Raw genomic sequence first — 144,179 nt, 5'->3', positions numbered from 1 at the left:
TGGTCCACTACCCTCTGACTCAGTGTTAGTTACCCTCCTGTGTCGGCTTCTCGCCCCAGGCAACTCCTAGTCATAGAGAGCTATAGGTGAGGAAATTCATGCCCTCTGTTTCCTTTCAAGAAAGATTTCAAAAGCTGCCAAGACTGAGAATGACTGGAAGGATAACCACCTGGCTTTGCCACAGCCTGTCAGAATGGCCAGGCCTCGCAGAACTACCTCCTACTAAGAGAGCTGGGTCAGGGACCACCCAGAGGTGCTTATGAGCCTCAAACCCCATGTTTCAGGGGAGAAAGGTCTCCAGAACATGAGTTCTCTCCCTTCCCCAGGGTTGACCCTACAGATGAAGTCTTAGGTTGGATGACTGGAGCTGAAGGTAGGGAAGTCATAGGCCTCTGCCCTCCCAGAGAATTCATACTCTGAAGTTCCTTGTCTGCAGCTATTTTTGATTCTTACTTCCTTAAGACTTGCCTCAAAAATATCTTTACATATTGCGTTTTCAAGAATTTTTTTGTATTACACATTGGTTCCTTTTTTTCCAACTGAGAAATGAGTTGACAGTCAAAATTAATCAGGTGACACATGAAAACCAGCCCAAGGAGTTGCAGGGGAGGAGGTGTACTTGCACACTGCTGGAACTCAGCCTGAACATCCCTGAGGTTGGGGATGTGATGAGCTGGCTCCTTCACTGCTGATGTGCCTCAGTCCCTCAGTTGTGAACTCTGGGGTTGATGTGCACCAGTGAGGCTGGGACAAATAGAGGGTTTTGTGCTACCAAAGCAAACTAATCCCACACCTACTCTCTGTAAATCATAAAATGCCAGTTCAGGAGCTGACACTGCCAATGCAATTTGGTGCATTCACAATAAGCTGGGAGGTTAATGCCAAACAACCTGAAGTACAAAATGGGAAAATCAAGAAATATTTATTAATACTACAACAAAAATCACAATTTTGCCAAGAAGCTCTGGGTAAACCCATAAGTTTGGAGATTATTTCCAGCACAACATTTATTGAACATCTACTATGACCAAAGAAATGTGTTAGTTTCTCAGGATACACAGATATAATATGACATAATCACCTTCAATAAGACACTTGTAACATAGTATTGGTGGTAGCAACAAATATCCATGACATTTGAATAAAATTGGAGCAAAGTTTGTCCAGATATTCTCTGAGGGAGATTTATTTTGATATCAATTTAGCTTGCTGATAGTTTACTCTCTTAATCTTAGATTTTGAAAAAAGATTTAAGGATAATACTGTTCTCAATTACTAACTAAAGATGAAAAAAACAAAGAAACAGAATCTCCATGATACAAGTTAAAGATGTTTGCAGGTATATAAGGAAATAAATCATTTTGCAGGTAACATGACTCTGGAAGCTCCCTCCTGGGCCAATGTCTGATTGTTTAATTCACAGATAGTTTGAACAGTCAATCAGGACAGAAATCAGTGGTGTAAAATAGATTAAGCCTTGTCAAACTAGTAGCCCATCTCTCTCTCCCTTCTAAGATCCTAAATCAACTACGTGCTCCCCAGTGACAATGTGAATTCTGTCCCCTGGGAACGAATGATGACTGATCTGAGTTTGTCATGATAATCCTATTCTATTTTGCCAGTGATTGGTTTAGGAGTTAGCCCCAAATTTTCTTCTGCTCCATTAGATGGCATGGCTATGTATTAGGGAGGCTCCTGGGAAAGACTTTCTTCCCTGATAGAGGCATGTGATAGTCTCGCCTTCTACTAAGGATGTGTATTATGAAGGTATAGTACTTGGAGTTTCCATTTTGTAACCATGATGAATGATATTGTGAATGTGATAGTATCAAAAGAGTTTTGATGACATGATCAAGTTGCTGGGATACTCTTAAAAAAACAATCATCCCATGACTTCCTGTTATACAAGATCATAATAAGTAATTACTTCTACAAAGAAGCAAAGTACCTTGTCCCAGTCTCCAAAAGGACAAAGAGGAAGGGCTGAGATTTCAAACTCAGATACATCTCTTGAAAGCCATTGGCTTGGTCCTTTATGTCAGACTAAAAAAAAAAATTAAAATCTTAGAAAGTAAAAAGTGAATATTGAGTATCCTGGCTATCTCCTTTGAAGGATGTCTTGCCACAGCACTATGGTGAATATCCCCATAGCACATACTGACAAGTTCCAGATTTATCCAGAAATTTCTGCTACTATTCCCTAAGTCAAGGTCAGCTGTTGAGCAGTTAGTAACATTTTGACTAGTGGAGCTTAGCATAAGACTGACCAGACAGTTTGGTTTCAAGATGTTAGGGATTCAAATCCAAATGGTAGAAACATCCACAAGCGTTGATGGTTTTCAATATGAAGACACACTACCCGAAAAGTATTCTTGATTTTTGCTTGTGCAAAATTAATATCTTTAAAGCTTTTTCCTTCCACAGCAGAAAAATTTCTGAAGGAGTTTTGTGAAATACTTTAACAGCTTCTTTTTTTTCTGGTGAAATTATGATCATTTGATAATGAGAGCAGAGATATACATTTCTTATAAGTCAAAATTACTTTAAGAAGTTTACAGCAGGGCAGGGGATATAGTTCAGTGGTAGAGCTCTTGCTTGGCATGGGTGAGGACTTGAGTTCCATCTCTGACACTGCAATAACAATAACCAAAAGGCATAGAACAATTTGAAACTCCTTTCTCCAGCAGTGACATTTTACTCTCATAAATAAAGATGTCTGTGACTTTTATGGGAGGAAAAGTAATTCTTGGGAAAAACAAAATATCCTTTCATGAAAGGATTTTCCCAAGAACTGAGCAGTGGTAGAGACAGAATGAGGGAACTTACACCTTAGATCAGTGATGGTGCCTTTTAGAATCTGGCTACTCAAAGGGTGGTCCAGCATCCAGCAGCATGGACATTGCCTAATGCTGAACATGCAGACCTTAGGCCCATTCCAGAACAACAGAATCAGAACAACAAATTAGCAAGCCCCAGCTGATTCTAATACATTTCAATTTGAGAAGCAATGGTTTAGAATGATGATTCTCCATCTCCGCTGCACTTGGGTTTTCTGCAGTTTTAAAAACACTGATACCTGGTTCAAGCCCAGAACTTCTCATTTAATTGTTTTAGGGAACAGTTGGTACTCAGGTTTTACAAGTGACTTTAGTATGCAGCCAAGGCTGAGAACTACAGATGGGTTGTCAGGAATAGCTCTCAGTGGCACTAGGAAGTATGTAAATTTCTGTTTTAGACTTGAATCCATGAAACCCTGTAACAGGAGAATTCTTTATGATTGGATGTAGGACATTCAACAGTCATGGAATTCTGAGAACTACTATAGATACTTCCTTACAAATGTACCTATACAACAAGTTTTATAAATAATAGATATTTTGTGCTTTTATAACTATAATACACTGTTAGATGATTGTGTCCATTATTACTCATCATTTCCCATATTCTACAAAGAAGGTATCATGGTCCCTCTTCATAGATTTGGAAAATGAAGCTAAGAAATGTTAATGCATGCTTGTTCTAAGGTAGCACATTCGATAAATGAGCTGCCAGGATTTAAGGACAGATATTTTCATCTCCAAAATGAAAGTGTTTTCTACTATTCTAACTACTTCCATATAAAGACATCATATTTCAAATTCACCAAGTTTATCACTTAATAAATACATATGAACAATTACCTCACAAAGCATATTTGATGCAATCACCCCTGATTTAATTACTATCAGAGTGGAGCCTTAGACTAGGGAAACAGATTTAGAATCCCAGAAGGTGGAAGAAGATAGAAAACACAGTTTGGAATAATAGACATTCTTTATTCATAGGTGGCAGAGACTTTAATCTCCAATTCTAGCCCAATTTAGCCCCAGCCAGTTTCATTTAGCACCCTGGGACATTTCCATAGGACTTTTTATTAAATGTGTATATGCAGGCAAGACAAAGAAGGCACATTATCAACAGTTTACATAAGTGGATGCCTGCTCACAGCAAATATTTATAACCCTAAGTACATGTTGAATCAGGGTGTTCATGACCTTGGCAACATACTAGAAAGAGAGTCCTCTGGAAGCTTTGTTAAGGGAGCCTAACTATAGCTATCTTGAGCCCTCTTGACACCTACATAATACATTGCAAAGTTCATTCAGATTTTTCCAAAGGACTGTAATACAACCTCTGACTTTAGTCCCCACGTGGATGAGTTTTAAAACACACAGCTCGAGTTATATCACCTTCTTTCTCCCTGTTGTTCCCCTGCCCTCACCTTACCCCCAAGTCTTTTACATAGTGAAATTCAACTAAAATGAAATAAAAGGGTTACAAGCCAAATTAAAACCACTTGATTATTGCCAGATGAGTAGATTCACCTTTTCAATTTCCTGAGCTAAAGGTAGTAATCAAGGAATAAATAAAACATTACTGCTCTGTGTGAGTTTCAGAGGTGGCAGGAGCCTTTAGCCTCCAATTCCAGCCCTGTTTAGCCCTAGCCAATTGCATTTAGCTCCCTGGGCCATTTCCATAGGACTTTTTAAAATATATATGCAGGCCAGACAAAGAAGGCACATTGTGAACAGTTTGCATAAGTGGGTGCATGCTCACAGCAAATGATTGGGCCTCATATGGTAAATCTCCCCAAACAAATATATAGATACCCAGTAAGATGCTGCTTCACCCTGTTCTCGAACAATTTAAGAACGATATTCACCCTTCAAAGGAAACTCCCCAATGGGAACCCCCAATGAAGCTTCTTTTTGAGCATGTATACCACACCTTGCCACAACACAGCACTCGACAATTATCTGTCCACACAGCACTCTCTGGGTCAAAGAACTGAGTCTGCCTGAAATGAATTTTGTACCTGACAAAAATGACGAGGATGAGAAGAGAAGCCTCAAAACATACTGCGGAGCACACAGATACCCAAGCTAAAAAAGGTGATACTTAGAGAACCCATCAGATCGCCCTTTCACATACAAATATTATGTTCCAAGAATAGGCAGTGATGAGCTCTGTGCTGAGTGCTTTGTATGCACCACTCCATTGAATCCTCTTAGCAATTCTACAAGGATTTTTCTCCTAATTTTATTTTACAAATGGAGATGCTGAGGCTGCAGAGGTTAGGTGACTTGCATAAAATCACACTGCCAGTAAATGACGGGACTAAGAATTGAACAGAGGTAGCCCAAGTCCAGAGCCTGTATTTTAGCCTAATACTGCCACCTCTAGGTAGAATGGAATAATACTTCTTATAGGGATATCATTAAAATGGAAAGACCTGGACAGACCTGATGAACATCTATGGATTCCCTCTATTCCCCTCCACAACTGAACTTTGATTTTCCATTAAGAAAATGTCTATAGTTAGTATTCATTCAGTAACCATGACATTTGAGTGTTCTAACCCACTTCAAGCATATCCTCATACCCTTTGCAAAATGGCTCAATCTAATAAAGATCTGGAAATATAATTGGTGATCTTGTGAAAATGGACAAGGAAACATGTAGCCCCAGCTGCTGGCTGCCATCTTTGTGACCATGAAGTAACAACCAGGCTGAGGATAAAACCAGGATGAAGAGAAAGGCTACAGTCTTGACCAAAACATGTTTGTTGCTGGATCTTCGTTTGATTTTCAATTTTAATTGCCAAAAAAGTCCACCTTATGTTTAATTCCCATTGAATTTTGTTATATACAACTGAAAGCTCTTAACTGATATATAGATACCAATACTGATGTTTCATTGTGCTTGGAATTGTTTTAAATGAGCAATTTAATTTATATGTGCCATAGTTCTATTGAGGACTTCATTGTGGGCATCTTTGTAAGGATAAAGATACAGAATTTCTTCTAAACCAATACAGTGCTTTTCTGCAACTCATCTAGATTGCGTGATATAAAATTCATCAGAAAAGGTTAAAATACAATGAATCTGAATTAATCACATTATTGTTCATCCACTTGTGTAACTGTATGAAATATAACTTGTGTCAAACTCGAGGAAAACTAGCTTCATTTCCTGAGAATTTGGTGGAAATATTAAGAGTCATGAGTACATTTAGACTCCAGGCAGGAAATTCTGTTGAAAAATAAAATGTGACCAAATTGATTCTCATTTTACTTTAAACCATCTCCTCACAATTTTCCCCTCAAGAATTCGGAGAATTATTATTTGCAAAATGACTCAGTCTTCCCACTGGTCTCCATTATCAAGGATGGCAGAATTTCACTGTCCCACACTGGACTTTACCACAGCTCTTGTTATCAAAAAGACCCCTCTCCATCCCAAGTTCCATTTGTGTCTTGGCATATTTCCTGTCAGTGTCCATTGGTCTTTCTGCTAACTCCCAGATAGTTGGATCAGCTCTATTTAGGTTCAGAGAAAACCTCAAATTCTCAACAGGCTTGTTCAAGGAAGTGGCAAGAAGCATACCAGCCAGACACAGACTAGACAATGAGCTTTCCATAAGCAGTTCTACGGTCCATTTATTTATGAAAAATAGACAGATTTATTTGTGAATTTACATATATACACATACATATACATTAAAATTTATTCAGGAAGAAGAAAGATTGTCATGTATTTAACAAAATTCTTGTTTCCCTGTTACTTGTTTGAGGAAGAGTGTACTGGAAATTGGGAAAGATAAGTAGAGGTTATATTAGGCAAGTTAGGAAAGTTAACCCTGAAGGATAATATGCTAAAACCACCTAGAATTGTGCCTTGGAATTCATTTGAGAAAGAGCTGTATTGCCCCGCAATGAATCCAGCTAAGTTGAAATCACTCATAGGTAATTTAAGGAAACGGTCAAAGCTCTCCACCTGTGATGGAGCAAACAGTGTGCATGGCTCACTACCAAAGAAAGAACAAGGATACCATGGAGAAGGGTTCTCAGCAGGAGGGCACTGAGGAGAATTTGCAGAATCTGGGTTTGTCTTGGGGAGCGCTTGGGAGAGGTTAGAAAACAGAATTTGCTATGGATTGGATATTTTCGATAAATAGTGTGATTATATGGTTGGGTCTCAGATCTTATCTGGAAGTTAGGAAGAGAAGAGTAAGGCTAAAACTCCTTGGTAAAGAAACAGTAGATGCTGGTTTAGCCAGAATAGGGCATAGGTGGGGGGTGAGGGTCATTTTTTTTGTGGCTCAACCCATGTTCAAGCTTTTTGCAGTATTCAGACATGGTTCTGGAGTGCTTTTGTTTCATCTTGATCCATTGTGGTCTCAAAAGTGACTTGCCTGTTCTATGAATTATTTATTTTAAGAGGAGAACATCAAGACCTAGTAGGAGTGCCAGATCAGCTCCTGGATGTCAGGGGTGTTAGGAAGAAGCCACAGGCAACACTACTTTAGAACCAGAGTCACCTTAAGGTCACTCTGTCTCAGCCTGACCTAAACCCCAAATAATAATCCATCATCATGCAAAGAAACCCCAAACACTCCATCATCATAAAAGGAAATTGATATTTGGGACTGAAATCCTGAAAACACCTAGCTGCTTATGAAGGTGACACTACAAGGACCTTTCCCTGAAACCTCTTTAGCAACAGCCAACTCATTCCCCTATATTTAATCCAGGCTGTAAGTGGAAGGCGGGTCTCAGTCTCCACCTGTCCCCCCTCCACAGGTTTGTTCCAAATAAACCTGTGTTACTGTTGAGTCTCCTCTCCCCTCTCTTGACTACACGCATTCACTTCTTTCCTTACAAGGGGCAGCTTTCCTTTTCTCAAAACCGTACAAGTTTCTCAGGATCTCATCCAATAAAGACAATCTTCCCACTAAACAAAGAAAACGGCCCAAAAGGAAGAGAGGGAAGGGGAAGATAGTGGGGAAATGAAATTGACCAAATTAAGTTATGTGCATGCACTAACACGGCATAATGAATCCCACTATTATGTATACTTGGAATATTAAAACAATAAAAATAAAATAAGAAATTTAAAATAATAAATGATAATTTTCAATAATTATTTAAATAATTAAATATTAACTTAAAAAACTATTTACATAAATAATAAAAAGTTAAAAAGAAGAAAGCCTGAAAGAAGTGCTTGCAAATATATGAGTGAATTAAGAATTGTTTTATCAAGTTAACAGTAAGTTTCATTAGAGAAAGTTGATAAAATTTTTCATCTTCATTCAAATTTTAACAAAATTTTTAGACTCTGTCAACATTTTCAAAATTGTTGAACAAACTTGTATGCAAAAAAAAAGGAAAAGGAAAAAGAAATGGCAGGATTTTTAAGAATCCACAAATATCTGAACTAGAAACGTTTACAAAGTGTGAAATACATGAAAACATATATGATCTTTTTGAAAAACCGAGAGGCCACTAGACCTCAGGAGATATAAAAAGGTAGGTGTGCTTTGAGTTAGCAACACTGCCTTGGGACTTTATCTTATATAAATATGTAAATAGTCTTTAAAAAGAGAAAATTTGGCTGGGTATGCTGGTGCAAGCCTGTAATCCCAGCAGCTCAGGAGGCTGAGGCAGAAGGATTGTAAATTTAAAGCCCGCCTCCCACAATTTATGTGAGGCCCTAAGTAACTCAGTGAGAAATTTAATGGTTGCCAGGGACCATGGCACACACCTGTAATCCCAGTAGATCGGGAGGCTGAGGCAGGAGGATGGTAAGTTCAAAGCCAGCAATTTAGCGAGGCACTTAGCAACTCAAGTGAGACCCTGTCTCTAAACAAAATATAAAAAAGGGCTGGGGATGTAGTACCCCTGGGTTCAATCCTCAGAAACAACAACAACAACAAAAGAAGGTGGCAAGCACGTGGAGCATGTGGGTAGCCAGACAAGTTATAAAACAGTTCCTGTCCCTCAGAAAGTGCATAAATCTCCATCTTGCCTAAAGCGACTGCATAATCCATAATCCATAATCTAGCCTTTGTCTACCATGGACAAGTGAAATATCAAAATCAATCAAGAGGAGCTTATCAACTTCTCCTTACATGCCTTTGAAAGGAGGAGCGCTGTAAGCCTTAAAGGTCATCTTGCCCCTCTCAGTTCTGAATCTTTCTCTCACTTTCCTTTTTTAATAAAATTCCTGCTCTCTTGCTTACCTCAGCGGCTTTCGCAATTTTCATTCTCCACTCCATGGTTGTCCAATCTATGTGAATGAGAAGTATTTTTTATGGGAATAAAAAAGAACACACTCATCCAACAATCAGTGGCTTCACACAATGCACATGGAGCCAGGGTCATCTGCGGTATCTGGCACAGTGATTGCAATGGGCTGGGAGAGGAGGAATTCCTTGGTTGAGTTTGTGGAGACAACTATCCTGTATGTTTTTTAGTCCTTTAAAAGTGGAACTAATTTTTTCATCCCTCCTTCTAGGATTCTGTACTGGTTTTTATATATTGTTTCTGCCAAGGGTAGGTGGGCTGGAGGAAGAGTTTTAGAATTTTATTTTATCTTCCCCACTGGGATAACTTACTGTAGGTACCAATGACATTTGAGTCAACTATCAAGTATACATAACCCAATTATATATTTTGGAGACTAAGGAATGACAATTGAGTGGATTCATGGGCTCTTGTATTGATGATAGTTTCTGGTCTGAAACTGGGAAAAAAGTCAAAATTTTATAGATGCAACTACACTTAGCCTCCTTATTATCCAGCCTAGGTTTCTTCTGATGGCACAAGCCTACTCTTGCTGGTGGCCCAGCTTTGCCCCAGAACATTTTATGTTCTATTAATCATCATCACAATTCCCTGTAGGTCAGGATATTCAGCTGCCTCTCTGCTCATTAAATTAGCCACATCCACTCATTCCAGATGGCTAAGTGAAGCCAGATGACCTCATGCATCAGCCCCACATAGCAGGCGAGAAACACCACCAATCTCATTTACGCTGATTCCAGTCTCACCCCCACGATCCTGCTGGCCTTGGAATGACTTCCTGAGAAACATAATCATCTGGTGTGGCTTTCAGTCTTACACTGTATCCACTCCAGCAAGTCACTCTCCTGGATGCTTTTTTAAAGATCAGTTTTGTTGGAGTTTAACATATAGTACAGTTTAGCAATTTGACCAATGTTTACAGTTGTATAACCGCTACAGATACAGAACCTCTCATTCCCCTGTGTCCCTATCAGCCAATCCCCTCAACCACCCCATCTCTGACAACCATTTTTCTGCTTTCTATTACTACAGTTTTACTTTCCTAGAATTTCTTATAGTTATACAGTATATTGTCCTCTGTGTCAGGCTTCTTTCGCTCAATAGTAGTTTAGTTTGATTCATGCTATTATGAGAATCAGAAGCCAACTTTCATATTGCTGAGAAGAGTTCCACTGCATGGATATGCCACAATTCATTTATTTATTCAGTACTTTTTTTTGTACATTTAAACAGTTTCCATTTGAGGGATGTGAGCAAGGAAAACTTCTACGAGCATTTTCATCTAAATGTTTGAGTAAATATATGTTTTCATTTCTGTTTTTACAAGAAGAAAAGTCGGCAAAATGGAATCTGAAATCCTCATTGTTCAAAGCCACTTGGGCCCTTAAGACAGGGGTTCTACTGTTTCTGAGCCAAGAAGGCTACGGGTAGAAGGACCCGATGTGCTGGCCTGTTCAGGGTAGTCCCTCTTTATACCTTGTTCTGGCACAATTGTTGATAGCATCCCCCTTCACTCCCACAGGATCTCTCTTTGGATGATCAACCATGTTTTCCCTGGCTCTTGGTGTCTTTGCCAAGCCTGGATGCTCCCCTGCCTGCAGCCTCCAGCGCTCACACCTCCAGGGAGCTGCCACAGGATAAGGCACAGCTACCGCCAGGATCCACTGACACCTGTCCCCATTCACTCTCTGGGGCAGTGTCTTCTCTCTTCTCACATGTCCCCACAGCTCTGCTCTCTTTTTTCTCTAAGTCTTTTCAATCCTTTAGATTTTAAGAAAGCAAAAACCTGAATGAATACTCCCTCTAGTAACTTCTGTGTTCTACCTGTCCCAAGACCAAAAGGCTCAAGAACCAGGACTCTAAGAAGGAAAAAAATATATACAAGTAAATATAAATAACTATCTCAATAAAATATCCTTCCAGGTTTGTATCCTAGAGTCTATTGTTAGTGACCGGCTCAGAATAGATGATCAACGAACACTGCAAGAAGAGAGAAAAGAGGATGCCAGGAGGGCGCTCACATTAGGAAAGAGGAATAATGAATCATCTCATGAGTTCCACAGACAAAGCCACAATGAAACAGCTTTCTCCAAAATTGTATACTTCTTCCTCCTCAGTTTTTCTGCTTAAAGTATTCAAACCATGCCTGCCACCTACCTGCATTGTGACTTTTGGAACTTGTATTGAGTGTTACTAATCCTGAGTATCCTAAATTGTGATAATTATACCTCTATCACTGATTGACTAGGATTAAATTAAAACAATGAAACTAAGTCTTTGATATAATGCCCAACACCAAGAAAGTGCTTATCATCCTCAGCAAATGTGTGAAGGAGGAAAAAGGGGCCTATTATACAGAAAACAATGGCTTACTGTGTGTGCACATATGTTTGCATATATAAAATTTGAGCTTGAAGCATAGTCATGTTCCATAAATATGATTGAATGAATGACAATTACACATGTACATTTTTCCAAAGGAGGAATTTTAATCATTAGCATTCTCCTTGCTATCTCTGAACAGCATAAGAGCAGCTGCTCCCAACCACAGAGGGGAAATTACTTTATATTTCAGGGTATGGAGTTTTCTATTTATATTATAATCTATTGCATATTCTGGTTTTCTCTTTATTTTATTTTAATCTTTCATATGGTTTCTAACACTTCAGTATTTGCCACCTCAGGCTCCTATCTGCAGGCTGATAAAGTCAAGCTGACCACTATCTGTATTGGTCACAAATAAAAGAATATGGTAATGCTGGGTGTGGCACATGCCTGTAATCCCAGCGGCTCAGGAGGTTGAGAAAGGAGGATCCTGAGTTCAAAGCCAGCCTCAGCAAAAGCGAGGAGTTAAGCAACTCAGTGAGACCCTGTCTTTAAAATACCAAATAGGGCTGAGGGTGTGGCTCCATGGTCCTGTGCCCCTGAGTTCAATCTCCTGCACCGGCCCCCCACCAATTAAAAGAAAAAAAAAATATGGTGAAACAATATGGTAAAAACAATCAGTAGTATAGATAACACCGTTAGTTGCTTTATCGCTAGTTCAAGTGGAAGCAACTCTCTTAATCCAGGAGCTCAGTTTATTAAATGGCAGCCAGCTGGACCTCATCTCCATTCCCTTCTAATAGGCTGTTGACAGTTCTCTTGCTAGGGGAGTGCAGCTGTCTGCAGCCATCAAAAAAAGATTCCAGTTTCTGCCAGTAGAGGGTGCTACAGTCCAACACCTGAGCTGACACTAACAAAAGAGGCAGTGAGATTTTAGCAATGCGTTGCAACATTTTTTGCTGCATTGTACTGTGATGTATTAAAATGTATTACACTAATTTGTGTCATTGCTATGGATTAATGTGGTATTTAATTGGATTTCCTCAGAGAAAGTGCTTTTATTTACTCTTATATTTTTAAATTAATGCCAATAATCTTTTCCTTAACAGTGGCTGAAACTGAACCACAGCAAAGACTAATTCACCTCAAGAATTAATCAGATTTATTTTCACAGAGAGCGGGTTTAGTTGAAAGAGCACAATGATTTGGTGTATCTTGCCTCTTCAAAGCCTAGAATATTGCTTGCACACAGTGGTCACTCAAGAACATATTTGAAAGAATTAGACATGATTCTATTTCATGAATACTATCATCTGAATGAACAAAGCAAATTATGTAATCAAATATTTATTAAAGTGGGTCCTCTGTTTGCCTTAGTTAAATTATCTGTGTGTTTATTTAAAATGCTGTCTCTTAAAGTACCCTAGACCTAATAAACCAGGACCCTAGTAAGGAAATGGTGGAGGCAATGGGGAATCTGCATTTTTAGTAATCACCTGAATGTGTACATTCAGGTCACAGGACCACTGGCTTAACCCACTCCCCACCATTTCTTCGTTTGAGGAATTACTGAATTAGCTCAATCAATTCTTTGATACAGGTGCTTCTGTGGCATCATCACCACTTATAGGGGATAGAAAATGTCTGTCCTCCTCATAGCAGAAGAAAAGTTCAGCTGGAATGAGTGAGACTCTTACTTTCTCATATTCATCACTGTCTAGAACTTTCGTGCTCAGCCACCAGCAGCAGCCCTGGATGTAAAGGTTAGAGGACTGGGCACTGGATCCAGCTGTGAGGCTGGAGGAGAGATTTGTACCCAGTCAGAAAAGACAGAAGCAGCAAACAGCACTCAGTACCTTGTCTCAAAGTCTGGTCTTGGAATCAACAGCATCAGCACCACCTGGGAACCTGTTAGAAATGCAAGTTTTCAGGTTTTAATGTGAATGTACTGAAGGAAACCCTGTGCATGGGACCCAGTTTTCTGTTTTTAGCAAGTCCTTGGATGACATTGAATGAAGATGCTGAAGTTTGAGAACCAGTACCCTGTTCTGTGTGCAGCCCCCCAAGACCAGCTGAATCTCGAGAAATTGGCATCCTGGTTCTTGATTTATGTAAGACTTGTGGGCTTCTGGGTATTTAGTCACCATATAGTTGAGCCTCTTTCCTGAATTGTCCAGGATCTTTAGCAAGAAGCTCTTCTTGAAAAGTCTCAGAGACTATTAACTGATAAAAATACATTAGTCACAAATGCTTATTTGCCTTGACAATACCACATTTCTTTGAAGCAAAAAAGATACTATTATCTTTTTTGTTATAGCTTCCATACAACTGAACAAAGTGAAAATGATTCAGTTCTGTTAAGATTTGGGAAATATAGTCCTTTTAGAATTCTCTATCAGAACGTGTTTTTTGTTAGGTTCAGAGTTACTCCCTAAATATGATACTATCCTAAAATGGTTCATATGCATGAATAGAAACCTTTAAAAAGGGCTTTACTGTATGTCTGGTAAACTACAAAATAAATTAATTATCAGCAAAAACACTTCCTTCTCTAACAAACATCCAATAACTTGAGAACAAATTAAAATAAAATTTATTATCATATCTTTCACCTAGTAGTATATTCCAAAACAGATATAATTGTTGGCATTTATTCATTCAATCAATCCACAATTATTTGTGAATGTTCACTGTACTCCAGATACAATGGTAACCACTAAGATTGCAGCAGTGAAAAAGACAAAAATCCCTGTGTTTATGAAGTTTATATTCTATTGAAAGGAGCTAGACAATATACAAATAGAAAAATTAAAGAGCAATGATTTCTATAGAGAAAATACATCAGGGAAACGTTGTAGGCAGTGCAGGGCTGGGGCTGCAACTTTAAGCAGCGTGGTCAGGGAAAGTCTCTCTGAAGATGACAATTCAGCAGGAATTGGAGATAAACCATGTGTATGTCTCATCTGGAGGAAATATGTGTAAGGCAGATGGAACAGCACTGTAAGCTCCTGAGGAAGGGCAAGAGGCCAATGTGGCTAGAACCAACTGAGAAATAGGGAAAGTACTAGAAAACATGCTCAGCTATTCAGTGAGGACCAAGTTAGAGCCTTGGCCATTGTCAGGACCTTGACTTCCACTGTGAGTGAAATGGGAAGCCATTTGAGCTTTTAAAAACAGTGTGACTGAAATGACGAAACTTTTATCTCAAAATGACTACTTTGGCTACAGTGCTGAGAATAGACTTTGGGAGTGGAACAGAATAGAAGGGGTAGACCCATTATTAAACTCTTCAAAATCCAAGGACAAGACAATATTGCCTCAACTAGAAGCCTTCATATATTAATTATAGAAAAATTCTCGGTCTGATAATGCCCACGTTCCTACCCTATCTGACTCTGGTCTTGGTTTCTTCAAACTGCACTTTAGTATGCCTTGTGAATTTTTCTGGATAGCTGCATGATATACTGCCTAAACTGAGCTTCACTTCATAGGCCTTCAGCTATGCAGTGTGAAGTATAGGGAGGGAAGAGTCTTCCCCCGGAAGGACTGAGGCCTCACACAGGAGCAAGACATGTGGGCCTTTGCAGCTTGACTGAGGGGAAGAGGATTCCTCTTCTCATGGATGTGTGTGACCCTTTGGCCCCTTCAGGGTTGACAGTTTGGGAGGCCTCAGGATAAAGCACCCCAGGCTCAGGCCTGGACATCAGTCACCCTCTCCCTAAAGAACCCAGCAACAGTGGAAGTGGTGAATATGAAGGTTGGGGAGAATATAGAAGGACTGGGTCAAGATTCCCCTCAAAATCTAGAAGACCTACGAAGGGATTTTGCATGGGGGATGAGCTCTGTTCTTACGTAGTTAGGAACAAATGCCAAGGAATTGTGGAGGTCACCATTAAACCCAGGTACAGCCACGTTTTACTCACGTGCAAGTGTCCGCACCTCCTTTTACAGTAGTCTCTGGGTTGGTTAGACCTAATAAAGTTAAGAACATGGCAACTTTCAGAGGTGTAAAAAGGCTGGGTTGAAGTTTTCAGTGTGAAAAGCCATGAATAGGTCTGAAGTAAGGACAGGTAGAAAGGAGAGATGTGTATCCTGAAACTGCAGGTTCAACAGTGCAGACTACAGGTTCCTACAGCTTCCGGTTCTCCAAATTTATAAAAGACTGGCAAAGAACCAAGGCCCTCACTGGGAGAGATCAACAGGAAGCAAGAACCTTTCTGGCTACAAGATGGCAATGGAAATGTGACCCTTACAACTTCAGGTTCCATAAACTTCTACCAGTAGGAACCTGCAATTCAAAAGCTGATAACTGCTAACATGGAATTTGGAGGAGAGGTGTTGATGTGTCAGTAAATTCCTTCTTGTTCACCCAAAGGCAAAATTACTCAGAAACCTGAAGCCTGGAAACAAATCTTGAGTACCTGCCTACCTCAGCCTTCTGCAAGCAAAGCGGTCTCAGGACCTGAATCTGGATAAAAAAAATCTAAACTTCCCAGCACAATGAATATACTTGTTTCCAAACTCCTATTCCTGCTATCTTCCTTCCCTTCTCCTCAGGCCTTAATTCTTCTATGGTGAATACTAGGGCCTTGTAGCTGCTGGTAAGGTGGTTGTGGATTGAGATTCATGTATGAAATTAGACAGGAGAAGAGCTGCCCCCCCACCCCCGTGTAATCCTCCCCCATTCTTTCTCCCTCATGTGCTGTTATGAAACAACACTGGTCCTAGAAGGATGCTGTAAAAATTAAAACACTGTTCTTCCCTTTGCCCTTAATAAATATAGTATTTGGAAAGTTATTAGATTCAAAGTCTTTTTAATTGCATGCCACATCCTGACATCAAGATCATAAATTCATTTCTATGTGTGCACATGGGTGTGCATGTGTATATGTTGGAAGGAGGGCAGGGCAAAATTGGCAACCACCCCAGGCATTATAATGCCAGCTAACACACATGCTTGCTCTATGATAGAGTCAAGGCTTCACAAACCACGTATACTAAGCTTAACCTTTTAATCCTCATATGAAGAGTGGATAATATTTTCATCATTATTCTTGTTTCCCACATTGGAAAGCTAAGACACATGTATATAAGGCGATGATATGGGATTTTTATCAAGGTTGTGAGTACTACAATCCCTGGGCTGCAGGGTCCTGCTCCCTAGAGTCCTTTTAAAAGGCACCAGACAGGTGAGAACACCTGATCCTGAAATTCAATTCTACTAATACTTCTGGAAAATATTTTTTTTACAGAAGCTTCTTTGTTCAGAGTTTTGCTTGCAGGAACATGTTGGGAGGTTGGACCTTATGCCTGCAAGATAGAAAATGACAGACTAGGGGAATGGAATGTCACATTTCAAAACGTCTGGGGAATATAAACTTAGAATATTGAGTTTCTTCAACTTCTTCCTTCCTTCTTTTCAACTACAACTTTTTTTTTAATGTCATGCTTCTACATAATCCAAGACCAAAAGAAAACAATCCCTCCCTTGCCACTAAACCATAGATTTGCTGGGCACTGCAGGGACGGAGATCCATTTGTCTGCCGGTGGTCAGTCTTGAAGGGCCAATGCACTTAAAACATTGAAGAGAGGGCCAATCTGACATTATGAAGTTCAAGGAAGTATCTTTACATCTGCAGTAATTACATAATGACAATTAGAGTCACCATTAATGAGTAGTCACTATTGGTTGGACAGTGTCATGTGTTCTCACTGATCCACAAAATGACCCTGTGGAGTGTTATCCCCAATCCACACACCAGGAAATTGAGGCGTCTGCATTCTCCCCTTGCTGCCTTCATTCTAGCTATACTTGCTTTATCCGAGTCTTTTCATTTTCTCTGGTCTTTCCTGCCTCAGGTCTTTGTACATGCTGCTTTTTCTGACTATAATGCTCCCTGCATACACACACGCACTCCTAATTCACAGAACTGATGTAAATGTGTAATTTATACATTCGTCAGTGTCATTTGAAAAGGATTATTGATTCCCCAGTTGATATTCTGAGGTCAATAGAGTATCTTGCTGACTATCATATTGTTAGAAATTAGAGCAATACCAGAGACATGGCTTGGACTCAATAACACAGATTGTGTTCATTATGTTACCCAAACTGGCAAAACCGCAGTTCACACTCAGTTCAATCTAGGCCCAAAGACTAATCTCTTAATATTATGTTATGTTGCATCCCACATACCCACATGAGTTTAGGAAAAGAAATCAATTTTAAATTAAAAACCTATAAAGCAATGCCAAGAAGATGGAGCCTGACACTTGACAACCCCAACATGATTGCAAAGCACAGGGCTGGGGGTGAATGATATTGCAAGATCTTTGAACTTTTGAACTTGTGGAGATGTTCTGTCTCAGTCTCTGTCATAACTCTCTCTCTCTCTATCTAGAAATCTGTGGTGTTGGCCTGGCCCCATTCTTCCTATTCTCCCCCCACATACACATTCAATTTCAGTTGCCCTCAGTCCATCTTTATCAGTCCCACAGGTAGAGATAATAGAACTAGATCAGATTACAATGGTATTTAAGTCACAATGAAAGGACAAAACTTCAAACCAACCTTTCTTCTAAAATAGTTTTCATCCTTCCAAAGTCTACGTTTTTCTCCTTTAGCTCCATCCCTCAGTTATGACTCTTACATTCAGTCCTGGAAGCACATATTTCTTGCTTTCAAGATCTTTATCCTCTGCTTCTCACACTTCAGTAAAGAGCAGTCACAGTGGCCATTCATTGTATACCTGTATATGCCAGGCATGTAGTGTGTGTGTGTTTCACTCTCATCTCCTGTGTAATACTATCAAACTGTCATTTTACAGATGAGGAAACTAGGGCTTCAAACAGTTAAGTAACCAAGGTAGCAAATCCAGTAAGAGTAGGACCTGAATTTAAATCACATCACATCTCCTGTCTGTAGTGTTCTTTCTGCCACACTACAAACTAGCTAGAACATTTGGACTTAGCTTTTAAAAGTTCAAAATGAGTAATTTAAATGAGTAAGAAATTCAATTAAAAAGTAAGAAAACTAGTTATATCTAATGGAAGGGACTATTGACTCATATGAATACAAGAAGGACTATGTCAAGCCACATACCTCTTTCTTCATTGTTTCTCTCAATCAAAATTTCTCCCCTCTTTGTATTCCCCCTCCCACTTATTCCTGCATAAAGAAAATTAATAGTATTTCACTAAATAATTACCTGGAAGTAATATAAGAAACTGATTTTATATTATCCCTTAAAATAAAGGTTTTTTAAAAAAACATTATTGAATGCCTACATTGTGCCAAGTAATTTTCAAATGCTAACTCACAACAAAGCATAAATTATTATTTGCATTTTGAAGGTAATGATTATTCCCAATTCTATTTTTTTTTTCTTTTTCTTTCTTTTCTTCTTTGTTTTTTTTTTTTTTTTTTTTTTTTGGTACCAGGAATTGAACACAGAGGTGCTTACCCACTAAACCACATTCCCAGCCCTCTTTATTTTTTTTTTTTTATTTTGAGATAGGGTCTTGCTAAATTATTTAGGCCCTCACTAGTTTGCTGAGACTGCCTTTGAACTTGCAATCCTCCTGCCTCAGCCTCCCAAGTTGCTGATTACATGCATGAGTTACTCCCAATTCTTATCCTGTAAGTCCTACCCATCTCTTTGTTCCCAGCCAGCAATTCTCAATTGTTTCAGTTTATAGACTTATACTCTTCAAAATTGTTGAGGACCCCAAATAATTTTTTGTTTTGTGTATTATATTTATCAATACTTACCATGTTAGAGATTAAAACTGAGAATAGTTTTTAATATTTACACTTTAATTTTTTAAAATAAAATCATTGCATATCAATTTTATAACATTTTAAGAAAAAACTATATTTTCATGACAGGTATTGAAAAGAGCCCTTTTTATAGTTTACAATATCTTTAATATCTAGCATGTCTAGTTTAATAAAAACCATCTGAATTTTTATGCTTCTGTATTTAACCATGTATAATATTGAAAAAAATTATCATATACATATATAGTTGAAAGAGGAATATTTTAATAACATTTTCTTTTTTAAAAACTTTAGATAATTGTGGATATTCTTCTTTGATCTTATACCAAAACTCAATAAGTGGTAGTTTCTTAAAGCCTAGTTGCAATGTAGAATCTGAAAACAATGTCAATGAACTCTTTACTTATCCAAGGATCCTCTTATAGAAATATAAAGAGAAGTCACAAACTGGAAAATTTGTAAATCACATTTGGTAAAAGGCTTATATCCAGGATCTATAGAGTTCTTAAGTTTCAATAATATGAAAACAAACAGCACAATTTTTAAATTGTGTAAACTACTTCAATAGATACATCACAAAATAAGATATGTGATTTCAAAAAATTACATAAAACATACACAACATAATTAGTCATTAGAATAATGAAAATTAAAACCACAATGAGATGCCACTACATACTTAATGGAATGAATAAATTTAAAAAGGCTACTCATACCAAAGTGTACAATAATTAGGATTCTCATATACTGCTGGGCAAAGTCGCATTCTTGGTACAGTGAGCAGTGTGTCAATTTCATAATCATATACTGCTGGATAAATGGAGGAGTTCAGGATTACAAAAGGAAGTGAGGATACTTCTAGGAGTAATGGACATGTTCATTACCTTGATTGTGATATTGATTTCAGGATTGTGATATGTGTGGGTGTATACACACACACACAAAAAAAACAAATTGTATGCTTTACATATGTGCAGTTTATTGTATGTAAACTAAACTTAATAAACTTAGAACAAAATAAAAAATATAATTGTTCAAGGAGAAGATTAAAGAAAAATACTCAGCATATTTCTCTTCCTAACTTCTTCATTTCATATTGACAAGCAGTATAAGTTTATCCATACAATCTGGCTATGAAATTCTTTCCATTTTTACTATCATTGCCTGCAGCTAGACATAAGGGAGATTACAAGAGAATACATAGAAAAATGTTGAGGTGACAGAAATGATCTTTATCTTGATGACAGTGGTTATAATGTCTATATATATTCATCAAAAGTCAAAACTGCACACTTAAAATGTGTGTGTGTGTGTGTGAGAGAGAGAGAGAGACAGACAGAGAGAGAGAGAGAGAGAGAGTAGAGTATCAACTCAATAAAGTCTATATAATATGTGGGAGCTGTTATTATTTAGATCTCTTACAATTAGGGCAAGAATGAAGGAATGAATACAGAACACCATATGCAGTCTGCATTAATGAGACTGTTGTTTGTTTAACATTCACATATCCATGACTTCCTAGGGAAAATTCTAACTTTATGTCTTTCTATCCAGAAGTCAGACCAAGTATTCCAGTTTTTAAATTGGAAATATACTCACTATAACAATTCATCCCTAAAGAAATGTTCAGGTTACTGCTTGACTTTCAATGTCATTCAACTGATGATGTTCAGGTATATGTGCATTGATCTTAATTGCTTATAAGCCATTGGCATTGGAATTAAAAGTTTTATATAATATGGTATTATTATTATCTATTTGTTTAATTCTTTTCCCGAACTTTAAGAGATATCTTCTATGATACTAAGGTGTATGTGTCTCTGTGTGTGCGTGTGAGGGTATGTGTGTATTGAAGGAGAAGGAATGGAAGAACAGAATCAAATACAAATCAAAATGGGCAAGAGCAAGATGGCTGACCAGAAGTCTCTTGTGCTTGTCCCTCTCACAAAGACAGCCAAAGAAACAAATCACAATCCCCAACACTGGAGTCTCCTCATAGGACCCAACCCCAGCAGAGGAAGCTGCCTGATATCCACACAGCTATTCCCATACAGAAGGAGCCAAGACTGTATTCCTACCCCTACAGCCCACTCTGCAATTGCACTGCACCATCTTGGGAACCAGATCACTGCTAGAATGTGTCCTCTGGGAAGGATTCACCATTGCACTCATCCATGCCTGAGGTTTTGCCCTACCTTGTGGCCTAACATCCATCCATAACACCATATGCAGTGCTGCCACACTCTGTTCCTTGAGGCAAGCTTCTGTGCCCTACTCCTCTCAGACACTGTGTACTGGCCTGCACCTTTGGACCTGAATTGGTGCTCTGCCTCCCAGGACAATGGTGCCTTGGCCACCCAAAGCTAATACTGGAGTTAAAACAGTGCCCACCTTGACTGAACCAATAGCCATGCCTCCCAGGGCTTAGCCAATGTTGTACCCCTCATGTCAAGGAAAACAGCATTGGCTGAACTTGGACCCCCTGCCCTCTAGGCTAAACCACTGTAGCACACTGCTTTCCTGGAATTGTACTAACCCCACCACCACCCCAAATCGGAATTACTGAGGCACCCTGCCTCCTGGAGAGTGGAGACACTATTGCATTGCTTATTTCCCCCCAGGGCTCAAGTCACAGCTGTGTTCCAGCACTCTGAGACCCTTGCTATCACTGTACCTGTTCTCTAAGAGCCTGAAAAACTAATGTGTCCTACTGTCTCAGGGTCCAGAGTCAGCACTACATCACTTCATCCCCTGAAACCTAAATTGCTATTGTGCCCCAGATGCTGTGTTTCTTGAATTGCAATCATGCCCTGCTCCCAGAGCCCAAAGGTCCACAGAACTCCTTCTCCAGAGCTAGAACAGTGCCACACCAGGCCTCCAAGGATCAGGCTCCTATCTACAACCCAGCCTCTTAGGCCCAAGTGGTTGGATGGAGTGTGCCTTGGAATTATAGACCCCAGCTTTGTGGACAATCTGCCCCTACCCATTCCTTGGAAAATAAACATTCACCTTGAGTCCCAGCTGCCATCATAGTTGTGTGAGACCCTGAGCCCAGGACCCCAGCTCCATGGGTACTCTGAGCGTTTGTGCACTGGACTCCAGCACCATTGCTGCTGCTCAGGAGCCAAGTCAGACCTGACACCAAGAAGGATCCCCTCAACTAAGACTCCCCATTGTTGGGAAGATGGAAACAGGAAGACTCCACAAGGTCTTTCCATTGAGGGCTCTAATAGCAAATGTTGCTGCCACCACTGTCACAAACTCCTGGAGCCTAGGCCACAACTATTGCTGACATTTATCACAGCTGAAGAAGCTATACAGAGTCCCCACCATAGCATTCACTTGCAACCAGAGCCATAAGATCTTTCCCCTCTGACATCCTGGGACTGATCTGTGGGTGAAAGTCTCTCCCTATGAAAGCCACTCTATAAAGTTTGGAAGAAATTACTGTTCCCCAGATGTGCAAATGTCAACACAGAAACAAAAGAAATCTGAAAAAAAATTTTAAAAATGAAAACATGGCATTACCAAAGGAACACCACACAGTAATTCTCTAGTAATAGCCAAGAAATGAATATTTATGAACAGCTTAAAAGAAATTCAAAAATAATGATCTTAAGAAAACTCTGAGATACAAGAAAATACAGATAGACAATTCAATAAAATCAAGAAAACAATTTATGATCCAAATAAGAAACTCAACAAAATAATGGATATAAAAAAAGAAATAGAAATATTGGAGCTGAGGAAATCAATGAGTGAAAGTTAAAAAAATATACACAATTGAGAGCTTCAATAACAGACTAGATCAAGCAAAAGAAAGAATCTTTGAACTTGAAAACAGATCTTCACGAAATATTTCAGAAGTGAAAAAGAAAAAAAAGACTAAAAAAATACTGAAGAAAAGTTTATGGATTTCTTACTAAGGTACATTAATATTAAAACACCAAGAAACAAAGAGAAGTTTTAAAGTAGAAGCCAAAAGAAAAGAAAGAAAGAAAGAAATCATGTGACAATGTGATGCTTTTTTCACTTGAGATAATCATCAGTGGATTTTTCTGAAGAACCTTCCAGAACAGGAGAAAAATGGGATGATGTATGTAAAATGCTAAAAGGAAAAAATAAAGCAATAAACTACCAGCCAAGAATACTTTACTCGGCATAGTTGGCCTTCAGAAATAAAGAAGAAATAGTGTTTCTAAGACAAACGAAAGCTGAGAGGATTCATCACCACCAGATTTACCTGGCAAGAAATGCTTAAGGGAGCTCTTCAACTGGAAAACAAGAATGCGGATTATAATCATAAAAAACATATGAAAGTACAAAGCTCAAATGTAGAGGTAAAATGTCAAATTCAGAATACTCCATTATTATACTGGTGCTGTATAAATCTCTTTCTTTATTTTTATTTTTTATAAGCACATCTCAATTATACAGAATAATAGGTTTTACTGTGGCCTACTTGCACATAGAAAAAACACAATTTGATCAATTTTACTCCCCAATACCCCAATATCTTCCCCTTTTTCTTCTTTCCAGCCCCCTTCCTCTTCCTTAATGGCCATGAAGTTCCTTTACTTCCTCTCTTGCCTCAATATGTGGAGGGAACATACTTTTCGGAGTTTGATTTATCTCATTCAAAATAATGGTCTTCTGTTCTATCCACTTTCCTGCAAATGATATTATTTAATTCTTCTTTATGGCTGAATAATACTTCATTGTGTGTACATATATAATAGGCATATGTACCATATTTTCTAGATCCATTCATCTGTTGATGGGCATCTAGGCTGATACCATATCTTGGCAACTGTGACTATTGCTGCAATAGTCATGGGTATGCAGCTATCTCTTCTACATGTTGACTTCATTTTCTTAGGGTATATACCCAGGAGTAGAACTGGATCATATGGTAGTTGGTTTTGTTTGTTTTGGCACCAGGGATTAAACCCAGGGGCACTTAACCACTGAGCCACATGCCCAGCCCTTTATATTTTTTATTTTGAGACAGGGTCTTGATAAGTTGCTTAGGGTCTCACTAAGTTCTGAGACTGAGTTTGAACCTGTGATCCTCCTGCTTCAGCCTCTGAAATTGCTGGGATTACAGGTGTCAGCCACTGTACACCTGGCATGGACCCTTAATACCACACACACACACACACACACACACACACACACACACACATCCCTCAAAATGTATAAAATTCCTAAATGTAGGGCCTGACCATAAAATTCCTAGAAATCAACAGGCAAAGCTCCTTGACATTAGCCTTGGCAATGATATATATGATGTGTGTGCATATATACATATATGCACACACACAGCAAGAGCCTATGCTACAAAAGCAAAAATAAATAAATGAAACTACAACAACCTTGAAAGCTTATGCCCAGCAAAGGAAACAATCAACAAAATTACAAAGCAATCTATGGACTGGACCTGGTGGCTCACACCTCTAATTTCAGAGACTCAGGAGGCTGAGAAAAGAGGATCATAAGTTCAAGGCCAGCAATTTAGCAAGGCCCTAAGCAATTTAGTGAGACCAGATATGTGGATCAGGTTAAGTGCCCCTGGGTTCAATCTCGGATACAAAAAAAAAAAAAAAAAAAAAGAAGTAATATATAGACTGAGGAGAAGTATTATTTCTAAACCACATATGTGATAAGATGTTAATATCCAAAATTTATAAACAGCTATTACCTATTACAACTCAATAGTATAGAAACAAATAGATCAATTTAAAAATGGATAAAGAACATAAATAGACATTTCTTAAAAGATGACATAAACATGACCAAGAGGTATGTCAGAAAATGCTTAGCATCATTAATCATCAGGAAAATGTGAATTAAAATTATCATGAGGTATCATCTCACACCTGCTAGCATGGCTATTAACAAAAAGACAAGGGATAATAAATGTTGGCAAGAATAAAGCAAAGGAAGCACTCCGATGTTGTTGGTTAGACTGTAGATTGGTCACAGTAATTATGGAAAACATCACAGAGGTTCCTGAAGAAATTAAAAATAGTACTGCCATTATGACTTAGCAATCCTTCTCCTCAGTATAAAACTAAATGAGATGAAATCACTACCTTGTCAATATATCTATATTTCCATGTTAATTAAGGCATTATTGACAATATCCAAGGTATTGTAAAATCTAAATGTCCATAGGATGAATGGATAAAGGAAATGACACAACAGAATATTATTCAGTCTTGAAAAAATAGCACAAAATGGATGGACCTGGAGGACATTTTTATAAGTGAAATAAATCAGATACAGAAAGCAAAATCTTGTGTGATGTCACTCACATGTGGAATCAAAGAAAAAGCAACCAGGTGAGGTGGTGCATGCTTGTAATCCCAGCGGTTTTCGAGGCTGAGGCAGGAAGATTGCAGGTTTGAAGTCAGCCTTATCAACTTAGCGAGGCTCTAAGCAACCCAGTGAGATCCTGTCTAAATAAAATATAAAAGGGGGTGGGGATATGGCTTAGTGGTTAAGCTCCCTTGGGTTCAATCCTTGGTACCAAAAAAAGAAAGAAAGAAAAGAAAAAGAAAAAATCAAAGGAGACCAAAATGCAGAGAGAGAGGGGAAAAAAAAAACAGCATTTACTAAGAGGGAAAGAGATTAAGAGATGATGTAGACTAAGCTACCCAGTTACAGATAATGAACAAGACTCACTATCTAATGTACAATGTGAGGATGACAGTTAATAAGCTTATTTATTGTATTTAGAGTTTTTGTTAAATAAGTTCTTTAGTGGCTCTTGCCACACACACAAAAAGTGACTGAATGATGATATTTTCATTTACTTCACTATATGAGCATTTTACTATCTATATGTATTGTATAATATCATGTTGTAAGAGTCAAATATACACAGTTTATTTTTAAAAAGAAATCAATGATTCAATAGAAAATGAATAAAATGAAAATTGCTAAATGCTATATTTAGAAAAAGAGGAATCCCATTTCACTGGACTTCTTTATGTTTGTACACACAGTTAACTTTAAAAGGCAGTCACTTTGAGGGTGGGAGAAAGATTACTGTTCATTTCATCTATATGAAAATGATTCTCTATGGTTAAAAAGAACACTTTTGGTTAAAAAGCAAACAAACAATTTCTCCTTCTATCTCTTAAAATCTCTCCGAGCACAATTGGGCCCCATGCTTCTTGCTGTCACTGAATTTTGAATGTGTGCATGCTTTTAAATCTCTTCTCTTCTCTGATAGAGAAGACTGACGAGTTTGTCTTGTGAGCTCCTCAGGGGTTGAGATTTCATCTTGGTTTGTATACCATCTTTGCCTCTGCCTGGCACAGAATAATTTTTCAATGAATGACTAATCTGTACTTTTATCCCCTGATCAGTACATTATTGAGAACAAGACTATGCTAAATATAAGAAACTATTTGATACAAGAGAAAGAAAAATGCTTTCAAAATGGAAGTTATTTTATCACTTCTCAATTAATACAATTATTTTTCCTTGTTCAAACTATAAAAACAGATGTGTAGCATTTATCTTCATCAGACAAATAATGGCCTCACTTAGAAGCCACTGTTCAGTCCTATAATATAACTACAAAAGGATGAAGCTTTTAAGAAATCCATCAACTATCAAAAAGTTTTAAATAACCTATACATAAATAATAGCATTGCTTTAATGGAGTTGTGGGAAAATTTTTAAAGAAAATTTCTCCGTCTTTATTTTATCAACAAAGACATTTCTTTTAAAAAAATCAAACTCTACATTTGTTTTCATAGGAAAAACAAATGTTCCTTAATGGAAACAAGAAGTGATATTTATTTTTCAAGTTCTGCAAAAATGCTGGGATTTTTTTCCCCAAGAGAATTAATCCGTTGTAGTTGTTACAACTTACTAAAAATTTTATGGCAAAAATTCCCAATTGTAAAATATATTTACTTTAAGCTTTACATATTGGAAAAATAAAGCATTATGTTGTCTTGTGATAAAAAAGGGCTTCCGCATGTAGATAATTTCCAGTTAGGTTTTTATGGAAGTTCCCTCATTGTCCAGAGCAACTCTGCTTCCTTTTACACTTCTCTTGATATCTAGGCTTTTATTACAGCCTCAGCTTTGAAATGAAATATAAGGTCACAAATTACACGGACACAAGTGCCTACTGCAATTTGATCATATGTTGCTAAAACAGATAATTGCTTGTTTTCCATTTATTTCTTTCAAGATATAATTATCTACAAATATTTTTCAGGAGTGATTTAGTGGTTTGTGGAAATGACCCAACCTGATGATAACTCAAATCTCTTTCTTTTCTGATCCATTTGTATGTGTGGTATGGAGACATTATGATCCAAACATTTCTCTTACTTTCCAAGTAGTAATATATTGGTGTGAATGTATGTTTCTGTGTACATGAATATATGTGTATGTGAAAAACACACCAGATGTATCAGCTAGTTTGTGCTGAGTAACACCACCCCAAAACTTAGTAGCGTAAAATAACAACCACTAATGTGGTTCAAGTTTCTGTTGGGTTGGCGATATGAAATTAAGCTGAGCTGGGCAGTTTTTCTGCTGTTCTTAGCTGGATTCATTTATGAATCTTTAATCAGCTGTCAGTTAGCTTAAGGGCTCTACTTTTAGGCTATTTGTTGGAGTAATGGGGCACCTGTGTCAAGAGTCTTTATCATTCCATAGATTAGCCTAGGTTCATATGGTGTTTGGAAACTTTAAGAGCAACAAAAGAAAAAGTCCAATGCATAAATGGTTTTAAACTCCTTGCTTTGTACTGGCCCATTGGATAAAGTAAGTCACATGGGCGCGCCTAGAATCAATGTAAGAAAGTCCTTCAAAGGAAACAGACATGAACAAAATGAGAGTGGTAAATCCAACACTCATTTCAGTACCCTAAAAGAAGGTTACAACCAAGAAAAACCTCTACTTTAGAAGCCTTTCCCTCCTGAACCTGAAGGTATCAATTGGTAATATAGATTAGACAATTGACCTAGGAAAATCTGCCAGTGACAATGTTTTATGGGAAAGTCACTAAATGTAAGCATAAATATTATTAGTATCCTAGAGTGAATAGCTATTTATGGTGGCATATGACAAGATTAATCCAGAACATTTTAGGGGAAAAATAATGATCAGATTAATCTGCCAGATATTAAATTATAAAACTGGCAATATGAAATGGATGACAATGTAGGTATGTAGGTCAGTTGGATACAAGTACTAGAAACATGTTAAAAATATATGCCTTTATTATTTGATGGAAATGTCATTTTAAAATAAGGAAAAACTATAATCTATATTAATTGACACAATACATATTTGTTAAGTCATCATTATTTATTTATGAGCCAGTGCAGTGTTCCCTGGGCCTCTGACAAGGGGCTAGAATAGTTCTAGATACTGGGATAGAGCAGTGAACCTAGAGGTCAAAGTCCTTAATCTCTTAGAACTGATATTTCAGTGAGAGGGGAGGTAAGATAAAGAACTAGCCCCAAACAAAAAAAAAATTACATTCAACTGGTGATAACCACCGTAAGTACAGGAAAAATGGTAATGGAAGTCTCTCTGAGGATTTAATATTTGAGAGGAAAAAAAACAGAAAAATAAAAATAAACCAGCTTTGACCAGAGCAGAGCTTTCTGGGGTGGAGGTGGGGGCAAGATGGTGAGGCAGAAACAAGTGTCGGTCTATTCTAGGAAAAAAAAGACAAATAGGACAAATAGGTAAGTGTAAAGTGAGTACCAGGGAGGCCAAGAATCAGAGAATCCATACAGTCAAATAGGAAGGAGCCAGGTCCTGCAGGGAATTGTAGACCACAGGAAGGAGTTCAGATTTAGGCTTTCTTCAAGTTACATGGGACAACCACTAGAGAAGTTCTCAGAAAAGAAAATCAGAGTGATGTTATGGTCTAAATATTGTTTACAAAAGATTATGCTGTCTGGATGAAGAATTGCCTCTCATAGGACAGAGTTGGGGAAGAGAAATCAATTAGGAGGCCATTTGTAGGCCAGATGTGGGGTGGAACCAGTGGAGGTACAACAGCAAGACTGGCTCATTTACTGGGCATGGAAAGAAAGAAAGGAAGGGATCATGAGTTCTGGTTAAACATTTGGCCTGAGCAAACTTGAATCTTCCAATGACTGTGCTAAACTCAGGAGATAAAATAGAGAATGAGGTAGACAGAGTCCTAAACTTCATGGAGTTTATAATTTATAGTTATTTGATAAATGTAACTTGCCTAATAGACCAGTGAAAACTTCCATTTCATGGCTTTTAACATATAAAGTCCAGATGGGTTGAAAGGTTCAATTTAATGAATAAATAATCTCTCAAAACATTAGAAGGGATACACACACACACACACACACACACACATTTATATACATATTTATCTAGAGATGGAAAAGCTTTTTATAAAACTAAGGAATCACTGATAAAGAAAAATAATATATTTGACTTTAAATTTTGAATCTTTTCTATGTCCAAAATACCATAATTAATCCCAGCAGCTCCAGAGACTGAGGTGGGAGAATCGCAAGTTCAAAGCCAGCCTCAGCAAAAATGAGGTGCTAAGTAACTCATTGAGACCCTGTCTCTAAATAAAAATACAAAAAAAATATGGCTGGGATGTGGCTCAGTGGTCGAGTGCCCCTGAGTTCAATCCCCAGTACCCCCCAATCATCACCCCCACGAGAAAAAAAACACAATTAAGACTAAGGTAATCAACATGGGAAATAAAGGCATAGCAAATACAATGAAGAGTTGATATACTTAATATATAAACACATCTTACAAATCAATATGAAAAATCATGGTTGTATGTAGTTATATATAAACATTTGCTGGAATGTTGTTTAGCAGTACAACTTTTTCACAAAAAGGAACTGATGAAATAGTGGTATATGCATATGCTGTATTACAGTGCAGCTAGTTAAAATCATATTGCAGGAAGAAACTGCCTTGACATATGGTAAATTGCTCAGAATATCTTTTATGAGATAAAAGCAGGTTATAAAACAATGAACTGAATGTAGCAGTATTTTGGTAAATATCTACAGAGTGACATTCACCAAATTGCTTATATGACTTATATTTGTGAGGGAAATTGTAGGGTTTTCTTTTTTTTACATTTCTGTTTTATAAATTTTCTACACTGCACATGTGTAACTACATACTCTTCATATTCCAAAATAAAAAATGGCCTATTTACTATAGCATTCAAAAACAAGACGAGTCACTGAGCCTCTAACTAAAGGAAACCAGTTGGCAGACAATAATCAAAATAAAACCTTCAAAGATGCTTGTACATAAAAAGCAAAAAACAATATCCCAGTTGCTGATAATAAACAAATGATCCCCTCTGAGTATAGACAATACTGATAGAGCATGCATTTGAACATGCATTCCGGAACCTGGGAGCTGTAAACACTGCAGGTCCTGTTAGTCACCATCCAAAGGTCAGTCTATACCACCAACCACACACCAGGGAACGTGGGGCCAATGTGATGATCAAACTAATACAAGTTATAGCTGGTCACACCTGTCCTTATGTAAGATTGCAAAAGCTTTCATTATGATTCAGTAAACCTATTTGCCCAAAGAATGATAAATCTCACAGTTCCTGATCTTTGCACACCGCTGGCTAAATAGATAACTATCCGACCTTTTGAACATATCCACTTAGTTGTTATTAGTTATCTCTTCGGTTGTACTTTATTAAAATCGTTTTCAAACTTTGATGTCGACCAGATTCTTTTGTGGCGATATTTAATATATGGATGAGCGCACAACATACCCAAGACCTACTAAATCAGAGCCACAGGGGTGGAAGGCCTGCAGGTATGTGGGTTGGGAAAGCTGCAGAGGTGTGGCAAGCTGCTTGTGGGTGCAAAGGTGCTGGCTGGGAAACTGGGTGGCAAAACACCAAGAGGAAAAAAAAATAAGAATTTCAAATTCAAAGAGAAAATTTTAAAAGGAAAGATGTGAATAATGGTGTTCAGTCCTGGTCAGCGTCATTTCTCACAAGCCATTCAACTAGAGTCCAGCTGGACTATAGAATGGAGATTAAAATCCGTCCAGCTCCGTGGTTCAAGCGTCACCCAGAATGTCAGCTCACTTAAGAAGTGTGTCAGGGAGCGAAGGAGTGTACCTATCAGCTGTTTCTAAGAAAGTAAACACTCCCAACATGCACCGAGGCGCTGGGAGTGGCTCAGGTTTCTCACACTTGCCTGCAGTGATAGAAAAAAGCAATAATTAATAGCTTCTCCGGGTTGTTAATTGCGTGGGGGCCACTGCAAGCGCGGAGCCCGAGCCATGCTCAGCGAGCACGCGCGACGCCCACGCTGGTCTCAGACCTCCCCTGCAGGTGAGTGACTGGAGGAGCCCCAGGACAGACAGGCAGAGACAGGAGAGCACTGTCTCCCGCAGCCAGCCTCCGACCCAGTCCAGGAACAAACTCTCCCGTGCAAGTTCAGCCCAAGGACTGCGGTGAAAAGGCTCCTCCCGCTCACAGTGTGAACAACAGGTGAAAATGGGGGTCGGGCAAAGAACCCCTCTAGTCCACTTTCTGGGGTGAGGTTGAGGGCAAATTATTAGAAAGCGGAATCCCATTGGCAGTAAAGGTGAATGGGTGCATCGGAGCAGCCTGAAGCCGGACATGACTTTTCCTTTTGATTTTTCTCAGAATACCCCTTCCTGACCAAGGTAAGCTTGTGGGAGGGTGGGGAAGTAGAGAGAGTGGGGAGAAGGGCTTGGAGAAAACCTTGCCATTTCCTCCTCCCTTCCTGGAGGGAGTAGTTCTATAAACCCTTTACCTGGAGCATACCCTTGCAAAGACACTAGGCTCCTGGAGGGCATCCTGCTTCTCTGAAGACTTTACGAACATGTGTTGAATCATAAAATCCAAAGGATCTTTTAAATTGAGGATGCAGTTGAACTTTTGTTTCCACAAAGCAACAAAGAAATAACCCCCAAATAACTGAAAAGGATTTGGGATATAATTTAAGATCTCACCAAACAATGAAAGAACGATTGTAATTAAATAGAGGTCCATGAGTTAGGAATACAAATTCTGAAGTAGGTGCCACTTATTAGTTTGCCCCTTTGCAAGTTACTTAACCTGTCTAAGCCACCAAAGTCTGTCCTTATAAAACTATCATCATAATAGGATCTTCCACATAAGGCTTTGGTGGGAATTAAACACTTAGCAGGTGTTCCAGAAATGACACCTTCTAATAGAATTAAGAAATAAGGTAGGGGAGGGGTATTGGAAGTAGGAAGGATGGTAGAATGAATCAGACATTATTACCCTGTGTACATATATAAATATACAACTGGTAGGATTCTACATCATGCATAACCAGAAGAATGAGAAATTATACTCTATTATATATGATGCATCAAAGTGCATTCTACTGTCATGTATAACTAATTAAAATGAATAAAAAACAAATTTAAAAAATAGCTCAGGCAAAAAGGCACATCAGGGAAGGTGAGCTGAGCTGAGCTGGCAGACCAGTCAGTGTGGTGACACTGGAACTGAACTGGTTTCAAGACAGTGGGTCCAAGACACTGAGCAGGTGGCAAGTGGGCAAGTATCATCTCTCTGAGTAGAAATGAAATTACCAGCTTTCTTGCCACTTTTCAAAAAAAAAAAATAGACTATGTAGAGGCAAATTTAAACTTACCTGCCACTCACTTTGATCTTAGAAAATTCATATTTATGTAAATCTATTATTTTAAAATAGAAAACAAGCTTTTATAGCGAATAGTTACTATCTCATGTTGTGGAGCCCATGGCATTTCAAGTTTCACAAGATAGTCTGTGTTTAAATAATATTGATCAAAATAGACAATATGGTCCAAGTCCTAATATTATAGCACAGATTGATTTTTTTTGCATTGAAATGATATAGACTTTCATATGTGAAAGCTTGAAATAAGGGTAACTGTGTTTTGTCAGTCCTTACCTCTTAAGCTTAAATTACACAGAAGTGGTTTTATTTGATGAAGTTTTAGTTAAAGGGAAATTTTGTGGATGATGTTGTTAGTTTTATTAGTATTTATAACTTTGAGGGGGACAAATTTAGTAGCTATGACTAGTAGTCTCCATTGATGTCATTTTATCTTTTTATTTTATTAACATAAAATATTTAAGTGGTTTGCAGTTGATCCTAACTTAATTCCATCATTGTTTTAATAGATTCTTTTTTTTCAAATTGTAGAGTTGAGGTACTCCAATGTACTTATAATTAGGTATTGACTGATGAATTCTAGGTAGAATTCTAAAGCCAAACTACATGAACTTTATTATGTTATTATCCTCCAGGCTTAACTAGTAATTATTGCAGTTTATCTAAACACTTATAAAATAATCAAATCAGCGTAGAATGAATTAGAATATGAATATTTATTAAATACTTTTCAAAGAGAAAATATGCTTTTATGCTGATATATATTGTTAAATTCCTTAAATTAAATTAGTTGATTATAAATAATTATATATATATGCATATAGAAAGAGTTTTTCTACTATTTCGAATGTATATAACACTCTATGGTAAACTATTATTTGTTTATTTATTTTTGGTACTAAAGATTGAAGTCAGAGGCACATTAACACTGAGCTATATCTCCTGTCCTTTTTATTTATTTTTTTGACACAGAGTCTCACTAAGTTGCTGAGACTGGCCTTGAACTTGCAATCCTTCTGCTTTAGCCTCCTGAATCTCTGGGATTCAGGTGTGCACCACCACACCAGGCACTATTAAATATTTTGATCAATCCAAGAGAGAGGGAAAGAGCTCAACATAGTGTAACATACATGTAATGTCTTAAGTAGCTCAGTAATAAAGAGCTTGCCTAGCATTTGTGAGGCACTGGGTTCAGTTCTCAGCACTACATTTAAATAAATAAATAAAATAAAGGCCCAACAACCAACTAACTAACTATATATATAATAAAGGTCCATAAACAACTATATACATACACACACACACACACACATACACACACATACATATATATATAATTATAATTTAAAATGTTATACCTTATGTACATTTTAATTTCCGAAATAAGAAGCATCCTATTCTTTTAATTGAAATAAAAACCTAATGCTAGCAGTCCATTTACTTGTACAGATTTGCTGATTACAATGTAAATAGGGAATTCAGGTTGCTGGAGACATATGGACTTTCTGTAAGTTTGGATTTTAAAAAAAATTCAAATAAAGGCAAATTGAAAACACGGCCTCTAAGAAAGAGCTTCTCAATATTCTCTTTGCTCTGAAGTTTAGAGTTAAAAAACTATTCTGTTGCAAAAATTTATCTCAATATTTCAAAACTATCACTGATTGTGATCTCTTTACTTTCATAATACAGTCTTAAGTATCAAACCAACTGGTATCACTGCTTTCAGTCCCTGAACATGGAGCTGTCTCCTCTTTATGCAAGAGGATGTAATCTTAGTTTAAATGGTTGTAGGAAAATTTCTGCATCATCACCCAGAGTTTAGTAAGTGGAGCTCAAAAAGCAAGGGTGCTGATTCTTTCATAGCCAATACTGAACAAGAAAAAATGAGTCAGGATCTTTGTGAAATCAACTTTTAAGATTTCTTCTTGAAAACTCAGATGAAGGAGAAGATCTTTGAGCTCCATCACAGCCACAATTTCAGAATATACCCTTGGCAAGTGGAGTGGTAGCAAGTTCCTAAGTGGCTTCATGCTAGTTCACTTCATCCTCCACTCCTGCTTTCCTCACCTCCCTGAGGACACTGCAGGCAGAATAAAGTGCACTACATTAGCATCATGTAAATATGCAATGGAATATTAGTGCTTTGACACTTCAAATGAGATTCCACTTGAACTGACAGCCGTGGCATGGTCACCTAGAAGTCGGTTGCTTGACCCATATACTGTTTAATCCTGTCTTTAATTTAAGAATTGAAATCAATTTTTATTTGTATCTCAAGACAATTTCTAACTGCAAACAATATCACTTAATAAAGTGATAGTTTTTATATTTCTCCTCCCAACCTTTACCATCTTTGCAAATGAGGCACATTCTTCAGGGGTAAAAAATGGAGCCAAATGTTTTCCAGAAACCATACTTCTTTGAACTCTTTTCCTTTCTTTTCAAACTGGATAATGGATGGAATTATAGGAAGCTGATAGCTTTGTCTGGTTTCCCCTGAGTGATGTATCTGTGCATGGCTCTGTTCTTCCCTACTCCCAGGTTCTAGATCATAGCCTTAAGAAAACAGTTTTATTTTAGGGCTGAAAACATCCTTGTAACTTTCCATTGCCTCTTCAGGATGGAACATTTTTTTAAAACTCCATGTTTACCATCACTGATATAATCTTAACTCCTAATTAAAATACACACTTGCTATTCCAATGGGATACATTTTGGTATTTTGTCTTTTTAGTTACTTTTATTCAGGGCATATATGTGATATAACATATGTTCCTTGTATAGAATTTGGAAAGTACATATGAGTTCAAAATGAAAATAAACTTTCATATCTTTATAACTCTTAATATATTGTTAATATTTTAAATGTTTCCCTGAATATTGAATGTATTCAATACTGTATAAATGTTTATATGTGTGTGTGTGTGTGTATATTCACTCACTCTTGAAGAAACATGAATAATAATGATCCTTTCTTAAAGGATCTAGTCAACAAATTAAGTAAAATAATACATGGTTAGAGGAAGAAAGCAATAAGCAATTAGAAAACTGCAGCCAGTTTGCTGTGGAAGTTCAAATGCAAGAGAAATTAGCAACTGTTTTGTTTTGGGGTTTGGGGAGGTTGTTTTTGGTTTTCTTTTCAGTTGATTGGTTTGTTTTGTTTTGTAATTCTTTGTAAAATCCTGACCACTGTGACACTTCACATATTCAAGTGATCTGAGGAACAAGGGGCTGTCGATAGAGATACAGACACAGGCTTCACTTCCTGTGCCTGGTAGCAGGTACAGAGAAGGAACTCAAGAAATATTTGTTGAATATACAAACAAGCAAATCAAATTTCCCACTTTTAAATAAGTAACCATTTAGTTAACCCATGGTTGGGCACAGGAAGGTATTTTAAGTGACTGGCCCATTTGTGTTCACTGGGGCCTGAGCTTTCCTCCCCCATCCTCTGGCTGCATTCTGATCACAAGAAAACTGAATCCAGGTAAGCCCACATCTAGGTAGGAGTGCAGAGCAGGGCAAGGTGAGCAGAAAATGCTACATTATTTTTTTCTGTAGGTCTCAGCATTGCCCCTTGCTGAGGGCTGTCTGTTGTGGGCTTCTGTTTCTACAGATCCCATGTGCCTGCTCAGAACAATCGCACCTCCCTGGGCCTCTCCCATTCACGCTCAGCTTAGACCTGCCTGGTTCTTCCAGTGCTGTTTATTTCTCCAGGACTTAATTCCTGGCATGTCAAATTCCCTGTCTCTTGAGGTCCACTCTATGTGGACAAAATGGAAAAGCAAATGAACAAACTTATTAATTAATAATCTTATTTTATATATAATCTAAGTCAATAAACTCTGGCCCCAGGGCCTGATAGTAACTATATGATTCACCCTCCAAGCAAACCACATAGCAATCATTTTCCTCTTCAAGTCAAAGAACTGAACATCCAAAGACAGACTTCAAAACTTGTAGACCTCCAACTTTTCCTTTCTTCATAAGTCATTTTTGTCTTTGCTATTCATGACCTCTCTGTTGTCTTTCTCTTAAGCCTTTAAGAAAGCTAAATTAGACCCTAAGACTACTACTAAGTCTTCACAATTTAGATTTCATTAGGGACTCGACCAGATTTCAATTTTCTGTGAATTTTCTGGAATGGGGAAATACAGAGGGAAAGCTATTTGAATTCATAGATCTGTGCTTCACTTTAGCAAATAATAATATCAATGATACTTTTACCAAATCACTTTCTTGCCTTTTAGGTATTTGAATTGTTTGAATATTTTAAGCCAATTTTTAAATCAGACATGATAAATATTATTTCCTATCCAATTGTCATATGCTATCTATGAAAAAAATTATGTTGTTTTCCTTTTCTATTAAATTCCATTCAACTGTCTTCCTTCGTAAGGTCAGAGAATAATGTAAAGAGCTTTGAAATTTTTTTTTGTCAAGGCTTCTGTAATTTTTCTGAAGCTGGCCATGATTTACTTTAGCATAGATCACAAGTCTGGCAATATAATTACATAGCAACTGTTTGCTCTCTTTAATGATTCTTTGATTTTTATGAATACAAGGAGAGGGAACTGATTGGGAAATTACTATAATGATTCTTTAGTCCATCACTGCCAATCTTCACTTTGTGATGATAAGAAACTTCCATTGATGGTTCTTCAGTTCAAAATATCCCCAGTGTTTGATGAGGGCTTGCTCTCTGGTTCTGAAGTAGTTTCTTCTAACTATGTCCTTACATGGTGGAAGGGCAAGGCAGCTTCCCAAGTTCTCTTTTATAAAAAGGACACTAATCGTACTCATCATGGCTTGATCCTTATGACCTAGTCACCTCCTAAATTTTCCACCTCTCATGCATGAGGGATAAGATCTCAAGATATGACTTTTGGGAGACACAGACATTGAGACCATGACACAGGGCAGTCAGTTAGGAGGAGGCTGGTACAGTAATCCAGGAGAAAGAGGATGGTGGCTTGGCTTAGTGTGATGGCAGAAGAAATTAAAGCTTTTGAATTCAGGTTATATATTGAAAGTATAATTAATAGGACTTACATTTAGGTTAGATTCTTCTTTTGGCAAAGAAAGGGGAAAAATATCAAGACTGAATCTTAGTTTTGGTACCCAATTGGGTAGATGAAAAGAATTGTGGAGGAGGGAATTCTGGAGCATGGGAGAAAGTTAGTGGTTCTGTTTCAGCCATGCTGCTCTTGAGATGCCCATTAGACATCTAAATAGAGATTAAGTGGATGATGAGTGAGTCTGGAACTCAGTAAAGAGGCTGGGCTGCAGATGGATTAGCTTCCCTGGAAGAAAGTGTAGAAGAGAGGACAGAATGTATCTGAAACCAGGCATCATGTAGCGACTGTATAGAGAAGTGAGCAGAGGAGTCTAACATGTTGAGCCCTGTGAGAAATCAGAAAATAGAGCAGCAGGGTCATTATTGCCATTTTGTCTCAAAAGCCTCTGGAGGAAAGTGTTTCAAAGGGAGAGAAAAAATCAATCTCATCAAGTGCTTCGGTGAGTCAAAGAAAATGAACAATTTGGCAAAGCCTAGGCCATTGAAATGTGGGATGAGAAATGCAGGGAAGATAAAGGAATAGATGGTAAATAACCTAGATTGAGGAGGGAAAAGGTAGTATTTGGGATCTGGGGTCATTACTGGGGGGATCTAGCTATGGGGCATCTATAATCCTTTTTGTGGGTTATTATAATGACAAATTCTAGGAACAAGGTTAGAGCACGGACTGCATAACCAGACATCCCGGACCAAATCCTGTCAATGGATGAGATTTGTTGGGCTCATGGACTCAGATGTCCCAGGGCAGTCTAACCTGCCCTTATGGCTTCCATACTGCAGAGTTGCTTTGGCTAAACTTCTGACCAAGTCCTTGGTGAGACAGACCCCTGCCAGTGATGTGCTGCCAAAGAGGATGACATTCCCAAACAGGGGAGCACCACTCTTTGAGCAACAGGACAGCAATAAAGAATGAAGTTAGGCACAAATCAGTAATGATGATAATGGAAAGCCAAAAGTAGAATCATAGAGATGCAGATAAAAAGGCTATGGGGAGACTTACAGAGGTTCCACCTGAGTGAGGACCAAAAGGAAGCAGAGGCTGGGTTTGCGGGGATTAGGACCTTCCAGTGCAAGAGGAATCCATGAGAGGAGACTCAGTGGTGTGAAATCTCATTTGAATATAAGGCCTGCTTCAATTTTGAGTTTAAAAAGGAGAGTTTGGGTAGAATAACAGAAAGTTCAAATGTCAGATTGAATGAATTAGGCTGAATTTACTAAGAATGAGATGCCAGGGAGGTTTGGGCCCAAAAAGGTGATATGAAGAGCAGAATGGTAAAAGCATAAAAGGGGACTCCAGTCAAGCATTCAGCTCAGAGGCCTGGGGAAAGGAACAAAATGTTACAAGGGAAAAGAGACCTCAGGGGTTATATGAGAATAGCAGAATTGCTGCTCTTTTCTCTTCCTTCCTGGTATCCACTCATCTTACCAAACCAAAATAACCTGATTTAAAAGTAAAAGAAGGATATTCTATACGTGCACATTCTTTTTCTGGACTTTCCTCTCCATCCCACCTTTTTATTCTAGCTATGTTTCCTATGATTCTGTAAGCTTGGAGCAAGGATAATTCAAAGTTAAATTTCTGCAAAAACTAGAACTAGAAAATATTTTGCTTAAAATTTCTGACCACACCCTAATGCCATTTACATGAACTCATAAAGAAGGAGATTATTCACATCTGACCACAGTTTCCAGAGCCTGAAGGAGACATGAGGATATTATATCATCCTTAATCAACCCTTCGAGTCAGAACTTGATTTTAGTTGCCTGGAAACTTGAAATTGTGTTGGGCTGACTAGGGCAGGGTCCAGCTAGTTGGGGCTAAGTTGCTGTAATTGAAGGAAAATGCTCCTAGAGATTCATACACAAGAGGACTCTTTCGAAAAATACATCAAAAACCAAATTGCCCAATCCTTCCCTTCCTTGAGCAACTGCATCTGTAGTTTTTCAATTTACACAACTCGTTTTTCTCCTTTTTGCTCATGCATGAAATATCACCTGAAAGCTCCGCTAAATAGTCTTATAAGCTAGAGACACAATCAAACATTCAATTTAAGTAAGAAACTAATTTATGAATGCATCACAAGAACAAATCATTAACATTATTCTTATGGTTAGGGTATCCTCATACCATCTCAAAAGGGGGTGAAGATGACTATGATGGCCCACCAGTACCCTTCCTGGATCTTCATCAATGAGAGGACATTCATAACCAGGTAACTATATACCTATATTATATGTCATCTTGCTCACCAGTTACCTGCTCAGTGAATGGGGTTAACATTTTTGTTATTATGAAGACTACAAGGGGAGAAGGTTTGGGATAGAAGTAATATGGAATATACCATTCAGAGTTGTATAAGCTTGATAAATGATTAACAAGATCAACAGTTAGAATCATCACTTGAGATTCTGGATAAGAAGTTGAAAAAGTATATTCCTAAGACCACTAAAACCATACTCTCTTGTGGAACAGTCACTCATAGTTCATTAATGGTGGTTTGGGTTCCATAAAAGTTACATTTCTGCTTTAATAGTTGCAGTGATCTTGAGAGCAGGATTAAGTGAAGGCTCCAAGGCTCCTCATAAAAGATACACCCAAAGAATTGGCTCTGTGGCCAATAACATTGTGTTCTCTCCTGGCCTCTCCCTTCCTTGCTCCTCAGGACACACTTCTTTTTTCCTGGTTCCCACTGGTGTGCTGGTTATTTAATATACAGGTAACATGCACAAGTGTTTTCTTATGCATGGTTATAGCATCTTATGTTGCTCTGGAAATAATAGAGGAAGGGTTTTAAAACTTTAAGAGCAAAGATGAGTACTAAACCTGGCCAAGCACAGGTAAAGACTTAGAAAAGAAAAAAAATAGTCAAAAAAAGAAAAAGAAAAGAAATAAAGAAATAACCATGACCAAGTCAAACAAGGGATGGGACAGGAAATAAGGCCAATGGAACAGGGAAGTGGGTGATACTGATGGGGGCTAGGAAGCAGAGGGAACGAGGAACTAATATGGTCAAAGATTTAAAGAGCTAGAGGACAAGGGTGAAATATGAGGGTAGGAAGAAGACACAAAGTGAAAGAGAGGATCCCTTTATTCATTCCTCAAATACTTACTGACTGCTCACTGCGGAGAGATACTTTTCTGAATCTGAATATTCAGCAACGAACCCAACAAAACCCTACTTTTAGGGAGTTATATTTTGTGCCCAGGAGCAGGGGGATATAGTCCATATGAAGGATAAATGCTGAAAGTTGTGAGAAATAAAAATGAAATAGTAAAGGGAGTAAAGAATATTGGAGGTAGCCCATGGGAAAGGCTCTGTGTTCAGGCCTGAGAGGGGAGAGAGCATAGGAACAAAAACTGCAGGTATGTGGCTGGAAGAATTCCAGGCAAAGGGGAGAGCAAGTCCATAGCCCAGAGGCAGGTGCATATCAGTGAGTGTTGAGGAGGCCAGTATAGGTAAACTGAAAGAGAAAGACCTTAGGGGAAAGTGAAGAAGGTTTGGGATAGAAGTAGACAGAGACAAAATGGGGCCAGAACATTGGAGTTTCATAGACTATTATTTCATAGGCTATTGACCTTTCTTACAAAATAAGATAAGAAGCTGAGGAAGAATATGAACACATGAGTGACAATACCAGTGTGGCTGCTGTGTTAGGAACACATTGGAGAGGGTGCAAAGGTGGAAGCATAGAATTACCATGGAGCTGATAGTCCAGGGTAGAGATGATGGTAGCTTGGACCAAGGTGGCAGCAGTGGAAGTTGAAAAAATTATATATATGGTCAGATTTTAGTCAGCCCTTAATAACTATGAGTTCCACATCTGTGAATTCTACCAACCTCAACTTAGATATATTAGGGGGGGGAAATGTGTCTATATTGACAATGTGCAGACATTTTTCTTGTCATTATTTCCTAAGAAATATAACATACCAACTATTTATATAGCACATTTACACTGTATTGGGTATTATCAATAATTTAGAGATGATCTCAAGTCTACAGAGGTTTTTGGAGGTGATAGGCAAATCCTACATCAGTTTATGTCAGAGTCTTGGGCATCTGAATATTGTGTTATCTGCTGGGGCTCCTAGAACCAATGCCCTGCTCAGACAGAGGGACAGACTATATTTTAAAGGAAGGAACAATAGGATTTCCTGAAAGACTAGATGTGAGATATGAGGGAAAAAGAATAGTCCAGTATGATTGTAATGATTTTGGTCTAAACGAATGAGGTAACACTTTCTGATATTATGAAGACACAAGAAAGAGCAATTCTGGGGTAAAAGACCAAGAATTCCTGGACATGCTACATTTGAGATTGAATACAATCACCAAGGGGATGAGTGTAAATATGAAGATTCAAGGACCAATGTTAGAAAAAGCTGAAATGAAATTGGAAAAGAAAAAACAGAAGGCGAGGCAGAAGAGCCTCCGGTGAAAAGTGGACAGAATGAATGTGGAGACTGGACAGAGAGGAAAAGCAAGTGTAGAGGGTAAAATAGAGAAGACACCACTTTGAGTCATCAAGGAAACCCAAGTATTGATGGAGATTCACAAAAAGGGAAGTTGAGGAGATGGGCAGTTGAAAGGCAGAGGCCAGTGAAGGTCACAGTCACATAAAACAGAAGGAGGTGGACAGAAAGGTGCTGGAAAAGACTGAGAGATAGTCCCCTTCCCTCATTGCCTCTTCCCAAAGAGAATTACAGAAGGAAGAGAAGTGCCTCTAAAGATACCGTCTGCACCTGTGTTCCTTTTGCCTACAGGTTTTCTGTGCAATTAAAACAAATTTACTCCACTGACGGAGAGGGAAGTTTGGAGAAGAGACAGTATGTAGCCTTAGAGGCAGATGAACAACCTGTGTCGTTATTTTCCTGTTACGCAGCTCTGCTTGACTCAATTCAGCTCACAAAAGTATGATTCCCACCCTGTCCTGCCAGGACACTGGTACACCAAGGCCGTCCCTCTTGGTCTGAAGTTACCATCCTTTTCCCTCAGTCTACTTCAGCTGTGATACAGTAGCTCTCTACCTTCTATCCCAAGGAAGCAAAGGCTTCTCTCAGTTCCATAGACCTTTCCTTATTCAGATTGGAACCTACTCTAAACTGGCGCCAGGCAGCCCCAATGGCAGTCCTGTTCTCTGGATGCACTCATTGGCATTTCCATGAGCAAAGACCTCGCTTCTCTGACAAAATTCCAAAGCAAATGTGGCAGAGAAGCCTCTATGCCCTTCCTGACTCTTGTCTGCACCTGGAGGTCCTGATTCTCTTAATCCAGGCCATTTTTATGTGTATGTTTATCTTTATTCTCTAGATCCCTGGAGTTCCTTCATTTTCAGTTTCTCTAGAACAACTTCATCTTTCACTTGTATTGAGCTACTGGTTCTATTCTCAATGGATTTATATAAAATTTCATTTGTAGCCATGACCAGCCAATGGTAACTTGTCATCCCAGAACACCACATTTCCTTCTTTTGTTTACCTGTGTAATATAGTGTGAACTTATCTCTTGCTTCCACTGGAGTAGACACATATCCATATACTGGTAGTCACCACGTCATGCAAACCGTAACATCTTTCTTACAAATTAGCCTTAAAACCTTATATAAAAGTCTAATTTTTAATTTCTAGAAACAATTTTATAAGAATTTTCTGATAATTATCAATATAAGAGAAAGAAGACTAACACATTTTGAGAACCTATGTGCATTCCCATTTCATTCTCTGCAGTAAAATATGTCCCAGTGGACATTATTTGGAGGATATTTCCAAAGAACAATCTGAGATCAGTGACCTTTATTTAGTGTCATATTCTGAATTGGCATAATGAAGGACTTGTAGTTTGTCTTCTGTAATCCAGAGCCTCTTTCAGGCTCTCAGATCCATGTGTTAATTAGAGCTCCAAATGTGAAGTAAAAATATCGTAGCATAATTCCACAAACACCAGACTTGAGGACAGTGGTCCATGGCACCACTTCCACATCAGATGCTTGCTAATGATACAGATCCTGGGCTCCATTCCCAAATCAAGGTCAGGTGATGCTGATACATTCTGAAGTCTGAGAACTTCTCAGAGGAAAAAAGGATTAAAGTTCTCAGAACTTCTGACCTCCTGACATCAACAACATTCCTGGAACCAGAATAAATCTCTGCAAAACTTTAACCAGAAATTATAACAATGCCACTAGCCAATTCTCATACCCAACCTACCACAAATCTTGCAAACATTACCCTGTTCCAACACACACACACACACACACACACACACACACACTCATTTACTTTTAAGTAGTTTTGCAACTCTCTATGTGAACTGTTTTGTAGTAAACAAGGTAGAAATGATCAATTTATTAAGGTATTTTCATTTTTCTGCACAAAAATACAGGAAAACAACAGAAATTAATAGTCTAATCAAATCTATGTAATTGAAAATTTCTTTCAGCAAGTTTCATCAGCATTATATATGATCATTAAGTTAAGAGGTCCTGATATTAATGGTATTGTAGGCAGCATAATATTTGTGTCTTATTCCTGGATGAGCATTCTCTGAGGGTAGAAAGTTCCTGGCTGAAGGGTGTTGGCATTGGTTACCTTCATGCTTAAGTGACGACAATTCCACTTGCTGTTTCATTGCCTGGAGTCATCACTGCTCTGCTGCTTCAAATGGCAAATACTCTAACCTAAAAAAAAAAAATTGGTTCTGTGTATCTGCTTTCATAGCATTTAATTTCAGGTAGTAGGCTGAAATCAGGGCACAGGTGCATAAATGCTAGCTCCGTGTTTAAAAAACAAACACAAAAACAAAACAAAACAAAACCCAGAAGTTCCAATCCAGTTTCAAATTCACAGATCTGATTTCACTCTCAGAACTTGACTTTTTCTGCTGCTTAGGAACATGATATAAACCCTTGGAGGTTTGACTCTTCTGTCAGCAGCTTGAAAGTCACACATGCATTCCTGTCTTTAGTGAATGCATTTAATTAGCATGATGTAATAAATTTTAGCAGAAAGTGCTTTATTCCAAACAGTTTATTTTTCCAAGCACGTTGGCCAGAACTCTTTGCTGAAACAAAAGAACCAGCCACCTGCACCTCAAAGTACAAATTAAACACAAAGAACCAGTGTTCAGGAGGCCACCTCCTACCTTGCCCTTAGAGCCAGAGGGCAGCATGTGGCAGGTTCCATCTCCAGGGTCTTCTCCTGATCAAAAGAATAAAAGCAAACTGTGCAGGAATCAGTGTCAGCCAGTTCTGAAGACAGGGTTATGAAGAGGGCATCACTGTCTTGCAAAACCTTGGATCTCTGTCTTTAACAAAACTAGTGGAGACCTCTCTGACATACTTTTATAAAAAGGAGTCAAGATTCAAAATAAGCCAGAAACAAAGGGTCTGAAACATGTGCTTGGAACTGTTTCCTTTTAAATTTAGTTCTTTTTTCTACATGAGAAACTGTTTTTTTTTTTTAATTTATATTACTCATATCTGGTTATCCAGTGAAAATAAATTATAAAAAGCTGGCTAGCACACGTTACTATGTCATAGAAGGTCAATAACATCACCCACAGATATGTGGGAAAAGGATAGTATTAAGCTTTCTTTATGTCCAATATTTTCCAATAAACATATTGTCAATAATCATTAAGGATAGCAATATGACAAAAACCTATTGTATAATCTATTATTCACAGTAAAAATTACCTACTACACATTGCCTATGTTATCACTTCAGTCAATGGAAAAACAATAGCTCTTTGCAAGATAGATGAAATGTTTCCATAGAAAGTCTGATTAAGTCAAAATTCAAAGACTTCAGAGTATATTACATGTATGGAATTCACCTGAATTTCTGGATGTGTCTCTACACTAATTAAATATTTTTGACCCTATTAGTAGGTCAGGATTCGTTTTTCTATATTTTATTCCCTAATCAAATGATTTTTGAGAGCATATCATAAGCCAGAAACTGGATTAGTATTCAGTTTTGAGAAAAACAGACAAGGAGCCAACTCTTACAGTGTTTACAGTCTGGAGTTGCAGATTTCAATTTTGAGCTTCTAGCAGAATCATCTGGAGGACTTATTAAAATAAGGAATGCTGGGCCCCATCCCCAGAGTGTCTAAGTCACTTGGTCTGGCATTGGTGAGTATTTGCAGGTCTAAGCAGGGGCTGTAGTCTGGGGATCACACTTTGAGAACTGCAGGTTTGAAGGCCCAAGACAAACTGAGATACATATTCTGAAGGACCCTGCCTAAACAAAGGTGTCTAGGATAGTTTCTTCCTAGAAATTTTGTTTCTACTGAGATCTGAATAGGGAGGGAGCTAACAAGGTTCAGGGGAGCTGGTGGGAGTGTATTCCTGACATGGGGAAGTCTCCCTCTATTCCTTATGATCCCAGACCACAGAGTATCAGTGAGTGAAATGTGCCCAGGGTGGCTATGGTGCAGGACACAAGGGAATATCTCTTAAAAGATGGCTAAATAGGAAGGCAGGAGAGGGACCACTCAGGGCTTTATGTGCTGTGATAGAATTTAGGGGGTTTGTCCCAAGAGCAGCAGAAAGACTTATGTTTAAGGATGCTAAGCAAAGCAGATGGTATGATTAGACATGTTCTGTATTCTCTAGATGTAACGTAGGCAATAGATGGAGGACACAGAATAGAAACAATGGGTTGATTAATATATTTTTTGTCAGAAATAGGAAGAATCAGGGGCCAGGGTCATGGACAGCAAGGCAAGAGCCAGTGAGTGGAAGAGGCCATGTGACAGGGAAGCTCCTGTCTCCAGCTCATGCTCACACTGATGACCCTGAGAATCACTGGCCACTGTTGTGTTAAGTAACAGTCCCAGAGGTCCATGAGGCTGGAAGGCATATCAGTAGAATAAGTGAAAGACTTCATTAAACAAAAGAGGCAGATCGTTTCCCCTCCCAAGAGAACAAGGGGCATCAGACTGTGAAGCCAGACAGTCATCTTCCACCTGCACAATAGCCCTAGCTCTCCATATGCAAAGGGTGTTGTCTTACAGCATGCTGGCCTCTGCTTCAGCAATAACTAGCTCTGTGTGGGGCATTTCTGTTTACTTTTCAACTGGCTTTAAAAAAAATCTAAAAGGCTCACATTGGAAAAAGATAAAATGTAAGAGTAAACCATGGAGGAAAGAGAAGCAAGACCTAAGTACCAGTTAGGTACCAGTCTACTTGCTCTGTTCTCCCACTTATATCCTCTGCACAGTGAGGATACTTCCAAAATCCAACTACCTTTCACCGTCCAGTCCAATTTGCCATTATCTCTACCATTCCCTGCCCCTGCAGTCCATTCTCCCCCATAGGTCAGAATCTCTCTCTGGGATGTAAATCACACCTACCTTCTTAAACTTCAGAGGTTTTCTGCTGCACTTGGAGTAAGATGCAAACTCCTTGTGTAGGCTCTAAGGCCCAGAGGGCCTTTATAACTTCATTTGAACCACTTTTTACTTCTTTCTTTCCTTCAAACATGCCAAGCTTAGTCCTGCATACAAGACACAACAGTTCCATCATTGCCTGCCTGGAAACTCTCTCTCTGACTCTTTGTGGCTGGCTCCTTTCCATTATTGACATTCCAGTTTAATATTTCAGACTTCCTCTAAAATGTCACCTTCTTTAGTGCTATATCACATAAGCCTGTTTTATTATTCTCATCAAATTTATTCCTCTATAAAATTGTTTATTTGTTCTTTTGTTTTCTTTTCTCATCCTCTTTTAGAAAGTGAATCTTACCACTGCAGGAGCCTAGTTTTTTTTTTTTTTTTTCTTAAACATTACTGATCCCTAGAATCTATTATATTGTCTGTTATATAGTAATTCCTTAGTAAAATTCAGTTGAATACAGATGAGTATGGAAATGACTAGCCTCAAAGAACTAAGCATTGGTATGACTTCACATGTGTCACCCTGAATGAAATACTGTTTCAACATAAAGGGGCAGGGTGATTACCTACATAGTGCTGCTATTCTAATGTAAGAACAAGTTTCTACATTGATTACTAGTGTTCATTTTAGTTCTATTTAGAATGACCACATATCTAAAACTACAGTCTGTCAGTAGAAAGCTTCCTGTCTCTTAAATATATATATATATATATATATATATATAAATAAATACATATTTTATATATATATATATATATATATATATATATATATATATATATATATATATATATATATATATATATCACCTAGTTTCTCAGTGACCTGAGATGGAAAAGAGTGGAATACAAAGTGTGGCTCCTGAACTAGTAGCACCAGAACCCGGCAGACCTGTTAGAGATGCATGTTGTCAGTACCTGCCTCAGACCTACTGAAACTAAGGATGCAGCTCAGCAATCTGAGTTTCAATAGCCCTTTGAGTGACTCTGGTGCTAGTTCAAGTTTGAGAACCACATATCTAACTCGAGTAGATATACACCTGGAATTCATGTTGTCTATACATTCAGGGGCACATGATGTTCCTGTAGTTTTCAAATAGGACTTTCTTACCCACTGAATGTTTCTCAATCAGTTCCCTCCAAAACAATCACCTACAACAAGAAACAAATTTGCATTTATCCAAAGTTCAAGTTTCTACTTTGGATTACTATCAAAATATAAAAATTGGTACTGATTCGTGAATGCATCAGGGCCATGAATCAGAGCCTGCTTCTGCCTTTCTGGGGCCAGGAGAGAAGAGGATAGGGCAGAGCCTTTCCTCACCCTCTTTCCTGTCCACTAGCTTCATAAGCTGCTCTGAGGACAAGGATGTCAGCTGCTTATGGTAACAGAAAAATGAGGTCTGATGTGGCAGCAGTTCATTGCATGTGCCAATTGGAACAACAGGTTGTGCATTTAAAATTTTTTTTCCTTTAAACTTTAGGAGCCAAATATTAAGGGAAAGGGAAGAGATAAGTACATCCTCTCATTTAAGGTTGAAAAGCATGTTAGGTACTAAAATATCAAATTTTGATATTTACCCTTATGAAAGGGTCCTCTGAAAAATGACCAGATATCAGATCTGGAGTACATTTCTGCTTTCTTCAGAAGCACTAGCATTAAACAAAAAAGTCATGCTATCTTTGTCTCTTCATTTTTACTCCCCTGTCCATGCCTTACTAACAACTAGTGACACTGTTTCAATTTGCTGTAACTCCTGTCCAAGTAGAAGTTTACATAAAAAATATTTTGGGTATTTGTTCTGTGTCTGCTCACTAGAGGCTAGGGCAGATCACTTCAAGTTTCTTTTAATACTGGGGCCTTCTTCCTTAATCTTTAATCCTTTTGCTCTTTCTGAGTCCTAGGAGTTGAGTACCTGAGTGAAGACAAGACTTCTGTCCATCAGTTAGCCCAAACGCCATTTTCTACAGGGGCAATCTTGAAAAAATGAATGTCCTAGAAAATACAAAAGTTTTAAAATGACCCTAAGCAGCCAGAGAGTGTTTATTGTTGGGAATGAGACAAGTATGGTTTAATTACCTTGTTGATTAGATCACAAATAGACTGCAGGAAATCCCCAGATTCTTTTTCTTGACAGTCATCAGCACTGAAGGAGTTAAGGTCTAAGGCTAGAAATGCATAGAAGGGCAGAGTAAACAAATAGAAGGTTCTGCCATCCCAACCACCATCATAATTAATGATACTCCAGCAGAGTTGCTAGGAAACTTCCATTTCAAAGAGGCAGCCCCTTTGACACAGATGCCCCTCTCCTGGGCTTTGAAGTCAGGAAAGTTCAACAAAATGTGAAGCTCCCTGATAATTTAGGATTTGCAGTTTTACTTTGGTCAAGATAGCCCTCCCCACCCCAACTTCTCAGTTTTCAGCCTTTGGAATCCAATCCCTTCATTTGCAATGGAAATGTGAATAACCCACTTGGCTGGCTGAGGAAGGTCTCTGCCCAGATGGAAAACATTCTTCCTGATCAGTGGAGCCTGGATGAAGCCAAGGGCAAGAAGATCCGTGCCACAGCCACTTATAGAAGAGGGGCTGCCAAAGTTTGCAATTTTATTTCCAAGATTTGAGTGGACAGTAATGAAGGATAAAGAGTGAATTCTGCCTCTGCTTGCAGACATCTGTAATGTGGAATGAGGGCTTGTCTTGGCAAATGGCTTAATGACAAGGCTTTATTTATTCTTTTCTGTTGTCCTGATTCCACCTTAAAAACATTTAAAAAGGCAAAAGTTTGTACTGGTTTTTTTTTTTGGTTGTTAAATTATGAAAAAATACAAAGAAAGTGTGACATACTTACTACATAGTTTGGAAAGTATACAGAATTACAACACACAAAAATCACAAATTTAATCCCAGCAAATACTCACCTTGTTAACTTTACTTGTATAGTTATTAGTTATTTATAAAAACAGAAAATTTTAAACTCACCTTTTGGTAGCTAACATGAAATTGTTGAATCATCTCATTGCTAAAAATTTAACATCATGAACAAAATCCAAGGCTGGGGATAGAAAAACTAAATGTACAAAAGAATAAGTAAGTGTTTTATTTTGGCTTAGTTTTTTTTTGTTGTTGTTGTTGTTGTTGACGCTCTAGGAGAAAGTTTTGGGTTTCTGCTCTAAACATGGCAACACACACAGCAGAATGCTGCTGTCACTATGTAGCTCATCTTGAACCATGAACATTTTTCAGCAAGTCTCCAAGAAGCACAAGAAACAAACTCAGGAAGGTCAGCCACGTGTAGCAAAAGGCGAAATATGCCTTTGGTGGCTCTGGGTAGTCATATTTTCTCCTGAAGTTTATTTACATCATTTAGCAGCCTTTGAAATTTGTGTTGGGTTATCTACCACATGTGATATTTATGTTTTGCCCATAGTAGGTCTAAATTTTTAAGAAGCAAGAGTGGAACAGTGGTTTTTAATTTCAATGGAAGAAATAGAATTGCCATTTAATTATGTTGCTAATCATTATAAAAACAAGAAGAAAAACTCTTACTACAACTGATACTTGACATCTGTCTATCTATAGATGTGAGGCATGATTCACTTCCATTTATCATCATGTCCCATGCTCAGGTTTTTTACAGGTTTATATAATCAAATAAAATTTTTTTCTTCTAGACAGCTAAATAGCCTGAATGAGATTGGAGAACTCATTTCTCACTGAATGTATTATTCATGGCAAACATCAGATTGTGGTGGTTCCCATCTGTTGAGCAGCTGCATTTCAAGCCACAGTACAAAGTACACCTGAGCATTTTATGGTTTGTTCTGGGTCCACTATTACTCATTAAAACCAAACAGGAGCTTAAAAGAACAGAGGCTCTGGGATTTCCTCCATCCCTCCCTACACCTGCCACCCAGCGGCAAGTCTTTCCTAGACTAGCTCTCTGCAAGAGGCTCTGATGAAGAATTCTGAGCATCCATCAGAATCCTCTCCTTTACAGCCAGTGTCAGAGTGCCAACTTCTATCCTAAGAGAAGCTTATGAGTCTGTGCATTATTTAGAAATTCAGTATATATGAAGTTTGGCATTCCTCAGGTAAAAACACCATGTCCATGATAGAGTGGGTGATGATTTTTTGAAAATCCTTAAATGTTGTGATAGGATATTTTGTGTTTCAGAGAAAAGGGATCTTTTCTTAGGAAATCAGTTTTTTTATGTGTCACGTGTAAAGTATGTTTGAACCTCATGTCCATTTCCTCATGTCTAATTCTGTGACTTCTACAAATCTCAAGTTTATAAACTGAGAATACCAGAAACCATTTTAAACCTTTGTTAGAGCAACTGAGCAGCCTGTACTAAGCAGCTGATCTATGCTGGGTGGGGAACTTTTTAAGGGTTGAGGGAGAAAGATGCACAGATTTTTTTTTTCTTTTATGGGAGAGGGGTCCATTTAAGTGGCTCTGAAATTTCTGCTGAAATTAATACTGACATACCCTACTAGCATATATTAAATCAGTGTCCCCTTTTTAATGACAAGAAACTGCCTTGATAATATTTTAAATCTCCTAACTATAAATTCTTATGCTATACTTACTTTAGGTTTCTTCCAGACTTTAGATCCTTCCATATATGTGGGACATCCCATCATCTTTCCATGGAACATCAGCCTTACTCCTACACCTCTGTCCAAATGTTGAAATATTCTCACTCACTCTACTGCCACCATCTTGTTTTATGTTGAAATCCAGCTTCCACACACTACCAAATGGGTTTACCATCATCCTATTTTTATATTGCCTAAAACCTTCCCTAGCTGCCCATGTCCTATAGAATGAAGTTTAAGTTTCTCAGGATGCTTCTTGGTGCTCATTGCTCACTATTCCCCACTTCACATGTCATACTCTTAGATTCTCAACTCTCTGAGTTTTCTTCACAAACTATAGAAATAATGATATGTTGTGCATGTTGTTTCCCTTGCCTAATGAGCTTTTGACACTCTTCTTGTTATTACCCATCAAGATTCACAGTAGGTAGTATCAACTCTTACCCTCTTTCTACGTATGAATGAGGCTCCTCAAGTGTGCTTACACAGTGACCCCATGTGAATGAATGACCAGAATGAATGGGCCTTCTGTTATCAGGCATAATTAAAATTAGTCAGCAGACACAGGTGATCAATTTGACAGTAACTCTTCAGCTCTTCATACCTCCAATTGCCAGCAAGTCAAATTAGAAAGTTATGGGAACATTTGATTCCCAGTGTTATATTCGACCTGCTATTCCATCAGGTATATAAAACAATCATCTTCAAGTCTGATAACACACATAAAATTACAAGACATTTTTGTAATGTATCTACCATTGCTATTGATGTTTACATGACTTCTGAATTTTCTAATCCCTCACTCTTACACCATTAATGTACCTAATTTTATTTTAATACTTGAGTTTACTGAATTCTAATCATCTCTTATAATCCAAAATCTTTCCAAGTGCTATGTATACTCAATAAAAAAGATCCTACTTGTGGTAGGAAAATATGGAAGACTTCTGTGGTGTCCAGTTACCCTGTGTTATACAGTGGAACATTGATTGGCAGGCTTTTCCTGCACTGGGCAAGATTATAAATATTTTAGGTTTTGTGGACCACACAGTGGTTATCTCAACCACTCAACTCTGCAATTATAGCAGGAAAGCATCCATATAGACAATAAGCAAACAAATTAGTGTGGCTAGCTTCAAATAAAACTTTATTTACAAAACCAGGCAGCCCAAGACCACAGTTTGCTAACTCCCTGGGTCATTTGGAGACTCATTTCAGTGGAAAAACTTTTAGTCAGATTCTGTTTAGGAACAGAAACATTTTCCAACTGTACAAAATCCTGGGGAAAATACTTTGAAGGAGACTTGTGCTATACTGTGTTATGAAATTTTTTCAGAAGCCGAAGCTGAGGGAATAAGATTATGTAAAAGTTCATTTGCTTTCATAACAACCCTCACAGCTCAGCATATCAGGAGTTACATCCCAAGTGAAACTGAAGTTTCTGTGTGATGCTCTAGCACTAAATAATGAGAGCCATAAAAGTGCTCAGAGGCTCTTTAGAAGTAGTGAATTTTTTTAGCAAATATCCCACAGTAATGACCCTGAGGGAAGAAAAACCAGTGCACCCAATGATATTTAGAATAGAAATATTCATTAACATTAAAAATTTAGAGTAACCCTGTTGGGAAATGAAACAGCAGCATGGAGGACTTCTGGAGAATCTTTTCATGTGGTAATTGTATGGAGGGTATCGATCCTTGGAAATGTGCACACTGAAAATTCCAAGCAGGGAAAATCCAGTACAGAATGTATGCTCATATGATTTCTAACATGAAAAATCAATGTATATGAATTTTGTCATTTAATATTCAGTTACTATTGATTGCATAAGAGCACACTATGATCAAGCTTCTGTTCAAAGCATGGAGAACATAGCAGTGAACAAAAGAGACCAAACTGCTTGCCCTCATGGAGCCAATGGGCTTAGGAGAAGGAGACAGATATTTGGGGATCAAAGGGATTTTTGACAGTTGAAGTACTTGGAATTTTAATGTCATGGGATTTTTTCCTATAAAAGATGCTTCTATAACAAAAGCTTTTTCTCCCTTTGTCGCTGTCTTTTAGGAAGAGAATTTGTTGATAATTTTATTTAATCAGAATTTGTTGAGTTCCTATTATGTGCCAAGTGAAAAAAATAAAGCAGACAAACCCTCTACCCTCATAGAGCTATGCTCTAGTGGAGAAGGCAGAACATAAGATAACTAAGTAAAATTTATAGAAGGTTAGATGATGACTCCGGGCAGAGGCAAAAGAGGTAAAGGAGGCAAACAGGATCTGAAATGATGGGAGAAGGCAAACTTTTTAGATTTGGTAGTCAAGAAAGACTCTTGAGAAGGTTACTTTTGATTAAATAGTTAACTAATGAATGAGTGATGTGATAGTGGGGAAGGGCATCATTCTGGGCAAAGGGATCTGCAAGTTCAAAACCTGAGATTGGAGTGTGCTCAAGAACATCCAGGGGCCCTAAGACTGCATATAGTAAGTGAAGGAAAGAGCAGTGGGAAGTGAGAGGGAAGAAGTAATAGAGAGCAGATCCCATCCAGCCTTTTAATTCAATTTAAGTATGTTAGATTTTATTATGAGTAATGGGAAGCCACTGGAAAATTGTGAGCAAAGGAGAAAGATGGTCAAGTTTGCATTAAAATAATTTAAGCTGTTAAGAATACAAAACAGATAGGCTTAGGAGGCCATTGCAGTAACCCAGGTGAGAGACAATAAACATTTAAAATGTGAGGACACAGGAGGATAGGAGTGTGGCTGGAACCTGCCACAGCCCACTTGACACTAAGGGTGAGACAACTCAGCAGCAGTGACAATTCCCTAACCCTTGCTGTAGCACCAGTGGGAAGGACAATGTGTTAGGAATATAGGTGCTAAGTTTAGCTTCGTTAAATATCCCAAACAAATCAAAAATGCGAAACCAAATTTGTTTCATGGGTACCTCCTTCTACAGCATGCTCTACTTACCTCACCTTCCTCAGTCATTTCCCTTGTCTGGTTTTCTTTATGCATTAGCATCTTCAATGTCTGCTAATGTTCTAACAGTGCTTTAACTTTCCAAGACTTACATTAAGTTAAAGTGACAGAATAATGAAAGATTCCATTGAAACATTTTTTTTTCTAGAAACCTAGAGATAATAAATACTATTATTGTCTTTTTGCTGTTACAAAGCCTAACACCAATAGCAACAAAATGTAATATTTATTTATTTTTATTTTTTTAGGGAACAGCTTCATTCTTTATTGAAGACCTATAACATTTTTTATGGGAACCAGGAAAATTTGCATATTTTATATGGACAGGTAAGACCATCAAAGAAATGCATCCAAGTTTGATTAACAGAAAGAAAAATACTCTGTAAATGTTCAGAGGAGTAAGGATGGGTTAGAGTCTATAACCTAGTAGCACAAGTGGTCTGGGAGAAACAAGTGAATCTTTAACCTGATTTTAGTTTCTATTTTTAGACTATATCACAGAATACCAGGCCTGGACATGTGTGATCTTCCAAACATTTTGGGAATAGGAAAGCATTTAAAAGTAATTTTTTTCTTATATATTTATTTTGGTTCTGGGTATTGAACCAAGGGGCTTTCTACTACTGAGCTACATATGTCTCAATCCCATTTATTTATTTGTTCTTTTCCTTTTTTTTTTTTTTTTGTGTGTGTGTGGTGCTGATGATTGAACCCAGGGCCTCATGCATATGAGTTAAGCACCTACCAACTTAGTTATATCCCCAGCCCTACCCCTTTGTATTTTGAGGCAGGGTATTACTAAGTAGCTGAGGCTGGCCTGAAACTTGTGATCCTCCTGCTTCTGCCTCCTGAGTTGCTGGGGTCATAAATGTGCACTGTCATACCCAGCTAAAAATAATTCTAATGATATATTTTCTTTATGTTTAAAAACTGGAGTGTGAATATGTTTTGAGCAGCAATTTCATTAGAAATTTATCATAATACTTTCTTACAAATGTACCAGGATATATATAAAAGGATGTTTGTTGTGACATCATTTTTAATGGAGAAAAATTGAAGGTATCTGAAGTCTACCACTGGGGAGTATTCAAATAAATCACCTATAAACTCAAACTTGATTTGGTTGTTCAAATGGATAGTTAGATTCTGATCAATATACACCATATCATAACAACAAATTTAAAAATTTTGAACAGTATGGGAAAGTCATGAAACTAGAATGCATTTTTAGGGGTGCAACTGGCATGCTACTATACAAAGTAATCTTAAGTTTTCTTTTTTTAAATCTTTTTTAAAAATCTGAATGCTTTAGTCTCCTTAGCTGTCTGCACTCAGTCTCATATTCTAATTTGACTCTCTTCACTTCTTTACAGTTCTGGCTTCAGGGAACATTAGAATTTTCTACTCCTGATTTAAACCTCCAGATTTGAGGGTGCAGCATAGAATTTCAACCACTATGATGTGACTTAAATTTACAAGTTGTAAAGAAGGAAATTTAAAAACACTTGTTTTAGTCAACTTTTTCATTACTGTGATTAAGGACCCAATAGTACAATTGTAGAGGAGAAAAGTTTTATTTGAGGGCTCATGGTTTTAGAGGTCTTAGTCCATAAAAGGCTGGCTCCATTCATTCGGGCTCAAGGTAAGGCAGGACATCATGGCAGAAAAGTGTGGCAGAGGGAAGCAGCTCACGTGGTGATCAGGAAGCAGAGAGAGAGACTCTACTCACCAGATACAAAATATATGCCCCAAAGCCACGCCTCTAGTGTCTCAACTTCTCCAACCATTCCTACCAGCCTTCAGTTACCACTCAGTTAATCGCTACCAGGGGATTAAATCACTGATTCAGTTAAGGTTCTCACAACCCAATCATCTCTTCTCTGAACCTTCTTGCATTCTCTTACACACGAGTTTTTGGGGGATACCACATCTAAACTATAACAACACTCTAGCTTTTACTACTGAACTTAAATGATTTAGTACAATTAGATATTTCAATTACCTTCCCCAAATTAATACCATACTAAAAAAAATAACTAAACTCTTTATAAAGAAATAGACTAGAAAGTAAGTTTTATAGGAATATTCTTTGTTCTTAATATATGCTAATTGTTCTTAATATATGCTAATTTGTTTGCATGATGTTTTCTTCTTTTGTTGTACTATTTCTAATTCAAAATGAATTTTCAAATCATATTTATTTTTTTACAAATATATCTATGTTCTGCATCTTATGGTGTATTTCACAAGTATTATTTCACATGTTCTACATCATTTTGTGAGTTAAATTCAGCCTCATTTAGAAATGAATAAACAGTTGCTGAGTCCCTCAATGACTTTATTCTAGGTTCTAGTTCAATACAGTTTTTAAAAGGCTTCAATTTTAAACAGTATTAGAGCATTAGAATTCCACTTAATTGAAGAAGTATAGAGTTCAGAAAGCATTCTCACGTGTTCTACCCTCTGGTGGACATGCTGTTAGCATTATAACTTGCTCACTTTGCTGGGTACAGCTGTTTTCAAAAATTGAAAAAATGTGTCAAAGATAGAATTATTTTGCAGATAAACTGAGAAGTCATATAATTCCTTTGAGGATTTTTTTAACCTCTTAACATTTCTTATGAACTTAATTTCTACAACTTTGGTGAAAACATTTACCTTCTATAAGTAATACAGAAACAACTATAGAGACTATTGGTTTCTTTCTAGACTGAAGATGGGAAACTAATTGTTGAAGGAATGCTGGACATTTTCTGGGGAGTGAAACGACCTATACAGCTGAAAATACAAGATGACAAGCCAATCTCTTCTTTCACTATGTCAAAGTCACCAGATGTCTTTTCTAACAAAGGGTGAGCAATCTTTCATGCTTTTAATTCCTTAGATGATCTTCATAACAATTTTATTGCATGTGCTTTTACACAGCCTCATACAATACCCCAGTAACTCCATGAATTAAGTGTTCAGGGCTCTTTGGAATTTGGGAATTTGTACAAGATTTCCCAATGACTATGCCACAAAACCAGACTTTATTTTACTTCTATGGACTCCAGACTTTTTCTCCCACCTGGAAGACCACAGGCTTCATTGCAAGAGACAAAGAAGAAAGGCAGAATCCAGTTATTCATGGCCTGGTCTCTGAAAAAGGGGGAAGAGGCATAACATTTACATATATCCTCTCCTTGGAACAAGTCTTTTCTTGCTTTCCAGAAGGATGACTTAATTATGTTCCACCTAATTGTCCTGATCCTGTTTAACAGAGCACAACAAAGTGCATTTGAAGTTAAATAAGTACACAAAACACAGTTCTCTGTATGGATTTATGTAACTGTACCTTGAATATCAAAGTTGGGCTGATTTTTTTTATTACCCCTTACAAATTTTAGGAAATTTTATAAATATTCCCAGCAAGAATCAAACTTACGAAAGTTCCTTTCTTTTCTTCTTTTCCTTCCTTCCTTCCTTCCTTCCTTCCTTCCTTCCCTTCTCTCCTTTTGATCCTTAGCCTCATCGCCCTTTTGCATATGCCATGAGATCCTAAGCCATTTCTTCTCATCTTTCATCCTCCCATCCACTAATGGATGAGTTGGAGTTCTATCAGAGGAGAGGGTATAGAAAGAGCTGCCAAGACAATTTGCCCCATCTGATCTTTGGCCACAACTAAGGAAAACCAGGTATTATCTTGAAGGAAGTCTGCTTTTCCTTTGGAGAAAATATTTAAGCCTCACCATGATTTTTACCTTTTCTCAAATATTATGCTCCAGCAATGCTGAATGTTTTGTAATTCCCTAAACATATTCTGAAGTTTCTTCCTTGCCTATCTTACTCTGCCTGGAAGTCTACCTGCTTCTCAACACCCATTTTCCTGACTTTCTTCTATCTAATCCTTTAATTCTCAGGTCAGGTAAAAAAAGCCTTCTTGATCTTTCAGTCTATGCTCAGTATAGCTGGCCACTTCTCTATATCACCTCTAGAGCATGCATCCCATTGTATTTGTACACACCTATCTCCCTCTCTGCAGTGTGAGCTGCTAAATGGTACCCAACTGACCTGGAATCATCTTTGTGTTCCAGTCCCCCAGTGAGGTACCCAGAAACTGATTAAATTACTTCTTCTTTATGTGACAGCACTGTCTCTCTGTCTGCCACTTCTTACTAGTCTTCCTTCCATCTAAGCTAAGGACTCTGGGTAGGCATAGGGTCTACTACTTATGAAAAAGCAAAAGACAAGCAACAGTCAGGCAGCCTCACGAAGTCCTACATTCATCTCCTTCAGGTACTAGATGACTGATAGCGTAACAGAGCCTCTTTGAAATTAAAAGTTTCAAATCACTTTTTGCTCCTGAACTTCTTCATGCTAAGAATAGAAATTGAGAAGGTTTACCCCTGGCCCTGGCAGGCACCAAAGAAACTTAAACCGTGACATATTTCTGACTAGCACAGCCTAGCTAGATCTATATATGTACATTTCCTGAGTTTTGTTTCTAAAATCGTAACTACTTCTGTAGGACTGACGGAGCAATAAACTAGCTGCTTCTCTCCATGTTTGGTCAAACTGGGTCTCATTCATTTTTACTTTTTTTTATCGTTTGATTATTTTTTATGCAGGCAGGGGACCAAATCCAGCCAGCTGGGATCTAGGCAAGTTCCCTGGCTTGGCTGTTGTTAACAATAGTACTGATGATTTAAATGTCTAGGAGCATCAAATTACTCAACTTTATAAGATACAAATTCACAAAATTAGCCATTGCATTTCATATTATCTAAAAACGCATGGCAAATTTCTCTGAGCAGCTAGCTCCTTTTGATGCATTTTCATTTTTTGATTCATGAAAACTTAATAAGTGTGGTGCATTAAATTAAAGGAAGATGTCAAGGAGATGGAAGGAAAGTACTTGCAATATCACAGTAAACCATCATTATTTTGAGTGGCTATCCCAAAATATTTTTTTAATTTCTGAAAATCAAAATACTTGTTCCTAATACTCCTAAATTTTTGGATAACTTTCAAGATCCCAAGTAGTCAAGGTAATATTAATGTTATTCTATATACTGAGGCAGATTATAAGATGATACCCTTATGCTTTACCTTTTATGGAACCTATTTGAATTTTTCATTGTTTACCAGAACATTGATCTCCTATTGTTTAAAGTTGAAAAGGAATTACTTAGAAAACTACATCAGATTGCCTTTACCATAGTAACAAGACTTACTAGAATATCTGAAGTATGCTTTTGCAGAATATCAGATATTTCTGGTGGACAAGAACTAGCAGGAAATAGTGGCACTCCTTCCACAAACACTTAGATTCTCACACACATAAGAGCAAAATTAGATTTGGTTGTGATTAATAAGTCAAGAATACTTGGTGAAAATTAGCTGAACATTCATATTGGAAGACAAAGCATAACTTGGAATGGCTTTTCAGTGGTCTCTGGTTCTCTCATGGGGTGCATAGCCAAACTTAGGTATCATTCTTTGTTTTAATCCAATCTTAAATGTCCTAATTCTGGTTACCACTCTGGTTGACTCATTTAAATTCTAAGCCTCTATTTGATTGTGTAAAGAAATTGACTAGCCCCTCACCCAAGGTTTTTCCAAAGGGCCTTTTTCCATTCAGGGCACCTGCAGGCAGAACTTAACACCTCTACTCTTGCAAGAACATGGACTTGGTATCTCCAGTGGGTGAACGAGCAGGAAAGGTCATGGCTGTTGTGTACCCAGCTGCAGGAAGGGCTGCAATTGCATGTCTTTCAGTTCACTGTTTGAGAGAATCGTCAGTCCTATCATGCTAGTTTGTTTTAATTATGTTAAAAATGAGTCACACTGAGGAAGTAGCAATTACATAGGAGTTGTAGCAACAAAAAATAAATCTGTTTGAGTTCTGACCACTTGTGATCCATTATAGAAATGAATCTGTGAGCAGCACTTTGATCTCTCATATTTGGGCCAAGTGTTCTCTTTGAAACTTTTCCATTCAAAAAGTAAAAATAAAAAAGAAGAAGAGGAAAAGAAAAGGAAAGGAAAGAACAGCTTCATTGAGGTTATTTTTGATTGCACTATTTTTCATTGCTATTTTTAATATTTTTTTCAAAATCAGTATTGTCATGTTTTGAACAAGTCATGGCAGAATGAGATAAAGAGTAGAAACAGGACAGGTGCATATTTGAATAGCACCAGTACTGTTTTTATTTTTTTACCATATGGTTAGGGAAGTGCTTCTATTTGTCTATCAAATTTCTACTTCCATTTTATTTTGCAACTCATTAGGAAACCTCCTTAGAGTTTAAATTTGCAAATGGTACACATCCTGAAGTTTGGTTAGAGCAATTCAAACAGTCCTGTGTTTGGGCAAGTTAAACTATTTGATATTAAACTTCCAACCAGTTCTCTCTTGAAAACACTGGGTAACTGCCCTCAAGCTTAGTCATGTGTACAGTTGTACAGAATGGCACTCAAATTACACAATACACAGCTTAAAAGTCTTTTTTTTTTCAGCTGTAGATGGTAAGGAGGAAAATAAACCAAACACTAAATATATTGAGCCATGTTCGAACTCCTGTGTCTGTGTGGCACCTTTAAACTGAAGAAGAGGACAGCTGACAACTTTACCAGAGTCACCAATAATTTGTGTTGCACATCACTGGTCTGGCATCCTGGGAATTCTTACATCCCCCATATGAAATACCATCAAGTTGCTTGCCCATTTAGTTTCTGCTTTTCCGTGGAATTCCATCTTTTCTACTGATTACCCTCTTTCTCTGATAACTAAACCTGCCCTTTTTTGATTATTAATCTGCTATAGATTAGATTGGAAGTGGATAATTTTTATATAATGTGAGAATAATTAGATTCCACATTAGGACCTGAGTAGTCCTCCTTTGAGTTAAGTTATTACATGTAGTATTTGCCCTTTATATCATTTATTTTAACCAACTAACTATATTCTGGACAAGAGATCTTGCTGGAAAATTCATTAACAAATATATCAGGATTGTGTTATCTATTTCTTATGCCTATTGTGAGATGAATTAATAAAATAGCTGGAAAAGAGTTCTGAATAATTCAGAAGTCAAGGAAAAACAAGAATGATTTTTTTTCACATTCTCTACCATTCGTATTAATAGATTTCCCTCCACATACTCTATCAATGACATTTTGGTAGTGTTAATGTCACATACTCCCTAGGGTGAATATGTTTTTGTTCACAATACACAGATATTATGGAAGATGTCTTTATTGGGACTAAGACTGTTTCCATAAATAACGGTGTTCATTTCCCCAAGAGATCCAGGAATATGTGGATCCCAGTTGTGCTTAACCCATGGAAATGGATTCAGATGATGGTGATGAAGATGAAGACAATTCTGATAAGTTTTAGATATATACTAAGTATGTATCATACTCACATTAAGTATTATTCAGGGCACCATTTCAAGAACTTTATATGAATTAATTCATTTAATCAGTAAAGGCACCCCATCCTATCTCATACCATCACCATCTCCATTTTACAGATAACACTAAGGCCAAGAAATGATAAGTAACTTGTTTAAGATCAGATAAATAAAATAAGTGTTAGCCTGCTGCAAAAATAAGCAGGTTTCATTTACTCAGGGCACCAGAATACATAGAAAATTTCTATATTCCAAAATAAATCATAATTTTCTATAGACAGAGTTTCTCATACATTTTCCTCCTTTGTGTTTTTCATGTGGTCAGGGTACTATATCTTATTATTAGGCACTATATCTTATTATTTCAGAGTTACTTTACATAATAATCATTTTAATACAATGGGTATACTCAATACATATTGGTGGAATGAACGCTTTAGTATCTAAACTCCCCTAAGAATATAGTGAGGTATGCTTGTAAAAATGAATCATATTGGTTTCGGTCAATTACATTTGCATATATGCTTCATAGATTCTATATAACCTTGTGTTTCAGTGTATAACTGAATTATTACATTAAAGATATCAAGATGTGGCTCCAAAAAAAGTTCAGGAAGTACTTAAAACACATACTGATGACTTTGATATGAATATAATGTTAATAGCATCATAAAATTTTTATAATTTTGAATAATATGTCTACCTACAAAAACCTACAAGTATTATATTAATATTATAAATCTGAAAATTATCTTGAGTTTCAATACAAATGAAATTGATGACATTTACAAGATTTATTACTTTTTAGGAGAATGACACGCTGGGGGGAATTTGATGATCTTTATCATATCAGTGAGCTGGAGAGGACCCAGATTCCATTGTCTGAAGCAAGCAATTCCCAGGAAGGTCAGTATCAAAACTTGCTAATGGGGAGACTTTATTTTTAATCAGTGTAAAACCTGACTCCTAAATGTTTCTTTCTACAGACCACTACTCAGTAAACTCTTGCCATACACACACACACACACACGTATACACACACATATATATGAAATATATATGAATTATAAGAAATATATACAGATAAGTATTTCTTTAAAATATCCTAGAAGCATAGTAATTTAAGTTTCTACAATATGATGTTCAAGAACCTTATTTTGCTATATAAAAATATGCTGACCTTTTAAAAAATTACATCAAGTCCCTTAGCTTTATTAGATTACCTAGAGCTAATGGTTTGAACAAAGTTTGTATTGTTAAGTGTTCACTATTTTCCCTGAGGATTAGAGCCATTTATTATTCTCATTAGCTTCATGTTAGACCAAGTCCCTCAGAGCTAATATCACATTGTTTTTAGACGTTGAACATTTTAGTTAATAGATATTTAAGTAGTATTGCTGCTTAGAAAGAGGCAAATATGCTATAGTCACTTTTATATTTGGTAGTTATTTTAATTTTTAAAAGATAAATCTACTTAAATATCAAATGGTCTTCTATCAGACTTGAGGATCCAATGGAAAATTCCAGTTCCTATAACATGTGATGTTAGTAGTTGCAATAATAATGATGATTACGTGACAGTGGTAGTAATAATAATGATTATTACAGTTGTAATTTAGTGAGACTCTGCCAAATATCAGTCATGATATTTTATATTTTAAATGGATGTTTTTTATGTACTTCTCATATATAGAGATCCAAAAAGGATTTGATGACTGAAGCTGGGGGCCAGGGCAGCAGGGTTCAGACACCTAAACTGGGGCTTTGATATTTCCAGCCCAGGTTCAGACCGATCAAGGGGCATGCAGCTGGTATTGAATTCATAAGCTTATCAACAACTTCCAGTGTTTGTTTTTTAGTTTTGTTTTTAAACCCTTCTTAATTCTGTTTCCTCCACTCTCTCCATAAGTTCTCAGATACTGTAACAAAACGTGATATTTTTTCCAAGTTTCCCTTATCTTTGTCTTATAGGATCTTATTATCTATAGGCCCATCCAACTATCTCTTTGCTATCTCTTTGAAAATCATCATTAAATCCAAAGGAATCTTAATATCAGGCACCAAAGCTACCACAAAAATCTATTTGTATTTATGCACTCGTTCCAGAGCAAGATTAAATAACTCATACCTATTTGATGGTACTGTAGTCACAATAGAAAATTATTTAAGATTCCAAAGTAAAATAGAACACAGATGGTACCAGATGGCCCAGTTCTTACAGAAAAACCAGTTGAGAAAATTGGAAAAAGTACTGAAGGCAGTTTTGAATCTTCTGCATCTTTAGGCTAGGAATACATTGCTGCTCAGTCCAATTTCATTTAACGGTTACAGTACACCCAATAGTAACTAGGTCAGTCTGAAGCTTTACTATAATTTTATATTCTAAAATCTGGTATATGAATTGGAATAACAGAATAACCAAATTTTGACTAGAGTGTGGGTCATTGTTGAATTCACATGGCCCAATGACAAGAAACAATAGGATAGTGGTCAATTAAGGGGAACGACCAAATCGTATTCCTAGAATGAATTATCTGATATGTTACTAGCTGACATCTGTCCAAAGCATATTGATACTTTTGTTTTTATAAAAGATGGGAACAAAATCTTTCAAGATTCTTACATACATTAAAAATGGCTTCTCAAGCGTCTATAGAATTTTTAGGGCCAATGTCCATCTTCTCAGGAGTAAATGTAAAACCAAGATCCAGACTTGACTCCATAACTTGAAGGTACTGTGTTCACAGAAAAGTCACTTCAACTCATTGTGCTTTATCTTACCAATATGAGATCAGATTAATAGAATATTAAGTTTCTTCCATCTCTAATATTCTGAAATTCTATAAAATTTACTATTCACACTAAATTAACATTGAAAGAATGCTCCACCCCCAAACATGTGATTGTTGTGATCATTTCATGTGAGACACAATTCACTGAGAGAATTTTCTATTTGATCAATCCCCAACAATATTTAGAAAGTAAATATGTAGACAAGTAGTGGATTGTGATGCTTTTAAACAGCTAGGAAATAGCAATATCCTCAAAATTAAAGAAAACATATCCCAATCTACCTAGGATACAAGGAGATGGGCAGCTAAATGATATGGGCTCATGATCTTTATTCTTCCCAGACTATTTATCTTATCACAGCAGTACTCTGAAGCCATATGCATATGAAGAACCAGAGTCCCCATTGCTCTATAGAACCATGAGTGAAGCAGCCCTGGTAAGAAAAAGAATGAAGCCTCCAATGATGGACCGAAAAGACAGACAGAGCCATAGGGCCTCTATTAATGGACACTTCTATAACCATGAAGTGAGTGAGTCACAGTTCCATTAATGTGATTTAAAACAATGTTGTCTATTGCTCTAACAAAAGTTGAATGCCACTCAATTCAACTTAAAATTTAGTATACTAATAATAACAATGGCAGTAGTATATCTAACTTTCACTGGGCACTCCCTATGTGCTAGCTCTAAACTAAGTGTTTCAAATAGATTTTTGATGAATTATCTCATTAACCTCTAGAGCTATCCTATGAAATAGGTACAACTATTTTCTCTTCTTTACATGAGTTAATTGAGGTTCACAGAGGTTAAGTCATTTGTCTTAGAGCACACTGCTTTTAAGTATTAACTCTAAATTTGAATCCAGATTTGTCTGATTCCAGAACCCAAGTTATTAATCAGTGTGGTGGTTGAACTCCACCTAAGTGTCAGGAATTGAGCCTGGTATTGGAAATATACCAATGGGTCAATGGATGCCTCTGCCAGCATGAAGCCATAGAGCTTGCACAGGGAAATAAAAATACCAAGAGATAATGTCAGAATAATGCAAAGAATACAATGGAAGTTGGCTCAAAGGACACTTGAATATTAACATTTAAATAAAAGGGAAAAGTCAGCCAAAACATATTTATTCTAATAAATCAAACTTCTTATTTTACTTATTCTCTTTTTTAAATTAATTAATCAATTTTACAATAGAATGAATTTTGACATATAGTACACAAATGGAGCACAACTTCTTCTCTTTCTCTTTCAAGTTTTGTACCTGCACACATATTTTTGTAATGAATATGTGGTTATGGTTTGGAAAAAAATTGTGTTCTTACCTGCAACTAATGTATGCTATATTTATGTATGTCTTTCCATTAGTACTTATAAGACATTTCATGTTGCTGAAGGTAGGAAATATATCATTCTTTTCTAATACTCAAATATTTTTATGTCATATTCTTTAGTAATCATTTATGCCTTTTTTAAACACATACTTTAAAAGCACTTAACTATATCAAGCACCTTCTGGACCTTCAATCAGAAATATCAACTGATTTCTCTGTAGGGTTTTTACTATAGAATTTTCTACATTATTGCTTATTTTCTGCAGCTGGGAGGCTATCAGTACTGTGTTTGGAACCCAGTGGGGAGAAACCTCTCTTCTCAATCCTTTGTTCAAATTAAACAATTTTTTTCTGGTTTCAATAACTATCCTCCTACCTATAAAGTAGCGTTAAGCATTCTCCACAGATATTTACATACCAATTATCCTGGTTTCTTTCTCTTCTCAGGAATTATGCTATTTGTCATCATCTTGTGGGCTGATCTGTGTTGAAGAAATGTTGCTACAAATGAGTGGCTTCCAAATAGATCACTTGTGCTGGGAATGAAAATAGCACTAAACTGTCATCTTAACATAGTGGTTAAGTTCTTGAGCTCTGGAGCTTGATAACATGATTTCAAATTTTTGTCAAGCAAAGTTAATAGGTTGCCCAATCTCTTGGTCTTTGTTTCTTCCATACTTTCCTGTTTTACAAGGTTGTTGGTGGGATTAAATAAAATGAAGCAAACTAAGCATTTCCCCATTTATTGTTCTGGCACACAGAGTTATATTTCCTCCAAGATGAATGTAATAAAGTGTGCACACACCATTAGTTACCTACTTCTGAGTCCCCACTTATGTATTACTTTTTCTCCTTAATTTAAGCACATATCATTTGTATCATAAAATTTAAAATTGGTTTTATTTTATTTTATTATTGTGTTAAAAATTAATTTAGTAAGTATTTATAAAGGGTCTAGAAGAGTTTGATACATTGTCAAGACTATGTTAAATAATTAGTTATTTGAGAATTCTAGAATATCCTGTGAAATAATGTCATCACTTTCAGGAATTATATATTCTTCCCACTTCAGATTCACAATATGATTTTTGTTAGCTTTATATAATTTAAAGGACTTATATGACATTTTTTCCTAGACATCAATTTTCACCCCGGCCTTTGGATCAGAAACCAAGGTCAGAATAAACAGTACCATGACAACTGAAGAAGTAATAAAGCAACTTCTCCAAAAATTTAAGGTACTCTTTATACTAAGCAGAGCTATACGTATCTTGAATATAATTTAACTGTGGACAAATAAATGCACTCTTCTGAAAAGACCCATGAACATGTAAATCTAAATTGTATGTCCAGTTCTGAAGGAGTCTTTTCTTTGTATAACACCATTTAGTAATGATGCCCTGAGAAATCACATTATTTCCAAGAGGGCAGAGGTTTTATGTTTGAGAGTAAAAAAGGAAAGTGAGGATATAAATGCATAATTTGGAGTTGGTTGGCTTAGAAAATATCATGAAAACAAAGAATCATGTCTGTTCATTTTTTTTTCCATTGACAGATTGAGAATAGTCCTCAGGATTTTGCTCTTTACATTATTTTTTCAACAGGAGGTAAGAAAGCTTGATCATTCTTTGCACCTGACTCCAGTGTATTATAATGACCTCATTCTGTGGGGGAAAAAAAAAGAGAGGAAAGGTAGGAGAAAGAGAAGAGGGTTTTCAAACATTACTTATGTCCTTCAATTTTAGAGAAAGATAATCTAAAGTTGAAGTATCCTCAAAGAATTTATAATACTTAAGAGTTTTCTTAGTGGCCATTCGATTATCTGAATGGGGATCAGAACCCCTGGGGGTCCACTGAGGGTTCTCCAGGAAGTGTTAGGCAATTATATCTCTGTCCACCTCTGCACATCTATCTTTTTCATTTTCTCTTCTTGCTGTATCTATTAGGGTAGTCATCACTGCCTCCCATTTCTCTCTGACCTGATTGTCTCTTTCTTACTCATCAATTGTTGAGGTACCACAGGTACCACAGGGCTTGTGTTCAAATAACCCTTATTTTACTTAATAATGGCCTCAGAGTAGTGATGCAGATGATATTATTAGAATATATTTGTTACAGTTTTATACTTTATTATTAGTGTCAATCTCTTATTGTGCCTAATTTATAAATTAAACTTTATCATAGGTATGTGTGTATAAGAAAAAGACATGCCATGTGTAAGATTTGGTACTATCTGCAGTTTCACCCACTGGAGTCTTGGAACAGCTGCCCCAAACCAGGGGAGGGGGGATACTGTACCATTTCAAGTGAGAGCTTCCTGTTGTATGTTCTCTTTAGGTCTATTTCTTCCGAAATGAGACAAAGAAAGTGAATGGGAAAATCATCTTTCTTCTTTTTCTCTAGGATGATCCCTGAATGTAGTTGATTCTTGTTTTCATTTGCAGAGCAGAGACGGCTAAAAAAGACAGATATCCCACTACTGCAAAGGCTTCTACAAGGACCTTCCAAAAACAACGCTCGAATTTTTCTCATGGATAAAGATGCAGAAGAAATTAGCAGTGATGTATGGATATGACCACCCTGAATCTGCCTCTGCATCTTCCCTCCTGACTCAGCACCTCTCACATAAATGTTCTGCTTTCTTTTTTTGTGTGTTTTATCTTTCTCAGGTGGCGCAATACATTAACTTTCATTTTTCCCTCTTGGAGTCCATTCTTCAAAGATTAAATGAAGAAGAGAAAAGAGAGATTCAAAAAACAATAGCAAAGTAAGTCAAGTGTGTGCACCTGGGCACTTGGTCCTTTTAAAAGACTGAATGCACAGTATGCGTCCGTTTTTAATACTCTCTCCTACTTCTCATTTCCAGATTCCACACAGAAAAGGCCATTATACTGAAATGTCTTCAAAGTAAACGGAAAGTAAAAACAGAGACGACAGTTTAGTAATACAGGCCTCGATTACTAAAACATGTCAACAAAATTACAGAGAGATTGCTATTTGACAAATGCGTAAAGTCTGCACTAGCATTCAAACCATTACCTGTGACTTTGAACTGGTAGAAAACCAAATGTTGAAGCAGCTTGTTTTTCTTTGAAGTGTTAAGGTTAACCAGGGTTCATGTTTAGACTAAAATTGAGTTCAAATCTAGTTTCAGGAACTGAAATAAGTTTGGATACTGTGTATTCCAAAAATATCTATTATCATAAAATGTGTAATGAACATAAGTTTAAGTGGCATTTTTAGATATTATGCAGGTCAAACTTCTTTTAGCTTGAATTCTCAAGAGAAGTGAAATATCAGCAACTGACACAGAAATGACTGGAAGTAAAAACAGCCAGTTCTTAAAATGAACAAGAATCATATTCCTACACCATCAGGGATCTGACAGTCACAGTGTTCCACATCTCCTTGAACAAGCTGACATTTTCATTAAAGCCAGGACTGCCTCTCTTTGAGTTGATGACTGTAATATTACAGCTATCTATCTTTTGGGAAGGAAAAGATTATGGAGTCTGTTAAGAGATCCAAATTATCATTTTCTCAGTCTTGGCCCTTTTTTCTTTCTCTGCTCTACTAAGCACTTTCAAAACTATTCTTAAAATTGAACTCCCTTTCTTTATTTTTCCAAGCAAATATACCACAAAGACTTAATATATTGCATTAGATAAAACCAGACTTGGCCACAAATATCTATTTTTGGCTGAATGAGTACAGTGGATAAAGCAAAGCTGTGGTGGCTGTGGCAGGCAGAGGTCTGGAACTGTACTGTCGCAGCACCCTGGTCTACAAGTCACACTCGAGGTACTTACAGTCTGCTAAGCTCATCTTGAAAAAACCCACTCAGAAGGAAGAAATGCTACAAGTTCCAGCTATGATTTTATTTATGAATCTGTGTTAAAATGAAGAATGGTCCAACATTCTTCCACTCCCCAAACTACTTCCACTTGCATTTTTCATAAGCATTCTGTTATATTGTTGGTCATTGCATATCCTAAGGAATAAGGTTGTATGTAATAAACCCAGTTGAAAGATTAATTATTAACATTAAAATGTGAAACATTTTTAAGACAGAGGTATTACTTACCATTATCACAAAAATCTGAACTGGTTGAAAGTGAAAGTGTACTATGACTTTTTCTGTTACTCTTTTACTGAGTAAAAAAGAGGCTTCTACTTTTATCATCAATGAGTTAATAGGAAAATAGTTTTGTCTCACTAAAATAAGATAAATGTGATAGTTAAAATTCAGTCTACTTAAAAAAATTAAGGCAGTATGAAGTGCCTTCTATAAATGATAAAAATTAACATATTGAAAATCTACAAAATGCATAAGTACCAAGCCTTGCATAGAAAATAAAAAGATATATGTTATGAAATGATATGAAAATAAAAATCCCAGATGAGGGAGTACAAATGGCAACTAAGTATATGAAAAAAAGTTGTATCTTTAACAGCGATCGCCTCTGTGTATATGCTCAATCAGCAGACAGAAATATGCAGTAACTTAAAAAGAATTATGAAGTCATGATGGGAGAGTATGTGTAAAGATGGTAAGAGAACATGAAAGGGTACCTAAGGCTGAGGGAGACAACCCTAAAAAGGAAGAAATTGAATGGGGATTTCAGAATTTACTGGGAAAGGTGTGGTTGCAGCCCCCTGGATAGAAGTTAGGGAGGCTGCCCAGGCCAGAGCAGCAGCATACTTGCTGGGCAAGCAGGGAACTAACCTTTGGAGTGTGACTAGATGAGGGAGATACACAGAGGAACTAGGAGCTTTGTTAAAGGTGGACACGAAGACTGGGAGCTGAAGGGGCTGTTTTGCAGGAATCTAGAATAATACTGTATAAGATTTAGGCTGGGGCATCTTCGAAGCTGCATGGAACAAATGCCAGGAAAGAAGCACACTAGATCGCTGACCCCTTGAGTCTGCGAGCAGACACTGTGCTCAGATGTGACAGCAGCAATTTGAGCCAAGGAAGAGGCCTGTACCTGGGCTTCAGGGTAGACCACCATTGCCCAAATCAAAAGCTGGAGAAGCAGATGAAGCAACAAATGCTGAAGAAAGCTGCACCCTACAGGCAACTTGGGCTGGAGAAACCACTCTGAGCAGAGTGGTGGAGAAGCAAAGTCCTATATCCGGGAATCTGGCCTGCCAGCTCCTAGGAATTAAGAAAGCCTCCTTTCACCTGCATCGCCCTCTGCTGGCAAAGCATGACATCATGTAAACTGCAAAAGAAACTTAAAGGGCTGATGCTCATTTTCATAACAGCAGGCAACGAACTGAACTTGGAGTTGAAAAACAATAACATAGTAACTAGCATGTCAACAGAAGACAAATTCTATTAGCAAAGATAAAGAAATATTAACTACTCAATAAATCACAATGAGATGAGCACTCCGACAAATGATAGAAATACAAATAGGTGTGATTTTTTAAAGACAAGTTAGTAGTAAGCTTATTCTATAATTCTACATGAAAGATCTTATATAGAAATAGAGACACAAAGACATTCTTCAAATATAATATTGTCATTTATTGTGACAAAAGGAAGTGAAAAACATAAATGTCCAAAAAATAGGAAAAAGATTTAAGAAGAAACAACACATTTACTCAGAAAATGTTATGTGGTCATTAATTTTTTTTTCCAAATTTGGATTATAGAGCTAAATTTTCTTTATATAGCTAAGTAAGAATATATACATATTGCAAAATATTTATTATCAACAAGATACATATGTGTTTATATGTGTTACATACACACACTAATATTTGTGTGTACACACAAAAAAAGAATTTAAATGTAATTTTGTCTGTACTGTAGAATTATGAGTGATTATGTATTTCTAGTTTTGCTATACTTATTAAGCTTCGATAATAAATGTGTTAAATATTTTTTTCTTTGTGTGTGTGTGTGTGTGTGTGTGTTTATGGTACTGAGGATTGAACCCATGGGCACTCTACCACTGAGATACATCCCTAGCCCTTTCTGATTTTTTTTTAATATTCAATTTGTTTCATTTTTATTTGGGGTTAGGGTCTCACTTAGTTGCCCAGACTGGTCTTGAACTTGTGATACATCCATAAAATCTTTGGTACTTTTCCTCTCAAAAGATGCAGCCTAATCCTCCTCACCTGTGAATGAGTTGGACTTACTGATTTTTTTTTTACTTTTAATTGAAAAATAGCTATTCTATATTTATAGGGTTAAATGTGATGTCATATGTATACATTGTGGGATAATTAAATCAAGTTAATTAATATATCCAACACTTCACATACTTATCATTTCTTTATGATTAGTATATTTAAAATCTACTCTTTAAAAATAATTAGTGACTGGCTTCTAATAAGGGAAAGCAAAAGGAAGCATGTGTGACTTTGAAGATTAGATCATAAAAAGTCACTATGGCTTCCTTGTTGCTCTCTCTCTCTTGCTCTAGGGGAACAACTCTCATGGTCTAAGTAGTCTTAGGAAAAGGCTTACCTTATGAGGCATTACACTGAGGCCTTACACCTCTGTCAAAAGCTAGCAAGAAATCCAGGCCTCCCATCAATAGCTACATAAATGGACCAGCTTGAAAATGGATCTTCCACCCTCTGCCGAGTCTTGAGATAACTTTACCCCATCTACTAGTTTGACTGCAACTCGTGCAAGACCCAGAGCCAGAAAACTCAGTGTAATCACTATTGGATTTCTGATCCCTGTAAACAGAGAATAAAGGCTTGCTGTGATATGCTGCTAAATTTTAGGATAGCTCATTATATGGAAATAAACAACTAACACAATTTCTGAGGCAAAAATCTGTCTATTTAAGAGTTATTTTGCATAATACTATAAAGTTTTGTCACAAACACATTTTTCTTGTTTTATGTAGTTCAAATACTTCACCATTTATATATTGATCAAATTAAACTCTAGATAATTTATTATCCTTACTAACAGTAGAGAACCTGTCACATTCATCTTTATATACTTTGTTGTACTTCATATTGTGCCTTGTATATAGGATGTGCTCGATAAAAATAAGTTGAATAGAGTAATTAGTGAATTAGTGAATGAATAAGTGAGTAAATTATTGAATATTTATTATTAAATATTTTTATAAACTGTCCTTTATAAGTATGCTTTTTTCACAGTCTGATCCAATAACTAAAGAAATATAGAAACTCTGGTAAGTGATTTTCCCTAATATGGGAGTATATTTTATTATCTCATGGCTTTGTGGAAGACAGTTAAGCAGTGTTCTTATGGATTTTGGGGCTATTCAGATTGCTTTCAGGAACTGAAGTAGAAAGAACTCCATTTGCAAGGCAATTGATGAAGAGAAAAAGCTAGCAGTTGTGACTATTAGGCTGAGGTAAGTACATAGGAAAGGAAAGGAGAATAGGATGCAACCAGGGAGGGCAAAACCCTTCAATGGCATCTATTTGCCTTCTTAATAATATGTTAACACTTATTGGATTGAGCCACCTAAAATTATCAATATTTGACTTAGAAAAAAGCAATTTCATATAGTTCTACTTAATACACTTACCACTCACTAGGCACTATTTTAAGTGCTTTACATATATTGACTCATTTAATGCAAATGAAGACATTTAATCCCAATGAAGACATTATTCTTTCAAGTCCATGTTATAGATGAGAAAAGTAATCCATGAAGAGGTAAGAAGATTGCTAAGATCTTTAGTAGAAGAAATAGGTAGGATTTGTACCTCTGACTCTAGAATCCATACTCTTAGCACCCATAATCTAGGTCCTCACTTTCAACTAGGCTCTTTTAGTCTGGAATTCTTTTATGTGTCCTCACTTATATAATGGGAAACATAGTACAGTCATCCCTGAGTAACTGTGGGGGATTGGTGTCAAGACTTTCCTCAGATTACAAAATCTGAGGATGCTCAAGTCTCTTATATAAAATGACATAGTGTTTGCACATAACCTACCCACATCCTCCCATATCATGTAAATTATCGATTGACTACTTATGCTACCTAAGAGAATGTAAATATTATGTAAATAGTAGTTATATTGTTTAGGGAATAATGACAAGGAAAAAAGTCTGTGCGTATCCAGTACAGACACCATTGTTTTTCAAATATTTTCCATCTGCAGTTCATTGAACCCATGGGTGAGGAACCCAGAAATGAGAGCCTACTGTACCTACTCTATTGGACGGTTGTGGGAATCATGTGAATAATACACAGAAAAGCTGGCACTTTGCACTTGAGAAATATGTGATAAATAGTACAGTTAAACTAGCAGAAATCCTTACCCACCCTTGCAGCTTTCTATTCTACTAAGCCTTACTGTCCACCATTACTTCATTCCTGTCTTAAAAACAGCCAGATGAATCACTCACCCTCCCTGAAGACCTTCCTCACATCTCAGTTGAAACTAACTGTTCCCACTTTCTAGAGCTGGGCTAGGGTCACTTCTTTCAATGACAATATATGATCTCAAATTCCTGTATACCACAATGAGAGTTCATTGCTCTTGAAAAAACAGAAATGTGAGATTTGCTTTTTATTATAATTCCTTATGTGCTTATATCTTATATTAATTCATTAGAAATTTGTTCTTACTATATTCATATTTACATTATTCCCTACAGTATCTAGCACAGTGCACTGAACACATTATAAAGCCCACAACTGTTTATTGGATTTCATTTGCTAATGTGTACTACCATATTGAAATCACAGTGGTGAAGAAAAACAATATTTAAAATCAAATAAAGAGCACCATAATGACAATGAAATTTTTCTTCTATATTTCTCCAATCAAAAGTATGCATCTATCAGGAAAGTAAATATTACTGATTATTTCATTATAAAAAAGAATCTGGCAAAAGTAAAAATCAGTTCAAATTATAAGTTCTTTAGGTTATTTATAGCAAGATTTCCAGGGTAAAGACTAATCATCACCTAAAGATCAAATTAATATCATTCTTGACGGATCCAACATGGCGACGGGCGCGGAGAGATCAAGTCTCTGACCTCTTCAGCTGCGCAGGCATAGGGAGTCATAAACTGTCTAAATGCTGTTTGCTCAGGATCACTAGGCAATGCTGAGCTGACTTGGATCTGGGGCGAACAGCCTGAGACTCTCAGAACGCACACCGAGCCCGGATCGGCTGAATTCAAGCTCCCATTCGCCTGCTTCTTGCAGCCAAAGTGCTGTGACTCAGCACTAATGACCCGCTGAAACAACTGGTCGGCCCTTCTGAACTTACGGAGGTAAAAGCCAACTGAGCCTTCATAGGCAGTGGCCACAGGATTGAAACGGGGCTTGGGAGAGACAGTCAGGACCCACCCGTTGCATTGGTCACCCGGCAAAGGGAACGAACTGTCACCATTTGCATGGGATACCACCATGGCAGAGAACTGACTTCACCATAACGCGGCGGAGGAGATAACTTCATTGAAACCAGCGGCGACAGATGTGTAATACCCTAGCCCTCCCTCTCCACACAGCGGGGAAACCTTAAGGGCCCCTCCCAGCTCTCCTGTAAGGGCCCCTCCCAGCTCTCCCATGAGCGCAATAGCCAGACTGAGGGAATCAGGAGTGGCGCGGGACTCGTGGCACAGAACTCCCGGCTACCGCTCCCACCAGTGCTGACAACCGAGGTCTCTTGCACCAGCTACCGGGGGCGTGGCTACCGGAGGGCAAGCAAATTCGCTGGGGGATCTCAGCCCCAAGCTCTACAAACTTAGGGTCTGAGGGAGGCAAACAGGGAGAGTGAGCCCAGGCGTTCATGAAAACAGGGCTCCCAGGAGCTGCAGACCTGGTGTGTAGCCAGTATTGTGGTGAGCATCACAGGTGAGCGGGGCCTAGCTTGAGGAAAAGTGGGGAAGTGACTAGACACAAGAGAAGGCCCTAGGCACTCAGGATTGGAGACCCGCCCAGTCTGGGAGGAAGAGCTGCTGCACAGTGATTGGTTCCCGCCTATTGAGAGGAGAAGCTTGGCCCAGTGGGCACAGCTCCACCTACTGGAAGAGAAGTTAATCAAACTCTAAGACTGTATTTATTATTATTATTTTTTTAATTTGGGGTTTTTTTTTGTTTTGTTTTGTTTTTTTGTTGTTTTTTAAATTGTTTTTCTATTTTTTTAAAATTTTTTATATTATTATTTTTTAAATTTTAATTTTCATTTTTTATTATTATTTTTTTAACTTTTTTTCTTTTTCTATTTTCTATTTTTTTTCTTTTGTCTTTTCTTTTCAATTTTCTTATTCCCCCTTCCTTGAATTCTGCCTGCTTACTCTCATTCTCTTTAGTGACTTCTCCCCTTCCCTTCTAATATCTTTCCTCCCAAGCATCAAATAAATTTATAAGAGTAAACAGTAACTCAGCAGTCAAACAGAACAAGAAGTAACATGAGCAGCATGAAAAAGCAAGGAAGAAAAGGAGTACAAACAATGCAGGACAGCCTAAATATTCAGGAGGACCTAGAGTCATCAGAAAAATGGTCATATAAAGAACTCAAGGAATACCTTAGACAGATGGAATGGAACCTTAAAGAGGATACGAGACAGCAAATTCAAACAGTGAAAGAACACATTGAAAATGAATTACATAAACAGATAAAAGAAGAAGTTAAGCATCTTTATCAGAAGATAGAGATAATAAAAAAATCAAACAATAATTCTAGAAATGAAGGAAATTATAAACCAAATTAAAAACTCAATTGAGAGTATCACTAACAGAGTGGAGCAAGTAGAAGCCAGACGTCACATAATGAAGACAAAATATATCATCTTGAAAAGAGTCTAGCCAACTCAGAAAGGCTGGTAAAAAATCACGAGAAAAACATCCAAGAGATACGGGATAACATAAAAAAACCAAACTTACGAGTCATCGGGATAGAGGAAGGTATAGAGATTCAAACCAAGGGAATGAGTAACCTGCTGAATGAAATAATTACAGAAAACTTTCCAGAAATAAAAAAGGAAACGGATATACAAATTGTAGATGCATACAGGACACCGAGCACACAAAATCACAGTAGACCAACGCCAAGACACATTGTTATGAAGATATCCAATATACAGAACAAAGAGAAAATATTAAAAGCTACAAGAGAAAGGAGGCAGATTACTTTCAGGGGTAAACCAATAAGGTTAACAACGGATTTTTCATCACAGACGCTGAAAGCGAGAAGATCCTGGAACAATGTATTTCAAACACTGAAAGACAATGGATGCCAACCAAGAATTCTGTATCCAGCAAAATTAAGCTTCAGGTACGACAACAAAATAAAAATCTTTCATGATAAACAAAAGCTAAAAGAATTTGCAGCCAGAAAACCAGCATTGCAAAGCATCTTGAGCAAAACACAACACGAGGAAGAAATGAAAAACAATAACCAAAACCATCAGTGGGAAGTGCCTCGGTAAAGACAGCGGGTGGGGGAAAAGCTAATCATGGAGAAACAAACTAAATTAAAAAAAAAGATAAATAATCAAACATGGCTGGAAGTACAAACCATATATAAATAGTAACTCTAAACGTTAATGGCTTAAACTCTCCAATAAAACGACATAGGCTGGTAACATGGATTAAAAAAACAAATCCAACAATATGCTGCCTCCAGGAGACACATCTGATTGGAAAAGACATACACAGGCTGAAGGTGAAAGGTTGGGAAAAAATATACCACGCACAAGGTCCTCGTAAGCAAGCAGGGGTGGCCATCCTCATATCGAATAAAATCGACTTCAAGACTAAGTTAATCAAAAGGGATAAGGAAGGACATTATATACTGTTAAAAGGAACCATTCACCAACAAGACATAACAATTATCAATATTTATGCACCAAATAATGGTTCATAAAACAAATTCTCCTCAAGTTCAAGAATCAAATAGACCACAACACAATAATTATGGGTGACTTCCACACACCTCTCTCACCATTGGACAGATCCTCCAAACAAAAGTTGAATAAAGAAACTATAGAACTCAATATCACCATCAATAACCTAGACTTAAATGACATATATAGAATATATCAACCATCATCAAGTGGATATACTTTTTTCTCAGCAGCACATGGATCCTTCTCAAAAATAGACCATATATTATGCCATAGGGCAACCCTCAGTAAATATAAAGGGGTGGAGATAATACCATGCATTTTATCTGATCATAATGGAATGAAACTGGAAATCAAAGATAAAAAAGGAAGGAAAAATCCTACATCACATGGAAAATGAACAATATGTTACTGAATGATCAATGGGTTACAGAAGACATAAAGGAGGAAATCAAAAAATTCTTAGAGATAAATGAAAATACAGACACAACATATCGAAATCTATGGGACACAATGAAAGCAGTTTTAAGAGGGAAATTCATCGCCTGGAGGTCATTCCTCAAAAAAAGGAAAAACCAACAAATAAATGAGCTCACACTTCATCTCAAAGCCCTAGAAAAGGAAGAGCAAAACAGCAGTAAATGTAGCAGAAGGCAAGAAATAATTAAAATCAGAGTGGAAATCAACGAAATTGAAACAAAAGAAACTATTGAAAAAATTAACAAAACTAAAAGTTGGTTCTTCGAAAAAATAAATAAGATCGAAAGACCCTTAGCCATGCTAACGAAGAGAAGAGAGAGAACTCAAATTACTAACATACGGGATGAAAAAGGCAATATCACAACAGATGCTACAGAAATACAGAAGACAATTAGAAATTATTTTGAAAACCTATATTCCAATAAAATAGAAGATAGTGAAGACATCGATAAATTTCTTAAGTCATATGATTTGCCCAGACTGAGTCAGGAGGATACACACAATTTGAACAGACCAATATCAATGGATGAAATAGAAGAAGCAATCAAAAGACTACCAACCAAGAAAAGCCCAGGACCGGATGGGTATACAGCGGAGTTTTACAAAACCTTTAAAGAAGAAATAATACCAATACTTTTCAACTTATTTCAGGAAATAGAAAAAGAGGGAGCTCTTCCAAATTCATTCTATGAGGCCAACATCATCCTGATTCCAAACCAGATAAAGACACCTCAAAGAAAGAAAACTACAGAACAATATCTCTGATGAATCTAGATGCAAAAATCCTCAATAAAATTCTGGTGAATCGGATACAAAGGCACATCAAAAAAATTGTGGACCATGATCAAGTAGGATTCATCCCTGGGATGCAAGGATGGTTCAATATACAGAAATCAATAAATGTTATTCACCACATGAATAGACTTAAAGATAAGAACCATATGATCATCTCGATAGACGCAGAAAAATCATTCGACAAAGTACAGCATCCCTTTATGTTCAAAACATTAGAAAAACTAGGGATAACAGGAACTTACCTAAACATTGTAAAAGCTATATATGCTAAGCCTCAGGCTAGCATCATTTTGAATGGAGAAAAATTGAAGGCATTCCCTCTAAAATCTGGAACAAGACAGGGATGCCCTCTCTCACCACTTCTATTCAATATAGTTCTCGAAACACTGGCCAGAGCAATTAGACAGACGAAAGAAATTAAAGGCATAAAAATAGGAAAAGAAGAACTTAAATTATCACTATTTGCGGGTGACATGATTCTATACCTAGCAGACCCAAAAGGGTCTACAAAAAAACTACTAGAACTAATAAATGAATTCAGCAAAGTGGCAGGATATAAAATCAACACGCATAAATCAAAGGCATTTCTGTATATCAGCGACAAAACTTCTGAAATGGAAATGAGGAAAAATACTCCATTCACAATATCCTCAAAAAAAATAAAATACTTGGGAATCAACCTAACAAAAGAGGTGAAAGATTTATACAATGAAAACTGCAGAACCCTAAAAAGAGAAGTAGAAGAAGATCTTAGAAGATGGAAAAATATACCCTGTTCATGGACAGGTAGAACTAACATCATCAAAATGGCGATATTACCAAAAGTTCTGTATAGGTTTAATGCAATGCCAATCAAAATCCCAATGGCATTTCTTGTAGAAATAAATAAAGCAATCATGAAATTCATATGGAAAAACGACCCAGAATAGCAAAAGCAATTCTAAGCAGGAAGCGTGAATCAGGCAGTATAGCGATACCAGATTTCAAACTATATTACAGAGCAATAGTAACAAAAACAGCATGGTACTGGTACCAAAACAGGTGGGTGGACCAATGGTACAGAATAGAGGACACAGAGACTAATCCACAAAGTTACAACTATCTTATATTTGATAAAGGGGCTAAAAGCATGCAATGGAGGAAGGATAGCATCTTCAACAAATGGTGTTGGGAAAACTGGAAATCCATATGCAACAAGATGAAACTGAATCCCCTCCTCTAGCGATGCACAAAAGTTAACTCAAAATGGATCAAGGAGCTTGATATCAAATCAGAGACTCTGCGTCTGATAGAAGAAAAAGTTGGCTCCGATCTACATATTGTGGGGTCGGGCTCCAAATTCCTTAATAGGACACCCATAGCACAAGAGTTAATAACAAGAATCAACAAATGGGACTTACTTAAACTAAAAAGTTTTTTCTCAGCAAGAGAAACAATAAGAGAGGTAAATAGGGAGCCTACATCATGGGAACAAATTTTTACTCCTCACACTTCAGATAGAGCCCTAATATCCAGAGTATACAAAGAACTCAAAAAATTAGACAATAAGATAACAAATAACCCAATCAACAAATGGGCCAAGGTCCTGAACAGACACTTCTCAGAGGAGGACATACAATCAATCAACAAGTACATGAAAAAATGCTCACCATCTCTAGCAGTCAGAGAAATGCAAATCAAAACCACCCTAAGATACCATCTCACTCCTGTAAGATTGGCAGCCATTATGAAGTCAAACAACAACAAGTGCTGGAGAGGATGTGGGGAAAAGGGTACACTTGTACATTGCTGGTGGGACTGCAAACTGGTGCGGCCAATTTGGAAAGCAGTATGGAGATTCCTGGGAAAGCTAGGAATGGAACCACCATTTGACCCAGCTATTGCCCTTCTCGGACTATTCCCTGAAGACTTTAAAAGAGCGTACTACAGGGATACTGCCACATCGATGTTCACAGCAGCACAATTCACAATTGCTAGACTGTGGAACCAACCCAGATGCCCTTCAATAGATGAATGGATAAAAAAAAAATGTGGCATTTATACACCATGGAGTATTATGCAGCACTAAAAAATGACAAAATCATGGAATTTGCAGGGAAATGGATGGCACTAGAGCAGATTATGCTTAGTGAAGCAAGCCAATCCCTAAAAAACAAATACCAAATGTCTTCTTTGATATAATGAGAGCAACTAAGAACAGAGCAGGGAGGAAGAGCAGGAAGAAAAGATTAACATTAAACAGAGACATGAGGTGGGAGGGAAAGGGAGGTAAAAGGGAAATTGCATGGAAATGGAGGGAGCCCCTCATTGTTATACAAAATTACATATAAGAGGCTATGAGGGGAATGGGAAAATAAACAAGGAGAGAAATGAATTACAGTAGATGGGGTAGAGGGAGAAGATGGGAGGGGAGGGGAGGGGGGATAGTAGAGGATAGGAAAGGTAGCAGAATACAACAGACACTAGTATGGCAATATGTAAAAATGTGGATGTGTAACCGATGTGATTCTGCAATCTGTATTTGGGTTAAAAAAGGGAGTTCATAACCCACTTGAATCTAATGTATGAAATATGATATGTCAAGAGCTTTTTTGTAATGTTTTGAACAACCAATAAAAAAAGATCAAATTAATATCAATATATTAGAAGCCCATGGTACCAATATCAGTGTCATTTGTGGGGAAAGGTAATTTTATGATAAAACATGCTTAATTAAGTTTGCTGACTTTCAATAGTGATATAGACAGAACTCCAAATCACCCTTGGAGTCTTTTTCATGGTGACAGACCAGCAGCCAGTTCTCAGCTAGATATGGTAGCCTTTACCTCTACCTGCTGCTCTCTAGAGGCAAAAACTTACAAGGAGAAGGGAAAGGAGAGTGGATCATCTGAGGGTTTCGATAAGTAGCTTTCTGCTCAGTAGAAAGAACACATTTAGTATACATTGGGCCAGTGTTCTTGGATAACATTGTGAGGTGCTAAAGGTTTATTTGTTAATTGTTATTTTCAATAATCAACATGAGTTTCATTATTCGTGCAAAACAAAACAGTCTTCTTAGCCAAGATCCTATGTTGACAATTTCTGGCATTATTTAGTCTTCCAGGAAAGACTGGCACTTTTCAATCAGTTTTGACCCCTAGAGAAAAAAGCAAATAAGCACAAATGTGAGGGGGTGGATGGGGAAGAAGAAATGAGAAATCTAAACAACTATGGTCCCCAAGTAGAAAAACCTTCAGGAATTACTATGCCCAAGATAGGCTCTACTATAGCCTTTCTTCAAGGTACTTTCCCACAGACTTAGTCCCTTAGCATAAAGATTCAATTCATTTCAAGCTCTGTTCTACTTTGGGGACAAATATATATATATATATATATAAATTTTTTTTCTCCTCACAAAAATCAAAAATGCTGTACTCTTTGCTGCAGGATATAAACAGATCATTAGCATCAACCTCTTACTGAATTGTAAAACTAGTCTAGTCTGGCCCCCTTCACCACTCAGTGAGGTACAGAGACACCAGCACCAGATTTGAACCACACATTTCCACCACTGCATGTGGACGTGAATAGACCTCTATATTCAGCCCAGCAGTTCTCCTCTGTTTTTACCTGTACAGTTTTTATTCAAATAAAAATCATTTGTAGCAGCCTAGACAGATGAAGTGAGATCTTTAGCTAAAGTGAAAATGGAGCTTCAGAACCCTACTGTTAAGGTATATACAGACACACACATACACACACACACACACACACACACACACACATGCACAGCTGACTAGCAATCCTATGAGCTCCAGGGACTCTGTGGAAAATCTTTAGAAGACTGTTAATTTAATCCGTCCTCCTACTCTCTTTAAAATGTACCACACTAAATCATTCAGACACTTTAGAATCTATTTAGGATTGTTTTTATAAATATTTCTGGAGTTCAAGATGCTTATTTGGTAATCCATGACTTTTTAAATCAATTTTCATGGGAAAGTTCTTTATAAGTGTAACCCAAGACCTTCAATATTTAATCTTGTCAATTTCTCTGAACAATCTTTTCTTACATCAGTCCTTCCTGACCACACTTATTCCATGGTTCCCTGGTAAATTTCTGTTATGATAAAAAATTCTGTAAAAAGAAAAGTTTCTGACTAAGATGAGGTAAAAGAAAGGCCTCTAAGAAAAATATTTTAATAATGAGAATGGCCTGGAATGAAATAAAACCAGTGTTGATAACGCCACAGCTAGAGACAAGGCCCATCCAAGACTTAGTTACAGGTTATGTAAAACATGGACTCATGTGAGGGAATGTGGAGGATAGAAAAGAAAAATCTTCTTTACACTGAGTTCAAATTTCCCACTGTTTGATTTACTATGATGCTGGGCCTGTTGGGGGACTGCTATCATGTCACCCACCCTCAGATTTAGGATAAGTATTACCAGTCTATTCCTCCATATCCCCATGACATGGTTTTTAATCCCTTTTCTACTCTGTATACTCTGGACTTAACAATTTCCCATATCCTTTTAAAATGTGTTATTCATCTTTTCTGCAATCACAATGCAGTAACAGTAAAAATATACAAAAAGAGAAGAAACCCCTGTCAATGTGTTAAAAACTATAAAAAAGCACTATCAGTGTAAGAGATGTTGATGAATTTCTAGTGAGAAAAAAGAAAGCAATTGGGAATAATATTGACCAATATATCAAAGTGGATAAATAGGATCTCAGAATAGCAACCATAAAAAGATGTATCAGCAGCAAAAGACCAGAGAGTCATTGATTTCTGCGCTGTTTTTGTTCCTTTCTAGTGCCAAGTCCATTTTTTAAAACTTCCCACAGATTCTTAAAGCCACCATTGTGCTTTAAATAAATTCATTTTTTACCTGGGTTAGATTAGCCAGAATTTAATTTAATTAACAATTAAAGAATTCCCTCTGGCACACCAGCAAAAGTTCTATGCAAATATGTGGACAAAATAATCTTTAAAAATGCAAAGAACCAAAAAGTTTTTCTCCAAGGTATTCATTCTGAAAAAGAAAAAAATAACAAAAGACAGACATAACTTGAAAATGCAGCCCAACAAAACTTAAACGAATTCAAGAAAGAACACAACATGGGATAATAGAAATAGTCCAATTTACCCAGGATTGCAATGAAAAGAAAACTCATGTGGATAGATACTACTTGGATCTAAAAGTAACTCAATTCAAACTGAAACATTAACCCAAAGGAGTTTTCAAAATACAGCTCTAAGTTGATAGAATATTCTGTCATAGAAAGTATGTAAGAACCTGAAATATTTTAGTGGTGTAATGAAGGTAGGGGCTTTGTTGTTTTGTCAACATAGAAAAAGAAAGTCAAATAAAGTTCTCAAAAAGGAAGAATATACTAGGAAATATTTAGTTTGCATATTTGGAAAACTAAATAGATGCAGGCTGATTATGCAAAACTAAGTAGATGTGGCATGATTTTCTGCAATTGAGAATATATTAGAAAAAGAGAAAAGATGGCACTTAATCTTGACATCTGTAAGATCATCTCTTTTGAGAGATAGAGGGTAAGTTACTGACCTCTTTGTCAACCTGTACATGGTACTGTTATAAATAATATTTCAAGTAAACATGCCATTGAATAGACTGTTTAATAGCTCCCAGCTTACAGCAGCAACCTATTAACAAAAGACATAAATGTTATAGAAGCAAAGCAGGCTGTATAAATCTAGACAAAGCAGACGTAATAGAATAGCTTTTTTAAAAGATAGGAAAGGTGGGCTGAGGTTGTGGCTCAGTGGTAGAGGGCTCGCTTAGCACACGTGAGGCACTAGGTTCAAACCACAGCACCACATAAAAATGAAATAAAGATATTGTGTCCACCTACAACTAAAAAATAAATATTTAAAATATAAAAATAAAAGATAGGAAAGGTTGCACAGAAATTAAAGGAAGTTTAGACATGTCAATCGAGTTCTCAGAGGATTATTAGATGCTGAGTAAAGTTGAAGGATCAAGAAATAGAATATAACCAATTAAAACCAACAATAAACACACACACACACACACACACACACACACATACACATACACACAGAGTCTTTGGATACAGACAGGATGATTGAAGTGAGTGTAAGTGCACTGTATTTTTAAGTGATGGTAACATTTTAAAAAACTATTAAAAGGATGATAAAAATCACAGGTTACTAGTAGTGAAAGTTTAAGATTGGTTGCCTCTTGGAAGTGAGGAAGCTACTCTGCTCCTCTACTTGAACTTTTGCTAAATTTATGTATTACTTCTATCACTTTCAAGATGATGTAGAATATCAAGAGACAATGAATTATAGCAACCCCAAATGATAAGATCAATATAAACTGAGGTTATCAATTTGTGTGATCCAATCATAGTTTTCCTTCAGGAATGCATGCCAATATTGCAGTACCTTTGACAGTAGAGCAATCAAGCTGTGAGTCTCGTGGTTACATATAGATTATTAAAGCCAACAGATCTCTTCACATGAATTTGTGCTAAGTAAGCCTCATCCAACAGTGAAACTTTACCTTTTCTTCTTTGTTAAATTTCATATGTTATTTTCAAACCACCATTTCAACCTGTCCAAACATCTGCTAATTCATATTAACTTGGTTATTTTCATAGCAGAATTCTCATAACAGAATATGGGATCATAATAGAATATCCTCATAGTCTACTGGTTTGTAGATTAATGTCTCAGGCTTTAATTATCATTCCTCACAGGGAGGATTTTCTGTGAGTAGCCTAAAGAATTTCTGTGAATACAATTTTCTCTTTGAGCCTGTGAATGACTACAATTCACATTACTTCATGAAATGTATAATGCCTCTTCTCTGGACACCCCAAATCCACACTGGTAAGTTGGTAGATAGGTTGAACAGGTTATATCCACCCAAAACAATTTCACTCTGTGTAGATAAAATAATCTGAATCTCCTGATTTTTTCCCCTTTTATGTTTCATTCTTACTTTTGCCAACAATGTAATATTGACTTTGTCTCTCCTTTTTCTCCTTAGAACTCTCCTTTATTGTGGGCTTACTTCTTAAAATATGGCTTCCATCTTATCTATAAATTGCTTTCCCTCCCAACAGATATAGCTGGACAGGCAGGTTTTAAGCTTGCCCACTTTTCTTTCAACAGGCAGAACAGGCTCACATAATCGACTGCTATTATCTCAGAAAAGAAAACAAAGTATATGCCTTGTAGGTCCTTGGAGCAGTTAGTCTTTCACAGACCTAGGAGCACCTATGCCTCCTCACTCCTGGGATTGGGTTTCGTGGAGACTCCTGGGAAGTTCCTGGGTATTATTCCTTTGCACTACAGTCAATCCCAGACTCCTTCCACAAATGTAGAAGCCAGAGGCAAAACATTAGATTCCAAAATATGTTCATATTCTCTTCCTACCTTGTATACTAGGCATTTTTATATTCAGTTATTTTGAATATATTGTCTTCTTATCCTCATATTTTATGTCCCCCAATTCTTTCACAATTATGTTATTTTTGAATTGTTTTTTTATGTTACAGTCCTTGGTTCCAACTTCTCACCAAGAGTTAGTCATAAGGAAATACTGAACTGGAGGAGAAGCAGGTTATGATTATTTAGGAGCACCTTAGACAAACGCTTCCTAAAATGTGCTGCCCACATCAGCAGCAGCAGCACCAGGAGCTTGTCAGAAATGCAAATGATCAGTCCACACCCAAGACCTACTGAATCAGAAACTCCAAGTGCAACACATTTATTTCATTTTAACAAGCCTTCCAGGTGATTCTACTACACACAAAAATTTGAGAATCTTGCCTTTGAATAACTGCACAAAGGTAAACCTGACCAAACTTCAGAGATTGGCATAATTATGTAAAATAAGCATTTTTGTCTGGATTTTTAATTTTAGTTAGCATGACATACTCTTCCTATAACTTCTGTTTTCACCCTGAATTTGGGGAGAGATCCTAAAGTAATGAAGGAAGGGAAAGAAAATGAACAATATTTGTCCTTTTTAATCATTCAATTGAAAATTTCTTTTATGACAACAATTTTAAGTGAAAGGAAACAGGAATCTTCCTGTAACACTATTGATGAAATAATTTGAACAAGTAGAATTCTACCTCAAAAGGAAGATCACTTCAAAAACAGTCCCTCAGAAATCAACAGGCACAGCCCCTTCAGTGAAAGTATTTTTATGAGTGGGATATGAAGTGGGGACATATTTTCTGAATGCTTTGTGAAAGTTAAAATGTATTTAAAATAAACAAATAGACTCTAGTATTTGTGAATATATTCATTTTTTACTATTCCAGAGGTCAGCAAATATTTTCTGTGAAAAGCTAGATTGTAAATATTTTGGTCTTTGTAGTTCATATATTCTCTGTCTAACTATTCTGCCACTATAACAAGAAAGTAGCCATAGACACGTGATAAATTAATGGGTGGATCTGTCCTTCGTCTGAATTCTCTTGCTGTAACAAAACCATTAAGGATGGGTAATGTAGAAAGAGAAGAAGTTTATTTGGCTCACAGTTTTGAAGGCTGAAGAATTAAGATCATATAGCACTATCTGGCCTTTGGTGGGAGCATCCTGACAGATAACATTATGGTGGGAGTATATGTGGAGAGACCACATGGCAAGACAGGAAGCCAGAGAGATTCAAGAGCCAGGCTTATTCTTCTATGATTACCTGCTGTTGTGGGAAATAACCACAGTCCCATGAGAACTACATTAATTCCTTCTGAGGGCAGTACCCTCAATGACCAAGCCCTGACAGTAGGTCCACCACTTCAACATGACCACACTAGGAGCTAAGCTTCCAGCACACGAACATTTTATCCAAACCACAGCAGTCTATCTGCCAATAAACTCTTACTGATACATAAACAGGAAGCAGGAGTGATTTATCCTGAGGACAGTCATTTGCCTGCCCTTGACTAGTCTATATACGTGGTCCCTTACTTATGATGGTTTAGGATATTTTGACTTTATGATGGTATGAAAGCCATACAGGTTCAGTAGAAAGCACTTTGAACTTTAATTCTGATCTTTGCCCAGGCTGGTGATATGCTGTACTATATATAGACATGCTGAACAGCGGCAGTCAGTCCCAGAATCACAAGGGTAAACAACCACACTCTACAGTGTACTGGGTTGCTGCAATATGATGTTTGAAGATAAGTGTATTAAACACATTTTCAACTTGTGAAATTTTCAACTTAGGGTCTGTCAGGATGTAGCCCCATCATAAGTTGAGGAGCATCTGTAGCTACGTGAATATCAATATAAACACATGCAAAGTTTAGCTGAATAGTAGAAAGAAGCCACTGCAGGTAATTAAGGCAGTAGTGAAAATTATTACCTTTGAAAGTATTATCCAGGGCCATTGCTAAACTTACCCTTACTCCTAATCAGTCCCAGCTGGCTTGCCAAAGCATCAAGATACTTTCTCTCTTTTTGTTAACTACATACTCACCTTCCTGTACTCAGATTCTATCACCTGCTGTACTTTAATTTCTGCTCCTGAGTTCATGTCTCTGCCAGTCCAACCCAGGTACTCCTGCATTAATTCCCCTTTGGTGAGTTTGCATGAATTTGCTGTGGCACATCCTACCAAGATTTTCTTTGCAATGTAAGTTGCATAATTCACCAACTTGTGAAAAATAATTTACTTGTTAATTACATGCAATTAGATTAATTACAGAAAATATTGTCCTGGTAGTTAGCTTGGGGTGTGTGTATACACAGGTCTCTTGATCCTCTCAGTGTTCTGTCCTGTTTGTTCTTTAACTCCTGTTCTCATGAACTTCTGAGCACTGAGAAAATAAAATCTGTTTACCTAGTTCCCTAGTTTCTCTCCCAAACATAGTTAGTGACCTGATTGCGCCCCTACGTTTCTAAAACAAAACTCCAAGTTTCCCAGACAGGTTTTTAAACTGTTAATTTTGTGTAAAAAAATTTTTTTTAAATTCTTCTATATTTTTCAATGACATAATTTCTCTATAGTTACACCAATTCCTCCTTCTTCTCATACCCAGTGCTAAACATTCCCAGTCTATCTGGTGTCATGATTGCTGTATGCATCTCTATTTGTGCCAAATTTCTTCAAATACACATAAATATTCAACTATTCCAAGATGAAATATAGTTAATGACTCAAATCCACCTTGCCTGATGTTCTAACCTTTTCATGATTGCAGTGGGGAAAGGTTTTTTCCTCACAGTAACATTCCTGTTTAAGAATAAACAAGGAAACACAGTTACCTCTTTCTGAAAACACATGTCACTTTCCTCTGCATGGCAGCACATCTCCACCAGGTGCGTGAAGTCCACAAGTACCGACTGGAACTGTGCCTCTGTTGCACATGGTTTCTGCCGCACGAGGCTGATGAGGAGCCTAATCAGAAAGGAGGTGCAAAAATACAAGCACTCTCTGAGGTCCACAGGCCAGATCACAAACCTGCCCTACTTACTCAGAGCTACACACCACCCAGGCCTTATCCTTGCTCCCACTCTCCAGGCTGAAGACCCCCAAAATGGCCCTGCCAGCCTCACTGCCTTCACAATGGCCATTGCTATCTTTATGTTTACAGAGCAAACTTTCTACAAGCATGCCTCCTCAGTACAACCATAATGTTAAATTTAATTCTTTATTGCAATTATTAGTAGGTAAACATCTTTGTTTTCTGCTGTTTGATTGCATACGGATAGTATATAGTGAATTAAAGTTTTTCCTATATTTTTTGTGCATTCCAAACAATTAAATTCCAAGAGCTGGGGATGCAACTCAGTAGCAGGACATTTGCCTAGCACATGTGAGGCCCTGGACTCAATCTCCAGTTCCGCAAAAATAAACAAACAAATAAATAAATAAATTTCCAAGCAAATTACAAGTACAATACACATAGAAATTGAGGATGCCTTATATGTTATTAATGGTAAGACCAACAAGTTAATTTGAAACTTCAATGATTCATCATCTCAGATTTTCCCCACAGAATTTTCCCCCACAACTATAAACAACAGTGTTTTAATATCTTGAACATTCAACATTGTAATCCGGTTTCTGTCTCCCTATTTAATAGGCATTCAAATCTTCTAATACTAGTGTTGCTTATGCTTACAGAAAATCTCTTTCCCTCCCTCCCACCTTCCCCCCTCCCCTACCCCCTCTTTCACTGTTTCAGAGCAAGAAAACATTAAAAAAAGGAAAATGAGGCACGAACAATAGGAAGGACGTACATTGATCGATATTATACAGCTTACTCAACACCTTTACTTAAGTCTTCATTTTCAAATTCACATTGACAATACTAAGTGGCTTTACCTGTGCTGTAAATGAAAGAAAAATATCTTGAAGTTCTCAGTAGCTATTTCTTTTTTTTATTGGTTGCTCAAAACATTACAATGATCTTGATATATCATATATCATACATTTGATTCAAATGGGGTATGAATTTTCTATTTCAGTCTAAATCTGAGATCACCAAACTCTTTCAGGTAGTAAATATTTTAGGATTTAGGATATTACATGGGTACTTCTATTACAAGGCAGAAGACTTTGGTTTGCCTGGGATGGCAGATACAGGTGACAAATACAGTTTGTGACAGCTGTCATTGACTGGAGATGATGGAGAAGAGTGTCTAGCAGCAGGGGAAGGGGTGGTCAGTTTCACTCCACCCCAGTGACAAGGGTCCCAGCACACCCTTTTCTTCTCTCAGCTGTCTCCCCTTATGCAGCAAAGCCAATCACTGAGGCACTTACTCCAGGAGTGAGATACCATCCACCCTTGGCTGACCCCATAGCCATCAACAACAAAGTATATGTGGTACCAGAGCAGGCCCTGGGCAGCAGAAAGCAGGGTCACCACAGGAAAAACAGGCACTGGAAGCAAAGTGGAAACAGATGAAGCCAATCAGCCACTTCAGTTCAGGATTTAGTCTACAGAAGCAGTGCCCACAGCTCCCACAAACACAGCTCGCAGACCTCCATGGAAACGATAAAAGCAGACTTCCAGCTTAAAGTGGCAGACCAGGGACAGGCCACTTTGATATTCTTATTGCAGTGTCACCCTCTCCCATTCCCACCACCCCCACACCCTACCCACACCTGAGTATAAACAGAACTAAACAGCAGCACAACAGGAAGCACAGCCCCTGCTTCTTCCAGAAGTTACCCCAAGGTGAGGCCGGTCTGAGAAGCACACAAGTGGTGCACTCAGCAAGACAGTGCAAAAAGAAGTGAGGCCATTAACTAAGTCCATGTTTGCCTCTAATTCCAAGTCCTAAAAATCTAGAGAAATCAGATATGGGAACAGATTTATGCTCAAGTTTTTCTTTATAACAATTCAATATAGAAGGTGAAGACAATCTTCATATTCAACAATAGGAAATGGTTAAATTCATACTGTGGAATATTATAGATTTATTAAAATGCTACTTTAAAGAATAGTGACAAAATGCATACATGATAACATTTTGACAAGCTATATTTAAAATAGTGGCCATAGCCAACATCTTTTGGTATATTAGTATGTACTACATTTACTGTGCTTCAGGTAATGTGCTGATCACTTTATATATGTTAGTTCATGTTGTACTTTCAGTTGTCTCCTACAAAAAAAGGTCCTATGTCATCTCCACTTTGCTTTTGTAGCAGTGGTTTCAGACTCCATAACAGACTGGTGGGGTGAGCCTCACCCAGAAGCCACCAGCATGGGGGAACTACCAATGCTCATTGGAGAACTCTTCCTGACATAAGAAGCCAGGCTCCGACTTCCACCCAGTAAGACAGCCTTGGTGAATGAAGTCTGTAAAGTTGTGGTTCCTCAGCCAGGTCTGCAGACACTCATTTCTGAGTCAGACTTCAAAAAAATACCAAGAAAGCACTTTCATTCAAGTCCTGCAAACCATTAACACACAAGCAGCACTGGCAAGTTTCCTCTGAAAGGGAAAGCGGGCAGGGAGAGGTCGACTCTTCCCCTTACAACAAAACATATGCCTCTTTGCTAGTCCAGGGATCCAGACTGCAGCTGAGCAGGAGTCAGCAGTACTGGAGAGGATGACTTTCCCCATGGCATCACGGTAGATAGCATGCCTGGAGAATTCCATCTCCCCGAAGATTCTGGGGATAATTTCTGTGACTGAAATTCAGCATAAACAGATAGTAGCAGGAGCCTACAAACCTGCATTATTAATCATCTAGAATGAAAGATGGATAGAAAGCAACTTTGGGAGTGTGTGCTTGCACATATGACATTGTATGTTCCCATGCTATACATATATTTATAATATGTATCTGCTGTGTTGGAATTAAATTATTATTATTGTCTTCTCTCTACTTTTTCTGGGTTTTCTAAGTGATTGCATATTACTTTAATGATAAAAGAAATCAAAAGTTTTTAAAGAACTAGGAGAATATTTTTCTATCCAACTGTTCTATACATAGTCAATTTTTGTTCTAAAGCAGAACTAAATTTGACCCCCTTCCCTTGAAAAAAACCACAGTGCTTGTTTGTGTCTCTATAAAATTCAAGTCTGCGTAGTTAGGATATATAGTCAAGTAACTTATTCTATCCTTGAATGACAATTACCAGTGTTTAGTTGATTATTTAACATGATAATACAAACTACTTTCCACTGGAATTTGGTGGATTTTTGTGTGTAATATGTTTTCTTACAGAAACAGTAATGCTTGAGGTATTAAAGTGCACTGTCCAACCCATTAAAAAAAATAGTGTAGCTTAAGTCCCAGATTACAGAAACCAGGGATCCTAGGTACCTAAAATAAAATTGTAGACCTTGCTGGCTTACACAGTGGGATGATCGTATTTCTAAACACCTGATTTAGATTTCTGTGGTCTGGTAAAGGGGATTGAGTACTATAAGGACCCAAAGTTGATATAAGATAGGGACATCATTTTCTGCTCGTTCCTGTAAAACCTGGATTTCTCTTTTCTTCTAAGATCATGAAAGGTCACAAGTTCTGGTTTGGTCTTCCACTCATTGTTTGGTGAGATGGTGGATAAGACACTTAACCTTTCTGACCCTATTCTATAAAAAGAAAATCTGAGCATGGATACTGCAAGGTTTTTGTGAGAATCAAAAATAATATATTAAAGGTTTGAGCATGGTACCTGGCACACTGAATGTATTCAATAAATAGTGCAAAGAAAATAATAGCAATGAATAAAAATGACAATAATAACATAACACAACTTGCATTCATGTTAAATTATCACTTGTTCCAACCATGGTCTCTTTCCTCCCTTACCCTCACAGTAAGATGGTACATTGTCACAGCTTCTCTCCTATGTATTCATTTATTTTTTCAGCAAGTTCTGGGTGAGTTTTTTTTACAGTGCCCTCAGGACTTGAGTTGTTGATTCAACCAGAACAGGGAACCCTAACAGGAAAGGTAGCAAGTATCTGTGTCATACAGTCGCCTTCTCTTTTCTCACAAGCTGAAGGATCCCAAATGCCCTCGTAATTTGCCCCCCGCCCTGGACCCCTCCAGTCTTGTCTCTCATCCTGTCCCTGAGTCACACCTAGCTAGCTGCTCTGCTTGCTTTCCCTGCGGGTCAGCTAGTTTCTGGATGCACTTCCACAGAGCGGCCAGCAGAGGGAAGACGAGCACAGCGGCTGAGTTCCTCCTTGGCCCGCCACCGCTTTAGAAGGGGGGATAGTGGAGGATAGGAAAGGCAGCAGAATACAACAGACACTAGTATGGCAATATGTAAATCAGTGGATGTGTAACCGATGTGATTCTGCAATCTGTATACAGGGTAAAAATGGGAGTTCATAACCCACTTGAATCAAAGTGTGAAATATGATATGTCAAGAACTATGTAATGTTTTGAACAACCAACAATAAAAATTAAAAAAAAAAAAAAGTGGTCCAGGCAGTGTCTGGGAATAGGATTCAGGACCCGGCAACTCTGTGCTTCTCAGGAGCTGGACCCTCACCCCAACAACTGTGTTGCACACGGTGTGACTCACGTGCAGTTATTTTACCTCTCCTATGCCCTCCCGCCCTGTTTCTTTACATACCGCCTGAGTGCCTTTATGTAAAATTATTTGCCCTAATCTTTCCAACACTTTAGCTCTTTATTATTTACTTTTTAAAATCTTGACATATATTCTTGACCCATAATATTAGCAACTTGTTTTCAGCTTTTCATTTCTATGGTATTTAATTTTCATTAAACTATCCATCATTTCATTGAAACCTTAGTCTACTTTTAGTTACCATCTACACTCAACATTTCAGCTCAATATTTTTTCTTAATTGCATTTTAAATTATTTTACTTTGAATTTATACTTCCTTTTTGTTTTCTCTATCATACTCTTCAAACTTTTCCATGATCTCAACTTCTGCTTTCTCTTTACCATCTTGCTGATTTTTTTCTTTCTGCTCTAGGAGTCCCTTCACTTGTTTTTACTATTTTGTGGATCTGTGCTGTGATGGTAAGCCAGAGTTATACAGGCTGAGAGCAGTGAGAAAGCCCTTGCCACTATCAGGGAAACTTAGAGAATTTTTTTCAGCCTGACATTTGACTCCCAGGATGAATCCTCCCAGAAAATTCCATAAACCCCTTCATTAACTGTCTCTATGCTCCTGTTTTTTCCATAAAGAGAATTCAGTGCATTTACTGGAACAAAAATGCTTCCTAATATTTTGCACTATTGTCTAGCCTTTATGTGAATAACTCCAGGTTTTAAAAAGTCTAGTGCTTGGTATTATAAGCCCTGGATTTGGGGCACACTAACAGCTTGATGCTGGGAGTTAGGCCTAAATGTTTTGAGCCAGATAGCTTGAGTTCCCATCCCAGCTCAATTACCTGTGGACCTCCTGCATAATGTCATAGCAGGAATTTTTGCCTTCTCAGTCCCAGTTTCTTTATAATTAAAACAAATAAAATATTATCTACGTCATAAATTTATGGTAAGGATTTAATGAGATGACATCATGACATGTGCCTATTTGTGTTCAAGGAATGGTCACTAGAGGAAGCAAACAAAACCTCCTCTCTGGAAATGAAATGGACTCTCTCCTCAATCCTGGGATAAAGAATGATGAACTACATTTTACAAAGGTCTTTGGGTACTTAGTGAAAAGCTCTAAGATTTAGTTTGTGACCAGCTCACCTTGGGAAATGAAAGGACTTCAGGGTCAGCCGGTCTATGAATAGCAAGTACTGCAAAAAGACAGAAAAAGTAACAACCTTGTACTTGCTGACCAGGAGAATGTGTTCACTCCCAAGGTAATGAACACCTGTCTCACTCAGCAAGGTGATATTTTTGTACTAATAATATTTAGACTGCTTTGACAGAATGAGTCTTAAAGTAAATAAATCAGAAATAAGCCGCTACTTCTGATGATCTTGGGAGAAAAAGAGCAATAAGGACCAGAGCCTGCTTTCTCCTGAAGGAGGGCAGAAAGGGTGGGTGGCACTGTAACAGAACTACCCCACATTGGAGGGGGGGTGCTTTGGGTGCATCCTACTGGTTCAGGGAAATGGGAACCTTTGGTGTTTCCTCTCACAGTCACTTCTGGTAGATCCCAACAGGGGCCTCTAACCTGGGCTCTATCACCTACAGAGTCACTCCAAGGATAATATATGGCCCATGGAAATTTCTTGACTCTGGGCTCAGAATGAGGTGGGGTTAGAGACATACATGACTAAGAAAGATGCTTCTATGTCAGCAGCAGCAAAATAAATAAATAAATAAAATGTCTCTAGTAACTGATAGTTAGTGTTCCATTCCATCTATCTATATGAGATCGAAACAGGGGAAGTGCCTTCCCACTGCCTGTGAGATCTTAATCACCTCTACTCTCAGTAGCAAGAGTAACATGCACCCCCTGAGGTTGTATGAATTGCAGGGATAACTGGCAAGGCTATACCCATCATGGCATGCCCTAGTAATGCTCAGAAATCTCATCTCCCAGATGATCCACCTTCACACTGATGCTTTCCACATCCCTAATCTGACCCATCTCCTGCCTTCCTGCTCTCCCTAAGTCTTCTTAGGACTTGGGGCTTTCTCTTAGAAAACTCCCCCATATCCACCTTTTTTCTGAACTTCTCTTTCTCCCTCTATACAAGACATTGGCTCCCTGATGGTAGAGCTTACTCCAAATTTTCTTAAAAGGAGGATATTTTTCAGGGTGGAGCTTTCCAGACTCTTCAATCATGGACACAACTTATTCTTTCTCTCCATGTAGTGACTTTGTCCCGTGGTTATGTAAGCACTTCTAGATGGAGAAAAGTGGCTACAGTCAAACCTGCTCTGATTCCCTCACTTGGTGATTAATCTGCATAAACTCCTTGTATTCTAAACCTCATGCATCTCTCCCAGATGCCATAGGGTTTCTCTCATGGTTGCCACTGGACGTCAGGCAGATGGTGGGCTCATATCTTAGAGTTTTGTGCAATCATTATCTTACTATAGTTCTAAGACTCATTATGATGTATTTTTTATATTTTTGAAATGCGTTAATTCTTTAAATTCAAGAAAATGAGCCAGAGCATGTTGCAGCAAATCTATTGTTTATAAAAATAACAATAGCAATAATAAGTAAAATAAAAAGGGAAAAAAAGAGGAGACTATTTTTCCATGAATACTACTGACTTTAGCACTTGGATCCCTTTTACTGCTTCCAACAGATCTCTCCTTTATCCTCTTTTGAAAGCCACAGCTTCTAGGAAGTATATGTCATTGAACTTTTTGTTCACCCCCTATCCCTATTTCTTTCACATAGAGAAAGCCTGGTCATACCCCCTCATTTTCTATGACTTCAGACCCAGTTAATTGTCATGTTTTTTACTATTATCTTACCATTTATTATTTTTTGTAATTTTAGCAACTACATCAATTATGCACATGTGACAGATTGATTGCAAAATGGTACCCAATTGTCTAGCTTTGCGTCCATATCCTTTACAATGTGACTTTTCAATTCTTCTTATCAAGAAATAAAATCTATTTCCACACTCCCTCATCTGAACTGGCCTTGTGACCTACCTCCCAGCAGAACTGACATTGCTCAATTCCAAATCTGGGCCTCGTGGGGTCTCCACACTTGCCATTTCTCCCATCTACCTTATAAAGAAGCTGCATTGGCCTGTCAGATGGCAGGGGACCCCATGCAGCAGAGACAACCATCTTAGTTGAGGCCATACAGAGTCAGCCAGCCCCCAGCTAACTGCGAACACAGGAGCAAACCTTGATGAAAATGGCCCAGGCTAGCCCAGGTCAGCAAACTTGTCCAATCAACCTATAGATTTGTGAGCATTTTTAAGTCATTACATTTTCATATGATTTGTTATGCTGCAAAACTAAATGATACATCTGTGAGTAGGGGATGGGGGGCAAACTTGATAATGGAGTGTAGTAGTGGAGGGGAAATAAGAACAGCCCAGTGAAACAACTATTTTAATAGATGCTATAAAAGTGGGAGTAAGTAAGAGTTTGGGATTCAGTACTTTTGCTGACTTAATCCAGAAACCTTCTTAAATATAGAGCACCAACTGGGAAATCCTGCTCAAATATAGAGAGAGTGCATTCTGCTGGTAGCATTTCCAATCAGTAGGCTTTTTAATATTGGTAACAGCAATAGCACTTTGCAAAATCACTTACTTGTAAACTTTTCTAATGTGTAAATGTTTTCACATGATACTTACACCTACACATGCATATGTATTTCCCATAGTATATCATTCCTCTCAGGTTCCCCTTAGAAATCCACCTGAGTATAAATCCTGCCTCATCCCTAGTTGATTGTCAAACAATAAAGATACAACATTTAACAATAAAGATACAACATCTAATACAACATTTTGTATTGTCCTTACAATACTGCATGGGGGTATAGTGTCCTTACACTGGCTACATGTAGTGTAGCTTCAAAGGCACAAATTTTGTAGGAAGTGACAAGGAAACATTTCTATTTAACAGCAACAAAAAAAGATGAAGTTTCCAATAACTTAACATATCTAAAGATGAAATAGTCTGCTTTCCCATCACTGGATATATTTATAGATGAACTAAACAGTGTTTTAGAAGGATTTCCTAAACTTGGGGCTGGGAAAGTAATATCTAAAATTCCTCCCATTTTCATAATAATTTAACTGACTTTATATCTTTATAGAAAAGATTTTTGGCATTTAAATGTTTGTTTCCTGTACTGAGAATGCCTAGTAATATTTTGTATTCTTATAATAAGTCACTACAGAGCATTATCTGATACAAGGCACTCCATTAAACAAGGAAAAAGAGGGAAATCAAGGATTCAGGGAGTTGTATTCATAGGCGTTACATTGTCTCCCAGCTGGCAACCTCAATAAATCGCCCCAAAACTGTTCTTCAAAACAGATTCAGGCAATCCTAACAATAGCACTGAAAGTGGTAATAAATAAAGACATACTATTGAGGCAATATCCATCATTCCAATGGAACAGTTCAAGTACTTTCCCATAATATAGGTCCTCAAAATTGAAGGTCCTATGGCCCAAATGATTCTTTTTCTTTTTCTTTTCTTTTCTTTCTTTTTTTTTTCTTTTCTCATTTTGGCAGGAGGCAGTGCAAGGAATTGAACCCAGAGTCTCACATGTGCTAGGCAAGTGTTCTACCACTGAGTCACATCCCCAACCCAAAAGATTCTTAATAAGAACAAGCCAAGGAGTTTACTTTATTACAGGACTTCTCTGGCTTCCATTTTTGCTAGAGAAGATTACTTTCCAAAAGGAGAAAGGAAATAAATTATTTCCAAACTTACCTGAACCTGACAACAGAACCCTCTTTGCATGCAACACCTTATAAGACGAATGTGACAAAGTTCACATTTTAGGAAAAACACATTAATTACATCTCTGTTGATATTTCTGATCAGTTTGCTTCTATGTCATTAACTAATCAAGTAAGGGTAACAGGCATGGTAGGCATAATTGTTAAATTGCTGAATATTCTTAATTTCACTTGACTTCTAATACAACATTTTGCTGCTCTGTTCATTTTGCAATAGTTAGATCTGTACTCAGTTTAAATTTTTTTGTATCAGCTCTCTTGTTGCCAGCAAAAAAGGAAAAAAAAGTAAGCAAGCATCCTTACTTTTGCTTTTCAATTTGGAGTTCCTTCTGAGCTTTGCACAAGTGCCCTTTAAGGATGATGACTTGGTCACAAGGTAAAAATGGGGAAATGTAAGTTCTGTCTACTTGCAGATCATCAAAACATGGCTTCCTGAAGGCATATGAGTTGTCACAGCAGTGACCCACACCAGCATTGATAGGCTCAACCTCATGTCTTCTGCACAGAGCTCCAAGAATTAGCTTTGCCTTTCCCGAAGGAGAATTAAAATAAGAGTGATAAAGTTTATGGTTATTGCTTTTTTTTTGCCCATAGAACATAAGATTACATTTAAGTATTTTCAAATTCTAGTTTCTGCTAATTCCACCTGGATTTCACTGTGTGGGAAAACAGAAGAGTGCCAGGTGCAGCCTTATTCCTAGCCTTATTCTTCCTCCTCCTTCAAATTGAGTTCCGTTGGACCCCATTTTCAGGTTCCTTCCCAGTCGAGTGGATAGACCAGTGTTAATTAAAGCAGGAATTTCTTATGCTCCACCAAATTTGAATCAAGCCTCAAGTCAACACTATTGCTAACTTGACTCAGATGTAAGATTGGTAACTGCAGTTCTTAAGAAGCTCAAATCCAATTTCTTCCTATTTTTTAATAATTGGACATATGTAACCAACCACAGAACTTGGCACACAGTAGATGCTCTATGAATATTTGCTGATTGAATAATGAAAGAACTCCTGGAATCCTATGTTGATTGTCGCCATTTTCTTGACAGTTTTAGACCTGTCACCTTGCCTTACTCCCAACGTGGTTCTCAGACACCCATACTTACCCGGATGCCCATAGGCCCCACAGAGTATGCTGACTACCCAAATTCTCTGTCCTGTACATATGTGAGGATGAAATAATTAAAATCAATAAATTTAATGTATGAGTTTACCCATTTTAGAATTAAACCAAGATATTGCTCCAAAACTAGATTTTAGGAATAAACAAGTCTAATCAGAAGAGTTCCCCAAGGTAGACATGACTCAATTTTTAAAAAAAAGTTTTTTATAAAGGAAGGCAGGGCTAAGTAATAATTTTTCAATCTACAATTGTGGCAAGTATACTTCATCAAAATAAAGACCACTTGTAGAGAATGGGATCCACCATGGACACAGAGCAGAGAAAGTTATTACCAAACAAGAATTCAGGAGTGTTAAGAAAATACTGCTAGAGACCCAGATGCTAAATCTCAGAGACTTGAGTATCTGGTCCCTGGAGGAATTTTACCCATTGTGAGGAAGAAATAGTTTGTCATGATTCCTATAGCCTAAAGGAAATATCTCTCAAGACCATCTGTTTTCCCTCTGATTCTAGGATATGATTACTCATATCCTAATTCAGCCTTTTCATTCAGGAAAAAGGGTAGCCTGGTTATACCAATTATTTCTACTGTTAAAAAGACACTGTTCATTGTAATTGAATACATATGGATTCCCATAAATTTAATACTTGTATGATTAGAATGAGTTAGTCTAAGAAACTATTTTTGAAATTTCTGACAAAATCACTTTAGTGCTTAAATATCCAAGCAATAGACCTTGAGATATGATCCAGGGAAAAACTTTGTGAATCTAACATGCCTGAAGTTAGGGAGGTTACCCTGTTGATAGCTGAAGACAATTAGCATTAGCTTACCTTCAAGAATGTCCCCTGAGAACAAAATTATGAGGCTCCATTGACAGTTTGTGGATGTCCACAAAAGTTAAATGGATTGTTGGGGATTACAAATTAGAACTCTCAGGAACAAGCAGACATAATGTCACCGATATACTTACTGAGTCCTCAGTACAGAAAAACTGTTGCTCATCACTTTGTGGGCAGCATCTGGAGGCTGCAGCTGCCATCTTCTTTGTGAACATAACCAATTCTTGAGCAGATAGTTGTGGAGCTTTCTTGGTGTAAAGGACCATGAGCCTAAAAAATCAATTTGCTCTTACTAGCAATGGTTACACACCCAAACATCAATTCTACAGTTTTCCCCAATAGCTGACATTATCTCTGATTGAGAAGGAACAAGATATTAAATTGAGTTTAATTGTATCCCTTTTGTCCTTCCTTTGGACCAGCACCATATTGAATATATCTGGAGGTCTGTTCCTGCCTCATGCACTGCTCCACTCAAAAACCACCTTTTTTTCTCCTTATCAGGGACACTGTGACAGCTAACTTAGATGGCTGTGAAATCAGACCTAGAGTAAACAGCTTCTGAAACAAATATATGCAGAAACTATAAAGCCTTTAGTGATCATCTGCCATGTGTAGGAATAGAGGGTACAGTAACCATAGCAAGCAGCCCCTGTGCTCTAGGGACTCACATCCTAGTGAGGGAGATGGACAAGTATATTCAATCTGTGGAAAGTACATAGTACTGTAGGTTCTGTCAAGATGAACAAGAAATTAAAAATAAGAAGATCCAATCCTATTGAAAACAAAGGAAGAATTATCCTCCTTCCTTTTTCTTAGTGTATTTATTTTAGAACACTTTATTTTGTATTTTCACCTCTCTTTGAAACTCATACAATTTTTTTTTCAAACTAGAAACAGCCTTTTCCAGCTTTTTGACCCAGAAACATCTTTCTCAAGGACCCAGGAACCATCCTTTTGAAATGCAAACATGAAAGATAGCACCCCTATCTCCCAGTTTTTGTGAGAAGGTAGGAGATTTGCTCCAAGTTGCAAAAGTACTCCCTCTTTTAAAGATATAAGAAGTTAAAAAGTTTATTTTGTTGCTGTTGTTTTGTTGTCATTTTTGGTTTTGTTTTATCTCTGGATGAAGTCACATAGTTAACACAAATGGTCATCCCAATTAACAGATAAAGTTAGGATGAACCATGTGTGACAAATGGTACTGTCAAGTCCTCTCACTTGGAGACTAGTTATTGTTTTTATGAAAACATATATGCAATGGGTTGTGTCTGCCTGGCTGTATTCGTGGAGTGAGATTTCCTTCTGTCTTTGCAATCTCTCCATGGATGGCCTGTGATGCCCATCACATTTTGATTTTATATTTATTCAATTTTAAAAACCCACTAGTTCATTTTTCTACTACCATTGAAGAGAGGTTTTCTGGGTTGGGAGATGTTGTTTTTAATTATATTTCCCAACAGTGCACAAAATATGGCATCTAATCCCATCTCAGGGAACTTAGGCAGGTGGCCCTAAGGAAATGACTTCTGAGCTGAGATCTGACAAGGACTCTGAGGGAGTCGGGTGAAGAAGAATAGAAATCATGAAGTCACTGACTATGGTTTGGTTTGGTTTTATTTGATTGGGGGTTTGGGGACAAAATACAAGACAGAGAGATGTGGGAGAGAAAAAAACCTTGGTTATAAAATCATATTTACATTGTTTTTAAGACATAAAGAATGGATTGGGGATGGGCAAGAGGTAAACTGAGGGAATAAAGAATTCCAAATTCTGACATTCCAGGTGAAAGAAAACCAGGGCCTGAATTAAGAGAGTGTTGGATGGAATCAAAAGAGATGGAGAGAGATTTTAAAGAGACTCGAAAGAACTAGGTGTTGAAGACAACAAAGAATTATAATCAGTTACTGCATTTGTAATGAATGGAGTTGGAGAAGAGTGTGGTTTATATAACATCCAATGAAACCAACAATCTAATCATGTGGTGATCAGAGGGGAGCCCTAGACCACAGTATCAGCATCCCTAGGCATCTGATAGCAATGCAAATACTCAGGCCCACTCCAGACTTACAGAATCAGAAACTCTGGATGTGGGGTCTATATTTTAACACATCTCTCTGCATTTTGATTTATTCCAAAACTTGAGAATCACAATCTAATCCTTCATTAGCAACTGAACACAACATAAAAAGAAAAGTAATAAGCCAAGAAATTCTTTCTAGATGAGTCAGAAAACTATTTTTTTGTGATCCATTATTCTGGACATTTAATTTAAGCTCAGTATTATGAGACACTATATCAAACTGAAGTTTTCTTCAATACTCTACTTCTTAATAGACTATTACAGTAAGGTCTCAAAGATTCTATTGGCTTTTGTTTTGTGACAACTTAATCTTTGAAATACAGTGGGATTTCCCAGGCTTTCTGTACACATATTCTCTTTGGCAAATAACTGATAATGTTTATCTCTTGGTAGTGATGAAAATACTAAATTTGCTTGATGAACCTGACTTAAAACTGTTACAAAGGGACCCTGGATTAGATTTCTGTTGCAGCCTTGACTCAAAAATCACTTGACTCAAACTAAACATTCAAATGTAAGGAAGAGACCTCTGTGAGATTTCAAGGGGACAGTAGGGCCTCCTTTGTTCCCTAACCTCTGGACATTGACTGGCATCTGAGGAGCTGGCCTGGAAAGCCAATGTGGAAATACCCAAAGTTCCATAGACATCTATCTTAACAAAGCAACGGGCAAGTTAATTCTGAAGGGTTTTTTTTTCCTATGTAATTTTTATTCATGCAAATTAATCATATGTAATTGTGGGTTTCATTGTGGGACATTTAAACATGCATATGACATACTTTAATCAATTTCACTCTTCAGTACAGCCGAAGGGGCCCCAGCAAACTTTCAGACTGCCAGCTGATGATTGGCTCACAGCGGCCCCAGCAACTTCTAGCTGATTGGCTCCTCTGCGGTGATGCTCATTGGGCTGTTTCCCCGCCCTTTCAGACTAGGAGCTGCTCATTGGGGGACTTTTTTTGGGTCTGCCCAGCGACCCAGCCAATCGGCCTCAAGAGCAGGAGGAGTGGGGGAGGTGGAGAGGCTTGTGGGAAGCCGGTGGTGGCAGTTGGGCTCTGAGGGTTTTTCCTGAGGAGCTGTTTTATTTGGCATGTGTGGTTCTAAAAATAAAGTTAGTTTCTTTTGACAAGTGGCTCCTGAATTGTGCCCAGCCAGACTGCAGCAGTGGGTTTCATTGTGGGACATTTAAACATGCATATGACATACTTTGATCAATTTCACTCTTCAGTACATGCCCTTGCCCTCCCCTTCTTCCTCCCCATAACCCCCTTCTTCTCTCCTAATGCATTTTCTTCTATTTTTCTTCAACCTGGGAAATTGAAGCAATTCTCAGTGTCAAGAATGAACAGAGGAGAGCCCTAGACCACCAGTCACTAACAAACACAAATCTGAATATCTTAGAGGCATACCTGTCATGGAAGTTACTATCTCCCAATTTTTCATGTAAATCACAGTAATTTTTCACATGATCACGGCTTTCTCGTACCACTCTTTGGAACAGCACTTCCTGGAAAATAGAGATGATTAGTGTTTATATATGGTTGCAAACATTTATCTGCAGCTGAGATTGCAAACACATTTTTAATAGTATAATATAAATGTTTCCCTAAACCCAGATCTTCATTAGTGAGTCCACAAATCTTAAAGCTCACATTTTACTGAAAGAAAAATCACCATATATTTTGTAGCAAAAAAGTGGGACAGCAAGATTGATATCTGGATTCCCATGATATAAACTCATTTGTGGGCTTAACTGCTGTGTTCTACAAACACAAGGCAAATTATTCATCAAGCCAAAGAGAGGAATGCAGAGAAGTTGATAGATTTATGTTTGGTCTGTGCATGTGTGTCTGTTGGTTATTTTAATAATATAGCCTTTTTATATAAGCAGCACAGATATAGATATATACGTACAGAAATATACATATGTGTTAAGAAGTCATGGTTTAATAAAAAAGTCATGTTCAGGCTGTGAACATTACATAAATACACATCAATTGAACTAGATGTAATTTTCAGAGGTAATGGCAAATTCAAAGAATTCTTGAACCATGAAAATAATATTCTAATGAGAAGATACTAATGATCCTGCAGGCTGAACTCTTTGGTAGAAAAAATGATCACCTTACTAGTCAGATCTAATCCACCTTATCCTAAAAAGCAGTTCTTGTTTAGTAAAATTTCCACCCAATTGTGCAAGGAGTTGACCTAGATTTTATTCTTAGCACTGTCTCTACTACCTGTGTGATACCAAGCAAATCACTTGAATCTTCTGAAATCAGTACTCTTGTTATGGTTTAGGTATTAATTGCCCCCCCAAAGCTCATGTGTGAGACAATGCAAGAAAGTTTAGAGGTGAAACAATTGGATTATGAGAGCTTTAACCTAATCAATACATTAATCCCCTAATAGATATTAACTGAGTGGTAACTGTAAGCAGGTAGGGAGTGATTAGAGGAGGTGGTTCACTGGGGGTTGTGCCCTTGAAGTTTACATTTTGTCCATGGTGAGGGAAGCTCTCTTTCTCTGCTTTCTTGTGGAACCATGTCCTAAACAGTTTTCTTCCACCACATCCTTCTGACATGATGTTCTGCCTCACCTCGGGTCCAGAGCAACCATGTCAACCATCTATGGGTTTAGATCTTTGAAGCCACGGACCCCCCAATAAACTTTTCCTCTTCTAATTTTTTTTTCAGGTCTTCTCTATAAAGTGTGCTTGGTAATTCAGGCATTACTTATCATGCCAGGCTATAGTGAAGATCAAATAGGACACTCGTTGTAAAGCTGTTTGTAAATTCTAAACATCCATGCTCCTTCAAGTTGCTATAGTCATAGTAATTATTGTGAAAAACTAACAGTGATGCAATGAGATGGGTGTTTCCATACAGGAGACTAAATCATCTTCCCTAACCTTCTGAGAACAGTGAAGTCTCAGGTGTGATTGCTTGAGGCCAGGCAGGACAAGACGAACCTTTGTACACACAACTCTAGACATCTATTAATGTGTAAGGCATTGAGCAGGAAAAAAAAGCCAGAACTACCCTATCTTAACTCAAAGATAACTGATAGGCTGATGAGAAGATTTTTAGGCTGCCAGCTTTTCCATATTAAATGCACAAGAGCTTCTACCTGTGAACAGTAAGGTTTCTGGCTTGGAAAGGGAATATCTTCTAGGGCTCCGTAAGAGGTAAACTACTCATACTCAAATGGGATGCACTCTCAAGCTACCTGCTACTGTGCTGAGCATACATCTATAGACACTTAAGATTGCTGAAGTTTCTGGAAACAGTCTGTAAGGCAATGACTCACCCAGAGTCACTAAGGTAAGATGTTAGTGCTTGCAATTAGCTAGAACATTTATAATCATCTTACAAAAATATGGCACTACTAACAGCACTGGAATTTTTCCTATTTGTAATCACTGATGAGAAACACATTTTTAAAAAAAAGAAAAGAAAAAGAAGAAATTTACCGCGTGACTATAGCATTCCAAAGGTTTTTCTAATTTACAACATTTTTCCAGTAAATTTTTATATTTTGCTTCTACTCTTAAAATGACTGGAACTGCCAACTCTGGATGTCTTCTTGAATATTCATAGAGAAACCTGTATTGTGTAAAATATATTGGAAGTTAAACAATAAAATTCAGAGGCCATGAATTTACTTAAAACAAACAATAATTACAGTCATGAAGTCTAACTAACTCTAAGGCATGTAGAAACCTTGGGAAAGTGGCAGAGAAGTTTTATTTTGAAATCAGAAAACCAAATCAATAAATAATATGACTTTTCCAAAGTCACGCAGTAATGAATGGCAGATTCAGAACTTGAACCTAAAACATACTTGTTCACTGGTAGTTTCTGGTTCTGAGTCTCTACTTACTTTCACTGGAAATTAATTTCAAGTGTTTGGGTAGAATAACAATCATTTTTCCCTGTAATCTTTGAGGCACTCTCTAGGTGTTGAATCACTGGGTTCACTTATTTTCCAAAGAAGCCTTTAAGTGTGAACAGTTTATTCATAATCTACACATTCATCTCATTCACAAAAACAAAACTGGATTCTAGAATATTTTTAAAGGAATTATAAAATTATGAAGGTGCCTTTGAAGTTATCTTGTCTAACCACCTCAAACCCTGGGGAAATCCAGTGATTTTTACCTACCTTCCACAGCGTATGCATGTCAAAACTGGGATTAGAACTCAAGTCTCTTAACTCATAAACCTTGTTCTTTTTTACACTAGGACCTATGCCTGTTGACTTTGTAATTTTTTAATGGGTACGTTCAGATAGTGGCATCTAATTTTATTAGCCAGTATAAAATACAATTTTGGACATACAGTTAAGGTCATTTTACAATGGACTTTGAGGAAAACTCCAATTCTCCATTGCTTCCCAAAGTGACTTTGAAAATATTTCAACTACATAGCAATATCATCTTGATACTATGTATTGAAATCAGTTTGCCTTTTGCACAAATTAGCATGTACTTCTGAATGGACACCGAAAATGTTAATACCCCTATTCTCTAATCTTTAAAAACTACACCATGGATTTGATAGTGGATATTAACTAGAAGAGTTGGCCATGTACATAAAATAATCTGAAGCTTATGCTCATCTCTAGTCCCTAAGAGTAAAGCTTGCAAACACTGGGTGTTTTTGTTTTTGAAATTCCTATATTAGTAGTCAACCTTCAAAAAATCAAGAGATTTTTAGCTTCTTTCAATGCAGTAGACTCAACATCCCAAACCCACATTCCCACATAACTGTCTGACTGGACCTAAATAGCCACTGCCAACTTTGGAATCCACAAAGCATTTCCTTTTTGCCCAAAGCTCCCACTCGGCTACTCAGTTCCATCACCAACTGGGCCCCATCATGATTCAAATTTGCAACCTCATCTACAGAATCCATATATACATATTCCATCCTTTAGATTTTACAAAAAGCTATATTACTCTTGTAGAAAGTCATCTTGGTTGTCAGTGAATCGTTGGCATACAAATTGGTCTTCTGTAAACCTGCTGAGTGGCAGGGATGAAAGGTCAGGTTTGTCCCCATTTCCTGTGTTGATAATGCATTCCCCTCGGAATGGCGCTGGAAGTTCACAGCACTGAGTGATCTTGCTGGATAGGGCAGCCCGTGTAGAGCAGGTGTAGTTCATAAGCTGGCTCTATAAAACAGAGAAAGGAGGGGGACTTTTTTGATGGCTTCATTCCGGACTTATTTTTTATTGTTATTAGTAGAAAACCAGGGGAAAAATTGGTACCTTAGAGGGCTTTATCTGTAGGCCAAAAAGGTCATTTATAGTTACTCATTTTAGAAAGACATACTCACCTGTTTGAACTTACTCAATTGTCACAGCTCTTTTTAACATCTAGCGAAGAACATATGAGACAGACTTTATTATTCTTTCTATGTTTAGCCCCCCAAAAATACAAATGAAAAATTTGACTGTCTTTCTATTGTGATTTTTTTTGAGGGATTCCAATTTAGGAAGCATTTTGTCCCTGAGTCACATCACAATTTTTCTTTTATTGTATACATTCTATATTACTATCACACTTACATGTTTACTTATATATGCATGCAAATAATTGGGTGTGTATATAAATAAGCTAGTCTCTACATTTAAGGAATTTGCAATCTGGCTGGAGAGTCAAATAATTAAATAACAATCCTAATACATTATAATTTTAGATGTTGTAAGACAAGTACACACATGCTTCGTTGGAAGCAAAAAAGAGAGATTGGCAGTTCAGACTGGAGGGATGTCACAATGAGGATCTTGAATGATTTGAGTCTTGAAAGACAAATAGAAATTAATTTGAAGCAAGTAAAGAGGAAGATAATTCTGGAATTATTTATCTTTATATATAAAGAATCTTAAGGGTACAAAAGAATGACATATTTGCGAAATGGCATATATGTAGGGTGTTTGGAAGTCATTGAGAAAATTTTGTCAAGGAATGATGATGGGTGAATCAAATCAATGATCGGACAGACTGAAGATCTACTGAAAGGTAGAATTCAAAATATTTTAATAAATAATAAATAAGAATGAAAGGGGAGTGAGGAAAAATAACCTAGGATATAATATGGGATAAGGTTGATGATAGTATAATTTACTGAAACTGATATTCAGGGGAACTATCGGGTTTGAGGAGTGTAGTTAAAAAAGGGAAGCCAAGGGCTGAGTAAGGAGAGCAGCTGTTCAGGGAACCGGAGCTGCCTATTAAGCTTGATCAAGATGACAACCTCCCAAAAGCATGGACACCTCGTGGCAGAGCCTATGGGGGAAAGCCAGTGAGGAGCCTGACTTGGATTGGCGAAGGCCTGGGCAAGAAACTGGAAGAATATGTTGTCCTTGGTCAGTTTCTGGTGATAAAGAAAGATGAAGATCTCTTCCAGGAATGGCTGAAGGACACATGGAGCGCCAATGCAAGCAGTCCCAGGACTGCTTTGGGTGCCTTCTTGTGATGTTCTCTGGGGGGCCCTCCATCCCCAGCCCCATTATCAAGTCTCCAGAGTTTGCAGCTGAGTGAGGGCTCCTTGTCCTTTACAAAAGAAAAGATTGCTGTTGTCTTTGGGAGCTCTCTCCCCTCACCATTTCAATCTTTTTGGAATTTTTGCTCTTGCATGCAACTCCCTTTCTTTCCCTGCCAGTTCCATGGAAACCATTAACCAGCCTTTCTGATTGGATTCCTGGCCCCTTCCCTCATCCCCACCTTCACTTCTGGTTGGTATGATGCCCTTTGTCACCTTTTTGGCATAGCAGTCACTGTCCTTATAAAGGTTTTTAGATCAATAAAGTCAATGGACTTCAAAATAAAAGGGAAGCCAAAGAGGGCCAGGGTTGCATGTGAGACACTGGGTTTGATCCTCAGCACCACACTCAAAAATACAAATAAATTTTTAAAAGGTAGTGTATCTATCTACAACTAACTAAAAAAAATGTTTTAAAAAAGGAAGCCAAAGAATTTGATATGGATATATAGAGTTCAATACAATGTAAGGCATCTATGAGACATCTACAAGGAGATTTCCTCTAACAAGTTGGGGGTATAAACTAATGACTCAGGAAAGAAGAATAGAATGAAGGTACAAATCTGAGAGTAGTAACTTTAGTTGAAACTAAATTATGAGTCAAGTGTGCTTCAGGGAAAGTGCCTCAGTTAAGCAAGCACCATGCTCTCAGTGGCTCAACAAACACAAGGTCATCTCTCTCCAAAAGTCCCAGCAGGGAGGAAAGGTATATGTCCTCTAGGCAGTAGTTCTGGGAAGTTGGCTGACAGAGGCTTTGCCATATCCAACCTGTGCCTTCCAATGTAGCCTTCAGCATTAAAGTCTACCAGGTATTGGGGGGTACTGTAGAATATAGCCAGGAAGTTTCTATGGGTCAGACCTAAAAAAGGTATAGACCACCTCTGAACAAAACTAGTTTTGAGACAGGCAGGAAATACAGTTCATGGCCCAGCAACCACCCTGGACTGTGGAAAAGGAGCCTGAATCCTTTGCCGGATAACAACATCTGGAGCAGAACATGTAGGGTAAGAAAAAGAAAGGTCAGCTGATACTGTGGAGCACACCTGTGATCCAGGAGGGTGAGACAGAAGTATCACAAGGTCAAGTCTAGTCTCAGCAACTTAGCAAGACCCTGTCACAAAATAAAAAATAAAAGGGCTAGAGATGTGGCTCAGTGGTTAAGCATCCCGTGGGTTCAATCCCCAGTACACAAAAAATTAAATAAAATAAAGCCACTAACACATCTGTCTAGAATATCAATTTTTAAAGGGTAGTAAAAAAGGAGAAAAAATTTGATAAATGAAACTGTAAGAATATAGAAATTCCAAGATGAAAAACTTTTCCCACCATTTATTGTGGAAGAATAAATTGTTGCATTGATTGACAGATAAAATCATAAAGACAGAGCTATCTTGACTTTGCTACTTCCTGGCTCTGCAACTTTATCAAGTTGCTTCATCTCTTTGTATCTCAATTTTCTAATCTATAAAATGGGTTTAAAAATAATACTTGATATGGCTGTGGGAATTAAATGAATTGATATTTCTTAATATCAAATAACAGAGCCTAACACAAACTAAATGCTATAAAATGGTTTATCAAATAAAAAAAGTTATTACTATACAATCTTAGTAAGTTGTTCCTATAGTGCTATGAAATCAGGGAAAGAGAGAGAGAACCTAATTGAATTGTGTTGACTGGCTGACATAAAGAATGTTAAACTATATTAATTTATGTTACTTAATATTTAATATTAATGTTCATTATAGACATACTGCTTTGTGACATAATGCTGTAAAATAACATGGTAGGATGCAATGAACTCTACAAAAAAATAGTGAAAACCTTCTTGTACAATGTTTATAGTAGCACAATTTTCAACAGCCAAGCTAGCCAAGCTACAGAACCAACCCAGGTGCCCTTCAGTAAGTGAATGAATAAAGCAAATGGAGTATTACACAATGGAATATTAATCAGCCATAAGAAGAAATGACTTTATGACATTTGCCAGTAAACGGATGGATCTGGAGAGTATCATGCCAAGTGAAGTAAATCAATCCCCAAAGACCAAAGATCAAATGTTTTCACTGATAGATGGAAGCTAACCCACACTAGGTGGAGGGGGTGCTGGAGAATAGATGGTCAGTGTGTAGACAAGGGGATTGAAGAGAAGGGAGGGAGGATGGGAATAGGAAAGACAGTGGAATGAATCCGACATGACTTTCCTATGTATACATGAATATACCACAGTGAATCTCACATCAAGTGCATCTACAAGAAATTAATTTAAAAAAAACTGTAGGCAAATGGCATAAAGATCAATATAGAGAAGAGATGAGAGTGTAAGGAAAGGAAGGGGAAGGAGACGTACTGGGGTTTGAACTAGAACATGATACATTCCATGCTTTTATTATTAAAATGGATTCTATTATCATGTATAACTAAAAAAAACCCTAATAATAATAATAATAATAATGAAATAGGGGCTCAGAGTATACTTCAGTGGTAGAGCCCTTGACTAGCATGTGTGAGGGGCCCTGGATTTCAACCCCAGCAGCAGCACAGAAATAAACAAACAAACAAGCATATAAGTAAATTAAAATAAAAGAAGTAAGAAAGTAAACAAAGGAGAGAGGAAAAATTACTACATGAACTGGGACCAGAGAGGAGGGAGACGGCATTCTACTGATAATATTGAGAAATCATCCTTATTTTTCTAGATCAATTATTTACCACTGTACCATTATTTAAGAATTGAAAGCTGTTTAAAGAATAAAGTGAGTTTTAGGAAGAAGGTTCTTACCCTACCAAGAGCACACGCAACTGTGTTTCCTTCACAGCAGGTCTCATGCAGATTTTTAACATCAGTGGTCAGTTTGGCAATTTCAGAAAAATTAGATTTAGGTTGTTTTTTAGTGAGCAGAACCAATTCCCTGAAAAGTAAAATAACACATTTTAAACAGTATTTTGAACTTTATCATTTCTAAAATTAGTTCTAGTTCATCAAGTAACCAAAAGAAGAGAAACGTATTTGCAAATGTGAAGAGAGAACATTACAAATGCATTCTACTCCTTCAGTGACAGCAGCCAGAGATCAAGTCACAGAAACAAGCAATTAAACATCATGTAAAATATGGCAATTTTCATCATTTTAGTGATCTCTTAAAGAACTTGAGTTGCTTAGCTAGGCAATGAAATGCAAGGCTAGCTAGGCTTGGAAATGTCTGACTTCCCACTTAAACCTTGTCAACATCAAAGCAGAGATTATGAGGCTGGATCCCTTACTTCAGTGGACAAGGGAATAACTTCCCTGAAATCTCTCTGGTCTTTCTGTGAAAGGATAACTGAGCTCCCAGGAAGTTCACTGTTGTCCTAAATTAGGGAAGAAGGCAATGTAAGGAAGATGCCTGTCTTCATGGGTTAACTTGGACAGAAATGTCATCTGGACCAGAAAGGAGGCAGCTGAGCAGCATCAAATTCTCTATCTCCACCCTCAAAAGCACTCCTCACTTTTTCTATTTTACATGATGTTGGAGCCAAAATCTTTCCTATCTTCCAAAAGAAAAGAATACCTTTTGTCCTCTAACCTTTAGCAGGCCAAATTTTTTAGTAAATGCCTGTATCTGAATGTCCAAAATCTTTGGTTCACTGAAGAAGAAATGAAGGGATTGAAGCAAATGGGAAAACTTGAAGCAGGAGATGATGGGGGCAGTTGGGTATTATGCAATTTCATCCACAGCCTTGTGTGCTCTATTTGAACAGGCAAGTAACACATTTAGAGAAAGATGCCAGGTTTCTATTGACACACACTGCTAAGTGAGAGGGTAAATGATTTTTCAAGTTTAGTCAAAAGAGCAACAAAGTCCACAAATCCACACAGATAACTTACACAGCTTTTGCTACTTTGTGGTTGAATTTAACCCCAATTTCACATAAATGATGATGTCTCAAAGATATTTCTCTAATGTATTTTCTGATGGGTTCTAGCTGTAAATAGAGAAACAGTATATCAAAGAAATATGATAGCAACAGAAAACATTAATCTCAGAATTTGTAAAAACCAAGGAAAGAAAAATAAATATTATATATCTTCTTGAAATTAGAAAGTCTTCCACTGAATACTTAAAAGAGGCAAAACGTAAAAGCATTAATATGGTTTTTCTTGGGAAATAGAATCTTGCTTCCCTAGAGATCACTTGTCCCAGAACCTCAACATTTGGAATATAAATGAGAACAAGAAAGTGAACAAATAAAAACTTGGAGAGTCACCAGAATAAATTTCAATAATGTCTTACAGTTGTATTTTGCTTTTATCAAAGTTATTAACCTTGCCATCTTGGACAAGTCTCATGCTGCTTAACTAAAATGTGCCCAGTTTACAATATCTATTAATTAACTTCTCCTCCACATGTTCTTCTTTTGTTTTTATTTGTTTTTACAGTACTGGAGATTTAACGCAGAGGCTTTTACCCCTACTCACCTACATCTCTGCCCCTTTTTAAAATTTTGAGATGGGGTTTTGTTAAGTTGCTCAGACCGGCCTTGAACTTGCAATCCTCTTGCCTGAACCTTCCCAGAAATTTGGATTATAGCCATGGTCACTATGCCCAGCCAAATATTTATATTCGTTTACCCAGATTTCTACTTTTGAAGCTATCACAAATTTCCATAAATAAATAAAAACATAATTATGCAAAAATAAATGCATACACATTTTGTTATGATAGCAAAATTTTGAGAAAATAAAATAACACAACTTCAGAGTGACAGTTAAATAAGGCACATTATTTTTGAGAAATTTATATTTCTAATGAAAACAAGTGTGTTTAAGCTCTGATAAAAATTGTATGTTCGGTGTGATCACAACCATGTTTAAAATAAAATCTGTGAGGAAATCTGTGAACAGAGGACATTATTATTATTAAAAGCAAATATACCCCAATTGTCATCTCTATGTGGTAGAAACAGAATATTTAAAAGTTTCCAAAAAGTTCTATATTTTCATTTAAAACATTATATTGACCATATATTATTTTTTCCTATGAGTAACTGTGCCTTACAGTGATATTTTCAAAAACAAGACAGATAATGTATATAAAGGTAATATTCAAACCACAAAACTATCATGATAATAATAGCTTGACTTGAATATTATCAAATACAACTTAATTTTATTTTATAATCAATTATGGATTGTTATTATTTTGTTGTATCACACTCATTCAAAATCAAATGTAATTGAGATTATCCACTTTCCCATAACAGAGTTTTAACTCATAGATCCCATTCTCTGATCATAGACATAAGTTTTACACAATTGATTGTGTAACTTTTCCTAAGGAAGCAGCAAGAGTCACTAGGAACAGAAATCCTAGCAGTTGCCACACTATAAATATCACCAAGTGAGGAAGAGGGGGAAAGATTTCTTAGCTAACTTACAGCACCTGCTTGTGTTTAACAATATGGGGGAAATTTAGGACAAATCTCCCCTGGAAAAAATCTAATTATAAGAAACTTTATAATTAAAACATAAATACATGCAAGTTATTTATAAAATTCACCTCCATGGGGGCAGGGAACATCCTTCAGAAATGCTGGGTATTGAGATATGTCTCTGCATGATAACTGGCTTTGGGTTTTTAATTAATATGAAACCAAAAGAAGTAAAAATGACTATCTTGCTTAGGAATTTGGAATAGACTTCCCACCTAACTGGAGTTTATCAAGAGAAGAATGAGGAGGGAAATAGGAAATATATATAAATAGATTTAAGGAAAACAGCTACAATCATTGAGTACTTAGCCTATGCAAGAAACATCATTTAATTTAATTTCTGATAGACAAGGAAAAGCTGATTAAGAGAAATAAAATTGTCCTATTCTAAAATATGAGATTTAGAGGAAATGAGATAATTTCTCAATGAGAAGTTCAAAGAAGACAGCAAGGAAAAAGTGGCACTGCATTTAGTCTTGAGGAATTCATCAAAATAATTGCTAAACTAATATTCATTTTTAGCATGACTTTTGGAAAATTGACCTAGTATTCCTTCAGTAAAATAAAGATGATCACTTTATGTTAATATTTAGAAACTTTAGTGAAAATGCAAAAAAAAATGCCTTTACAATGGAACTACTTACTGATTCACATCTATACAATGAAGGAGGAAAGGCCACATAACAAAGTTGCTTGTCAGATATATATTCCAAAGGTGGCTAAAACAACATCTCATACCCCATGTTCTTACAAAGAGATCTCAACAATCCTCCCATCAAGAGTTAAGGTAGGTGTATGGTCCCCTCCAAATGGATGAGGTTTCATAGTGTGTCAACCAGTAGAGCATGGCAAAAATGACTTCTGACACTAGATATAAAGGACCAAGCAACTTGGTCTTTATCCATTACACAATGCCTTGAAGCCTTAAGCTACAAGTCAGCATCCAACTGCCCTCAGGCTGTTATGCTATGAGGAAGCCCAAACTTACCCAGGGCAGAGATACTGCATGGAGAGACATTTGATATTTTATAAGGAAAAAAAAAAAAGATGGCAAACCAATGCCCAGTGCTTCAGCTTGCAGAATCCCAGATGTCATGTAAATGAAGCTACATGAATTATCATGAGCCAAAAACCTCCAGATGAGCTATTTCCTGAATTCCTTATCCCCTGAAATTATAAGAGATAGTTAACTGATAGTTATTGAGTTGTAGGTGTTTTATTATGCAGAAATAGTGGCTGGAATATTAAATATTTATTATTTATTAGGAAGTAATATCTATGTTATAGTATGCTTCTCAAATCTTAATGATTGGATGAATTTCCTGTGTATCTTGTTAAAATGAAATCTGTTTAGTAGGTCTAGAGATCAGCTTCCAATTTTGCATTTCTAACAAGCTGCCAGGGGATGAGTATACTGTTCATCCAGAGTCATACTTGCCATAGCAAGGCCCTAAACAGCCGTTGGCCTGTGTCTATTATACCTTTATCTGCAGGCATTCGGTCTTATTTTCCTCTTGACAACATGACTGAATAGCTGTTTTGTAGCAAGCAGACATGGTCAGGATAGTGGGTCCATATAAGTATGGATGCCTTCTAGAAATTTCATAACTGTACCTGTAATTTGACAAACACAAAATTGTATAATTTGGAATTAAATAATTAATGGTGATACTATTTCTTAAAAACAGAATTCATTTCGTTTTATTGACCTGAAACTTCTAGAAATGCATAGTGATTCGGATGAAATAGCACACTTTGCTTAAATGCTTCACATCTTCACTACGGACAGATCACTGTGAGGTTGGTCAGACATTCCTTGAATGCCCATGAAGTGACCAAGGCCTGAGGGAAAAGAAAACTCAGTAATATAACCTCCCACTTTTTTATAGAGTGGAATGTAGAAAGTTCAAGAGTCTAAACTGAATTGTAAACAGTGCTGCATAAGAATTAAATTTAGAAGAATTGACAGGTACACAGAAGTCTCTTACGATCTTTCAGAAGTTCTTTCTAGACTATGAGAGTTAACATCATTGCCCTTCAAGGTGTGTTGTTCAATGCATTCATTTGTTACTGAATTCCCAATAACCATTTCCTCTTACTAGTCTTTAAGGCTTATTCAAGACCAACCTGCTCACACATGCAAATATACTCAACAAAAGGCAACATTACAGATAAAAAGTGATTTGATGCTCACCCAAATCCATTTTCTCTTCCTGTGTGCACAGGAAGACTACCTTTCCAGTCTCTCTTCCACTTAAATTGAGAACATGAAACTGAGTTCTGGCTGATAAAATATGAATAAGTATTCTATCTACCCCTTCTCAGCTTGGCCATTCATTGCTTTGTGAAATTCCTAACTATCTTTCTGTTGGAAAGATAGTTACTGTGGAGGAGAATGGTCAGGATTTGAGGTGAGCTGGAAAGAGCTGAGCTATCAGGTGTCAAAGTAGCCAAGTATGACTAGAAGCCAAAATTGAAGTAACAGTTACACTTTTAATCATTTACCAGCATCATAAAAAAACAAGGGCTAAATTGAAGAAAGTGCCAATTTCCCTCTGTTCCATTTTTTCCCATGTGCCAGGGAAAAGGATCCAGTGGATCAGCATAGATGTGGGGTCTGCTCATCCCTGAGGGAGTCCCCCAAAAAAGGCACCCTGGAGCAAGAGAAAGAGGAAGAGGGAAAAGGCTGGAGTGGAAAAAGTCAGAGTAGAGAAATGTCTTCAAGTTTCTCCTTTCATTCCCTAGTAACAGGATTTACGCAGAGGTACACTGGCAATGCCTCTGCAGAAGGTCCTCTAGAAAGAGGTCTTGAAACAGGCAGCTGAACTAGGGGTGCAGCTGTGGGTGGGAGCATAGCAGCCACATGGCAGTCGAGGCCTGCGTCCTTGACTGCAACACCCTTTAGACTCTGCGGTGCACTGGCTGTGTGCCCAGTCCGGTGCCAGGAGGGACTCTTTGAGATGGCCAGTTGTTGGGCATGAAACTGTGGTCAATGATAGCCTATGTTAACACTTTAATAAATGAGTAGTTAAGCTCATGTTTGGATTCCCAGCTGGTCTCCCCTAACATGAGGCATGCTGGAACTTGCTTGACTCCTTTATCCCCGAGTCCTTCCTCCCTAATGTCTGATACAATTTAATTCCTTCTTGAAGTTTCAGAAAGATCCAGAAGCATTTCTACCTCATATGGGTGAAGTAAAGGAGTTTAAGCCATTCATCATCCAGTTGCCCTGTCTCCTATTCATGCCTGGTCTGGATTGCATGTCTAAAACCTAAAATCAAATCACTGCTTTGTTTCTACAGTCGATCATCTGCCTTATTCTTCATGTCTGAGCCTGTCTTGACTAATATAGCCAGAACTGCATTCTTTGAGAGTCAAAGTTTCATATTTCCCAGTCCTTTTCTGACTGTAAACCCCAATTGCTTGCTAGTACCCTCTTCAGACTCATCATATGAATGCTGTGCCAAGTAGGACTCGAAATTATGAGCTCAGCAACATATTTGCTGGAGTGCTATCCGCTCCACATGGAAATTACAGAGCCAGGATTTTTTAAGTTGAAAACTCATTTCTATCTAACCTACAACTGCTGCTTATTTCTAGGCTCTCAATGACAGACTTTTTCTTCATGCTTGTCAGATAACCTCTCTGCTACTTATCATTGACCCTCCCTAATGCTGGTCCCTATTACCTGGTCTCTGTCTCTACCTGTTTATTATGCTATTATGTTTTGCCTACTTGGCTGCCTATTTGACTATACCTTCCAATATCATTTGCTGTTAATCTGCCTAATCTAGCTCTCAAGAAGACGAGTCTTATAGGTCCTATTCATTTTTCTTTTATTTCACACAGAGAGATTTTTTTGTCCTGTTGTCTCAATAGAATAGTAATTGTCATTATGAGGGAGAAATATATATATATATATATATATATATATATATATATATATATATATATATATATATCGTGTCTCAAATTTTTAATTTAATTCCATGTAATAAAACATTGTATCCTCAGAGGAACTTAAATTTAAAAAATAATCTGTCTTCAATGTTGGAAAATACTCTCCTTCAGAGACAATGTCAAATAAAGATGGCTTACCTCTCCTTCATGGTCACTTGATTTTCTTTGTCCATTTCACAGATCATCTCAGGCTTTAGACTTTGGAATCTATCCTTATGATCTCCATAATCTTTTTTATAGAATAAGAAGCACTTGAGCCTTGCTGTGCTATTTGTATTACAACAGTTAGTAAACAGGTGTTTGGCAAGCATTCCTTGGTTGTCACAAATATGCTCTAGGAAGCTGGTCATCTATAGGAAGAATGATGACTTAGAGGGGAGAGTCTATGTAATTGACACTCCTAACTGCAGGAAAGTTAAGAAATTATTATAAAGAAGAAGAAACTAAGTATATAACATTAAACTAGTCCCTAGGTGTAGCTCTTTTGAGCAGAAGTCTTTTAGTTTCGAGGACTTTAACCTAAGTTTAAGTCTAAATTCCCAAATTTGGACTTTAACCAAGTAGAATTTTTCATTCTCCCTTTTCCAAAGCAATTGTTTCATTTTCAAACAGTTGAGTTACTAAAATAAATAAACGTAAGCCAGATTGTTTAGGCAAATTATATTTATTTTTTTAAACTCATCTATATTTATCATCCTTTAAAGTAGAATGTGACTTTGGTACTACATTTCCATTCATAAGCCTTACTCTTGAGTTTTTCAAATGGCTTTATAACACCCTTAGGAAGGTTTATAGTTTTGTTTCTCTGAGTACTTTGGAAGACAAGCCCTGTGGAGGGTTCCTCCCATCCAGTTACTTCAGTTTCACATACGTCTAAGGCACTGGTACATGCAGAATTTGTAACTCTAGGGGAAGGGAAGTTTAAAAAGTGGATCCTAACAAAATGAAATTCAAAGGGCAAGGTATACATAAAGAGAAGGATTTGCCAAGAAATAGCTTTCATTACTTCCAAATAGCTTTCATTACTTCTTTAGTTTTGTTTCCATGAGAACTTATTTTGGGAAATGAACTTTGAAGCAATGTGTATTTGTTTTCAAATATCCACATGGAAATACAATAATTTTGGTTAGCTTTCAACTACTTTTAAGTGGCAATAAATGTGTGGGATTCAGGAAACCTTAAGTGACATTTGTTTTCAGATGTGAGGGATAAGAGCAGAAACATGTCATCTTTTGAAATGGAAATAAATAGGAATCACAATAAAACAGTGACACTATAAAATGAGACATTGATAGAAGAACCTCATTTCAAATGTGTTTCGAATGAGACTGATGACTTTTCTGTCTATTCAGAATCCAGTAAAAAGATATAGGTAGGTTTTAGCCTTAAGAAGATGAAGTTTAAAAAAAATGTAGATAAAGAAGAAAAATGGTTTACATTTTAAATTATTTAGCATGAGAATAATGGATCAAAATGTGTGTTGTAAAAAGAAAAAAAATGTGTGTTGTAAGACCATGTTGGTGTTTATCAAGAATCTCTTGAGGGAATCCTGATTTTGAGGGAATTTGCTATCACAAGAGAGACATAGTTTATAAAGAAATAATAATAATTCCCACAACTCTTTACTAACTGGGAAAGAAGTCTGTAATATTATTCACTTCTTTCTTCTTTTTTATGTCCTCTCAGAGACTTTTTATAATTAATACTCCAATTTCCCAGAATTCTTTAAATGTGGATGTCAGATAATAGTGCTTAGAGACTCAGCCAGAGCAACCAACAAGTTAGCACATTGTGCTCAAGGTATAAATCCTTCTCTTGAGGGTTTGGTTCTCAGAATCTGATGTCCCAGGATGAACTGATAAAATGTAGGTTTATAAACCTACAGATATTATGTCTGAGCTGTGACTCTACATATTCTTGCTTTACAATCCCCTACCTAATTATAGCAGCCCTCTCTTCATAGCAACACCTCTTGTTTACAATATAGTTTTAAAAAGAGAAAAAAAGAAGTAGTCTATGATTCACCTACCAACTGATGAGCACATTCTGTGGCTGACACATGTGATTTAAAATTCTTGCACTTTTCCACAAGATCTAGTAACTGTTGAGCCACAGTTTGTATTTCTTCATAAGTTGCTTTCTGAAGAAACTGAGCAATCATAATGCTGGTACTGAAACATATTGGTGATTGTTAAAGATAGAATCAAACCCTTTTTCTCTGTTGTTTTTTTATTATATCACTGTTGCTTCACCCCAGCCCCAAAACTGTATTTTTAAATTTCAAACAAAAGAATATTAATGATAAAACTCACAGGTCTTTTAAATTCTCTTCCACATAATTTTGGGTACTAAGGTGCTGCATGGCTGAAAAATAAAATTTTATTTGCTGATGAACTGGGTGCTTGCAACTCTCACATTCATTTATTGAAGTCCTAACCCTCAGAGAGATGGTATTAAAGGTGGGGACTTCTAATAGGTCATGAAGGGGAATGTCTTTTAAGCAAGGCCCAAAGGAGCTCATTCTTTCTTCCTATCATGTGAGAACATAGCAAGAAGGCATTATTTATGAATCATACAGTGAATTTACACAAGATACAAATATAAGAGTACTTACCAGATCCAGAATCTGCCAACATCTTGATATTGGACTTCCCAGACTCCAGTACTGTAAAAAATAAATTTCTGATGTTTATAATCTTCTCAATTCATGGTATTTTATTATAGCATCCCAGATGGACTAAGACATTTAGAAAAGAGGAAAATTTCCAGATTTAAATCTCCCTTTAAATTCTTCAATCTGTATTTACATAATAATAAATTTTTGGATCTATTCTTAATTGCCATAATGAATAAGATGAATGACCAGAATATGTTTTCACTTGTCTTTAAACTGTTTTCTATGAATGATTTATTTATATTCAAACATATTGTGTAGCTGAACTCTATCATTGGTCTACAAATAAGCTGCATATGGTTGTGTTGACACTTCTGAGTTAATTAAATTTGATGATTTGGTTATTAAACTCTTTAATTAGATGTTATTAGCACACCCACAGTTAAATATTAGCATGGGAAACAAAACTGTAAACATTAACACCTTGCCAGGCTTAATTTGATAGAGAAGATGTCTTACACCTCGGATTTGCCCACCACGCTACCGTAAACAGTGTTTTCCTTCTTATACTAAGAGCTTCTAAAGGACTTGGCAGCTATTTACTAAATAAACATACCATTATTAGTTGCTATATTAAGATGAGAAAGGCTTAGGAGAGAGCTATCCTAAGTTCAACTTCTATTTGTAGAAAATATCTTAAGCTCTGTGAGTTTATTTCTCTAGCTGTAAATGTACATATCATATCAGGTGGTCAAGATTAAATAAAAGTGTGAAGTACCAAACATTGGGTTGGCACATAACAGATACTGAATAATGAAGCTTATAATGTTATTGCTGTTACCATTCATATTATTTCTCTGCCTAAACTCCTTTATCCAATTTCCAATATTGGTTTGCTTCTCTGACCTAAAGTGAAAGTAAGGCTAAAGTGAGATGTTCGTGTATGTTTTGTCTTGGTGCATTTCCTTTTTCTGACTTCATCCCACACGCTAATGTTCAGCAATTTTCAGTGGTTCTACTGACAGCATGACTGCTGAGACAGTAAGTCTTTCCACGTGTATTTTCATAGTCATTATGCCTACTTGCCTTAGCCTTACACATGTGATGTGTAGGTTATCAGTAGGATTTCCTACCTGCATGTAGTAAGCTTGTCTGAAGAATTTGACATTTAATGTAGCTGAAGAAAACAAGAAAACATATGGGTTTAAGAGTCTTCATTATTTCAGATGAATCTTTATGGAAGATGTTCTGTCATTTGAAAGAAATGAAGAATTTATTCATATTCTTTTTGAGGATTGACTGTTAACAATTAACTTTTCTGGCTAATATTTTTTTCTAAGTCCACTTTGACCCTAAAGAGAATTGAGGAAATCCATGACAATGAAGAAATATTATTGATGGATTGCATTCTTTAGTGACTACTGGATATTAAAACAAGTCATGTCAATCTTGTTTGTTCCAAGATTACAAAATGCAGGCCTTGTAATAAAATAATAAACACCTTTGGTAAATACTAGTCTGCAATATCTTATTTCCTAGAAATTCTTATTGACACGTACAAAGTTCTGAAGTGTCAAGGGAGACAGTAAACATGTGCTACCCTAGCTTAAGTAAATGGTCAGGGCTCAGGTGTCAATGCTGGGCATATGTACAAGACCCTGGAAAAAGAGGAGTTTCAAGTCCCACATGCATTGGGAGCAAATCCAAGGAATTGGGACCTAATTTATTAAATGCTTACTATGGATGAGAGAGATATATTTTCCTGAAAACAACCCCCAAATCTGTTATTTAGACTTGGAACATATTAGCTTTTGGTTGAGGATACAGGTGGCCCTATGTGGTAGAAAGCCAAGGTTGGCAAGGAGAAGACTATGTTTGACCAGTTTCCACCATCCTTTCTGGGATCTTCTAAATAGTCCTAATGCTCAGTGTCTCTTCTGTCAGTTGTCCTTAGAGCTGTTCCCTTGACTTCTTACTATAAGCCTCCAGGAACTATCAGATGGAACTTTTAAACTAAGTTCCATCCTTTGAGTGAATACTGTCACACTGTTCCCTTGACTTCTTACTATAAGCCTCCAGGAACTATCAGATGGAACTTTTAAACTAAGTTCCATCCTTTGAGTGAATACTGTCAGACTGTTACCTACCGAGGTCGTGACTAACTGACCAGTAAACTCTTCCCCTCCGAGCCAAGCTCAACCTTAGAATTATAAGAGCACAGTGCTATGGGCAGCCACTATTGACGGACTGGAGTTGACACTGAAGGGACAAAAAGCATCATAGATTATTTTTTCCTTGAAAAAAATAAAGACTGGCCCAAATTCTCCATGGTGATCCTCATTTCAGAAACATTTGCAATCACTAGAATGAGATTTTTGATCCAAAAATGTGTTAAACCCTAATGATAGTGATTTATCGTGGAATTTCAGACCTTAGGAAAGTGAATTCACGGGGATTATTTGAGTGAATAAGCTGGTTTGTGGAACATCACTCAACAGATTCCACAGAATTTGCTCTTTAACAAAGGAAGCTCTCCAGGCTGGCCTTTAAGATAAAAAAATGGAAGGTATACAAATACAAGACTTAGTGATGATTTGTAACAAATACTATTTGCAAATAAAATATAATTCTTGCTCAAGTCATATAAGCAGATTCAACAGGATCTTAGAAGGACTAGGACAGGATCCCTGAATCTCACCAGAACCTTAAGGGGTAACAGCTCAGGTGAAGGTAGTTTTGACTTTCACTATTGTGCCATTTGACTTATCACATTTACAAGCTTCTCAGGAGTTATAGAACACTTCCTGTGTCCAGGTATGTTCTAGTCATTGGTATGGATTCTGGGCAAGTCATACAGAACGAGTTTGACTTGCCCTCACTCCAAATCTGCTCTTCTCCAGGCAAAATGTGTCTTTTGAATAAGCTGCTTCTTTCCCTCCTTTCCTCATATCACACTGATTACCTGAATTTATTAGTGAGTTCCTTGATATGGAAGTAGAGATAGAAGTGTATGACAGGTTCCTCTATGATAATACAGTTAGGTGGCAGAAGTTTCTTGGATCTAAGATTTTATATCTGCTTCTCTTATTAGAATCCAATAAAGCAGAATCCAACATTAAGTATTAAATTGAATCAGCTAACTGTACTCTTCTGTTTCATTTCTGTTTATTAAACCTATTATCTATTGTTTCTACTTTCTTCCTTATTCTCCCCAGTTAATGAGTGTTTAGAGAAAAGATCAAAGGGCAAAATAGCTTCATGAGTTTTTCACCAATCACCCGCTGACCAATGTAATAAGTTAAATAGGAATTTAATTACTTTATCCAAAGCCTTTGCGATGTGGTGGTTATTATCCCACTCTGCACAAGGAAATGGAGGTCACAGAGTGTAAGGAACTTCTCTGGGCCCTGCAACAAGTCTGCAGCACTAGGAACTTGAAGATTCTATCCTGCATCCTCATCTCAATTCCCTTGCAGTGTGTCCCACAGCAGGAGTCCTTTCTCATTTCTCTGACATCATAGGTGACCACCTTCTCCTCCACTCAGCAAAACAAAGGGACGGTGTCCATCTGATTCACGTTTGTATCCACAGTGTCTGCCATACAATGAGATTCCAATAAATATTAGTTGAAATGGATAAGAATATGTTCTAAATACTATACCAAAAGAAATTTGTGAATGCCCTCATGTGATCTATTAAATGGTCATGTTCTTTAATTTTTAGACACTGAACCACTAAAAACCTTAAGTTTAGAGAACAGTCAGGAAAATAGGCCATGAACTCCTAATCATCCTTCATTCCTTGAGTTCCCCTCTCCACTGACAGTACTGTCAAGCACTTATAGCTCCAACCCATAATGATTTCAGTGTGGAATAGATGAGAAAAGCACTACTATTGATGGTGAATTGAATGTCCCTGCCCCTCTCTAAATAACACATTTTTAAGGCATGCCACATGGCATACTGAGGAGGTGTGGACAGCAGTTACCAATATTAGAGGAAACAGACCCAAATCTTCGTTCTGCCAATTACTAGTCATATCACATTGAGCAGATTATTTTATCTCCCCAAATCTCAGGTTTCCTGTGTATAAAATAAAACCTACTAATACAGTGGTTGTGACCAATGACATCATCATGTGAAGTACCTGTAACAATGTTTGATAATTGAAAAGATTGAATAAATGCTGGCTGTGAGTAGAAGCAGCAGCTGCAGCAGTAAAAGGTGCAAGCCCTCAAGGGTCATTTCCTTCCAGCCCTGGCAAGGAGGAATCCTCGAGCACTCTGCCCACCCAGAGCTTCTACAGAGTTCTGACTTCCAGGGAATAGGACACGTGAGGCCAGTGTGCAAACAGTGTTGATAGAATAAATGAATCATGATTGCTTGATTTGGGGTCACACTGATAGATGACATCAGTCTGAGAAACAACTTCACAATTTTGTTTTATTGCTTGCCACAATGACATGATTTCAAGTAAAGGTTACAGAAGAATCCTTTTACTTTATTCTTCTCAGAAAAGGGAATTTGTCACAGGACAGATAGGAAGCCCATAAGGTGATCTTTGCTGAAAAGAAAAGATAGCGTTTTAAACATCAAAAGAATACAAAATGTTATAAACTTGGTGATAGAAAGTCATGTATTCAATAAAACAGTTAGTGGTAGTCATGTGTTGCCTCTAGTGGTTGCAGACCCACCTTCGTTGGGATTCAGGTCTCTCTTTCTTGAGATTTTTATAATACTGCTGTATCTATGCAACATTTTGTTCCAAAAGTTTGTATTATGAGTCTTACATAAACTGCATAAGAAAAACATCATTTATATATATTCTAGAAATCACAAATATATTTCTTTTTGTTCATGTAAATGCTACAAGACTCTTGGTTTGCATGTCAATTATATCTCAATTCAACATATCATATTGAGACTCTCAAAAAGGATTCTTGGAAGAGGGTTTATCAAGGCTTATGTGTCCAGGCCAACCCTCAAGGATTTGTCTCCCCCTTTTATCAACATTCAAAGATTCAATCATGCAGACAACTGAATGCATTAGCAGAAAGGCAGGGGAGTGGTTGCTGTTCAGCTATTTTGAAAAGTGCTGGCACAGATGTAGCGTTACTACCCGCAAAAGAGTGAGTGACACCGGAGAAATATTGCAAGATCCATCTTGGGATTATGAACTCCGGGCCCTGTAGAATGAACCCCAAGTAGACATTGAAGCAAGATGGGGTAAAGCCAGGGAGAATGAATTAGCTGCAAGTACCTCTGACCTTTGATTGAGACAGAAGGGATTACCTCTGGTGCTTTTAACTTCATGTTTCTCAGGCAGCCTGACTTTAGTTGCCAATTTTGGGACCCTGCAATGGAAAACAGAAATAAAAACATATAGGAAGAAAAGGTTAAGATACTAATATCTAAATGAAGAAAAGGTTAAGATCCTAATATCTAAATTTAGAAAAGCATGTTATCTTAAAATTTAAGATAGAAATTTAAATCACTTCTACATTATATAAGAAGACAGAGGACAACTTGAGAACAGACACTCAAGGTCTTTCATGAACTTCTAATACATTCATTATTTTCTTTACTTGGACCTAATATACATATTCATGGAAATGCTAGATACCAATCAATATCCTCTTAGTTAAATTAATCATATATTTTTAAAAATCTGATAATTTATACCAAAAATGTACTCAGTAGATGGATCTCAACCAGAATGAAAAATGCATGTGGTGTGTTCCTGTATATGAACTCTGAGTTTTGAAATGGAATGGGTGTTATGGGGGAAGAGATAAGAAGAAAGGAGGTTTTGAGCACAATGAACAGGCCCTTCCAGGGTGCCATCGCCTACAGCTCACATTCATGGGTAACCAAGGTTCATACCACAGTAGTTGCTGAGACACCACAGTCACTAAAGTGAGAGGAAGCAGGGGACACCCCCACCAGCACTCGCTCCCCTTTCACTCCCTTATGTGCTCAAAACTGAGGGATGTCAGAAGGCCCAGAAAGGTGAGCCAGTCACTTCTGCAAGGCTTTGCTTTCTCATACCCTTTCTGCTCTCCTCCCTTTGAAGTGGATAAGGATTTCCTTTGTAGGTCCCCTTGACTCTGTTGTATTAAGATGGTGAGTGATTTCAAATAGGAGGGTAAGGACCAATGGTATAACTCAAGGACAGTTATCACCCATCCATTTACATATGGTGACCTGAAATTCACTTTGAATGATATGACCAAAGCTGCAGGGATTAGAACCCTAGTTTTCCTGACAGCTATTCTTCCATCAGGTGCTCATGGAGGAGACAGTACCCAACACCTGAATCAGAGAGGTGTCTGCAGGTGAGCTAGACGCCACCTGTGCTGACAAACACAGGATTCAGAGACATTGCATAGTGGACACAGAGTCACACTTTTTAAATTTTATTTGACCAGAGACACCAGTTGCATCTCAGTGGGAAGGAAATATACTACCTCTTCAAGAAAACAGGCTTCTGGCTCCTGCATTTTGCAGCATTTCTCTGCCATATTAGTGAAACTCGTAAACAAAGACTGCAGCTCCTCATAAGTGAGTCCAGGCTTGAGCTTCACCAAATTGACAAGAAATCTATGGCCCAAAGAAATCAAACAGAATTAATTCACAATTTTTTCTTGACACTCTTCTTTTCCAAAATGCTTGTTAGAGAAATACAGACCTTGGGCATCTCAACTTGAATAAATATAAAGAGCTAAAATATTCCATTTTTGAAAAGGGCTTTTAAACTTTCCCATTAAAAGTACAGTATGGATTCTTTGGAGGGTTATGGAGCTACAAGCAAAATAGTATAAAATATGGACAGAACTACAAAATAAATTACTATGCATGATTTTTCTAGAAAATTTATCTCCAAAATAACTCTAATCTCCCTTCCTCAGTAGCAAAGTCATTTCCACTATGTTTGATACAGATATTGTGTAAATAAATTTAAAAACGGGTCTTATTTCTTGGCATTTAAAGTGTCACCTTGAAGAATGAAAATAAAATTCCTTTAGGGCCCCTCCTTTTTTCAATCATTAAGTAAAATACTCAAGACAAATATTCATGCCATTCTCTTAAGAAAACACAGTTCACTGTGAACCTGTCCATGGGCGTTTTGCTAATTGCCCCAGCTCACATTGCCAAACAGTCTGCTAAGCACTCCAAGTGTCTAGCAGAGGAAAGACAAAACCGGATTATAAAAAATGGCAGTAAATATGCACTGGTGTTTTTCTGAATAGGAGAGAGTAGACGGTTTAGTGGAAGGAATACCAAAAGAACATAATCCATTACAATAAACCTTCTCCAAGTTGCATGGTGTATCCCCAGGCTGAAAAAAAAAAAAAAAAAGATGCATAGAAGAGCATGTTCATACCTGTCTTTCTTTCTTTGAAGCTCCTCATTCTGAGCCTGACACCAGTCCACACAAGAGGTAAAGAAACCTTGAGAGCTGGGTGGCTCATACATTTCATCACCTTTCAATTCTTTGAAGCAGAGCCTTCTGAAGGCAAAGTTTGCTTTACAACAGTGGTCCACAGCAGGGTTGATGGTTCGATTTGTATTTATTCCACATAATTCTCCAAGAACTAAATCTGCCTGCACGGATGAGAATTGGAACTCAAATATGACTTCAAATACTGATGGAGTTTTGAAAAATATGATTAGATGAATAGTTATAAGCTCCATGATCACTGTGAACTTCACTCAGAAGACACAGGATCTCAAAACACTATCTTATATCCAAACAAAAGTGAAGCCTGGGGTCCTAAGTGACATTATGACAAAAATTCAAAGGACATCAGTTAGGATGCATACAGATTAATTTCTTGGTAACAAACTTTTAATTGTAAGCTGAGAACTTCAGTCAGCCAGCAGAAAGTGGTTAGCAAACATTGTGTTCCTTGTTTATGTTCCCTTGCTGGGTACATTCCTTCCCAGGCCTAAAAAGGTTGGGCTGGAAGTAGCAGATCTCTTTCAGAACTCTTCCTCTTAGAGCAAAAGGGATAATTTATATCAGTACTTAAAATTATAATGTTTCCTGCATCATTTTAAAATAATACTGTGATTCCTAGATCATTTACTATAACAAATTACTTCTCAGATAAATAAGAAATAGCAAAATAATTTAGAGAATCCTTGAAAAATATTTAAGACATTCTCTTTTGCTTCTTAGGGTCTTCACATGGTAAGCCAAAAGGAGGACTTGATATTACTTGCTCAACAATGTTGAAAACAAGGAACAGAAGAAAGTAGATAAACCACTACCAATTGGTAAGTAGGAATATTTTTTCTTACTTTTTAAAAAAAAATTTTGTTTTATTTATTTATTTTTTATTGGAGCTTTATGATTGTACTCCGTAGTTGGGTTCATCCCAATAAACTCATACATGCACGAGAATCAATTTCAGATGTATGGGCCATGCTCACCAAATTATCAACACAGGCAAACTCCTCGCTTAGTGTACAGCAGGTAGTCAAAGCTGTCACCATTTCCTTGCCAAGAGAGATCAGTTCTTCAGTGGAGAGCTGGGGGGCTATCTTTGTGAGCTCGATAAGGGAGCTGAAAGAACATTCATTGAACAAAAACAAGTTCCCATTATCCCTGGAAGAGCCATTGAGACCCAGACCCTTCAAGGTAAGTCGAAATTAAGTACAATGTGCTCCCTGCTCTCAGAAAATGGTAGAGAAATGTCTCCTCACTCTCCATCTTCCTCAACCTTGCCTCCTATATCTCTGCATTTTTGCTCCCTTTCTCATTTCATGGTTATCTCAGAAGCTCTTAGATCTGCCTGTCTTGTATCCACTGTGGAGCTCCATGGCAACAAATACCTTGGCTTATAAGTGAGAATCCTGCTTGAAATCCTTTGTGTAGTCAGTAAGTATTAATGGGAGAAACTGATAGACATGTGTTGGCACTGAGATGAAGGAAAATAAGATCTTTAATCCACTGGGTTTCAATTCTCAGCTAACTGCAAGATGGCAGAAATAGGGAAGTCATATTTTTTAAACATGTTTTGTTTTGAAGATGTTCGCTATCAACAAAAACTGCACTCCATGATAACTAAGAAAATCAGAATTAACTGCATATTACTCATGAATGCACTGAAAAAATAAATATTACAGTGTTAAACAAATCCAGAGTTATTTCTATAAGCTCAGTTAAGATAAGCTTATATCCTAGGCAAAGCATCTCTTTCTCAGGACATGGTAATGACCTTTAGTGTGCTCCATCCCACTCCCAAACAAGGCAAAATCCAGAGACCCTGTTTGGGGAGTGGGAAAGCCAACTTCAAACATAAAATAAAATATCAGAGAACCAATTGTCCAGAATCTTGTATCTTTTTCCATTTCTAACCTCATTTCTGATAGATGCTTTAATGTGACAATTGACTTTTGTGTTTTTATTCTTTCCCAGAGTTTGTGAATTGCCGTAACTAAGACTGACTTTTATTTTTTAACTCTGAGTATAAGCAACCTACTGGTATTTCAAGCCATCCTTCCCCAAATTCTGCAACTGTTCACATTCTTGTTGGACCATCCTGAGGCTTCTCTCAGTTGTCTCATTGAATTTGTCTTCCTGGAAATTAAGAACAGTCACAGTTACAAACATTTTATCTAAGATTCAAACACAAGCTCTATGTCAACTTGTCCAATAGCTTCCCTATTTACAGAACATTTTGAGATTCTCCTTATTATATGTTACTCACTAAATTGAGAGCACTTTTTACACGTGTTAAGAATTTGAATTTTTCAATTATAGATTTATTTTTTGCTAAATTTTGAAAGTCCAAAATTTTCATCATGTTATACGCTTTTTGGATCTTCAAGAGTTTCAAAGTACAATTCAGATTTTATGTTGACAATGACTATATTACATTATCAATTCAAATGGCCAGAGTAATTGTTATCTGCATTTTTAAGTAAATGAAACTGGTCTTGTAAAATTAATTTGACTTTCTTGGAATGAACCAACAAATAAGTATTACTGCAGAACATTTTAAATGATGTTTATCTTTATCTTTTTTTCATCATTTGGATTTGGAGCCTAGGGGCCTCCAACAGTCTTCTTCAAATATTTTATGGACTCTCTTGCATGGCATAAAATTAGACACCTTCCAAATGACTACCAGAAAGAACTACATATCAGCATATGAATGCCATGGGACAAATATTTTTCCCTTTAAAAAGAGACTTTTCTAGCACCATGACTGGTTAAGAATCAGGAGAGACTACCTTGTTAGGGAAAGTGACAGGGCAGGAATTAAAAAACTCAGTCTTCTTACTTCATTGTCAAATTTGAACCAGTAAACTAACATTTATTGCATGTAAAAGAAAAAAGTTTTAAAAACCAAAAGTAGCACATATAAAAGGAATGAGAAATTTTAGAATGTGAGATACTTACATTTCTATAATATATAAGGATTCCATTAGAGTTAATATGAAAAACAATCTAATTAACAAAACATGAACAAATTGTTCACAGGAAATTTATAAATGTAGTAGCTAAAATCATATGGGAAAAGTCTAATGAAATTTTAAAAATCAAGTAAATGTTTGCTTAAAATACAACCATTATTTTTTACATATAAATCTCTCTCAATTTTTTTATTTTTTGATGGGGATCAAACTTACAACCTAGCACATTTTAGGCAGGCGCTCTACCACTGAGCTACATTCCTAGCCCTATTTTTTATGCATAAGACTAAGAAGCTAATTTCCATGTGCAATTTTGGTAAATATGAAATTGAAATGAGCATACTCAAGCATTGCTTTGGGACTATAAGCTGGCAAAGCATTTCTAGACAGTAACTTGGCATTTTGTATTCAATTTTTTTTTGATAGTCCATATATTTAGACCCAATAATTTCCCCTCTGACAATCTATCCTAACAAAACTCATAAAAATTAATAAAATGAGATACTTATGTCACTTATAAAATGAAAAAAAAAAACACCTAACTAAACATCTACAATGCCTACACAAATAGGAAAGCAGTTAAATTAGTTAAATCACTATGATATGAAACCATTATTTAAAATGATATATATTTTGAAGTTTGTTTTGAAATTGGGACAGTCAAGGATCAGATTCTCCGTAGAGCCTCAGAGGGAACATGGTCCTTTCAACTGCTTTATTTTAGCCCTGTAAGATTCATTTCAGACTCCTGGCCTCCTGAAACAGAGATTTCTGTCATTTTAAGTCACTGACTTTGTGACCTAATAGGAAAATAATATAGCACTATCTATAGCAAACATTTCTATGACGCCAAATAAATTGCATGTCCAAATGTTTCCTATAAAGGAATTATTCCAATCTTGTTTTTATACAGGCACATACACGCATGCGCGCACACACACACACACCTATATGTACAGAAAAGCAGAAAAGATGAAAGTAAATGTTAATTATAGCTATTTCTTGGTGAAAGAATCAGAAAGTCTCTTTTTTTTTTACTTTTTCTTTGTAATCTTTACTACTTTTCTAGTCATCTATAACAATCTATTAGTTTTAAAATCATACCAAAATCCAATAGGAATCCATAAAATAGAGCACAGAAATAAAAGTGGAAATAGAAAATGATAAAATGGAGTTTTTTGGATTACGACTGAACTAGTACTCCAAAACATATTAACCAAATTGATGATGTAGTTTTTGCCAATGATTATCCACATTGAATCTAAAATAGATTCAGGTCAGTCAATCACATTTTACAGTCCTAAACTGAAGTAAAACTTCAATGTGGATTTTTAAGCATTTTATTTATTTTAGATTTTTCTGAACCTGTGACAATGGAACCTACCGCCTGACGGTAACAGTCTGGAGGGTTTTCTTTATTGCAACAATCTGCCAGGAGATCCTCATATACTCTTGCAATTCTTAGAAGCTCTGGTGTAGACAGCTCTGGGTGTCTCCTTGAGTATTCATAAAGAAATCTGAGATATGTAAAATATTTTATATATTAGAACTTAGAGAAAAACATCCAGCCCCACTTTCTTTTAGGCTACTCAGGTCTAATACTGAATCTGCTTTCAAATGCTAAGCTCCTCCTCTGGTTTGGTTAATTCTCTTCCATGTTATGTTTTAGAGTTTTTTTTAACTCGAGTGGATAGAATTATTAGTTTCTTAGAGTTAATTATTACATAATGCAGCTCATAAAGTATCAGAAATTTACATGGTGCAACCAGCACGTTAGCAAATACACACTGAGAGGAATTCTGTCGGAAAATACATTCAGCCTTCCAAATTTGGGATGGAGGCAGGGTGGCTTTCTTTTCAGGAAGGGCAGCCTTCGTGAGAGATAAAGAGCAGCTTCTCCTGTTACTCCCACCTGTTATTTGACAAATTATAGGATAAATCACCCATTTGGCTCTAAATCACTGGAAGTGGTTTCCATAGCCTCTGAGGAGGCTCCCAGAATACAAGTGGATGAGACCTGGGGAGAAGGTGGGAAGGGAGAGGAATGAGGCTAACACTCACTGAGTCTTGGTAGGTACTATGCCCTGGATCAAGTTTTGGACATAGGAGATAAAGATACACTTTGAGGACTTTGTATTCTTACTTTATTTCACTTAGTTCTCAAGGCAGATACTATTTTATAGCTGAAGAACTAAGTCCCAGACTGGTTTGCTACAGGTTGAGCATCCTTAATCTGAAAATCTGAAATCCAAAATGCTCCAGAACTTTTTGAGCTCCAACATGAAGCTACCAGTGGAAAATTCCACACCTGACCTATCTGATAGGTCGTAGTCAAAATGCATGTGCACCAAAAACCTTGTATAAAATTTCTTCAGGTTATATGTATAAGATGTATATGAAACATAAAACTTAATGTTTATCCTTGGGTCTCACCCCGAGGTACCTCAATAAGTATATAAAGTATTACAAAATTAAAAAAAAATAAGAAATCACAATTTAAAACACCTCTGGTCCCAAGCATTTCACTTAAGGGATTCTTAACCTATATTAATGGAAGCTTCAAAATTTGACCCACAGATCCCATGAGATGCCTACTTCGTTTTTTTTTTTTTTTTAATAAAAAGTCAACTCTTCCTCAAGAGAGCTATCTTCTCAGCTATGCTATTTACAATATTCTTCTTAAAAGAATCTCACCTATTCGTGCAAAATAAGCTTGAAATCTTCCATGCTTTGTGAGAACAATATCTCAAAAAAGTTTTTCATGACCAAGTGGTTCTCTCCAGATTCCCATCTGCCCTCTTGGTCCCATGTGTGGAATACATTCCCACCCCTACTGGACTGGTGCTTAACCTTCAGAGAATTGGGCCCTTTAAGACCTGATGTAAGCCCTGGACTAAGTGTGACAAGAATGCCAACAATGATGCCAATAATAAGGATAATTGTTCCTATTTATTGAGCACCCGTCAGGTATAACTTATAGCTCTTGTTCTTTTTATTTTGATTTACTTCCCATAAGTCATGAGAAGCAAAACAACACCATGATAATAAGAGCAAGAGTTTGTAGCCAAACTCTTTGCATTGAAATTCTGGCTCTGTCACATATAAGCTGAATGACAAGTTATCTAACCTGTCTGTGCCTGTTTCATCACTTGTAAAATGTTGGTAACAAAAGAGCACTAAACTCAGAGAGTTGTTTGGAAAATCTATTTGGTAGATAGATGATTAGCCCTTAAAATTTAGTAAGCATTCAATGAACATTAGCCATTATTACATTCTGTAACTTCATTTGGAGACTTCATTCCAGAGCTCCAGGTTCACAGGTAAAGTCATCTCTGGACAGTCTCAATTACTCCACAGACAACTCCAGTCAATCTACTCAGATCTCAAGTGTGTTTTCTTTCCAACAAAACCTATTTCTTCACTCATACCTCCCATCCCATTGAATGGGAAAATCACCTATCCCAGTCATGTTAACCAGGTACAGTTTATAAAAAATAAAAATGATTTTTGCCTTTTCTGATTCTTCATTAAAAGCCCTCCAGGGCTTCCTATTACTTAGAATGCCTGCATGATCTGACCCGTCTTACACTACTTGATTTCTCACTGCAGATTCCCTGCAGAGTCGTGTATACACCAAGCAGGTTTTATTTCAATCCATGCTCTACCCTCTCTGTCTAGATTGCCAAAATTTCTTCAAGTACCACTTCCCTACTGAGCCTCTCCAGAGTCCCTAGATACAATTGGTACTTCTTCCTCTATCCCCACATTACCTAGCACATAGTGTTATCAGAACGAAAAGGACATTTTTCGCACTTATTCAGTTACACGATTGCCTCTTCCCATTTCATACTTCCTGGGATGAAGCCATCCTAGAGGCAGAAACCCAGTAAAATCTTTGGGTGATATTTCATTACCAATGACTTTAAATGAATATTCTTTCATGAACTTTCTATATGATAAAAATTAAAGCACGACATTTAACCTATCCTAGTGACTCAACCAGAACTCAGATTTAGCCCAAGCTAACCTTCCCCTTAACAGCTGTGGGGTGGCAGGGCATGGCAGTTAACTTCTTAGGCCAGACCTCTTGGGGTCAAATCCTCACTCTGCCATTTATGGCTGTGAATCTTAAGTCCCTTAACTTCTTTCTTAAGCTCATCTGAAAAATTGGGTGAAACTACTTATTTTATGTGATTGTGGTGAGAATTAAAAAGGACACTCTGTATAAAATATTTAGTGTATTGCCTGGCACATATCAAGTACTCCATATATGTTAGCCACCGTTCCAATAATACAACTAACTATGTGAAAACGCTATAGTTATAGCTGTGACTTTTAAAAAAAAAATTGCATGATATCCAGTGAATTATAAATTTTCTTGTCCTTTCACACAGATTAGCCTACATAGAACAAATCTTATAGGGTTTTCTTCTGTTTGCCTTATGAATTTTAGTAGACAGTTATATTACTCAGCAAAAAAGTTGCCTGGGTCAGTGTCTCTTTCTTGACACACATTTTCATTGTCAGTAAATTTTGCTTCTCTTAGAGATAAATCCTGTGGTCTACCATCTTTACTTGAGTTAATTATGCATGCTTCACGCTCTGGCATTTTCTCTTCACAGCACTCTTTGATTTTGCTGGAGATGGATTCTTGTTTTGAACAAATATGGCTCATAACCTGGCTCTGTAACAAATAAGAATGAGAAATGACTTTATTTTCAAAACTTCTTCAGGGCTGGGTTTTGCTTCATAAAGGAATGGCTGCATAGAAAATCAATCATGAACATAATATCTAGTATTGCTTTATAAGCTAATTTTATAGCTGGAGTTCATTTAATTTTCTATTCACTTAATACATGGGAAGTTTCACATTAACACAAATTTTATTCTCCTCAGGATTTAAAGTAATATAATTATGAAAAGTGCCTCTGTGTGTGTGTTAACATTTATTGTTAAGTATTTACCTTTTAATACTTTACCCCTACTCCTGTGATATGTTAGCATTTTATATTCTAAGTATTGACACTTTTCCATGAAAGTGTCATGTGCTTTTAATGGTGGCCATCAAAGACATGTCAATGTAATGACTATTGTCTTGGTCTTCTCTTGTGGCTTAAGACTCTTTGGCAAAGCACATAAGAAAATTCAATAAATATTTGATTAAATGGATGAAAGAATAGTAAGCAAATAAACAACTATAGCAATTATCAGAATTAAAACTTCTCAAATTTGAAAAGCTATCTTACTCATAGTATCACTTTCTATGGATACTATAAATTTGAAATAATCAATCATTCAAATTATCAAATAATGTACAAAATAGTAAACCTTACTCTTGTCTTTTATCCATATTCTTCATCCCAATTCTGACCTCTACATAAAGTTTGGAAGTTAGGGAAAGGGTGAGGTTATTTTATTTGCACATTAGTTGGATAATCTCTGGTGAACTCAAATATAAAAATCCTCAATAAATATTTGCAGACTGAATTCAGAAACACATTAACACATTGACACATGATCAGTTTGATTTCATTCCATGGATGCAATGATGATTTGACACATGCAAGTTAACAAATGTAATAAAACACATAAATAGAATGGAGGACAAAATTCAAATGATTCTCTCTGTAGATGCAGAAAAAAACTTCGATAAAATTCAACACACTTTCATGATAAAATCCCTGAAGAAACTAGGGACAGGAACATCTCACCTCAACTATATATGACAAACCCAAAGCCAGCATCATACTGAATGAGGGAACACTGAAAGTGTTTCTTCTGCAATCACTTCCTACTCCTCACCAATACCAAACTTGAAATTTTAGCTGGAGCAATTAGGTAAGAGAAAGAAATTAAAGGGGTAGAAAAAGGAAGAAATAAAGTATCCCTATTTGCTGCTGACATGATCCTACACTTAGAAGATCCTAAAGACCCTACTAGAAGACTTTTAGATCTGATAAACAAATTTAGCAAAGTAGCAGGATACAAAATTATTGTACAAATGAAAATGTGTACAATATAATGCTTTTCTATATATCAACAATGAATCTACTGAGAAAGAAATCAGGAAAACAATTCACAGTAACTAAAATACATGCATATATACATACATACCTAGGAGTAAACCTAACCAAGGAAGTGAAATACCGCTATAATAACAATTGCAGAACACCAGAAAAAAAATTAAAGAAGAGGCTAGAAAATGGAAAGACCTCCTATATTCATGAATACACAAAATTAACATTGTTAAAGTGGACTAAAGGCAATCTTCAGATTCAATGCAATCTGCCTCAAAATACAAATAACCTTCCACACAGAACTAAAGAAATAATCCTAAAATTCATATGAAAAAACAAAAGACCCAGAATATCCAAAGAACTCATAAGCAAAAAGAGCAATACCCAAGACATCACAACGCCCAATTTCAAAATATGCTACAGAGCTATAGTGACAAAAGCAGCATGATATTGCCATAAAAATAAACATCTAGAGCAATAGGGTAGAATAAAGTTGCAATTAAACCCATGCAGCTATAGACATTTGATTCTGGACAAAAATACCAAAACATAAAGTTGGAGAAGCCCCTTTAACAAATGGTGCTGGGAAAATTGAATATCCATATGTAGATCTCATCCTGTAGTAATGTCTATTCAAAATGGATCTAAGACCTAAGTATAAGATCTGAAACTTTGAAAATCACTAGAACAAAACACGGAAACACTTCAAGATATAAGAACAGGCAATAATTTCATAAACAGGGGTCCTATAACTCAGGAAATATCAGCAAGAATTGATAAACAGGATGTCATCAAATTACAAACTTCTCCACCGCAAAGGAAACAATTGACAGAGTGAAGAGAGAGCCTATAGAATGGGAAAAACCTTTGCCTGCTACTGTTCTGACAGGATTCATATTCGGAATATATAAAGAAGTCCAAAAACCTTAACACTAAAAGCAAAATAAAACCCACTCAATAAACAGACAAATGAACTGAACAAATTTCTCCAAAATGTATGAATGGCCAATAATTTTAAATGCAAATCACAGTTACACTGAGATTCCAAATCATCCCAATCAGATTGGCTATCATCAAGAGTATAAAAAGGAGTAAATTCTGTCAATGATGTGTAGGAAACACTTACATTCTAATGTAAATTAGGACAGCCACCATGAAAATCAGTACAAGGTTCCTCAAAAAACTAAAAATAGAACTATCATATGATGGAGCTTTCCCACTCCTGGGTATTCACCTGAAAGAATTAAAGTCAGCACATTTTACAAATGCCTTCATACTCATGTTTACTGTGACACAGTTCACAATAGCCAATTTGTAGAATTAGCCCAGATACCCATCAACAGATGACTGGAATAAAAAAATATATGGTATATATACACAATAAAGTATTATTCGGCCACAAAGAGAACACAAATAAATTTATGTCATTTGCAGGAAAACGAATGGAACTGATGATTATTATGTTAGGTGAAATAAATCGGATTTAGAAAGACAAGTAATACATGTATTATCTCATATGTGGAAGCTAAAGGAAGGAAAAAACCAAGAAAGTCATCATGAATGTAGAAAAGAGACTACTGGTGTAGAGGAAAGGGATAGGGGAGGCTAAGAGAAGGCAATGGGGAATGAAACTGATCAAATCAGACTCATGTTGGAATATACAACAATGAAACCCACTGTGCTGTGTAGTTAATATCCACCACAAAAGAAAGAAAAAAAAATCTAATCTGGCCCCTGATCCTCTCCAGATTCTCCAGAATAATGCTGTACATTCTTCTTACTCTGATCCAGGCTCACGGGCTGTTTCAGGTCTCCCTGCCTCTGCTCAAATTATTCTCATTGCCTGGAATCTTTTGGTGAACATTGAGGGTAAGGAATGGATGAAATTTGGGGTTGAGGCAAAAAGTGGAATGGGGTCTGGCACCATATTCCTAATAAACCACAGAGAACTAGGGCACCACTCCCCACATTCAGATCTCAGCTGAGGCCATCAGTGTCCCAGGAACAGCATCATTATTCTCTGAGAATCTACTTCTATTTTCAATTAAAAGCAATTGAATTCCTTTTATTTCTCTATAAAGACATTAAAGAGAGGCTCATTTGAAATCCAATATAATATCTTAGTTTTAGTTCTAAGCTTCACAGAAATTTTTAATTATGTCCTAATTTAGTACTTGAGACTTAACATTATAAATCCCACAAATCCATAAGCAGCAAAACACCACAAAAAAATAAACACTAGTGAGATTCCTTTAACTGCAATACTGTTGGGAATTTAAAAAATTCTTGGGAAAGTCTGCTCTCCATTAGCTTAAAACAAAAGGGACATTTCTCAATATCCTGAAATTCATGTTATTTAATTAAAATACTATCTTCACTAGAGTCTAAAACAATTAAACTAAATTCACTATGACAAAGCCTAATTTCCCTGAAGCAGAAATCAGTATATTTTTCATGAAATTGTGTTACCTTTGATTTCATGGACAATTTAAAACATGCCAACAATATGTTTGCCAATACATTCTCTTATAAAACCACTTTAATGGTTACCAGATGGTGAGGGGCAGATGTTGGAGAGATGTTGCTCAAAGGACACAAAATTTCAGTTCAACAGGAAGAGTAAGTTCAAGAGATCTATTATATATCATGGTGACTATTGTTATTAAAATATATTAAACATTTGAAATTTGCTAAGAAGTATATTTAAAGTGTTTTTACCTCAGAAAAGATAAGTGTATAAGAAGATGCATATGCTAATAGCTTTATTTACATTAAACAATGTATACATATATCAAAATGTATCCTATACCATAAATGCACACATTTTTACTTGTCAATTACAAGGAAGGAAGAAAAGAAGGAAGAAGGAAAGAAAGAAGGAAGGAAGGCAGTTAGAGACAGACAGATATATAGAGTCATCACAATACCTAACTTCAAAATGTACTACAGAGCTATAGTAAACCAAATCAGCGTTGTACTGGTATAAAAACTGAGATACCAACCAATAGAATAGAAGAGAAGAGAAAGCCCAGAAATAAATTCACACATCTACAGCCAACTGAGTCTCTGCAAAGATACCAGAAACATATTGAAAAAGGCGGGGGGGGGGGGCATCCTCTTCAATTAAAAAAAATTAAACTTGACTCCTATCTTTAACCATTTAAAAATCAACTCAAAAAAATGGATCAAAGACCTAAATCTAAGACCTGAAACTATGAAATTCCTGGGGGAAAACAATTCTAAAACATCTGTACAGACGGTGATTTTTTTGATAAGGACCCCAAAACAAAATTAGAGAAATGGAATTTCATAAAACTAAGAAACTTCTGCATGGCAAAGGAGACAACCTGAGGATGTAAGAAGATATTTACAAACTATTCATCTGAGAAAGGGTTGGCATTCTGAATATAGAATGAACTAAAAAATTAAATAACAGGAAAAACAGATAACCCAGTTTAAAAATAGGCAGATGATCTGAATAGACATGCCTCATCAGAAGAAATACAAATGACCAGAATATAAGAAAAAGGGATTAACATCACTGTCAGGGAAATTTAGATCAAAACCACAATGAGATGTCACCTTAGTGCAGTCAAAATGGATATGATCAAAAAAAGCCAAAAAATAACAAATGCTGGTGAGAATGTAGAGAAAAGGGAACTCATACACTTCTGATGAAAACATAAATTAGTAGTTATTATAGAGAACACTTTGGCAATTCCTCAAAAACTACCAATAGATATATGATCCACCTATTGCCCTTCTGGATCTGTATCCAAAATAAATGAAATCAGCTTATCAAAGAGATACCTGCACGCCTGCATTTACTGCAACACTTTTAACAAAAGCCAGGGTGTAGAACCAACCAAAGTGTCCATTGACAATTGAATAGATTTTTACGAAGTGGTCTGTATACCCAATGGTATATTATTCAGCCATAAAATATTGATGGCAAAATGGATTAATCGGGAGAATATTATGTTAACTGAAAGAAATAATCCAGGTACAAAAAAAAAAAAACAAATATCATGTGCTTTCTTTCAAGTGTGGTAGCTTAAAAATTTTATCTCAAAGTAGATGGGGGTAGAATAGCAATTACTAGAGACTGGAGCGGCACAAGGAAGAGGAGGTTGGAGAATAGCTACCAAAATATAATTAGACAAGAAGAACAAGTTCTGGTGTTCTACAGTTCATTAAGGTAACTATGGTTCATAATAATTTATATATATTTTATGAAAATCTAGAAGAGCTTGAAGACATCTAAACATAAAGAAATGATAAGGAGATGAAAATGCTACATTCAAATTTAATCAGTATGCATTTATATGTCTATTGAAATATCACACTCTATCTAAGAAATATGTACAATTTCATGAGTGTCACAAATCACATTTTTACTTACTTTTGGAGAATACTTACCTGGTAACGAATGCACTGCAAAACATCCCCTTCACAGCATCCATCATACATGGAAGAAACATCTTCTAGGAGGGAAGTAAGATCCTTAAATTCAATCTTGGGGAATTTTTGACTGAATACAGCAACATTTCTGGAAAGAGAATTGATAAACCACTGAAATAATTTGAACAACCATAAAACAATAGTGAGTTCTTTGTTAATACAACATAAACAGCACCAAAGCCATTGGTACCACTGTTTGCCCAGGCGTCCTTATCTAGCAGTTGATGGTATTTTGCGCGATTGGTAGAATCACTATAAAAAAATCCTAGGCTAACGTTTTCTGCCCTGCACACTGCTTGATCCAAGCAAACAAAAGACCTGAGAGAGATATTTCCTTCCATAATCACAGTAGGACACACTGTGTAAGGGCGCCTCTTTAGCATCTCCCTTCCTCCCAAGTTTTATCTCATCTTGTTTTAATGACCTGGTTCTGAGCCATCCATGCTCACCTACCTCTGTGGAACTAGGAAGAATACAAGTGAAAAGGATCAATTATTTAACCAAAATGGGATACAGGCAAGAAAATGCAAGTAAGACAAGACAAGTGGTATGGAACTTACATAGAGTTTAAGACTTTGGGTCCAAATTTCAAAAAGGCCCCACAGACAGTTTTTTGATAGGAAGACATTGCTTTTAAATATTGTGTGATAGGTGCTGCCTGAAGGAAAAGAGGAAATTCTGTTGAAAACAAAATCAGAATCTCCCTATTCTCTTATTTTTAAACTACATCTCCATCATTAGAGAGTTTGTTCAGAGAAGAAAATCTATGGAATTTTTGTTTTGGCACATTTGCATATGGAAAGAAATATGCATTTGTGGTACACTCTGAAGGTTAGGCTGGTGTCTCTGATGGCTGAACTCACTAGGATGCGTGGTGCTCACCTGGTTGGGTAGTATGCTGTGAACTTGGCCATCTTTACTGCGATGGCTCCAATGCCAAAGAGGAAGTGTCAAAGAGGATTTGTCCAGAATAGAAGATAAACAGTTCCCTTCACCCTGATATTCACTCACTAGTGTTTTCCTTCAACTTGAAAAGAAAACAAAGCCAGCACACAGAACCTGGAAATTTGTGGCTGTCTGACAAGGGTCTTGGGTAAAGAGAATGAGTTTAAATCAGTGAGTGTACCATGAGACTATCTTGGTATATGGGAATATGGTAAATAACTCTTTTTCTAAAAAACAATTATAATTTTAAGTGTCCAGAGCCTTGGAATGGGAAT

General features: G+C 37.0%; 3 protein-coding genes across 5 annotated transcripts in view; 1 reads left to right on the top strand and 2 right to left on the bottom strand.

Moving 5' to 3' along the window:
* Positions 1-31,457: 31,457 nt before the first annotated feature.
* Rassf6 (Ras association domain family member 6) lies at positions 31,458-72,324 on the top strand. 3 transcript variants are annotated; one of them, XM_071614339.1, is made up of 11 exons: positions 31,458-31,604; positions 40,124-40,221; positions 55,234-55,312; positions 57,695-57,837; positions 63,191-63,288; positions 65,517-65,701; positions 67,646-67,747; positions 68,065-68,116; positions 68,954-69,072; positions 69,179-69,276; positions 69,376-72,324. In XM_071614339.1, exons 2-11 carry the CDS (start codon positions 40,157-40,159, stop codon positions 69,449-69,451), a joined length of 1,017 nt encoding a protein of 338 aa, XP_071470440.1. In that variant the 5' UTR covers positions 31,458-31,604; positions 40,124-40,156; the 3' UTR covers positions 69,452-72,324. The 3 variants fall into 3 exon arrangements, with proteins under 3 accessions (XP_071470440.1, XP_071470441.1, XP_071470442.1); XM_071614340.1 differs by lacking the exon at positions 31,458-31,604 and adding an exon at positions 31,611-31,763; XM_071614341.1 differs by lacking the exons at positions 31,458-31,604; positions 55,234-55,312 and having other exon boundaries at positions 40,149-40,221.
* A 10,368-nt stretch (positions 72,325-82,692) lies between these two features.
* LOC114104682 (alpha-fetoprotein-like) lies at positions 82,693-123,275 on the bottom strand. The gene is made up of 14 exons (XM_027950896.2): positions 123,191-123,275; positions 121,756-121,807; positions 121,473-121,614; positions 119,582-119,793; positions 116,965-117,097; positions 113,880-113,977; positions 112,794-112,923; positions 108,424-108,638; positions 106,936-107,068; positions 104,873-104,970; positions 101,512-101,650; positions 99,721-99,944; positions 89,871-90,003; positions 82,693-82,737 (listed from the first exon to the last, which is right to left on the bottom strand). Exons 1-14 carry the CDS (start codon positions 123,273-123,275, stop codon positions 82,693-82,695), a joined length of 1,839 nt encoding a protein of 612 aa, XP_027806697.2.
* A 4,114-nt stretch (positions 123,276-127,389) lies between these two features.
* Positions 127,390-144,179, bottom strand: part of LOC114104681 (afamin-like) — a 21,469-nt gene continuing 4,679 nt past the window's right edge. The window contains exons 6-14 of the mRNA XM_071614008.1: positions 143,520-143,617; positions 142,918-143,047; positions 136,951-137,165; positions 133,866-133,998; positions 131,545-131,642; positions 130,493-130,625; positions 129,441-129,661; positions 128,524-128,656; positions 127,390-127,410 (exon numbers count right to left, since the gene is read on the bottom strand). Of these exons, the coding sequence (XP_071470109.1) occupies positions 127,390-127,410; positions 128,524-128,656; positions 129,441-129,661; positions 130,493-130,625; positions 131,545-131,642; positions 133,866-133,998; positions 136,951-137,165; positions 142,918-143,047; positions 143,520-143,617 (1,182 nt within the window). The remainder of the gene's footprint in view (positions 127,411-128,523; positions 128,657-129,440; positions 129,662-130,492; positions 130,626-131,544; positions 131,643-133,865; positions 133,999-136,950; positions 137,166-142,917; positions 143,048-143,519; positions 143,618-144,179) is intronic.

The sequence above is a fragment of the Marmota flaviventris genome, chromosome 7, assembly GCF_047511675.1.
Source record: "Marmota flaviventris isolate mMarFla1 chromosome 7, mMarFla1.hap1, whole genome shotgun sequence".
Lineage (NCBI taxonomy): Eukaryota > Metazoa > Chordata > Mammalia > Rodentia > Sciuridae > Marmota > Marmota flaviventris.
The sequence above is the reverse complement of the archived record's forward strand: the minus strand, read 5'-3'. Positions and strand labels throughout refer to the sequence as shown.

What these genes read in the sequence shown, in the direction of transcription:
- Rassf6 (XM_071614339.1), top strand. Translation starts at nt 40,157, where the DNA reads ATGACTATGATGGCCCACCAGTACCCTTCCTGGATCTTCATCAATGAG. An exon ending in GATGTCTTTTCTAACAAAGG is followed by an intron (nt 57,838 to 63,190) that starts GTGAGCAATCTT and finishes ATTACTTTTTAG; the next exon opens with GAGAATGACACGCTGGGGGG. An exon ending in GACACTTCTATAACCATGAA is followed by an intron (nt 65,702 to 67,645) that starts GTGAGTGAGTCA and finishes ATTTTTTCCTAG; the next exon opens with ACATCAATTTTCACCCCGGC.
- LOC114104682 (XM_027950896.2), bottom strand. Translation starts at nt 123,275, where the DNA reads ATGAAGACTCTTAAACCCATATGTTTTCTTGTTTTCTTCAGCTACATT. An exon ending in GAAGAGAATTTAAAAGACCT is followed by an intron (nt 121,615 to 121,755) that starts GTGAGTTTTATC and finishes AATATGTTTCAG; the next exon opens with TACCAGCATTATGATTGCTC. An exon ending in CAAGATGACTTTCTACAAGA is followed by an intron (nt 107,069 to 108,423) that starts GTAATATAGCTT and finishes TACACAATACAG; the next exon opens with GTTTCTCTATGAATATTCAA.